The following is a 144,179-nucleotide window of genomic DNA, read 5'->3' on the forward strand; positions in this document are numbered from 1 at the left end:
ATCACCACCACCATAATCATCATCACCATCACCATTATCACCACCATCACCATTATTATTATCATCATCACCATCATCATCATTACCATCACCATCATCATCATCACCATCATCATCATCACCATCATCATCATGACCATAATCATCATCACCACCACCATCATCATCATCATCACCATCATCATCATCATCATAACCATTACTATCACTATCATCATCATCACTATCATCATCATCACCATCATTACCATCACTGTTGTCATCATCATCATCACCACCATCATCATCACCATCACCACCATCATTACCATTACTATCACCATCATCACCATCTTCTCACCATCATCATCAGCACTATCATCATCATCACCATTATCATTGTCACCATCATTACCATTACTATCATTATCATCATCACCACCACCATCATCATTATCATCATCATCACCATCATCATCATCATCACCATCATCATCATCATCATCACCATCATCACTATCACCATTATCACCATCATTGCCATCATCATCATCATCCCTATCTCATTCCCTACCTCAGGGCCTTCACAGCTGCTGCTCTCTGTGACTGGAACATTCTCTTGACAGCTATTGGCAAAAATTGACTCTCACTTTATTCAAGTCTCTGCTGAAATGCCACCTTCTCAGAGAAGCCTGCCTTGGCCACCCTCTCTGGAGCAGCCCTTCATCTCCAGTCCCTTTCTAGTCACACTTCTCCCTCACAGGCCACATTACTTCTTGGTATATACTCACTTGCTTGTTATATGTCTGCTCTACTTGAATGTGTACTCTGTGACATCAGGGGCATTGTCAATCTTCCTCACCATTCTATCTCCAGGGCCTAGAAGAACCTCCAAGAACATAATAGAATGATAATGAAAGTGTTGAATAAATTAATCCATATGACCAGATTCTCATGCCCTTCTCAGGTCAGAGGCCTGGCTTTTAGACAAGGTTCAGGCTATCGACGACCCTCTGGATTTATTTCTCAGAACTGCACATAGGTTCTGAGCCCTCCAGTTGAACAGGACTCTCATCTCCCTTTTTCTAGACTCCATACCTCTGTTAACATGGTCTAAAAAGAAAAGCAAGATGTGCACAGAGGAGTGTTGGCTTTGGAGTCAGATAAACTAAAGCTCAAATCTCATCTCTGCCACCTACTAGTTCTGTGTAATATCATTTTCATGAGCCACAGTTTCCTCTTGTGTAAAATGGCCTTAATAATACCGGCCTTGAAAGTCATGAAAATAGAGGTTATGTGAGTACGTAGTTCAGAGTAAGCATTCAGTAAAGATTCAGATGTGAGGGTAATTTTTTATCAGATCACTATTTTTACCATAATTATTATTGTTGTTGCTGTTGTTATTAGCTAGCTAGATTTGAAGACTCTCCATCTCATGGGAAAAGCCTTGGCTGGGAAGGGCTGGCCTGGGGGTGGGGAGAATAACAAAGGGACAGATGCTATGAGGGATACACCTGCCTGGGTCCACAATGAGCTCCTTAAGAGCTCCCCTCTCAAGGCCTGGCTCCCTCCCCTACTTGCGCCTTGATTTGTTTTTCTCAGCTCAGAGCCTTGCACTGCATGCTAAATTCACATTTACACTGAAATACCATCCTGTGAGTCTGGCTTGGGCTCCAGCCTGTGGGGATTTTCTTCCCAACCCAGGTCTGGCATCCAAAGTGCTCGCTCTTCCTCCAAGAACCTGTCATCTGAAATCTGAAAGCTACCCTTACTCCCCAGTTGAGTTGCTGCTAGCAACACCATGGATGTCTTTCCTCCAGGGGGACTGACATTTCCTGGGCAGCAGGGATTGTAACTGACCCTTCAGTAGCCACTCTCCCATAGCCTAAGTGGACCTCTCCCAAAAGAATTGCCCTGGAAATGTTCCCATGGCTGGTAGGAAGTGATGGCATCAAAGAAAGGAGCTGGAAGGTCAACAGGGGAGCGGTGCCCTTCTCCCCGACTAATGGGAGGCAGCTCTGGGCTCCTGTTTTTGCTGACTAGCAGACAGGCCTGTCCTGGGTCTATTTCCAGACATTAAACTCTGCAGTGGTGGATAGAGATGCTTTCCAGACCAGAAAGGACATCTGAGCTTGTTGATTCAGTGGAACAGGGGCTGTGCCAGCCAGGCCCAGTGGTGCCAGCTCACCCTCACCTTGTTCCTGCCTCTGTTCAGTTTTCCCAAGCCACAGAGAGTCTTGGTAGAGGCCGTGGCTTCCATCTGGCTGCCTGTGAGGAGGATTGTAGTCCCACTCCATCCAGGACGAGGCCCAGGACTCACCCCAGCATCTTTAGGACTCAGTGGTCTCCCACGTGGGCACATCCGCACCACACCCTCCCCACTGCTGCTGCCGGGCCTGTGTCTGTGCCAAACATTCTCAAGCTTTCAGGGGAGGCTAAGAAACCAGCCAGATGAGGGAAGCGGTCAAATGTGGCCTCGCCAGTGGGCTCAGAGTGTTGAATAGACCCTTACTTCAGGTTAAGTGATGTGGGCTCATGAGATAGTTTAGAACGGGTTGTATCCTCTGGCCAGTGGAGAAACTGAGGCACAGAGAGTTAGCTAGTGTGCAAATAGAAAGAGTACATCATAGAGCCAGACTTCATATCAAGAAATTGAGGCTCAGAAACAAGAATTATCTTGTCCAAGGTCAGGCAGCAAGTCTGACAGAGCCAGGAGTGACTCCGGGCCCTACCAGCCAGTTTGTTCCTTTTCCCTCTCCACCCCACGAGGAGGCAGGGCCTGGGAATGGGCTGGGCTGGAAAGCAGGACGGTCATCCCCAGCAGGGCTGTATCTCTTCTGTCACTGTCTGTGCCCTGTGTTTGTAAGCTGAGCCCTTTCAGCGTGCCTGGTATGGCGTAAGACACTTAATCATTACCTCATTTGACTATACCCACTTTACAGAGGAGAAAGTGAGGCCTGGAGAGGGGAGCCAACTCACCCAGGTCTTGCAGCTGCTGGGGTCCATCTGCCTGACACCAAAGCCTGAGCCTCTCATGATGCCCCAGAAAGAGCTGAACATGATCCAGGGCCTCAGTGGGGTGAGAGGCAGCTCAGTGGCCCTCTCATGTCTCAAAATGAAGCACACAGCCTGAGAAAGTGCATCTGGGAAGGCCTGGGGACTCCACTGGGTGGAAGGAGCAGGGGTCTTCTCTGTCCTACCTGGGACCAAGCCTCAGGCTTATGGGGCGATTTTCCCCCAGTGGCATCAGAGCTGGTGCCCCGCCCCGCTGGGCCTCAGTACTCTTGGCCTGAGTGGGGTCTGGGTTGTGGAGTTCAGGCAAGGCTGTCTCCCGGATTAGGCCCAGCAGAGCTTGGGGTAGGATGAGGAATTAGGGGACTTTGGCTGGGGAGGCCTTGAGGGTTTGGGGTTGGGACTTGAGATCTGATGTCTGGAGCCAGGGTAGCTTGCCCTGGGGAGACTGAGCTGCAGTCTGCTCCAGGACCTGGCCTGGGACGGTGACCTGCTCCCTGGCCCCATCCTGGCTGTGGCCTGAGAGCTCAGGAGCCATTTAGAAGTCTCTTTCCTGCTCCCAGCTCAGGGGGGCTCTGCCTCTTTTGCTGGGCATGCAAGCATAGCAGAAGGTCTATTGGCCTGACTGCCAGACAAAACTCTTTGGAGGGATGGGTGCAGGAGTCATCATGGTCCCGCAAAGAGAAGGAACTCCAACTACTGTTTCCATGGGGCTTCCTGATATGAGCTGGATGGGGGAGAGGGAGGAGTGAGTAATCCCAGCCACCAAAGAGAGAGGAGGAGGAGGGGAGGTAGAGGGATGAGAAAGGCCCATCAGTCACTGTAACTCAGCCTGGAAGGATGCGTGAATGCGTGTGTGTTTGTGTGTTGTGTGTCTGTGTGTGTGTTGTGTTCTGTGTTTGTGTGTATGTGTGTGTGTATGTGCATGCATGGACCTTGCCTGTGGGCATCTGGTCTGCTGGGCATCTGGCCTGCTGAGGGGTTGGGGGTCACGGAGGGGTGGCATGGGGTACTGGGAAGATCTTTGAACTAAACTTAGGAAGCTATGCCCTCCTTTCCAGCTGCCTCCTTGCCTCAGTGTGCCCATCTGCACATTGGGGGCCTGGAAAGGAGACCCTCTGAGTCCTGAGTCTCTGGGTTGGGGCTCTCTGACCCTGGTGAGTGGGCCTGTTAGGTGGAGAAGCCCTGGAATAACCCTACCCACTCCTGGGGTCTTTGTTGCCTCCGATGCCTGACCCCAGTCACGTGGGTCCTATTGACTTAGGAGCCCAGAGGCTCCAATTCTTAGATGGCCTTGAACTTGTCAGTGAGGGGCCACCTGGGGACTGTTTGAAGTAGTCAAATCTGCAGGGAGCCCCACTGATTGCCCAGGGCATGGGGGTAGCTGACTCAGTGCCTGTTACTGGCTGTGAAGCCCAGTTTGAGGCCTCAGACACTTCCATCTAGAAGTTGGAAAGGACTCGAGAGATTCATTCACTTACTCAAAGATATTGATTGGGTTGTTTCTAGGTTTTTGTTATTACAAATGAAGCTGCTGTGAACATTCTTGTACAAGTCTCCTTATGCCCATGTACAGGAGATTCTCTGGTGTAAACTCTAGAAGTACAACCACTGAAGTATAAGGTATGTGCATGTTCGATGTTACAAGACAGTGCCAAATTGGTTTTCGAACAGCCTGTATCATTTCCACTCCAAGCAGTGGTGTGGGAGAGTTTCTATTGTTTCTCCACATAGACCTGAAATTCATTTTTGTCCAACTAGCAGGTGTAAAATGGGAATTCTCAGTGTTCTATAATTTGCATTTCTCTGATTACTAATGAGGTTGCACATATTTTCAAATGATCATTAGCCATTCAGCCTTCTTGAAATGCCTATTCATGCCCATTATCTAATTTTCTACTGGATTTCTTATGAGTTTCTTCATCTTTTTAGGAAGTTTTTAAAATATATTCAGGATAGAATCATTTATTGCTTACGTGTTGTAGTATCTGCTCCCACATTGTGGCTTATCTTTCTAGTTTATTTATAGTGATGCTGGATGAACAGAAACTCTGCCTAAATTGAATCAAATTTATCAATCATTTCCTATATGCTTGGCACTTTGTGTATTTTGGTAAATACCTTTTTCTAACCCAAAGTCATAAAAGTAGACTATATTTTCTTTCAAAAGCATAGACATGCAAAACGTAGGCCAGGTGTGGTGGTTCACGCCTGTAATCCCAGCACTTTGGGAGGCCGAGGCGGGCAGATCACTTGAGGTCAGGAGTTTAAGACCAGCCTAGCCAATATGGTGAAACTCCTTCTCTACTAAAAATACAAAAATTAGCTGGGCATGGTGACGCTCAGCTGTAATCCCAGCTACTTGGGAGGCTGAGGCCAGAGAATCGCTTGAACCCAGGAAGCAGTAGTTGCAGTGAGCCAAGATTGTGCCATTGCACTCAGCGAGACTCCATCTCAATAAAAAAAAAAAAAAAGAAGTGCAAGACATAAATTGCATGACAGTGGTTACCTCCAGTAGGGTGTGGGGGATGAAATCGTTGCAGGGACCTGAGGGACTTCTGTTTCCTCTTGGTGATGTTCTAATTCTCAGACTGCAGTTCACTGGTGTTTATTGTGTGTTGATGCGATCTAGAGACATGGACAGGTACAAGGATAGACAGGTAGATGTGTAATGTAGATTGCATTGTATTAAGTATGTATGGAAAGTTACATCATACAAAGAAGAGATTTAATGAAGTAATAAATGAAAAGCTCCTGGCACAGGGCCCTGCAATACAAATGATGTCAGCTAAGATTGCCTGTGCTCTTTCCAGCGTTATTTTCTGGCCAAGAATTACATCAAAGTATTTACATACATGGTCTCCTTGAGTCTTCACAGCAGACTGTGACATTTACCCCAATTCACAGATAAGGAAGCAGACACTCAGAGAGGCTGACTTGCCCCAGGTCACACAATTAAAAAGGGGATTTGACAGGCCAGCCCGGGTCTGTGTGATGCAGATGGGTTCCTCTCAGCCAGTGGGTCCCCACTTCTCACACAGCAGCTGCTCAATAAGTGATGAGGCTGTTCTAATCCCCTTGGATCACGCAGCAGCACTCCTTCCTGCCCCTGTGCCCCTGCCAGGCTCTGGGCATCATCTTTGCTGTGGCCCAGGATGTAGCCAAAGCACTCTTTGGAGGCAAGTGAGGAGCAGCCTTTGTGCCTGTGACCTTGACCACCTTGGGCGGGGGAGGTGTTGGGGGAGACAGAGAAGGAGGAGGGGAGAAGAAAAGAGAAAGGGACAATAACAAGGAGAGAGAGAGAGGGATGGGGAAGGGGACAGGCCAGCAAGCCACAGGGAAGACAGACAGGGCCATAGACAGAGGACAGCCGGCCAGGCTGGCTGAACACGGAGCCCAGAGAGGACCCGTCAGTGAGCGGATGCTGGCCTAGAGGGCGGTCTCTGGGGGTGTGCCACAGGCTCTGTTCCCAGCCCAGGACTCTTGGCCTACCTAAAAGAAGAGCTACAGAAACAAACCAACCCGACCCCCAGAAGATGGAACCCAGGAGGGACACCAAACGCTGTTGGCATCCAGCTGAGCTCAATGCGAGATTAAGCAGATGGAATTTAATACAGATTCTTTGAAAAGTTCTGCATCTGGTTTTGAAAACTAACTGCACAAGCAGCAGGGAGGGAGAGCTGCCTGTCCACAGCCCCTGCAGGAGCCGAGCTGGGGGCTCAGCGCAAGTCGCTGGGTGTTGAGTTGCTGGAAAAGCTCATGTCGGGAAACAGCAAGGTAAGGAGCCGTCCAGGGAGGAGGAGGTGAGAGACCCACTGTCCTCAGGGCTGGCCTGGCGTACTCTGGGCCTGCTCTTCGAGGGAGGGAAAAACAGCACAGGTGCAGGAGGAATGTTCCAGAAGGCTTGCAGAGTAGGAGAAGACAGAGACAGAAGACAGAGTAGCATTGGCAGGCTGTGGAGTCAGCAGGGGCCTGGGTTGTATCCCAGTTCCAGCACATTCTGCGACCTCCCACAAGTCCCTCGGTCTCTCAGAGCCTCAGTTTCCTCATCAGTAAAGTGGGAGTGATAAGAGCTCCTATTTCTCAGAGCTGTTGGGAGGACTCTGTTGAGAACTGAGCACAGGGCTTGGTCCAAAGGAGGCGCCCAGGAGGTGGTGGGTCTCAGAGCTGGGGCTGCCAGGCTGGAGAAGGGGCCTGTGAGGACCTGAGGGTCATCTATGCTGTGGGAGGAGCTGCCAGTGTCTGAGCAGGTCAGCCTTGCCCCATGCACACAGAGACACATATGCACAGTGGACTCTAGAGTGGGACCTGTGTCCTGATGCGGATTTGGTCAGAGGTCAGGGCATCCTTCTGACCAGCAGGAATGGTTCAAGGACGTAAGGGGCTGCCCTGGTGGTAGAGGCGACACCGAGGCTCAGGGTGATCATGGGTCTTGTCTGGGGTGACTCAGCAGAGCCAGCTCTGAACCCATGACTCTGAGGGTAGAACCAGCACTTGTGACCACTCCCCAAGGAGGAAGACACCATCCACCTGGGTAGAGTGGGCGGGGCCTCTGGACGACCTCCACACTGGCCTGTGGTTCAGCATGTTCCAGCATGTTCACTCTGTTCACAAAGTGCATCTGGGTAGTCACATGGAACCCTCACAACCAACCTGCAAGACAGGCAGGGTGCTCCTCAGTATGCAGCTAAGGAAAATCAGGTTCAGAGGGATAAACGGAAAGGGGTGAGGGAGTCAGGGACTCTCAAGGCACCAGGACAACATGCATCCTTCCTGGGGGGCTTTCTGGGGACCCCTGGGCTTCCTCCTTCTACTGACCACATAAGGGCTGACCCCTCACAGGTGCACACACCATTGCAGAAAAAGGGGATCCCATGGAGGCGCTCAGCTCCAGCAGGTACTGCTGTGTGCCTACAAACCAGCCACCTCCCTGGGAGTCTGAATCCTGATATGGAAGAGTAATGACGCACACTCAGAGGCTGCCACCAGGAAAAGATGCCTCCATGAGAGTGAAGTTCAGGCACGACGCCAGGTCACAGGGGGACTTGACAAGTGACCTTTGCCATGAGACCCGAGGAGTTATGGTGGGATCGTGACATGGGCATTCCCAGACTTGCACACACATGCACACCATTTTGCACATCCTCCCCATACATACATAATTGTCCTAAGTGATACACCCGTTGGGTTCCTGGGGCTCCTATCACCTACAGAAGACTATATCCTCCTGTGCTGTGGAGGTCAGGGGCTCTGTCACAATCCCACCAGACACTGCGAGGGAAAGGCAGCAGGACACAGGAGAAAGTGGGCTTTGGAGCCAGACACCTGGGTTCAAATTCCAGCCTTGCCACTTTCTAACTGGTGTTCTTGGATCACTCGACCTCTCCAAACCTTTAGTTTCCTCATCTGTGCAATGGGGATGATAGTTCCACACCTCAGAAGGGGGTGGAAGCAGTGGAAGGCTGCAAGGTGTCTTCAGTGCCTCAGGACACAGCAGGCATTCAATAAGTTCCCAGTTCAATTCCTTCCAGTTGGAGTGAAGGCTGGAGTAGCATTGAGGAGAGATGGAGGAAGGATCCCGGAGGAGGTGAGACTATTCCATAGGGCGCCCCCTCCGGGAGAGGAGAGGAAGGAGAGGAAGGAGAGGAAGGAGGGGCCGGTGTGTGCCTCTCCCCGCCATGAATGCAGGGAACTCAGAGGGGATCCACACAGTCCCCGAGTTCTGGAAGCCTTGGAATGGGGGCCCAGCGAGGGGAAGGGGGTGGTCCCCAGGCCACACAGCACATGCGTGGTAGATCCAGCGCTGGAACTCAGCCTGCCTGGGTCCTGATCCGATCTGCCGCCAGCTCCGTGTGCTCAGGAATCTGTCTCTCCAGCTGCATCAGCTCTGCCCTGGGCCCCACACTGACCCCAGGCTCTTGGGATGAGGGGAGGAGGAGAACAGTTTTACTGGGGACCAAGGACACAAGGACTGGGGACCTAGGAGATGTGGGCCTTTCCCTGAAAAACCCCAGTTCCATCTCATTGTGGAAGGAGTGGGGTCTGAGGACAAGAAGGATGTAGCTGTGTGACTTTGGGCAAGTAGCATGACCTCTCTGTGCCTCGGTTTCTTTGTCTTAAAATGGGATAATAATGGTTCCAGACTCAGAGGGTTGCCATGAGGAATAAGTGCCCCACTGTGTGAGTAACGGTCCTGCACACAGCAGGCGCTCAGTGAATGTGGGCTGCTGTGATTAGAACCGCGTGTGCATCCCTGCCCTGCTACCTCCTGGTTGTCTGACCTTGAGGGCATCATTTTCCCTCTCTGTGCCCGTATCCACAGCCTAAAATGGGGACCATGGTAATACAATGCCACAGGTTGTTGTCAAATTCAAATGGGGCCATGGGCGAGTAAACACAAAGCCCAGTACAGTACACCTGCACAAACTGAAAAGTGCTGTGCAGTTATTTACTAGTATTCCAGCCACACTCCCCTCTGTGCCTGCTGCCCATCCAGTCTCTCCTGAGTGCTCCTCCAGCCCCCTCCAGCCTGCCTGCTATGAGTCGGAGGTGCCAAGAATGAGGCCACTTCATCACATAATGTGCTGGAACAGCCTTGGAGGGAGAGGGGACCGGCGGGGCAGGAGGAAGTCGGGGATGGGGTAGGGGGTGCCAGAATCTGCCCACAGAGTCCCCTGCTGTCTCAGTGCTCTGCAATAGGATGATGAAGGGCTCCCCTGCTACCCCTACAGCTCTGAATGCAGAAGCCCCCAGCAGGTTGGAGGCTGAGGAGGCCAGGATCCTCTTCCAAGTGTGTAACGACTCACCTGCAGGATCTGCTGGCCCTGAAAGGCAGCGGAGTTGTGATTCCTGGGTTGATGCAGTACCCAGGCCTTTAGTACTAAGGAGCCAAGCGGGCTTCATGCCTGGGATCATGAGTGTTAGCCCTGGGCACACAGTGATGGCCTCTCTCCTCTCTTTCCCTCTTCCAGGCTCACAGAGGGCAGAAGACAGTCCTGGCCATGAGGCAACATTTAGCTTGGAGCTGGGCCCACTAGTCCTGAGGGCAGAAGGACAAGATTGGACCCTACAGGAAAGGGCTGGTGGAGGCTTGGGAGGGCATGAGGGCTCTGTTAGGCAGGCTGGGGTTCTGGGGAGGGCGCTGGAGTGAAAGGGGACAGGGACTGGATGGAGGAACACAATCAGAGCCGTGCTAGGGAGGGGTCCCCGGGGCAAAGGCTAGAGGAGGCCACAGCTCAGGGGCTTAGAGCTGGTGGACCTGAGGCTGCTGCGGTGTCCTCTGACCTGGTCAGACCTGGCCCTGAACCTAGGATGGCCTGAGCTGTGGAGAGTGGGGTCTACAAGTGTCTGGTGTCCAGCCTCAGGATTTTCCATGAAAGCCACAAAGGGGGGTGTATGGGTACACCGAGGACTCGGTACTTCGTGAGGGCAAAGGGAAAGGTGGGGGATTCCCTACCCGGGGAGCCCCATGGCACAAAGGAGAGTGTAAGATGCAGCTGGCTTGAGAAGTGGCCCAGGGAACTGGGCCATGGGCATGGTGGGTCAGAATGTGGGTGAGTTAAAGCCCTGGGTTGGAAAGGACAGAAACTCCATGCTGACCGGCTTAAGCAGAAAGGAGCTGATGGGATCCCGTGACTGGAGGTCCTGGGGATGTTCTGGGTTCAGCAATGTTCTCCAGACCACTCTTGGCTCTGGTATCCACCAAGATGGCCCTCACGCCTGCCAGCTCTGCGTATGGCCACCCCCTCAGATCAGTCCCATGGCTTTGATTGGGTCTTCCTTCAGCAGATCACTGTGTCCGGGAGGATGCAAGATTCTGATTGGCCAGGCATGGGGCTCAGCTCATCCCTGATCTGGGGTAGGATGATTTCCCTAACTGGCCCTGATTCTGATGATTTCTGCAGGACCCCCAAGGCCTGTCAGGGCTGAGCGGTGGTTCCCCAAGGAAAACGAAGAGGGGTGTTCCTGAGGCTGAGCCAGATGCTCAAGAGGTAGATGTCGGTGATGGAGTCACAGACGGGAGTGGTGGTATTTGGGCACCACCTAGTATCCCGCTGTCTCAGTGCACCCATCTTCCAGCTGTGGAGTGTCAGCTGCCAATGGTTCACAGATGTGCCCTGTCTGGAGAACTGTCCTCAGCTGAGGGAGCTGACTGGCTGGAACTGCCACTGGGGGCAACAGCAACTGATGACTGGTTGACACAGGGTGCAAAAGACCCATCTCACTGCCCGAGGTGGGACAGCCATGTGGTGCCACACACGAGGCTCCAGAGCTCCCCTTGGGTGCACTGAGCCCACGCCCTGGACTTGCTTCTTGCCCGCCCTCCACTGCTTCCCTGATTCCCCTTTTCCTGAGCCTGTGTCCTCCACAATCCCAAACATCCCCACAAGTCCCCATCTCAGACTCAGCTTCTAGGGAGCCCGACCTATATGGAATCTTCTGGAACAGCCATCCTCACACACCTGCCATCCTGTAAATCACATTCCCTGTGTGAAGGCCTGATTCTGAAAGGGCCCTATCGCCAAGCTCCCAGCAAGGCAGGGCCAGTGTCTTGGCACCTGGCAACCCCCAAGCTACTGCCAGGAACTCATCCCAATTCTTCCCAGATCTGCTCTAGGTCCTCATGAAGTCCGTTCTCTCTACATAATTTCCACGTCTCTCCCTGCTTAGGTTTGATTAACAGAAGGTTATACACTAATTCCAGAAATAAGCAAAACCAGGGTCTCCCCGGGGTAGACACAGTCTATTGACAGCCAGCAAATTGCTTTGCAACCAGTATTTTTATATTTTTATTTTTGTGTAGATAAACAGGACTGAACTAATTAGTGCTCCTTTTCTTTCCTTTTTCAGGCCTTGTGCTACAGTGGGAGTCTTTTGGCCCCACAGTGAATTGGTTACCGGGTTTCAACAAGGGGTTTGTCTTCACAGTTGCAGTTCGCTAATTAATTTACAAGGCGAGAAGATGGGGTGGTCTAAAGTCCCAGTGAGAGTGTTGTTTTACATTTTTCTCCTCTTTAATTACATGGTTATTTCCTGGGCTGTACTCTGTGAAAGTGGGGAAAAGGCTCAGCTGCCCCATCTGTTCCCAATGTGAATGCAAGTAACGGGGAAGAAAATGGACGTGGGGACGGGGCTTCTGTGCAGGAGCCTGCACCCACCTCTTCTTCAGAGTCGCCTTAGGGCTTGGAGGCTCAGCCACTGGCGCTCGGTTGGCCTCAGGTGTGATGGCATAGGGAGGGGCTGCTTTGATCACTGGGATGCAATATCCAGGGATTTGGGTCAGGAAAGGCTTGGTCCTGTATGAGCTACCATTTTGGGGCATCTACTATGTGCTAGGTGCTTTACATGGATTTCCTAAAATGAACTTCACAGGGATCCATTTTACAGACCCATTCTATAGGCAAAGGAACTAAGGCAGACAGATGTGTGCAGGGTCCTGGGCTAGGTATAGGATGCAGGGAGGGGGGCTGAGCATTTTACAGCTGCTGAATGGAGATTCTGAGGTGCAAGATTGGCTGAGACACTCGAGATGTGACTAGAATTAGAAACCAGGCCTGTTGTCTCAGAAGTTTCTGCTATTTTGAGTCCCTCTTTGCTGCTGTCTGGTTAACTTTTCTGTGCCTTAGATTCCTCATCTGTAAAATGGGCCCTGCAAACCAGATAAGATGAGTTTGAATGCCGCTTGGGCTTCAGTGTGCTGTGTTCTAAAGAAGGGGGGCTCCAGCCCACAGTGGGGCACAGGCTCAATCAAAGAAAGCTCATTTCATCCCTGTGACCTGGGGAGGCACAGGGTGGCAGAATCAGCCCCTTTAAACTTCCCCCACTAAAGACTCTGGATTGGGTGGCAACTGCCTTCTCTAGCTCCCACTCCCTTGCCCTGAAATGTCTGGGAAGGTCCCTGGGTACTGACTCTGGCCCCGGCCTCCAGCTGTGCAGAGGATTTGCACACCAGGGGTGGCAGCTCAGACCTGGCTGTTGAGGGTGGATGGGGGCTGAGAAGGAGCACCCCAAGGATGGCCCCTGTAGCCCCCACTCTCTCCAGTTTCTCTTTCCAAATGGCCATGTTTTTGCCCCTGAATCAGGTTGTGAATGTCTCCAAGCCAGACATTCTGGAAAGAACTGTGACGGCAAGGGGATGGAAAAGAGTAACCAACTCCAAAGGGGAGATGACCATGCAACTCCACAGGTGCTGAATGGAGAGAGACTTAATGGATCAGAGAAATAAAATCAACAGAGTTTTTCACCCCCAGCTCAGCAAACAATAGTGCCGTCAGCACTATAGGGCCAGTTCCTTGCCTCCAAGTCCCATCGGCAGACACAGTGAGTCCAGATGGTGATTGTACACGTGGTCGTTTACACTGCAGCCCAGAAACCCAGTGCCAAGGGGTCTGCACCTTTGATAGCAAGCAGCCAGGAGGACAGGCCCCTCCCCAGGGGAGCCTGCAGGAACCCAGCAGTCACACTGTGAGCACCTTAACCTGCTTAGTGGCCTATGTGACAAGCCAAAGAAATTGCCCAGGGAGAGGGGACAGTTGGGCCTTGCAGCGGGGCACACCCAGCACACCCTCCGTGCAGGGCTTGCTTGGAGCCTGCCTCTCCCATGGCCTGGCTGGGTGGGGTGGGGTGATGTTGGGAAGGTCAAGCAGAGGTAGCCAAGGGGCTCCTGAGAGGTATTAGTCTCTCAGGCACCTTGGAGACACCACGGACTCTGCCATCCAGAGCCCTGACGTGAGTGGGCTCTGTCCCTGGTGTGCCCTGTGGCCGTGGTCATGTGACTGCCGCTCTGGGGCTCAGTTTGCTCCCCTGGAGATGGGGAGAATGATTCCCCCTTGCTGGGGGGAGACTGCAAACTGAGGGGATGTGTGCAAAGTGCAGAGTACAGGTTGGGCGTCCTCGCTGTTCAGGATGAAGCTGCTCCGTTGTGGCTACTGCAGCACAGGGTCTGGGCCGAGGTTGGAGGCTCAGGTCATACAATCCCACCAGAGCTTCAAGAAGGAGTCAACCTCTCCTCCGCATTCACAGCTTCCTTTCCTCTCTCGTGGAAAACCTACACCAGGTCAAAGTGTCTTCCTTCCCATTGCCCCGCCAGGGTGTGGGGTGTCTCACAAGGCTCCTCAAGTTCCCTGGGAACTTCAAAGTGCAGATTCCCAGGTCCCAGTCCCTAGATCCTGTCTTGAAATGGGTGAGGAGCCCCGAAACTGGCATTTCAGGGAGACTCTGGGGGATTCTGAGTGGCCACCCTGCGTCTGCCCAGGCCTGGGTGCAAGTCCCTCTCCTTCCCTGCTCCCTCCTGTCCCATCTGTGAATGGGGTTGATGCTCCCAGGCCCCTACTGAAGGCTCAGTAACATGCTTTGGTGGAAGCGCCTATGCCTGGTGCACAGTAGGCACTTTATCCATATAAATGTCCCCCAAACCCCAGCACCAGCAAAGCCAGCCCTGTCTAAGGTGTCCCACTGGGTGAGTGTGACTGCGGGTAAGTCATTTCCTGATTTGAACTAAACTCTGCCTCCCAGACAGCCCCTGCTCTGCCCAGTCTCCACACTCAGTGTCCAGCTCAAGACAGGCGCTCAGTAAATGCACTTGTTGAATAAATGAATTAATGCATCCATCTGGTGCCACAGACAATACACCTGCACCCCGTTGCAGCCCACAGCCCATCAGTGGAAACACTAGTAAATGATACGAAATGACACAAGACCGTGAGAGCTGACACATACAGGCTTCCTGTGCTAGGATTTGCATCCTTGCAGTCTCAGGAGAGAGGCACTATTGGATCCCACTTCATAGAAGAAAACAGTGAGGCTGGGAGAGAAGGGCTTGCAGTGGTAGGCGGAAGAGCTGGGCCTGTTTGCCCCAAAGGGCCCATAAGCTTTTTCTCCTTTCGGTGGAAAACAGTGTCCTGGGAGCTGCCTCTGTCACCTCTGTCTGTGCTGTTACTATAGCAGCCACCTCAGCTCCCGGTGAGGGAAGTGGAAAATAGGTCAGATCAGTAATGAGGCTGCACAGTGCTGATCTGTTCCCTGATGGGATCTGGCTTTACAAGGCATCGTCTGCACATCAGAGGCAGCCTATGTCTGGGACCTGGATCAAAGGCCAGCTGCCTCTGAGCCCAGACACTGAGCCTGGAAGGTCTGTCTGGGCCTCGGGCCTCAGAAGGTCCCTCCTTGATCCTCCCACAGTGAGTCATGCTGTCCCTGGCATCAGTTCCCACCTGGTTTCATTCGATGCCTGGATCTAGCTGTGAGCTGAGGTTCCTGGGAACGACCACCAACAGGCTACCTGAGACCCTGCCTTGGGCTCATTGTGGCTTCCTTTCAAGTGGCAACTCATAGTGAGCAAAAGGCTTTTCATTCCAGGAAACCTGGGTTCAAATCCTGCTCTGTCCCTCCACGCTGTGAAACTCTGTCACGTGGCTCCACTTCCTCACTGGTTAAGTGGGGATCATAACTTCCTGGTCACAGTGCTGGTGGAAAGACTCACTGGGGGTAATGCCTGTGGGGGCTTGGAATGTGGCAGAATTGGGGGCACCCTCCTCTCCAGGGCACTGTGGGCAGAAAGTCCTGCCTGTACCTTGTGCTGTGTGACCTTGGGCTCACGGTCAACCTCTCTGAGGCTCCGCTTCCTCCTCTTTAAATAGAATTTTGATGATGAAACAAGAGGACAAGTTTTTACCCAAACCTTGTGCCTCAAGCCTGGAGGCTTCCCAGCCACCTCATTTAATTCTCAACCCTGCCTCTACCACATGCCTCCACACTCCCTCCAATATTCCTTATAACTTAATTATGTATTATGCTTACTGTTTACCACCTGACTGCCCCGTTGGAATGTCAGTTCCCAGAGGGCAAGGATCTTTGTTTTGTTTTCTGATGGCTGCAAGTACTAGAACAATGCACACAGTAGGTGCTCAGTAAGTGCTGTCGAGTGAATCCATAAGTTCCCTAGCACAGAGCCTGACCTTGGACGTGGGCTCAGTCAATGCCCACTGCTTCTCTCTAGCGCCCCCTCCCTCTCCGGTGGCCCCAGAGCTGGGCCTGCCTTACCACCTATAGTAGGGATGGGGGTGGCGAGAGGGCCTGACCCTCAGCAGACCCCAGTCTGCTATGCAGTTCCTGCACAGGTGTGCACATGTCCGGGTACCTGTGGACACTCACTTCTTTCCTTTCTTTACCTGTTCTTTATTTCACCAGTAGTTTTTCAGTTCCTGCCACATTTATCATACAACCCCAGGCTGGGCACCATGGAGGGAGAAGGGTTAAAGGGATTTCAGTTGAACCAGCAGGCATTCTTCACTGATGTGGGGGAGCAGGGCCCCAGGAGGCTGGTCCTGCTGAGAGGAGCTTATAGTCTAATGGGGAGACGGGCAGAAAACAGGCAAGTGAGAGAGCAGCTTATGGGAGAGGCACTGACGGGGCACAGATGTGTGCGTGTGTGTGTGTATGCATGTGTGTTCATGTGTGTGTGTGTCCGTGTGCTATGTGTGGAGGGCCTGGCTGGTAGGCAGATCACGGAACTCCCCCAGCCCTCTTCCTCCCACCCCACTCACAGTTCCTGGCCCTGCATCAGGCTTCAGTGGAGGGACATGGCACTGAACAAGGAAGACAAGGTCCCTGTTGTCAAGGAGCCTAGTCAATTGGAGGGTGGGAGTAGTGACTATCATTAAACAGGCAGAGGGTGGGAGCAGTGGTTCGTGGGTCCTGGTCACCAGTACACGGCCTTCTGGGTCCCTGAGCCTCAGCCTGGAAAGTCTGGAACTATCTGAGCCTTGAACATGGGTCTGCACAGCCTGTGGAAGCCTCTGTCCCACCTTTCCTGGGGTGACCATCAGAGCCTCCCCACCAGCTCACAGGGGCCCAGGCCAGGCCAGGCCAGCTTGGGGGCTGTCTCGGGGAGGCCCCTGAGGAGTGGAGATGGGAGTGGCTTGTCTCTTCCCCACCAAGTCTACTGGGTTCTGGGCTCTGGTTTCCTTTCTGCAGCAGGTGACCCTGGGACTCCAACCTTCCTGCTCGGGAGCTGCTGAAGTTGGAGTGAGAGGAGAGGGGGCCACCCTGGGATGTCCTGGAAGACCCAGTGCAGATCTGGCTTCCTCCAGAATTCCAGCCCCTCCTTGCCTATCCTCCCATTTATCCCCTGCCAGGGAATCATTATTTTCCAGAGAAACTCGGACTGACCCTGGCAGGACAACCATTGCTCAGAGCCCACTGAGAATACAACCAATTAAATGGGGAAATACGGGAGAAGACCTCCACAGCGGGGCAGGGCGAGTCCATCAGAAGAATAAACAGACTCGAAACAACAGGGGGCTCCTGGCTCCTGGTTCCCAAGCTGCTCGTGCCAAGGATGCACCAGAAAACTCCTCTCAGCGAAGGCTGCCTACTAGTCTCGCTCCTCATAATTAATATGACAGGAAAACAGCAACCCTAGCAGCAGCTGCTTGTTCAGCTGAGACGCATCTGCCGAGAGCTGGGCTCATGGATTTGTCACCTGGGGATTCAGGGCCCATTTAACCCACTCAGACATGAAGGTGCTGGGAGGGGCAGACTAGGGTGAGCCCTGGGAGGGGGGAATCTAGAGTCAGTGACCAGGACCCTGCATTTTGATGCTGAGAGGAGCTTGGAGATCTTTGGCCCAAGGTCCTCCAGCAGATGCTGAAACAGGAGGAGAGGGCCCTGGAACCTTCCTTCCCACACTCGGGCGGAGGATTTTCAGATCTTGCAGTCCCCTCCATGGCAGCTGTCACACATGGGATCTTGGAGTCAGAGCTTCTTTCATGAGCTTCAAGACACTTTCATAAAAGCTTTTAATCACAGAACCTGAGTATCTGCTCCCTTTCACAAAATCTTAGAATTCCAGAATCACAGAATCATTTGTGGACTCACGGACTCAAGACTCTCAGAATGAAGGGATCTCTGGAGAAGACTTGGAGCCTCACCCACAGCTCAGACCCCTGGAATCACAGAACAATCAGGAGAAGCATGGAGCTGAAATAGATATTGTGGAATCAGCATCTCAGCACAGGACGTGACCTTAGTCCAGCTCCCCCTTGTCATGCGGGAAGTCTTCCCTTCACTGTTGCTTGAGAAAGAACTTGAATCCTCCCAGGGATTAGGAGGTCACCCACTGCCAGGGGAGTCTGCCCCAATGGTTGGCAGATCTGTTGATGCTGAACCTAAATCTGCTTCCACATATCCCACTCCCCTTCTGCCCACACTTCCTGCCTCCCCCCACCCACTCCACCCCTCTGAGGAGCTAAATGTGAAAACTGATGAACCTGACACTGTTGAAGAAGCCAAGTTTCTCCTGACAAACACAGGAGCCAGCTTATCCTTGGGCTGGAGGGGCCTGTCCTTCTCCGGGGCAGAGCCTGTACACTGGCCATGGACACAGCAGCTGCGTCAGCCCATTGCAGCCACCTCTGTTCACCAAGGCTGGAGCAGACTGCTCAGGCTGGAGCTTGGACACCAGGGAGGGGCACCTCCCTCCAGAGGGGACCAGTGAGGGACAGAGGAGGATGGGAAGAACCTAGATGAAAGGAGGAAGAAGGAGGCTCCGCATCCTGGGCCGGCATGAAGGAAGGGATGATGCCCCTTCTCAGGGACTGAGAGAACACCCAGAGCCAGGAGTGGACAGACAAGGCTGGTCTGTGGGCCAGCTGGTCAGCTGACTGGTCAGAGTTATCCCAGCCCTGCCGCTGACCATGAGGTAACTTTGGGAAATCACTCAATGCCTCAGAGCCTCAGTTTCTCCATCTGTGAAATGGGCTTATGAAGCCCCCTCTGTGTGATTGGTGCGGGGCTGTGTTGGGATTCACGGAGGGCACTCATCCCCCAGCATGGCTCTTGGTACAGTCAGGCTAAAATATATTAATTCCCTCCTGTCCCTCCATCCTTGGGCCTGGGGGATGAGCAGGATTCTCCAGATGGAGAAGATCTGGGAAAGGCATTCCAGGCACAGGGAACAGGCTGTGCCAAGGCCTGGGAGCCGGGAGGATGTGAAGACTCGGAGTGTCAGGATGTGGGGGTGAAGTGCAGGCCTGGTCTGGGGGTGGATGCCACCACCCAGGATGGTGGGGTGAGGGCGCTGGGAGCCATGGCAGGCAGAGGTAGCCTCCTGCAGAGACCCTCCACCCTCCTTTGGTGCCCAGTCTCAGCCTGTGGAGAGCGTGCAGCTGCCCAGCCTCCTGGGACCCCACCAGCCAGGCAGGGGCAGAAAAGTGGAACCAATGAAAGCACACCGGAAACAATCATCAGACAGACGAGGTCCACACCCAGCTAAACCCCAGCCCTGGGAACATGGAACGATTGGATGCTGAAACCCAGCACAGGAACATTAGGGCAGTTTAGAAGGGTCTGGCACGGTTTTATTCTGACATAAAGGGCTGGATCTCATTAAGTTCACTTCAAATGCCAACTGGGGAATAAAGGAGGCCAAGTCCCCTGATGAGCCTGGGCCCTGGCACCAGCCCAGGGTAGATGTCAGGGAGCAGCCGGAGGCACATTGTGGGGACATAGGAGGCTGGGATCTCAGCTCTGCCCCCATGAGCTGTGTGATGTGGGGCACGTTGCCTAACCTCTCTGTGCCCGTGCTCCTCCTGCAAGATAGGGTTGATACTGGTGGATCTCGTGCAGGGCAGCAGCGTAGACTGAAAGAGTCAGCTCAAAGGCGGCCCCAGCTTCCTCACACCCAGGCTTCACTTTGCCTCCTGTTTCCCGGGCAGCCATTCATTCTTCTCTCCCATTCCCCCGCCTGCCCACTCAGGACCTGCGACCTCATTCACCAGGCGTGGGTTTATTCCCCATCAGCCCGGAGCTCCCCTTCCCCAGTGCATTTACTCACTGCCCAGCCCTCCCTCAGCCCCCAACCCGTGCATGACTCTGACCTCTGCTGTGAGTAGCCATGATCCTTCCTGTGCCCGTGAAGGGGGCCGGGCAGTTTAAAGAACCCAGTGTGACTTCGTTTAGGCCTCAAGTCCCCCAGGTCCTCACCCAGCTTCCTCCTCCCAGGTCACTCAGGGGCAGGGCATTAATGGGTGGACCCTGGGGGAGTCCAGAGCCGCCCATCGGAGGGGAGCCTGCTACTTCTCAGTGGTGTCTGTGTGACCTGGGCCAGATCACCTGTCCTCACTCTGCCCAGGAAGTCCTTTCATCTCTGGGCATGGGGAGTTGTCTGAGCCTCCCTATGGCTCTGGGCTGGGAGGAGGCGCTGCCTCTGGCTAGTTATCCATCCTTCTTGCAGCCCTGGTTTCGTGGTGGAAGAACACATGAAGATAAAAGAAAAAGCAGGGACCCTGGGGTCAACCAGACCTGGGTTCAAATCCCCCTCCTGCCACTTAACAAGCTGCGTGGCCTGGGTCTAGTCAATCACCCCCAGGAGCTCAGACTCTCCTCCAGGATGGCCGGTAAAGATAAAGCAGTGCAGAGGATAAAGCGACACATAGAGACACTCCCTTGAGTTCCTCCTTCTGACAGGGAGAAAGGTGGGCGGGGCGGGGAGACAGTGGTGCTGTTTCCAGGCCTGGTGGGCTCTGCCGCCCCTGGAGGCCGTGAGATGGATCATTTCAGAATCTGTTCTCTGTGTTATGGTGCTCTGAAGACATCCTGCAGCTACATACACAGTGGATTGTACCAGTTAATAGATGGCTTTTTGTTTCTGGAGTTTTTTAGCTTGTATTTAAGCCCTCATGTCATGCAAATATATGCTAATGAGCAGAAGAGTGGGTTGAACACAAAGTCTATGAAGCATCTACCTGGATTGGGCTGATCTCTGTGCTCACCTTTCCTGCTGTAATCTTCCCACGTTCCCTGGGAGCAGGAGAATGGGGGCAAGGAGAAGGGGCCTTAGAGCCAGAGACACCTGGGTTCAAAGCCCAGCCCACCCCTTCCTGCTGTGTGTGATCCTGGGCGAGCCCCTGCACCTCTCAGCCTGCGTGTCTCCATCCCTGCAGTAGGAGTAATGATCCTTTCGTGGTGCAGGGTTTGCGTGGGCCTGAGGAGGCAGCGCTCTGTAAAGGCAACTCACACCCTTGCTGTAAGAAGCATTGCCTCTTGAGGGAAAGTGCAGTCATCTGGGCTTTGGAGCCTTGGGAGAGCAAGTGCTCCTTGAAAGGAGACGCTGTGATTTCCGCTAATGAATGGCAACTGCTGCTTATCCAGCCCTCGCCTCCTTTCCCGTCCAGTACGGTATGTTTTATGTGTGACCTTTGCTGAGTGCAGCCATTCCTCTGGGGGAGAAGTTTTTTAATTGAAATTTGAACAGCCTGGAAGATTTATTCTACATAGTAGGTATAAAGTGCGACTGTGCATAAACCACACACTTTGTGATGGGAGAGATAAGCTGAGGTGGACTGAGACCTGGGCCTGGCTGGGGCCTCTGAGGAGAGGGGCTGGAGACCCGAGGCTGCTCTGATCAAGGATTCATGCAGAAGCTTCTTTCATTGTGGGTTCTGCATTAGATTCAGCTTATAGTTTGCCTGGCTTTGTTGAGAGAGGCAGGTGTTGAGGTTTGCTGAGCACCTACTGTGTGCCAGGGCCACCTCCCATCAACCCCGCACTCTCCCCAACATAGACACGGCTGTTCCCACTATCCTGGAGGGAAGTCTGAGTTCCTGAGGATGATTGACTTGTCCCAGGCCACTCAGCTCATTAAGTGGTGGGAGGGGGATTTGAACCCAGGTCTGGTTGACCCTGGGGTCCCTGCTCATTTCTTGGCCCCCTGCAGGAGGGATATGGGGGAGCTGACACTGCAGACATAGGTGGTGGGATTTGTCGTTAACCCAAATGGGGCTAAGTTTGGAGGATCAAATTTCAATTTGATTGCATCTTGAGCACTTTCTTGTGAAGCACAAGGCCTGGTCCTTTGGGGGAAGAGGCCAAATGAGGCAGGTCCAGCCCTCTGGGGATGAGCATCTCATGAATGTATGCGTGTGTGTGTGTGTGTGAGATGGGGAAACTCCAGGAAGGTGAACAGAGGCATGCAAAGATATTCTGGGGAATTACATGCTTAGAAAGGTTTCCCTGAAGAGACAGGCTATGGACACGAAAGGTACTTTGCAGAAAAGAGTGGGAAAGGTGTCCCAGGCAGGGGGACTGGCATGAGAAAAGGCATGGAAGTGGGAATTAGCTGACTGATGCATTCCTTCAACAACAGACATTTATTCATACTTACAGACACTGTTTTTGGTACTTGCAATACAGATGATTCAGAAATGACTCTTGCCTGCAGTTCCTAGAGATCCAGATGAGGAATCAGATTGTATTAGTTATCTCTTGACTTGTGATGTGTCACCCCAAAACTTAACTGCTTAAAACAACCCATATTGATGACTCATGGCTTCTGTGGGTCAGGAATCCAGTTATTCCTTAACCAGGTTTTTTGGCTCAGGGTTGCATACAGGCTGTAATCAGAGCATTAGCCAGGGTTGTGGTCATAGTTGAAGGCTCGACTGGGGAAGGACCTGGTTCCAAGCTCATGTGGTTGTTGGCCGGATCTAATTTCCCATTGGACTGAGGGCCTCCGGGCCTCCCTTCCTTGTTGCTGTTGGCCAGAGGGTGTCCTCAGTTCTTTGCTCTGTGGGCCTCTGCAACATGACAGTTTGCTTCATGAGAGCATAAAAGCTAAAAATAATAATGTGGAGAGCAAGACAGCTGTCAGTCTTTTGTAAGCTAATTTCATAAGTGATATGATACCCATTGTTTTTGTCACATTCTATTCATTAGAAGCAAGTCACTAGATCCAGCTCACACTCAAGGGGTGGGGATTACAAAAGACCATGAGTACAGGAGGCCGGGGTCATTGGGGGCATGCCAGAAGCTGCCTGCCACACAGATAATTACAAACAGTGTGGAGGTAGGTGCTCCACTGTGTGGTCTCAGCAAGTTACGAGCCTCAGTCTCCTCATCTGTACAGTAGACGGTAATGATCTCTGTCTCACGGGGTGGTGGTAAGAATTAAGTGAGATGATGCAGTAATGGACAAGGAGAAAGCCCGGCACCTATTATGCGCTCAGAACATGTTCACCTCTCAGCTTGAGGGGCAGAATTAAGGGAGCAATTCCTTCTGTCTGGAAAAGATTTCACCAAAGAGATGAAGTCTGAGCTTTGAAGGATGCATAGGAGTTCCTCAGAAGGGGGAGGAGAAGGGAGGGAAGAGATACAGCAGAAGCAAAGCCCTGTCAGGGTGAGGGTGGGGTCAGGGTGCTGGGGGCACGATCAAGAACTGCTTTGCCTGGAATCCCCTGTAGGGAAAGGGTGGGAGAGGTGGCCAGTGGTAAAGCTGCTGAGTAGGGATGTCTGATGCTGATGCTGATGGCTTGAGGCAGCTGACAGTGGGAGCCACAGCAGGTCCCTGAGCAGATGCATGTGACGTGGAGAACAGCTGTTCTGCCTGGTGACTGCTGATGTCACACAGGAACAGGAAGGAGCAGAAGCAGGAGTCTGTGCTTCAGGATTCATCCATTAGAAGCAGTGATCCTGGGTGTCCAGGATTCTGGGGAGGTGGGCATGTCGGGTCATCTAGTGGGAGCTCTATTTCCCTGTTCAAGCCCTTCACCTCACAGACAGGGAAACTGAGGCTCAGAGAGGACAAGTGATTTCCCCAGGGACACACAGTAGAGAGGAGCAGGTCAGCCATTAGGGTGCAAGGTGAATTGGGGTGGGAAAGAAGGACCCAGCCAGAGCCTGCGGGAGAAGAGGGAGTCAGAAAATGCTGACGTCTTCTCTCCTTCGCTGCCAGCCCACTCCACGCCTGTGCTATCACAGAAACTGTCAATTCTGCCTCAGAAACATCCCTTGACCTCTTCCACATTTGGACATGACATTGCCTCATGTTTCTCTGTCCATCTGACAATCAGAGATGCCCAAGCTGATCTCCTGAGGCAGCTGGTAAGTTCTGTTGAAGAGCAGGTATGGGTGCACAGCGGGTGTTCAGTGGCTGCTGAATGCGGAGCCACTTCTCTCCTCTTCTTGCTGCTGAATTCTGCCTGCTGCCATGTGATGAGATCTGTCTCCTCCTCTCCAGCCCTGGATGCCAGCTCCAGGCCACTCTCACCTCCCACCCGACCACTGCAACACTCTTGTTCCCCAGGCCCCCTGCCTCAGGTTCCCTCCAATCCATCCTGAGTGAGCCGCCACAGAGGCACACGCCCATCATGTTCCCCCTGTTAAAAACAAACACTCAGACAAGAACTCCAAGCCCTCTACAGCTCCTCTTGCCTTCGAGTTAAAACTCAAGCTCATAGGCACAGCAATTGATGTTCTTGGGAATTAACCTCAACTTCTCCTCCACCCACATTTCCTGCTGCTCCCCTAGACTGCCCCCTCCTTCAGCCACGTGAGATCCTCCCTCGTCACCATCTGGGATGGAGGAGACCATATAATCAAAGCAGGGTCGGGGAATGGGCAGGACCAGATGGCCAGGAGAGCCAGAAGACCAGGAGAGCCATAAGACCAGGAAGGACTTTCAAACTCCGCAGAATGTTCCCGGTGCCTTCCTGCTTCTCCCTTCCCTCCCTCCCTCCCTAGAGGCTCAGAGCAACCCATCGCCCTGCTGGAGGGGGTCCAGGCTGGCTCCTGCCCCTGTCATGGGGTCTCCTTGATCCTGCCTCAAGGCTCACCCTCTCACCTCCCAACTTGGCACCCCTCCTTTCCTCTGAATTCTTGCTGTTCCTGCTGGGGTACCTGCTAATGCCTGGCTGGCCCCCCAGAATCTCTCATGCTGAAGCTCCTTAAAAAGAACTCCACACTGTGTTTTCCAGAGTGCAGGGAAATGTTAATTACCACCAAGGCTTTCCTTGTCTTGGAAACCTCCATCTGTGAGCTCTGTGAAAAGGAATGAGGTCCTGATTGGAGGAAGACAACACCATTCTGAGATCAAATTCCCCTGTCCTCAGAGGGAAAACTGCCGTTTTGTGTTTGTGTTGGAGATGCAAGCCCAAGACTTTGAGAACACAGAGCCAGGCCTCAGGTGATCCCCAGGAAGGGACAGCAGGTGACCGTGGGTGAGACCAGTAAAACCTGCAGAATTGGATATTAGTTTTTCTATCTCTGATGTCTAGACACACTTTAATATCCATGCTACTTAGAAAGTTGATGTGCTCACAGAAAATGAAATGTACTGACAAGCTCTTTGTGTCCCAGATACAGATCTGGGTAGGTAAAGTGCAGCGGGTTCCTGGGCCAACAGCCACTATGGTACCCTTGGCAACCTCTGATAGCTCCAGGGCTGGGGATGTGACTGGGGACATGGGGGGAATCAGAAGAGCCAGGGTCTTTACTTACAAAACGAGCCAGGTTGTCTTCCTGACTCTGTGTCAAGCCACCCACTAGGGACAGGTGTGAGGATGTTGGGAGGTGGGTGCCCCAGGCTAGTCTCTGAATGTCTCACCAGCCTGTGGATGGAAACACAATGTGACAGGTAAGCTTGGGTCTCTTCACCTCCGAGTGTCTCCAGAACCTGAGGGAACCATGCCTTTCAACTGCCCTTTCCTACTCTAAGAATCCCTTGAGGGTCTAACGTGGACTCAAAAACCATCCCATCAACAGCTGCAGTCAGTGAAAGCTGCAGAATGAGGGCTGCTCCCCTCCCACTGTCACTGTCTCTGCTAGGAGAGTCTCTAGAGGTGCTCCTTGACTGCCCTGTTGTCACGCCCTAGTGGGGTGTGGGGAGGCCACTGTCTGTGCTGTTGGGGCTGGGTCTTCAGGCTTCCAGAGCTGCCTGCCACCTGGTCTCCTGAGAGGTGCCTGCTCTGCACAGAAGTAGAGAAAACTCCCCTTTCCTAGCTCCGTGGTGCACTTGGTCTCCAGGGTCCTTGCGCAGCTTCCGCTGGCAATGTGGCTGGAGATCAAGATGTTGAGGGTCTCAGCCTACCCTTCAGGAGCACCACATTGCATGGGACATGGGCTTAGAACCAGGGGAGTCTTGGGACACAAGCTCAGCTGCCCCCAGTGACAGGAATGACTCTGCCTTGGAGTGCATGAATGGTTCCAATCCTGGTCAGTTGATGTGCTGACCTCCCCGATATTCAAACCCAGCCTTGTGGATGAATATACAATAAATCAATCAGAGTTCAGTTACCTAGTTCAGAAGCAATGGAGAGAAGATGATTTAATTTATAGGCAGAGAGGAGGCCTCTCATCTGGGTTTTTGTGGACAAATAGGAGTTCACCAAGGGACCCAACTATGTGAGACTTGGGCTGAGCTCCGAGGAAAAGACCCGAGCAGGTCAGGAGAGAGAAATGGAGGAGAGGGGAACCAGGTCCTGGGGAGATCATGGAGCCTCTCTTGAAGAAGCCAGCTCAGAATTTGGAACTCCCCATGGATTTTTCGGTTTCTGTAGCTAATGCTTTCCCATTTTGTTTACGTTAGTTTGGGTGGATTTCTATCATTTGGATGAAAAGATTCCAAATAACCCTCTGGGTTGCTCTGTCCTTGCACGGGGGAGCAGTGGGTAAGAGGCACAGGGCGCCTAACAGTTTCTGAGCAACTGCTCAGGGCAGGGGATGCGGCTCTGGGCCTCCACCCACACTAAGGGTGATGACCCCCTTGCCCCCACAACTCTTAGAATGTATCTTCCCCATTTTACACAGGAGACGCACAGAGAAGGAGCGGTTTCCCCGGGTGCCCAGACTATGGACAACTCAGCCACTTTCCCTTTCCCAGCCAAGTGTTCAGTCCGTTGAGTATCAGAGGACAGAGTGCAGGGGACCTCAGTCCAGCCATGGATGCCTGCTCCCAGCAGCCCTGCCCCCATCCTGTCCCAGCCTAGAGAGCAGCCCAGGTGAGCTGGGGGAAGGAAATGATGTGGGGGATGAAACCTGAACCATGGAAAAAGAGGTTTAGACACTTCAGATTTTAAAATAATAATTTGAAAAGAAGTCTATCAAGCTGATGAGTTGTTAGAAATATTAAAACACTATATAAAGGGCTAAGTCCTCTCTGCATCTACAAAACCATCATTCCCTTCCTCCACCTTCCTCACGGCCCCACCACCCTTGCTCATGGCCTCTCTTCTTCCCTTCCTCCTGCCTCTCGCAGAGCCGTGGCCTTTGTGCCTCATTTCCATTGTCATCTAGAGCTTCATGGATCAAAGTCCCTGCTCAGCCCCTCACCCACCTTCACTCCCATCTCTGCAGTGACACTCCTAGGGCAGATGCTGACAGAGCTGGAGGCAGAAAGCGGGGAGATCTGGGCTTCACCCCCTCCTAGTAACCAGGCCTGTGTAATGACCAGCCAAGCACTGGCCTCCAGTGGCTGTGCAGAGGCTGAGCCTCCCCAGTGTACCCCCTTCTCCCCAGCAGTGGTGGGGTGGGGAGAGGGGACTCTAGGAACAAGAGATTTTGGGATAGTTACAGAGAAAAAGGATGCTGAAGTTAGATCAGTCATTTTAAAAAGAAAAAGAACTGGGCCACGGCTCTCACTGTAGCTGGCACTGACTGGGTGGTCCCTGTGTGCTGGGCTCTTCCCACACTGCCAGCCACGCCCTGGCCCCCCTGCATCCCCAGGTGAGGATGTGGGAGCTCAGGGAGGCTGCAGACCAGGCTGAAACCTTGGGGCCAGGAAAAAACCAGGTCTGTCTACCCCTTGGCCCTGGCTGTCCCATGGTGGGGTGGCCTCTGAGGTTTTGTCACTCTCATTTATTCATTTTCATTCTTTCAGCAAACGTGACTGAGGACCCACCAAGAGCTTGGCCCTGTGAGCAGAGCCTGGGCCTTGGAAATGACAAGGAGTCCTGGGGATGCTGTGGGAGCAGTGGGGGCCGAAGCCTGTGGGGAAGGGAGGCCTCTCACTGAGGCCTTGGTTCCCACACTGCTCAAAGGAGATTCAAGGGCCAAAGAGTGCCCAGCCGCCTACACTCTCATCTGGCCCAGAATATCCAGCTGACTACAAGTCCCGGATTCCAAATCCCCTGGCCATGGGGTTCCCACCAAGTGACATAGTGGACCCAGGGCAGGCAGCTTGCCACTTCAGCACTGGCACAGGACAAACTAAAAGCTTGGCCATTGACACTGCCTTGGGCACACTCTGACAGAAAGGGGCAATACAAACCAATGTGAAAATCCATAGCCCCCCAATAAACTGAATGGATACCTCCCCTCCTGGCCAAAGGGAATGGAGCTGGGCAGGCACCCACCAGGCCCCAAAACCCATCTAAGCAATGTAAGAGTCAAAAACTAAGAGCCAAAATTATGGTTACATGTAAAGAAAACACAAAAGCATAGAATTAAGCTATACTGGGGAAAAACATTTCTCCCACAGAACTCTAAGATAAAACACTTTAGGATCAAGCTACAACAACAATCAGAATTGGAGGAGAAAGACTCACAGGAGCTGACAAAAACAGCTAAAAGAGAGAGTTACATGAATCTGAGAAGCTTTCAAAAGAAACAGATCACAGGAATAAAAAATAAATTTTCTGGTAATTTAGCAAATTAATATTTTAAGAAAATTTGATTTTAAAATATAGACTATTATTTAGAAAATCTATTATAAATAATTTCCTTTTAATTATAGCTAGCTTAGTCACACACGAAATTCCTTTCATAAATTCCCCTTTAGGAACTTTATCGCTACTTAACACAGACCATCTACAACATGCTCGAACTTTCTGATATGTCCTATACTCCTTCTTTTTTAAATAACCAGTCATTTCAATCTAAGATAAGAACTCACTATTTAAGATCCCTCCCCATACAAAATTGCTCTTTCTTTATATCCTTCCTTGCAAAAAAAAAAAAAGTTATGTTTCTATCCGTAACATTCATTACATCTCTTTTTTTCCTGCTCACTGGTTCGCTCATATTTTGAACCTCATGTTTAATAACTACTGAATTAGACAAAAATTTTGTTTTTTCCCAATAAAGAATACATTTCTTTGGCACATGTTATATAAACCTAGGAAGCAAGAAATCCTGAACTGCTCACCAGACATTGGCATTCTATAGATGAGAACCAGTTTATAATTTTAAGATTTTTTACTATACAAAAAGCTCAGCATTTAAGCATTGATTTCATTCACATGTATTGAACTTTTTCACTTTGAATGGTTTTTATCTAGACCATCTCCAAGAACCAAGATATCGTGCAAAACTAGTCACCATTTAAAGCCATTTAACCATTTTAAAGCCTAATAACACCAATGACTTATCTAGGTAAAAATCTTAAAGTTAAATTTTAGAAGATACAACATTCTCTTCAAACTAATAAGCTTAGGCTAGTCTTGTTTAATTCATGAGTGCCCTTTTATCTACAAGTCAACTTGATAGCATGCTAGATACAACACACATTATAATACCTGTATCTACTTCTAAACAACACATTAAATAAAATGACCTATACAAGACAGCTGGATTCAAGTTATTTACGAAACCAGGACCCATCTACTGGATAAATTTTGTTTGCCCAACAGGTATGGAAGACAAGAAGAGGCAGAAAAGGGGATCCCATGGCATCAAATAAGGAAGGGAGGGGTAAAACTGCATTGCTCAAGAGGAGACCCCAGAGTCCTCGAGCCATTGGAGAGTTCAACCAGCAGTGGAGACACTGAAGAAAAATGTTTGGGCAGCTGCTTATCTGTCACTGTGGGAATCTATCTGTCATGTCAAGGAGCCAAACTCCCAGTAAACTTACTTGGGTAAGGTGGCTCTTTGGGGCCAGTGGAAGAAGTTTAGCTTTATAACTGAGAGGGAGATTATTTTTTTATCTCTCTCTCTCACCAGGTACAATTAGACATTCTAGTTGTCAAGGGTCGTTTTACTTATAGTAGGCACACTGATTCTGGCCCAGGGGCTGGCAAACGGAGGGCTGTTGTCTGTGCATCCCAGATCCTGATTTCATGGCACTTTCTCAGGATGAGTAACCCTGAAGGGGCAGGAGGCTTAAAGCGTTTGCTAATAATTGCTCTTTTCAGCTATTTCTTTTATTCCAGCACTTTGCCCTGCCACTCTTGTTGTAAACTTTAAAGGCCACATTTAAGAGTTGGCTCATAGGGGCTTGAGGCCCCATTGCTGCTTTTTATAATGTTAGAGGCAGATTGAGTAATGAAACGTGTACCCAGGAGAGCTTACCCTTCTGGGAAGTCTAGGTCTGCATTAAGTATATTTCCCTACTGCCTCAACTAGATGACCCTGAAACAGAGCGATATTTTCATCTCTTCCCTGAGTTATTGCTCTATCCTTGTCATAATTGACTGGCTTAACCACACTTTTTCCTGTGTTTTTCCCACCACACAGCAAGTGAACAACAATATTTGCAACTCATGACAAGTTAAATCAGAGAACCCGGCCAAATTAATAAACTCCTCTATGAATCTGTATCCTCTGAAAACTGGCCAAATCTTCTCTTGTATAAGGCCAAATTCGATATAGAAAATGGCACGTGTACTCTAAGTGTCCCCTTATTTCCATTAGCTACCTCCCGCAATGGACACGGGTTTGGTTTTAGGGGCTGATATGGGGCCCCACTCTGGGTGGTACTTGTTGGGCTTACTTTCTTGGGCAGCAGGGAAATAGGGTATAGGTTGGGGCTAGTTGAATAAGGGGGAGGGGGCTCCTGATGACCTTGAGGTGGAATCCTTCATTACAGAACTGGCGGGACATTCCTCAGAACTGGGAGACTGAGGAGTCTCTGGGGAAGGCATAGGCCTTCTAGGGGGAGAAGCTAGGGGGGGATCCCTTAGGCATGGATTTCTGATGCCTGAAAGTAACAGGAACCAGTAAAGGGTCATAAAAGCCTGTACATAAGGGACCTCTTCCCATTTTTCTTCTTTACAAAACAAGTCCAGTTGCAAAACATCATTATAAAGTAAAGAACCATATTTAGGTGAAATCTATTGGTTTTCTAATTTGTATTGAACCGAAACGGTATTGCAATAGAAAATGAGTTTCTTTTTCTTTAAGACAAATTTGACTTTGCTCCAATAGTCTAAAAGACACCCTAGTGGTGAGTCCTCTGGGATGCTCATCATTGTCCCCATAACTAACAAGGATTTTTACTGGACGCAGAAGTTTTTCTAAGTCTAGCAAGAGGGAAAGCAACCTGGCCTTTGTTATTTTTCCCTTTTAGACTCCTACTTCCTATGGGGAAGGCGTAAGTACAGGTAGCATGGCATTACAAAAGTAGACTATGAGCTACAAATGAGCAGTAGAATATTGAGCCTAAATTCTGCAGAGAGAGGGAGGGTTGCACAGAGAGGAGATTGAACAAATGGTGACAGTGGAAGGGAGAAGGGGAAGGGTGTAAACGGCATTGCCCAAGGGAAGACTTCAGAGGCCCTGAGTTTTCAGAGAACCTACCCAGTAGCAGAGATGCTGAAAAAAGTATTTGGGTGGCCACTTATCTATTGCTGTAGCTTGTTGTCCATCAGGCCAGGGGCCTGGTAACTTTTGGTCACTTTGATCAAGGGAGGCTTGATTAAGGCAGCTGTAAGATAGCACACAGGGAGGGGCCTGCAACTGGCTATTAGGAAAATAATACTTCTAATTTCAGGGCAGAAAAAGGTGAGACCAATATTCCCTTGGGAGGAGGGAACTCTAATCCACAGTCCTAGAGGGAATGTCAATGCTGAAAACTGCAGAGCATCTTGGGGGTGGCCAAAAATACCAATGCTGGAAACTCAGAATGCCCAAGCTTCAGTCAATGAGGGTCCCCTCTCTAAAATGCTCAAAACTCCAGGGCACCCAGGTGGCACCTTACAGTGAACCCAATACCAAGTTGGGGTCACAGAACAACGCAACTCTGGCACCCCAGAGTCAACACAATGGGATACCTCTCACAACCAAGTGTTCTGCCTTAAACAATTACCAAATACAGTTAACAGAAAGTCAAAAGCAAAAGAAGACTGCAAACAAAACATATAGAACTGAAAATAAAATGACTGATGAGAAAATAAAATGGAGTCAGAGGAGAAAGGACAGGGGAAGGGGTGATAAGGGCATGTTTTGGGGCACTCAAACCCTGGGGGACTTTTCGCTGACCACTTAGCCAAAGGCTTTTATCCCCTAGCTCACCTGATATTATTGGGAGTGGCAGGGGGGACGCTCATCCACCCATTTTGGATTGGTCACTGAGCCAAAATGGCACTGACTGATCTTCCACATGGGACCTGGGTGACAGTCTCTCCAGGTTGAGTGGGCTTGGCTGTCACACAGCAGGCTGGCACAGGAATGGGTAACCCACTGGCCTGCCAGGCAGAACAGTGGGTCCCACACAAGGCAGAGGCACTATGGTCACGTGCCTGTCTACTTGGCCGCACCACCTGATGGGGAAAGATGATGGCTCTTCAAAGAGCCTTGGGCTACAGTTACAGCTCTGTAGTTTGAGCAGCTCTTAGGTGTTACAGCCTCAGTGTTACAGCTCTTACAGCCTCAATCACAGGCTGCTTCACCATCTCTCACTATCTCTGCTCGTTGCCTTGCTGATCACTGTCTCTCACCATCTCTCACTATTCTCTTGCCGTCTCACTGACTGCCATTTCTTGTCATATCTTGCCAATTGCTGTCTCTCTGCTGATTACCGATTGCTGCCATCTCTGCTGTCTTTGTCTTTTTATGGTCACCAAATGATGCAGGGCAGGCAAGGGCTTGGACTGAGAGGGTTATTGGCTTCAACGAGGAAAGAATTCAAGGGTGAGCCACTGGTTAGATAGCAACTTTCACTGAAGTGGCAGGGCTTAGCAGCAGCAAAGGTGCTGTTCCTTGCCCGGCAGGGCTACCCCATAGGCAATGTGCCCAGAGTAGCAGCTCAGAGGCAGGTCTGCACCCATATTTATACCCACTTTTAATTACATGCAAATTAAGGGGCAGATTATGCAGAAGTTTCTAGGAAAAGAGTGGTAACTTACGGATCATTGGGTTGTCGCCATGGAAAGGGATGGTAACTTCTGTGTGTTACCACAGCAATGGTAAACTGACAAGGCACCCTGGTGGGTGTGTCTTATGGAAAGCTGCTTCTGCTCCATTCCTGTTTTAGCTGGTCCTCAATTTGGTCTGATGTTCAAGCCCCACCTGCTGAGTCCATTCCCACCTCCTGCTTCAGTTCCATTTTGCTCTGCTCTCACCTGGAGCAGGAGTTTTCTCAGAAGAGCCTCGCCCTCTTCACAGCATCATATTTCTTTCTGTGCTTCCCTTGTCATGCCTGTGGTGGTGTCATTCATTTGTTGGGTTCCTTGATGATCGTCCTTCTTCCCACTGGAAAGTCAGTCCCAGAGAGCAGGGGCCCCATCTGTCTCCTTCCCAGCCAAGGCAGTCACCCACCATGGGAGGGAGGAAGGAAAGTGGAAGGAAGACTATTTTTACATTTTATTTAAGTAGTTGTTATCAATATAACCACCATTGTATTAAAAGTCAGTATTTATTGTACCCATCATATGTGCTGGGGCCTGTCTTGTTTTCCACCTGTTGTCTTATTTGATCCTCATAATGACCCTTTAAGGAGGTGAAGATGCTGTCACCATTTTACAGGAACTGAGAAAACCAAGAACAATAGAAGCAAGGTCACCTGACTCCCAGATCACATTAAGAACAAAGCCTAGCCCATGTGACTCCTAGTCCCTGTGCAGAATCATGCACCATGTACCATGCTGTCCTACTGTGCACTAAGCCCTGTGCTGGGTGCTCCCTTGAAGAGCTAGAGATGAATCAGGAAGACAGACACACAAACAGGCAAAATCCAAAAGGTGAAATTGGAAAGGGAAATGTGCTTGTGTGTGGCTGTAGGTTGCGGGTGTGGGATGGGAAGAGGATGGTGTTGCACCAGGTTTGAACGTTAGAGTTAAGGAACCCCTGAAAGCTTCATCCAGCCCTTCTAGCTGTGTGGAAGGGATTTCACTTGGGGGTCCGTTCCTTACTCCCATGAGATCTTGGCACAGGTCTCACTTCTAGAGTGTTCTGCTGAGGATGCTCAGATGCCACACCCTGCAGTGGGTCAGGGGATAGATTTGGCATAGACAGACCTATGTTCAGGTCCTAACTCAGCCTTACCACAGGTTGCATCATGGGGAGTGACTTATCCTTTTTGAGCCTGTTTCCTTTTCTGTAAAATAGGGGTGGTAATAATGCTGCTTCATTGAGTGCTTGTTAGGGTCCAAAGAGAAGTGAGAGCACCTAGCACAGTGCCAGGCATAGAGTGCGCACGAAAGATGGTTACTTACTATTATGATTATTATCAGGATAACTGTCCGTGAGGGCAGGAGCCTCACCTGTCTTGTTTGCTGTGGAGTTCCTGGGATGTGCTCTGGCCCGGCACATAGTAGGTGCTCAGTGCATGAAACTGGAGCCTGTCAGACTCCACTGCAGCAGCTGGGGGTCTCGTCTGCACAGTTGGTTGGATTCTTACTCGTGACCCTTCTGCCAGAGAGAGCAGCAGAACCATATGACCCTCAAAAAAGGAACAATTACATGGGATTCTCAATCTCTTTTTTTTTCATCGTCTCTGATCCATCTTGTGATTGACTTCAGTGGCTTAGTGTACCAGATTGTCTCTGGCAGAGTTGGTAGCAAAATGACAGAGAGTCAAGGTCACCATGCCTTTTGCCCCAGCTTTTATCCATCCAATTTCATGCAGCTGGCGTCCCAGGTGCCACTTGGCTGGGGAAATGTCAACATTATATTAAATCACAGACGCAGACAGGAGAACACTTGTCACCCACCTCTTGTCTGTCCCCCCAGTTCCCAAGCCGCCAGTGGGGAGGGACTATCTTTGCCTGTCTCACTGTGCTCTGAGGGCCTGGCTCAATTCCCAGCCCATCTCTGTAATTACTGTTGTGCCACCGGACGGACGTGGTTTTCTCAAGATGACAATAGATGTGGCTGAGCACACTTGCTCATAAGCTGTAGCCCATGGTGACCGGAACACCTGGTCTAACAGCCTCCCACAGGGCAAAGCCAGGGCGTAGAGCTCATCAGAGCAAACACATCGCAGGCAGCTGCTGGGTCAAGGTTATTTTTCCTCTTTTAATCTTTATTAGCTATTATATTTTTTAAAATTCAGAGCGTCTTAGTTGGCTTGGGCTGCCATAACAAAATACCCATAGACTGGGTGGCTTAAACAACAGAAATTTGTTTCTCACAGTTCTGGAGGTTGGAGGTTCAAGATCTGGGTGTCAACATGGTCTGGTTCTGGTGAGGTCCCTCTGGCTTGCAGACAGCCATCTACTCACTGTGTCCTCATAGGGGAGGGGGGAGGAGAGGGGGGAGGGGAAAAGAGAGAGAAAGAGAGAGAGAGAGCGAGCTAGCTCTTTGGTACTTCTTCTTATAAAGGCACTAATCCCATCATGAGGTCCACTTTCTTGACCTCACCTACACCTAATTATCTCCCAAAAGCCCCATCCCCAAATACCATTACATTGGTATCAATTTTGGGAGGACACAATTCAGTCCACAGCAGAGAGTAACACAACCTCACTGTGAAATATTCAAAAAATGTAAAAGCGCCTTGTTTCCTTCCCTTAGTTCCAAACCTATTTCGCAGATTAAGCATTGGAAATAATAATAATTAATAATAATAATCTTACTGTCTTGTGTCTTCCGTGATAAGCCTTTTGGCTACAGTAGTTCAATTAGTTCAATTAACCCCATGAGGTAGACATTGTTGTTATTCCTATTTGAAAGATGGGTAAACTGAGGCTTAGAGCAGTAGAGTGACCCTCCCAATACTCCACTGATAACTATCTGAGACTTCAACTCAGGTCTGTGTGATTCCAAAGCCCACACTGTTTTCACCGTGGCTTATAGATTTCTATGCATATTTAAATTTTCTTTCTTTTATAAAATAGAAATACTTGGTACACACTACTTTGTAACTCGCTTTTCATTTGAGAATATCTCTCTGTGCAAATCTGCTTCATCTCTCCGTGGCTGCTTAGTGTTCTGTTGTAATGGGCACCATCATTTGTTTCAATTGTTTCCCTCTAGATGCATTTTTATTTAGTATTTAGGTGGCTTTTTTTTTCTATTACAAGCAACATTACCTGCCATTTTATTTTCCCTCATTCATTTAAAATTAATTCTAATTATACAAGTGGCATATGCAGGCACTCTTATTGTTATATTTTCAAACAGGTCATATAAGGAAAAAAATACTTCTGTGCTACTCTCCCTAACAACTTGTCTCCAAATTTCACTTGCCCTCCAGCAGCCACTATTGTCAGTGTGTTTTGTTGCCCTTACAGACCTTTATCTATGCATTTATACACAAACTGATATGCATTTCCATGCACATTTATATGCATGCCTAGCTATATATGTCCTGCTCTGTGTATTTTTCAACAGATAAGAGATATCATATGTATTTGTGCATCTGGCTTTTTAATCACTTAACAATCTCCTAGACATCTTGCTACATCAGTACATACACAGGGACCTCACTCATTTTAATGAAGCTGTGTACCCCATTAGAAGACTTGGACGTCTCCCTTCCCTTCCCTTCCCTTCCCTTCCCTTCCCTTCCCCTCCCCTCCCCTCCCCTCCCCTCCCATCTCCTCCCCTCCCCTCTCTCCCCTGCCTTTCTTCCCTCCCTCCCTCCCTTCCTCCTTCCTCTCTCCTTCCTTCCTCTCTCCTTTGGTATTCCTCTTTTTCCCTCTCCCTCTTACTCTCTTCCTACCTTTCTTTCACCATTTTTTATTCACCTGCTGATGGCTATTTAGGTTGTTTCCATTTTGTTCTGTATATAAACGTTCTTATTCTACAATAAACATTCTTGTGCATGTTCCATTGGGTGCGTGTGGGAGCTTTTCTCCAGTATTGATACCTAGATGTGGAATTGCTGAGTTGAAGGTTTTACCAGGACAGATATTGTTTGAGGCCACAGGAGGCTGAGGAGCATCTGAGTTGTAAGTCCCAGGTGGCTGTTTGCTACAGGCAGCATGTGGCAAGATGGAAGGGATCTGTCCTTTACCTAATAGTCCATTGTCTGTGGCCAGGTCCTTGGACAGCTCCTGGTGACACAGCCAACTCTTGCGATGGTTTGTTTTTAAAGAAGAGGTAAGATCTCCCAGCTATGCAGCTGATATGGTTCGGCTGCCTGGGTTCCCACCCAGTATCTCATCTTGAATTAGAATCTCCATAATCCCCAAGTGTCAATGGCGGGACTAGGTGGGGAGTAATTGGATCATGGGGGTGGTTTCCTCCAGGCTGTTCTCGTAATAGTGAGTGAGTCTCACGAGATCTGATGGTTTTACAAGGGTCTGGCATTTCCCCTGTTTGCACTCATTCTCTCTCCTGCTGCCCTGTGAAGAGGTGCCTTCTGCCATGATTGTAAGTTTCCTGAGGCCTCCCCAGCCATGTGGAACTGAGAGTCAGTTAAATCTCTTTTCTTTATAAATTACCCAGTCTTGGGTATTTCTTCATGGCGGTGTGAGAACGGACTAATACAGCAGCCATTTGCACATAATGCCCCCCAAAAGTCATCTGGCTCCCTCCCTGAAATTTTCTTCTGGAGCCATTAGGGGAAGCTTCCTATTGCTTTTGAGATCATTGAGTTGGAAATAGCTGGTGGGGGCTATCTTTTTGTGCTCATGGAGCATGCCCTGGGTGCAGTGGAAGAAACTGAGGCCACTTTGCAGAAAGAGACAGAAACAAGCAGAGATGACAGATGTTCATAGGGGAGGATCCTGGGGCACGCAGACCCTGGCTCTGGCAGCTCTCCTATCACAAGAGCTCCCTAGCCTCCTCCCCTCCCCTTTCTAAAGCCCTCAGCTGCTAGACTGGGGTCTGTGGCTGCTGCCCTGAGTCCTGATGGACCCTGGCAGTGGGCTTATGTGGTCATGAGGGCTCCAAATGGGTAGAATGTGGGACCCCAGGTACCTACCAGTGTCTCTCTGACCCAACCCAACTTGCTGACTTCAGCATCTCCATGTGTGTCACAGTTGCCATAGGGTGTCTTCTGTCTTTCAGAGTACAGAGGTAGCTTTGTTGCACCCTTGCTTACCCTTGGGCAGCTGCTCCTTTCTCTTAGGAGCCTGGCATGCAGGACCCTGCAAGGGCTGTTCTCACCCCTCATTCCTGCACACCTTAGATTCTGGCCCAACCAGGCTATTTGTTTCATGGCAGGCAAATCTTTCTCTCCCACGTCTTGGCACTCAGACTCTCTCCTTGGCCTGGGTGCCTTTTTGTGTCTTTTCTACCTCATGCTCATTTCCAATTTCTTCACCTGGATGACTCATCCTTCAGGCTTGGAATTAAATAGCCCTTCCACCAAGAAGCCTGCTTGCTTCCCTCCCTGAACTCAGCATCATTTGTAGCACAGGATTTTCCCATTGTGTAATGATCTGGATCATCCAGTAGACAGGAGCTCCCCAAAGGCTAGTTTTGTTGCCTCACCCCTTGCTTCTGACACAAGGCTCAAAAAAGACTCCTTTAGTTACTCAGCGAATGAGCCCAGATCAACAGGTGCAGTACAGATGCCTTGGAAACAGGACAGACCTGGGAACAAAACCTGACTCCCAAACTTACCACATTCTCCAGGCTATAGTGTAAATCAGAATATTGTTACCCACTTCTGGGGGCTCTTGGGAAAAAGATAATGAGTGTGACAGTGTTTGGCAAATGCAATATGCGTATATTCATCTTTAAAGTAGCACTGGGTCAGTAAGACTCCATAGGCAAAAATTATTCTGACAAACCGGGTAGTGTTTCTTTAGGATGAAACATAAATACCTCAGGTATATATCAGGGGAAAACCTGTACACACATTTAATGAAATGCTATAATGTTCCAAGCCCATATCACATATTAATTTTCTGCATAAGGAACTTCACAACTTTTGTTAGATGTATAATTTATCCTAGAAGCTTTGTAAAATTTTTCTAGTGTAAATGGCATTCTTTATTTCTGTGTATTGGTTTTGAATCTAGCAAATGTGTTAAACTCTCTCATTATCTGTAGACTCTTTTGGGTTCCAAAGAGGCAATCACAGCATATGCAAATAATGAGAGCTCTGCCTCTTCCTTTCTGATTTGTATACCTTTCATTTCTTTTTCTGGTTAAATGCTCTCTAAAGGAACTCCCACATTGAATAGTGATGGTGGTGACAGCCATCCTTGTCTAGTTCCTGATCTTAAAAGGAAAGCTTTCAACATTTTACCGTGAAATAGGATGCTTGCTCTAGGCTTATTTTTTTTTTTGAAGAATATCTTTTATTCCTTTCATTCCTAGTTTGCTAAGAGTTTTATCATGAATGGATGCCAACTTTTACTGAACAGATTTTCTATTAGGATGATCTGTTAGGACAATCATATGTTTTTTTTTGTTTTTTTTTTTATTATTATTATTATTTTTTTTATTATTATTATTATACTTTAGGTTTTATGGTGTTTTAAAAAATTCTCCTGATGTGATGTATTATGTTAATTAATATACTTGATACTAAACTAACATCATATTCCTGGGAGAAACCAAAAGCGGTCATAATATATTCTCTTATTTCTTTATGGCTAGAACTCTCTTTATACATTTTTAAAAGGCTTTTTACACTTGCATTTTTGTGTGAGTGTGCTTGGTAATTTTCCATTTTTGGTCTGACTTCAGACTCAAGGCTTTGTTAGTCTCATAAATGGTAATGTTTGCATAATCCCTATCTTAAATGTTTGAGAGAACTCACTTGTAAAACCACCTGGGTAAAAGTGTTTTATCTGTGGGAAGATTTTTTTTTAACTATTGATACAATTTATTTCATGGCTATAAAATTATGTGGAATTTTCAAATTTATTTTTGGGTCACTTTTGATAGTTATATTTTTCTAGGCCTATATTTAATTAATCTAAAATTTCAAATGTATTGGCATAACATTGTTCAAACAAGTTACAATTTTCTTTTGTTTCTGTAGTGATGTCTCTTTTGCATTGCTTATGTAGCTTATTTGTGTGCTCCTTTTCTTTTTGTTCAATCATTCCAGCCTTCCATGTTTTAATTTTTTTTTCAGAGAACAGACTTTTGACTTCATTGAATCTCTCTGTTATATGTTGAACTTAACCTCTCTGTGCCTCTGTTTTCTCATGTGACACTGAGAGGCACAGTCACTGTGCCAAACAGGCCTGGAGAATTCAGAAGGTTGGAGGTTGTTTTGAGGTTGGCCCGGGCAGGAGTGGAACAGAGGGCAGGGTAGGGCAGCTTGTGTTCCTGGGGCATGGCGAAGGGAGGAGAATTTTCTGTGGACCATATGGAGGTCAGTGAATTTCACTGAGCCTTGAGCAATCAAATTGGGGACTGTATTAGTCTGTTCTCACAGCACTATAAAGAAATACCTGAGACTGGGTAGTTTATCAAGAAAAGAGGTTTAATTGGCTCACAGTTCTGCAGGCTATACAGGAAGCATAATGCTGGCATCTGCTTGGCTTCTGGGGAGTCCTCAGGAAACTTACAATGATGGCAGAAAGCTAATGGGGAGCGAGGTATCTAACCTGGTGGGAGCAGGAGCAAAGGTGATGGAGGTGCTACACACTTTTAAATAACCAGATCTCGGGAGAACTCATTCACTACACAGTACCAAAGGACGATGGTACTAAACCATTCATGAGAATTCCGACCCATGATCCAATCATCTCCCACCAGAACCCACCTGCAACACTGGGGATTAAAATTCAACATGAGATTTGGGTGGGGACACAGATCCAAACCATATCAGGGCCTCTTCTTGGGAGGAGGGGATCCCAGCAGTCGGATGCGCTGACAAGAAGGATCTTTAGGGTTGGGGTGGGGCACAAAAGGTCAGCTACAGAGAGCATTTCCTGTATCAGAGAACTGTGTAGTTCTGTTGTAGAACCCCAGGAGCTAGGTTTCAATGCCCAGTGTGCAGTAAGCAAAACACTTGTTACCAGAAAGGAGTCCCGATTCAGACCCCAAGAGAGGGTTCTTCGATCTCACACAAGAAAGAATTTGGGGCAAGTCTACAGTGAAAAGCAAAAGCAAGTTTATTAAGAAAGGAAAGTGGTGAAAGAACAGCTACTCCATAGACAGAGTAGAGCATCCCCGAAAGTAAGAGGAGGAACGCATCCACCCTAGGTACAATATTTATTTATAGATAGATGATAGCTAGCTAGCTAGATAGATAGATAGATGATAGCTAGCTAGCTAGCTAGATAGATAGATGATAGATAGATGATAGATAGATAGATAGATAGATAGATAGATAATAGAATAAAAAAAGATCATGGGGAGATGTGCTCTGCTACAAGGGTTTGTGATAAAGGATGAATTTTCTTAATTACTATATTTTGCAAGAATCGATATTATTATCTTTAAAGCAAAACTAGGAATGCTTCTGTTCTCAAGATATCAGGCTATCAGGACACTCCTAAGTCTTGGTCTGTTTAGTAAACAGTATCAATTTTTTCCCTTAACTGTAAACATCTAGAGGCTAGGACTACCTAACTTTCTGGGAATGCAGCCCAGCAAATCCCAGCTTCATTTGTCCTATCCTTCACTCAAGACCGAGTCCTTCTGGTTCGAACGCCTCTAACACACTGACACATCAGCACTTAAGAGCAGAGAAAAATTAATTTAATTTGGCCTAAGCATGAGGGCAGGAGAGGCAACTCTTCAATCTGACCTATCTTTGAAAATAACTGGGGGCTTCTGTGAGTAAGATAGGTTTGCAGGAGGTGAGATCTCCGACGATCAAAGTTGCTTGCGTCCCTCATTCCGTCAAACTTCTAGCTGCCATCAAGGAGGTCTGTATGACCTAAAGATCATTGTTCTTTGAAAGAAAAACAATTTCATTAATCTTGCAGGCAGCCCGGGGGTGGTCAGGATATGAAGTTAATTATTAGTGACTGCCTTCTATCGAAATGACTAAATGCAGGCAATTGTGCATGGAGGAAGAAAAGGATAAAGAGAAGAGAAAAGAAATAAAACCGACACTTTATGATTTTTATAATATAGGTTCAGTTACAGCTCCTCCAATAAATACATTTGCCTGTCCTGTGCCACAAAGAAAGAATGGCACATGCATACCCACCATGCCCTAGCTGGGAAGGACCAGAAACAGCACTGGCTAAGTCAAAAACTCTTCCCTTTTTCCTTTAGGGCTTCCCTTCCTCTACCAGCATCCTGGAAGGGTAGGGAGAGGGAATGAGCAGACCATACACCCCCACCTCCCCGACCCCTTACCAGCTGGTGCCCCTGCACCCTCGTGAGACCTGAGCTGAGGATAAAGGACAGGTGGGTGGCTAGAACTGACTGGACCTTTCAATGCTGGCAAGTGGACCAGACTTAACAAAAGATTCTGTTACAGCTAAAGATGAGTGCAAAGCAAAGGCGACTGTCTGCGATGTCCATGAGGGACTCAGATGGGGGTTGATTGAAGGCAGGGCTGGAGGACTTGATGCCATTTCCTATGTATGCCCTATCAGATTCTGCCCATTCAGTGAATTGGTGACATATTTATTGTGTATTTTTGAGAAAAAATGAGGTCTGGCACCTGCCATATATCTCACCCCGGAAGCTTTGGGCTGTAGGGTTATTTGTAACAGCAAACATTTGAGAACAACCAAATCAACCCAACAGAAGGGATTCATTTAATTAAACTCAGCCTCATCCACTTGGCAGAGTGTTCCACAGTGAATAAAAACAGTGATTACACTCATGACAACATGGCGATTGCCTAATGCCATAATGTTGAGTTAAAAATGCAAAAACAAAAAAAACACACCAGCATGTTTAATTATACATACAGATCAATAATAACTGTGTCAAAAGAGCCAAAAAGAAAGAATGCTGGAAGCAATGAAGCTGAAATGTCAAACACAGTTGTTTTCGGAGTGTTGAAAATATACATTTTTTGTTGTATTTTTCTTTTTATAAAATAGATCTTATGATTTAGAGCAGCTTTAGATTTACCAAAAATTAAGAGGCTAATACAAAGAATCACCATATAGTTTGCACCTGATTTCCCCTATTACTAACGTCTAATACTGTTAGGATATATTTATTAAAAAGTAATGAGTCAATATATGCATGTTATTATCAACAGAAGTTCATACTTTATTCAGCTTCCTTTGGTTTTTACCTATTTCCTTTTTCTGTTACAGGATCCTATGCAGGGCACCACCTTATGTTTAGTTATCATGTCTCCTTGGGCTCCTTTTGATTCTGATTATTTCTCAGACTTTCCTTGTTTTTGATGACTTTGACAGTTTTGAGGAGTATGGATTGTCACAGGTGCAATTAGCTGGGGCCAGTGTCATGGGTGGTAGAGGAATTCACCAAGACAGTTGTAGGTAAAGAAAGGCAGATTTATTAAGAAAGTATGACAATATGTTGCAAGGTTGCAATGGGTAGCACAGCAGAGAAGGGGGTGTCTGCAAGGAGGCAGGGCTGGAGGGAAGGGAGTTTTATAGGGTAGTGCTGGAGTGGGCTACATGCAGAACTGAGGTCATGCTACTGAAGTTACCTGCAGAACAAGGTTGTTTTGCCCATGGGTAGTTTGTGATTAGCCATCTCTCAGAACAACTGTTCATTTTCTCCCCTACCTCGGGTCCTCCCCTACCTGGGGCCCCTTTTCTTGTTGTTGCTTACTTATCAGGACTTTACACTGGTCAGATATTTTATAGAACTACTTTCAATTTGGATCTGCCTAATGCTTTTTTCATTATTGGACTGAGGTTATAGGTTTTGGGAGGAAGACCACAAAGGTAAGGCATTATTGTCATCACATCATATGAAGGTGCCATCAATATGACTTATTGCTGTTGATGTTGACCTTGATCATCTGGCTAAGATGGTGTGCGTCAGGTTTCTCTGCCATAAGATTACTCTCCCCTTCCTCCCATCTCCTTACTGTACTCTTGGGAAGGAAGTCACATGTCAGCCTACACTTAAGTAGTGGGGACAAATACGCCCCTTCTATTAGGGTGGAGTATCTGCATACCTCATGTGGAATTCTTCTTCATGGGAGATTTGTCTCTTTTTCCCCACTTATTATTTTATTCAATCATTTATTTATATCAGTCTGGACTCATGGATGTTTATTTTGTACTTTGGGTTACAGTACAAATACTGCTTTATTCATTTTGTTCCTCCAGCTTTGGCTGTTGGGAGCTCTTTCAGTTGGCACTGGTGCCCCTTTGTCATACTTCCATCAATGTGGATTTTATTTTGGGTTGTTTCCATTTTACTGTTTTTCTCACTTTCTCACACTACAGTGTGATCTAGGCTCATCTTGTATATTTCCTGCCTCAGTCCTAGAATCAGCCATTTCTTCATGATACCTTAATTCCTTTTATTGGAGAATGATATGAGAAACCAAGATCTGGGAACTAGGTATATTTCTTACTATTGAAGTGTCATTTCTTGTAGGCTCTTTCAGCTGACAAAGCAGGAATATGTATGTGTGTATAATAACCAATGTATATACACATAACTATAAATATTTCTTTATATTTATATCCGGTATCCATATTATATATCTTTCTCTATTAAGCAAAATATGAGCTCATGCCGATGTCTCCAAATCTAGTTCATTACCATGTAGATCACTGTAGACTTTTCCCCTTGCTTATACGTGAACTCTTACTCCAACAGTAAGAAACCTGGCTCCCACCATCTGCTACCCATTTACTTCATTGTTTAATTTCAGCGTATACAGGTACAATAGGTATATATTGTTAACCCATATCCTGGTGGGAAACGGCTTTAGCAACTAGAGTACAGTGATTATGTACTTTCTTTTGCCTTTAGTCTTATAAACTCTACCATTTCCAAAGTTACTTAGGTCTGTACCTCCCCACATCCCCTTTGCTTGTTTCATATATTGTGATACAGTTAGATTTTCTTATTACAGTTTTCATTCTTTCCTGGGATCCTCTGATCACCTAAATGACTTTTTAAAAACTTGCATACATTAGGATTCATTCTTTGTGCTATAAAGTTCTATGGATTTTGACAAATGCATAATGTCCTGTGGTCACTATTGCAGTATCACACAGAATAGTTTCACTGCCCTGAACAACCCCTGTCCTTTATCTCTTCAACCTATGGCAAACACTGATCGTTTTACTTTTTCCAGAATATCACATGATTGGACCATAGTTTGCTTTTTCAATAGTTTGCCTTTTTCAGAATATCATAAAATTTGAATCATGTATAATGTAGCATTTTGAGACTGACTTTTTTCACCTAGCAACATATATTTAAGATTTATTCATGTCTTGTGGTTTGATAGAAGCTTTTTTATCACTGGATAATAATTCAATTGTAGAAATGTATATCACAGTTTGTTTATTCATTCACCTATTTAAGGACTATTGGTTGTTTCCAGTTTGGGATGATTATGACTAAAACTACTATAAATATTCATAAGCAGATTTTTATGTAGATAGAAGTTTTCAAATCATTTGGGTAAATACCTAGGAGCATTATGTCTGGGTCATATGGTAAGACTATATTTAGCTTTGTAAGAAACTGCAAAGCCGTCTTTCAAAGTGACTGCACCATTTTGCATTCCCACCAGCAATGAGTGCAAGTTCCTGCTTCTCTGCTCCCTCTGGCATTTGATATTGTCAGTTTTTTAAAGCTTATCCATTCTAATAAGTGTGTAGTGGTATCTCATCATTGTTTTCATTTTCAAATCCCTAATGATGAATGATGTTGAGCTTATTTTTATCTGCTTATTTGCCAATTGTTTGTCTTCTTTGGTGAAGTATCTATTCAGATCTTTTGCCCGTGTTTTAATTGGAAATTTTTCTTGTTGTTGAATTTTAAGAGGTATTTTGGATACAAGCCCTTTATTAGGTATGTGTTTTGCAAATGTATTGTCTCAGGCTGTGTCTTGTTTTCTGATTCTTTTTAACTGTGTTTCAGAGAGCAGAAATTTTCCATTTTAATGAAGTCTAACTTCTCAGTTTTTTTTTCTTTTGCAGAGCAAACTTTTAGTGTTGCGGCTAAAAATTCATCACTAAACCCAAGGCCAGCTAGGTTTTCTCCTAGAAGTTTTGTGTTTTACATTTAAGTCAGTGATCCATTTTGAGCTAATTTTTATGAAACATGTAAGATTGGTGTATAGATTCATTTTTGAAAATATGGATGTTCAATTGTTCTAGCACCATTTGTTGCAAAGACTACCCTTTGTCCATCCAATTGCCTTGCCCCTTTGTCAAAGATAAGTCATTAATTTTGGAAAATTCTTGGCCATTATTACTTCAAATATTTCTTCTGTTCTGTTCTCCCTTCTCCTTCTGGTATTCCAATTATATTTTGAAATATCCAATAGTTTTATATACACTGTGTTCTGCTTTGTTCATTTTTTCTTGTTTCCATTTCTGTTTGGAAAGCTTCTGTTGGCCTGTCTTCAAGTTCACTAATCCTTTCCTTGGCTGTGTCCAGTCTACTGAAGAGTCTATGAAAGCCACTCTTCCTTCTTTTCACAGTGCCTTTAATATTTAGCATTTTCTTTTGACTCTTTCTTAGAGTTTTTATCTATCTGATGACAGCACCCATGTGTTACTGCATGTTGACTATTTTTCCATTAGGGTCTTTAACATATTAATGTTGTTAATGATAGTTGTTTTAAATTCTCTGTTTGCAGATAATTCCAAAATCTGTGTCTTATCTGAGTCTGGTTCTGATGCTTGTTTTGTCTCTTCAGATCCATGGCTCTTGTTTTGTTTTTGCCTTTTCACATGGCTTATAATTTTTTTTGAAAGCCAGACATGATGTATCCAGTAATAGGAACTGAGATTAAAAAAAGTATTCGGTGTGAGATTTTACAGCAGAACTTCTTTATTCAAAATTTTGCTCACTTTGGTTTCAGTTACCCATGGTCAACCAAGATCTGAAAATAGGTGAGTACAGTACAATAAGATATTTAGAGAGAGACAGAGACAGACAGAGAGACCGCGTTCGTAAAACTTTTATTACAGCATATTGTTATAACTGTTCCATTTTATTATTAGTTTTTGCTGTTAATCTTTTATTGTGCCTAATTTATTCATTAAACTTTATCATGGGTATGTATGTATAGGAAAAAATATAGTATATATATACTTTGATACTATCTACAGTTTCAGGCATCCACAGGAGTCTTGGAATGTATTTTCTGAGGATAAGGGGGGAATACAATATTTTGATCTGGTTAGACGTAATGTTTCATATGTTTAACGCCTGATGTAGCTGTAGGTGCTAGAGGCCTCCAGTTCCCCCAGCATCCTTGTTTCTGTCTCCTTTGTTGTCTTTAAGATTCCTTAAGAACTCCTCCTTAGATAGCGCCCATGTTTTGGCACCTCTCCAGCTATGATCCACTGTTTTGTACTGGAGCTCTGCTGATGTGGCAGGAGTAGGGTGTGGGGAGAGTGTTATGGTTAAATCTTGGTCTTTTATTGGGATAATTGTCCTGGGCTGTGACCTTCAGAAGTGTTTCTTCTTCTTTTTTTTTCTGTGTTAGGTAAAACAGGGAGGATAAAGAGGGCTGGAGTTAGGTAAATTTCTTTTCCCCTAGATGTAATAAGGTTATTTTCCCCTAGAGAGGAGGCCTTTGTTACAGAAAACAGACTTTTTCGTCCCACTGCTGGAACATAGGGTGATTTCTCTTTATTCCTATGGCCTCCAGGAGTTTCTCAATCAAAATAGTCTCTACTCAGCCTCCAAAAATTCATTCAAAATTATCATTGAAGCATTGCTGCCAGTTTATGACTCCAGCTGCCTCTGAGGAGAGCTTCATAAATGGACTATTTATAAAGGTGAGGCCAGGGTGAAGGGACTTGAGAAACATGGGTGAGGGACTGGTCGTACCCACTGTGAGTGGCTTGAACTCCACCTGTCACCAACCACTGTGCATTCCTACATTGAATGGTGGACTACAGTGGCATCTGGAGTCCCCAGGAATCAGCGTCAATTCAAACTCAATGTCAAGTAATCCCCAAAATGAATTCCCTTTCCCAGTGCACATTCACTCAAATAAATGGCCATGGACACCTTAGGAGAAGGCTTGGAGGAAGATTGATGGTATGTACTTGCAGGCATGGCACAGAGGCTTTCCTTAAAGGAGATGAGCCTCCCTTCCCTCAAGGGCATCTGTGTCTGCGAATCCATCCAGGCTGATGACTGTCAACCTGGGGCTTTTTGTTTGTTTTCAGTTAGACCAAGAAATATGCTGGCAGGCTGCTTATCTATTTCTTTCCCAGTGACACCATGATCACCACCAAAGATCCCTACAGGACAAGGCATTCTGAGGGCCTGTACCTCCCTGTTGTCCTTTTCAGTAGATGCTCCCACCTTGTTTTTGGCAGCTGAGTGTTCCTTGGTCTCTGCTCCTCTAGTACCCCACCATCCCAACTGGGATTGGTGAGCCCACCTCAATAGCAGCTTTCACTCAAGATCATACTTAGCTGAAAAAGGAGCAACCAGAAAGCTTTGCAAGAATCGCTTGGGTTTCTTGTTTCTTCTGGGTGTTCTCATAGAACATAGTTTGGGGGTGGGTATGTAGATTGCGCATGATAAACCATGCCCAACATTCCTATATCTCTAAGCCTTTGGATTCCCTCTCTACATCATCCCAGGAAGATGTGGCATCTCAAATGCAGTCACTGTTAAATATAACTTTCAACAAACCAACCAACCAAGAAAATTGCTAGAGCTACCTTCGCTTGCAGACATTAAATCTGGAATCTCTGGTAAGTGCTTACATATCAACAAATTTGGCCTGATCTTGGTATATTTTCCCCTTGGTCTTATACCCATAGAATCCACTCATTCTCTATGTTTTCCAGGTTTTCTTCAATATATGCCGGCAAAGTCTTGCTTTTGTTGTGTGAACTATTTCCTCCCAGGTCATAGTTTGCACCTGTCTCTTTGGAGTATGCTGAGACTTCATCATAGCTATGGGTCTAGAGGCAATAGGGGGTGGTGGTTGTGGTGGATCTTGAGGTGAGCGAGCATCTCATTTAGAGGTGAGGTTATCACAAGGTTTACAAGCAGAGGAAAGCGGCTTCCACTGTCAAGGGATGCTCAGAGTGACTTGGAATTCAAGGTCTGGGTTTCATGTGGTCCAATCAGATGCTCCCATTCCAAGTCTCAGGATCCCATTCTTTCCCATGAGAAATAATTTCCTAAGGGCCTAACTTTCCATGAGAAACTTGGCAAGATTGTAAATTCAATGGATGTTGGAATTCAGCATTCTGCACAGTTAATTTTGTATTTGATTGTCAAGCACTATCTTCTGGCTTTAAGAAGTAAGAGATTTATTTTGGGTTGTCAGAGCTAAGAGTTAAAGGACTGAGCTTATAACTTTTATCCCAAATGCTCCAGTGCGTTCAGGAGCACCCATTGTGGTCCCTGTAGTCCTCATTGCTGCCATAATTGTCAAGTGCTGCAGCCACTTGGTGTCTCAAGACACTTGCTTCTGTTGCCCAATCAACCACAGGTGATGCTCAATTGATTGTGTTACCACTGCACACCTCAAATTACTAGCCCCTCATTCCCCATAGGAAAGAGCTCAGTCAGCACTGTGCTCAGACCCAAGGCTGTGACCAATCCAGTCCCAAGAATCTCATCTTTGTTGGTCTATACCTTGGAATAACAATTTTTCATCATCCAGGCTCCTAACCAGAAATGGAAACCACATCGAATTTGAACAGGGAAAGTTGAATATAAATAATTATGAAGTATAACCAAGGATCACCTACCAAGAGATAAGCAGAACTCCAAAGAATGCAGGAATAGCAAGTGTCCAAAGCAGCCACTCCCTCTAGGGTTCCATCCGAGGAAGGAACAGATCTGGAAGAACCTCCCCTCTGCTCTGCCATCACCAACAGGGCTGTTTCCAGGCCTGGGGAGAGAGTGCGGTGTGGCCCCCCAGATGGTGGAGGAGCTTGCTGGGGTGAAGCAGACCATGAGGACGAGTCACACCCCGAAACGTGTTGGCAGCTGCTCATGGGGGTGGTGCACATTACAGGGTGTCTGCACCGATGGCCACTGCACACCACAGGAACAAGTGGAGAAGAACATGCCACAACCAGGAAAAAAGCCCCTTTTTTCATCCTGGGTCCCTCCAATCCCTATTACTGGCAAAACTTAACCTCATAGCAGTTGGCGAGGGAGAAGGTTTCAGTATCACAAGCAGGTGGTGAAGGATTTGGAGCTGAGGGGCAGTAAGTTGACAAATGACACACTTGGGTACCCTACGCCCCTGTAGGGTGTAGGACAAATCACTTCCCTTCTCAGGACCTTGGTCTCCTCATCTGTAAAGGGGGTGAGTCTCCACCTTCCCACAGGGTTGTGTGAGGATTGACTGAAATAAGCATGTTCAGCACCCAGTGCACAGTCAGTGCTTAATAAAAAGGAAGGAACATGAGCTGGCAGGTGGCCCGCTCCACATTTTGGGATCTGGTCTCTAAACCTCTCCTCCAGTGGGGGTCTTCCCTGCTCCCATCAGGGCCCCTCTCTGGGGTCTGGAATCCTGACCCAGAAGCTGGCAGGGAAAGGCAGCGGGGCACAATTAAGAGATGTCAGCCTTGCCCAAGCCCTCCTTCCTCTTCTTAACTTGCTGTGAATCCTTGGGCTAATTAATTACCTTCTCTGAGCCTCATTTTCCTCCTTTGTCACCTGCCGGACTCTTCTTCACCACCCCCATGACATTGACCTGGGAAGAGCCCTGGCCTCCTTCCCGGGAGAGCAGGTGTCCAGCCTGCCTCTGTCACTAATGTGCTCTATGTCTTTGGGTGGATGTCGCTCCCTCTCAGGGCCTTGGTTTCCCAGTGTTTCCCCAAGTACCCCCAACTCTCCCTAGCTTCTTGATTCTCTGATTGTCAACTGCTCTTTTGAGCAGACAAATGCCACCCAGTGGCTCCATCACAGTGCAGGGGAGGCCCCTGCAGGGGCGGGAGCATTGGCAGGCCCCGCACATCTGAGCAGTCGTGGTTAATTACTCAGACTTCTATTTATTGCCTCCCTAATTCCCCAAGCAAACATCTCCATTACTGGAAGTAATTTACTCACACCGACTTCCACTACGAGGGGTGGAAACTTCAAGATTGCCCCTGCCCCAGCCTCTATAATGTGAAGGGACTGAGGAGTGACCCAGGACTTGGGGCTCTCAGGCCTGGCCCTGCCTACCTGCAGCACATGGGAGAGTCAACCTCTCCTGGGAACCTGCAGGCTGTAGGTAAGTGATTAGAGCACTAACTCAGGAGGCTGCCTGATGGCTAGGCCTGGTCCCAGTGTGGTCTCTGGCAGAGACAGCCAGTCCCCATGATCTTCAGCCTCCCCTGCCTGGCACCGTGCCACCCTCCATAAGCTGCAGGGAGAGAAGCCTGGGAATGGGCTCCACTTCCTGCCCTCCTCCCCACCTGCAGGAGCCTCTGCCTAAGCTCTCTGGCTTTGGAAAGCAATGAGCTTGGAGGTAAATTCCTGGGCAGCTTCAGAACCGAGGTGTTCTTTGGAGCATGTGCTTGACAAGTGCTTCTGGCTGAGTGAGACCTGCCTCAGCTCAGTTCTGGGCCCAGGGTGATTTCTCTGTGCTCCTGAGCCCCTCCTCTCCCTGCAGGCACGCCTGGAGTTTTCCTGGGCCTGGTCGGCAGGAGTGTCCACTACAGCTCACTGGTGAGGGCGAGGTGTGCTGGAACAGCAACCACTGGTTTGGGGTTTACCCTGCAATTCAGGCTGGGTCTGGCCCTGGCAGGTCCCCGCTGCTCCCCTGACCCCGGTTGGAATCTGAGTCTGGGGAGATGGAGACTCAAGGACGGCATCCCCAGGACGCCTTGCCCAGCCCAGCACAAGCCCAGAAGCAGCCTTTGATTTGCGAACTGCTGGATTTAGGGTGGATTTAGCAACTGGGTTTCCAGTTGGTTTCCAGGGGGAGATGGACTTACAGCTGACACGGGTTTGCAGCCTTGCCGGGATCTGCAGCAGGCAGTGGGCAGGAAGTTATTGACTTGACCCCCGACCCTGGGGAGGGAAAGACAAAGAGGTTAAGAAAAATCCATCTTTGTGGGGCTTATCTTGAGGCCCTTGAAGAGACAATTTATATTTTTGATGCAGTTACACTGCTCTGCAAAGGCCACGGGAAGAGGACTCAGAGAATGAGATTCTCCTCCCGTCTTCCCTCCTGGCCTCTTGGAGGATTGAAGTCTGTGAAAGTTCCTGGAGACTCCAGAAATCAAAACTGCCCTGCCTGCCCTCTTGCAGGCCCCAGCTGGCCCCTCTGTCCCTGCAGTGCCCTCCCCACAGTGGGGTCATCGAGCCCCCTTCATGCTTCGAGAACAAGGCAGGGAGGAGGAAACTACCTTCACTGTGGGTTTGGCAACAGACGGCCCTGGATTTGAATTCTGTGGGATTCTTCCACTCACTAGCTGTGGGGACTTGGGGGAGTTCCATGCCCAGCATGGCCTCAGTTTCCTCACCTGTGCAATGGAGGGTGAGGAGATTTCCCTCCAAGAAAGCTTCAGGATTCAATGAGATGAATGTGTGTTGGGAGCCTCACAGCACTTTGCACAGGCGGGTGAGACGTGGGGCCTGGACAAAGACAGATCCGAGTTAGAGCCGACTCTGACAGCCATTTTCTGTGTGATCCTGGACACGTGTCTCAGCCTCCCGAGCCTCAGTTTGCCCCTCTGTGAAGTGGGAATAGTCGTTGTCATGACAAAGGGAAAACGAAGTTCAAATGCTCAGTGCCATGATGGGCGTGTTATCAGTCGTCACTGGATGCTTTTGCTACCCCCTTCTCCTGGGCACTGCCTGGGTAGCAGCCACCAGCCTGGCCCTGAGCCTATGCAGACAAAAGTGAGGGACTCCAGGTTCCTGTCCACGTCTGTGCTGATAAAGCTGGAAAGATAAACAGCTTCCGGGACTGCACAGGGGAGGGGGAGTCAAAGCACTGACATCTGAATCCTGGGTTAGCAACATCACCAGCTGCAAGGACTCAAGGAGGCCACTTTTCCTCTCTGAGCCTCAGTTTCCTCATCTGTAAAATGGAGAGGATGATGAAGGTCCCAGACATGACACATGGTAGATGCTTTCTGTGTGCAACCCTACAACAGCCATGCAAGGCAGGCATTATGGGTGGTCCCATTTTGCAGTTGGGAAAACCGAGGCTTAAACAGGGGAAATTCCTTGCTCAAGGTCAACTAGGACATGGTGGAGGCAGGACGTGAACCCAGGGATTCTGGCCCCAGGAACACACTCTTGTCTGCTCCTTGGGGTTGCTCTGAGGATCCCTAAGATGAAGGCCAAGGCTGGGCTCTGCAAACTCCAAAATGCAGTAGAAGGACCAGACGCAGTCCCTTCTACAGGGGATGGAATTGCAACCTGACAGGTGTGGCTGGGCTCTGTAGACCGTGAAGTGCTTTAATAACTGTGACCAACATTTCTTGAGCACCACCTAAATGACAACGATTGTGACATTTTATGTTTAGCATAAATAAATGTGGACACAGCTCTCTCTGACTCCAGAGTCCAAATTCTTACCTATGAGAACGTGGCCCTGCCTACATTAGCACTAAATGTTAGCACATGGCTCAGGACACTCTGCTGGGACCACCTGCTGTTTAGAAAGAAAATGAGCTGAGGTCAGACTCAGGTGACTGTGGGGTGTGGAGTAATCAGGGCAGACATCCTAGAAAGGGTGTACAGGACTCCCTGGCCTCTGGGCCATATAAGGTGTTGGGGAGACAGTGAGGGTGGGGCCAGGCTGAGGGTGCAGCCCCAGGGCTCACATCAGAATACAGGTGGGCCCTTCACTCATGAGCTTAGAAAATGCCCAGACCCAGCTACAGGCTCTGATGTTCCTCCAGTACCGTTGGTTGTCAGAGTAGCTGGTTTCTGTCTCTTTTGCCAAGAAGTTGCATGTTTTCTCATATTTCAATGTCATGGTTTTATTAGACCCCATAATCAAGAGGTGAGTTTTGGCTTTCTCTTCTGCCATTCACTCAGTTCTATTGACTTGTCCTTCCTCATTATTCAGCAAGTAATTCTTTCCATAAGCTCCCATTGATTTCTGGATTGAAATATTTCTTGATGCACTTTTTAATGAGAGCCCTGTCTCAAGTGCACTAGCATCAGGCTAGAGCATTTCGCTTTGGGCCTGTTTCACTGTAAAAAGAACATCAATTCCCCACTGGGAAGTCAGTGTACCCTTCTCCCAGTCCTCATGGGGGACACCCGTGTGCCCTCCTCCCGGGGTCCTCATTGGGGACACCCGTGGATCCTCCTCCCAGGGTCCTCACAGGGGATGCTTGTGGACTGTCCTGCTGGGGATACTTGTGACCCTCCTCCTGGGGTCCTTGCTGGGGATGCCCATGGACTCTCATCCCGGGGCCCTTGCTGGGGACGCCCATGTACCCTCCTGCTGGGGTCCTCGTGGGGGAAGCCCATGGACCTTCCTCCCCGGGTCCTCGTGGGGGATGCCTGTGGACCCTCCTCCCAGGTCCTTACTGGAGACAACTGTGGATCATCCTGTGGATGCTTGCTTGAAGTTGTGGATACTTGCTTGATGTTGAAGATGTTGAGACTGGGTTTTGTATTTTAGTATGCCTCATAATTTTTCATTGATGGCATCACATGATGTGTTGAGTCAAAGGACTGGGGTAGATAGGCCTCTAGTGTGAGGTTTTATGTTTATCTGGCTGAGGTTAACATGTATTTCCTATTTGCTGTAGCTGTGGTTCAGAGGCTGAAATTTCCTCTACTGTCCCGTATTTTGTGTCCCCTGTTGTCTTTGGATTTTACTAGAAACTCCTGAAATGATGTCTGAGGCTTATAGTTCTTGAACCTGTAACCTCTGTGATAATACAGCAGCCCTGTTGATGTGGTGGTGAGGTCTAGGGGAGGGAAGCATTTGGTAATCTTATAATTAGGTCTCAATCTTTTAGGGAGCAGGAATTGGGTATTTTTCTTCCCTGAGGCCTTGTTAAAGAGAACAGAGTGCCATAGGCCTATTTCAGGAAGGTTATTTTCCCCTCTCTCTGCCACAAGCAAGAGGGGAATTTTCTCCTATTTTCAAATTGAATTGAAGATCTGGGGCTGCTCCTCAGGGTAAAACTCACAAAAGCGTTTGGGACCCTCTAAGACAGGGATGTCCAAGCTTTTGGCTTCTCTGGGCCACATTGGAAGAAGAATTGTCTTGGGCCACACATAAAATAAACTAACACTAACAATAGCAGATAAGCTAAAAAAATTTGCAAAAAAATCTCATACAGTTCTAAGAAAGTTCATGAATTTGTGTTGGGCTGCATTCAAAGCCATCCTGGGCCTCATATGGCCCAGGGACAGTGGGTTGGACAAGCTTGCTCTAAGACTTGGCAGCCTTGGAGTTTTTAATTCTCAAGCTAGTGTACACGGAGCCTCCAGCAATTCCTCACTTACTGTTTAAAGTGTTCTTAGAGATATTGGCTCCAATTGTGGTCTTCTCTTCCTGGACGCTGTGATTCTCAGTATCTGCCTGTATTTTTCATTTTTGATACACCCGTTTGCCCTGGGACCTTAATTTTCTGATGGATCTAAGAATAGTTGTTGATTTTTGACTTTGTTCGTCGTATTTTTCTTGTTATGAGGACAGGAGTAATGACTTCCAAGCTCTTTTCATGTTGGACCAGAAACCAGAAGTTAGATTCTCAGCATTATTTTTCAGTGTTGAGTTATGAGAGTTCTTTATATATTCTAGATAATAGTCCTTTGCTGTATAAGCAATTTGCAAATATTTTCTCCCAGCCTGAAGCTTGCCTTTCATTTTCTTCACATGAGTTATTATAGAACAAAAGTTTTTAATTTGGATGTGGATAATTTATCAGTTTTTCCTTTTATGAATCATGCTTTTGGTGTCAAATCTAAGAACTCTTTTCCTAGCTGTAGTTTCCAAAGATTTTCTTCTATGTTTTTTCCTAGAAGTTTTATATTTTTATGCTGTATATTTAAATCCATGATCCATTTTGGATTATTTTTAAGATGGTATGAGGTTTAGATTAAAGTTCTTTAAAGTTCTTTTTTTTTTTTTTTTTTTTTTTGCCCATGGATATCCAATTGCACCAGAACCATTTATTAACAGGGTTATCCTTGCTCCATTCAATTAGTTTCATACCTTTGTCAAAAATAAGCTGAGCTTGTATGTGTAGGTCAATTTCTGGGTTCTCTGTTTTTTCCCCGTTGATCCATATGTCTATCTTTCCTTTAATACTACACTGTCTTGATCTTGCAAGACTCAGTATTGGGTAGAGTGATTCCTTTTACTTTATTCATTTTTGTCAAGATTATTTTAGCAATTTCAGGGCCTATCCCTTTCTATATACATTTTAGAATAAACTGGTCCATGTCCACAAAACACTTTCCTGCAATCTTGATAAGAATTGTGTTATAACTGCATTTTAATTTGGGGAGAATCTCTGTCACTTTTTACTGCATGCATTTTAGGTTCTTTTGTTTAGTACATATACATTTAAGATTGTTATGCTTCCTTGGCAGATTAATGTTTTTATCTGTAAAAGTAAAAGGATTTATCTATCCTTTTACTTTCTACCTACCTATGTCATTAAACTTGAAATGAGTTTCTTGTAAACAGGATGTAGTTGGAACCTGTTTTAATATTCTTCCAATCTCTTTTGATTGGTATATTTAGAACATCAACATTTGAAATGATTATTGATATGTTTGCACATAAGTCTGTAATTTTATTATATGTTTTCTGTTTGCTTCCTCTGGTCCTTGTTCCTCATTCTTGTTCCTTGCTTTACTGTGGGTTATTTGAACTTTGTTTTAAGGATTTCACCTTGGTTTATTTATTGTGTCTTTGAGTGCATCTTTTTTGTGTAGTTTTCATAGTTGTTTCTCTTATTAGAAATCACAATATCACATATGACTTAAAACAGTCTAAGGGTATCAACAGTTTACCATTTCAAGTTAAGTGTCAAAACCTCATTTCCAATTAGATCTCTTTACCTTCCTCAATTTTAAACGTCGTGTCTTGAGTATCAAATGGTTTTATAATGTTTGTTTTGATCATTTAATATGATTTATAAAACTTATGAGGAAAATAATTGTATGTATGAAAATAATTGTATGTCTATTGTATGTAGCCATATTTCTGCTCTGTCCATTGTTACCTCTTTCTGATGTGGCAAGGGTTTTTTTAATTTTTATTTTTCATTTTATTTCAGTTTGATGAACTTCCTTTAGGCAATCTTTAAGAGCTAGTCTGTTAACAACAAATTATTTGTTTTTCTTTGTCTGACAGTGTCTACCTTTTCTCTTAATTCCTGAAAGATAGTTCCACAAGATGTAGAACTTGAGGTGGACAGATTTTCCTATCTGCAGTTGAAAAATATTGTGCAATGCCCTTTCGGCTTCAATGGTTTCAGATGAGAAATCTGTCATTTGAATGTGTGTTCCCCAGTAGGTAATTGTGTGCCATTTCTCTCAGCTGCTTTTAAGTTTATTTTCTTTGGCTTTAATTTTTTTTTGGAAACTGTCTCATTCTGTCCTCCAGGCTGTTGTGCAGAGGTGTGATCACAACTTACTGCAGCCTCAAACTCCTGGGCTCAAGTGATGCTCCAGCCTCAGCCTCCCTAGTAGCTGGGACTACAGGTGCATGCCACCACACCAAATCATTATTTACTTATTTATTTAGAGATGGGATCTCACTATGTTGCCCAGGCTAGTCTGAAATTCCTGAGCTTAAGTGATCCTCATGCCTCAGCCTCCCAAGTAGCTGGAACAACAGACACAAGGCACCATGCATGGTGCCTTTAATTTTTAAAAGTTTAGTTATCATATGTCTTGGTGTGAATTTTTTGTGTTTGTCTTCTCTGGGGGTCACTCAGCTTCTTGGTTCTATAAGTTTGTGTCTTTCACCTGATTTGGAAATTTTTCAGTCATTATTTCTTCAAATACAGACAGCCTCTGACTTATGATGGTTCAATATACAAATATTTCAACTTTAGGGTGGTGCAAAAGCAATGTGTATTCAGTGTGCTCCTCAACTTATGATAGAGCTATGTCTGGGTAAACCCATTGTAAGTTTCCGTGCTGCCCCATCATAAGTTGAGAAGTATATGTACTCTTTCACCTTCACTTTCTTTTTCTTCTCTTTCTAAAATTCTGATGATATGAATTTTGGACCTTTTCATACTGTTCCACAAGCCTCTGAGGCTCTATTTAATTTTTAAATTCTATTTTCTCTCTGTTGTTCAGATTGGGTGAATTCTATTGTTCTATCTTTAAGTTCACTGATTCTAGTCTGTCATAGCCACTCTACTATTCAGTCCATCTAGAACATTTTTTATTTCTGGTATTGTATTTCTCAGCTTTGTAATATCATTTTGTTTTTTTTCATAACTTATTTTTCTTTGCTGAGATTGTGTTTTTTTACTTGTTTCAAGATAATTGGTAACTAACTAGTGAAGCATTTTATGATGACTGCTTTAAAATCTTTGTCGAATAGTTCCAGGTTCTGATTCTTTTTGGTCTTGAGCATCGGTCGATTGTCTTGGTTCCTTCGAGTTGTGATTTTCTTGGTTCTTGGTATGATGGATAATTTTTTATTGTATCCTGGACATTTGGTCTACTATATTGGGAGAGTCTAGGGCTTCTTTATATTTTTTTAGTTTATTTCGGCTTAGCACATGAGTTCTTGTCCTACTGTTGTGGGCTCTGGTCCTAATGGCAATTTAATTGTCAAAGCCATTATTTTGGTCTGCTCAGTTTATCTGGTAATGCCATGGTTCCCACTGATCCCTTCTGGGGCTACCTCAGGAGGTAGCTGAGTGTCTTCTAATGAAAAAGGCTGTGGAGGGGTCCCCCTACTAGAGCTGTTCAGCTATCCTGATGTCTCTGGCAGGGGAGTAGAGTCTTGAGCTCAAGGCTACAAAGCTTCCTGGACTGGGACATTTGTGACTACTCACTGTTTTTGGTTCTTCCCACCTCCCAACCTCAATGCTGGGAATGTTTTGCTTTTGAAAAAATGACACTTTCAGCTATTTCAAACAGCTCAGCAGTATTTGCAACAGGCACTCTCAGTCCATTTCTGAGGATGTACTCATCTCCATGGCTCAAGTAGGGGCAGAGAGCAAGGGTGTCAAAGGACATGTTACTTGGCAATAAGAAATGCGGATTGTTCATATCCACAGTAGGCTGTGTCTAATTGGCCATTTTAAAATGTCTGGCTTTACAAGTCTCAATAGGGTGGATTAATTACTTCAGCTACTTAACCTCTCTCAACCTTAGTTAGGAAGAGGTTTGGAGCCTACACTTAGGTGTAATCCTGCTCATTTGGATTACAAAAATGAGAGCTTTTGGGATGCTCTCAAATCCCTTCGTTTCTCTGGTCTTCAGTTTCTTCATCTGTGCAATGGAAGTGATGAAAGTCCTCACCTCCCAGGTTTGTTAACGTGATGCTGATATAAAGCACTGGCCACAGGAAGGGGCGCCTGGTTGACTCTGCTCAGTGACCATCAGGGGTTATCATCATGACCTTGGAAGGCTTCTAGCCCTGATAGTCCGGTAATGTCTAGGCTGCTGGAGGATCTAGCAGCTTTGAGATAATGAAGATGTCTGCCTTAGTAGTAATAGATGCATCTATGATTACTAACAGTGTTATGTTTAAAAAGCAGGACTTGATCTGAGCAGCCTAAATATGAATCCTAACTCCAGCACTTACTGGCTGGGTGGGACACAGGTCAAGCTGCTGAACCTCCCTAAGCATTAGTTTCCTCACCTGTAAAATGGGGACAGCGATAATACCTAATTCACAGATGAGTCAGGCCAAGTATTTAGCATGGTTCTTGGAATGCCGTAACTGCTCAATAAATGCTGGCTGCAGCCTGCCATGAAGACAGAGAGCCTCGTGTATTGTTCGTGGCTGTTTGTCTGTATTTCCAGTGCCTAGAACAGAGCCTGACACTGTGCGTAGGTGTCTGTCTAACATGGTGGTTCCTTATTTGGGCTGCAGGCCTTTCCTGCTCAGGGTTGTGTCTGGCTCACGGCTGTGTCCACAGATCCTGGGTGGAGCCTCCCTCCTGCTCTTGGCAGCTGAGGGAACTGCACTGATGTTAGGGCTTAAAAAGTGTGTCTGAGATGCTGCCTGCTGTGCAGTGTCACTGAGGCACTGGTCTGTCTCTCTTTCTCTGTCTGTCTCTTACACACACACAGTCACACACACGCACACACACACAACACACACACACAGAGACACACACACAGCACCTGGGTTCCTCTGAGCTCCTCTGCCCAATGCATACTTCATGGTTTTCTAGCCTTGAGCGGGGGCAGAACAATTGGCCAGGAAGCTGGAGGTTCCCCTTCCACCAGGATCCTCTCTGCTTGATTCCTGAGATTCTTAGTGCCCATTTAATGCCCATTTCTTAGAAGATAGAGGATGCTGCTAGTGGGGAGCCAGGCACATGTCCCTGTCCCTGTCCCCTCCTCAGCAATCATGCTGCAGTGAGAGAGAATTTTCAGGGCCTTCCCTGAGCTTAGTTTTCATGTGGGAGGGGCAGAGCGCCCAGGGACTGGGGTTCAGGAGCAGATATACGTGCTGGAAGGGAGGGCAGAAGGTACCCACCTGCCCTCAGCATGGTTGTCCTGATTCTTTGGGTATCTTTTGGCTCAGATTCACCAATGGGCCCAACTATTGGAGTCTGCTCAGGCTGCCCTGACAAGAGGCAGAGAAGAGAAATGTCTTTTCTCTCAGTTTCTAAAGCTGGGAAGTCCAAGATCAAGAAAAGGTCTGGGTTGGTTCTTCTGTGGCCTGTCCCCTTAATTTGGAGACAGCTGCCCTCTCACCGTGTCCTCACGTGGCCTTTCCCTGTGTGCCTGCATTGGTGGTGACTCTGCTCTTCTTATGCCAGTCTTACTGGCTTAGGGACCCACTTGTATGACCTCATTTAACCTTAATTACCTCTTTCCTTCAAGGTCCTGTTTCTAAACACAGTCACATTGTGGGTTAAGACTTCAACACAGAATTCTGGGGGGCCACAATTCAGGCCATAACAGGGAATCACAACCTCCATGAAATGTCTATGGGTTCTCTTAGCACTGGAATGGGGTCCGGTGTGACTCTTTCTTGCTGTAACATTACCCCTCCCACCCAATATGTGTGAGGGTATCCAAGTTTCTCATTTCACCCTTGAGAATGAGGCTCAGAGAGGGTCAGTGACATGTCCCGGGTCACGCAGATTGTAGGGAGCAGCTCTAGGAGGACAGCCTGAGCCCTGTCATTCTGGCCTGGACTTTTCCTGATGCTGAGCAGTCAGGACAGCCAGACACGATAATCGTGCTAGGCTGTGTGGGCGGGGGCACCCGGCATCAGAACTCAGAGGGCCTTGGTGCTAAGCAGCCTCTTTTGTCTCAAGCCTGGCTTTTGTTTCTCTCTCTTAGGGATTCCAATTTCAGGAATATTTTTTGGTTCTTTTTAATTCTCTCATCTTTCATTGCGCTTTCTTTCTGGGTAATCTGAGGCTTGCAGACAGCTAAGTACGATGTGTACATTAAAATGAAATGCCGTAAAATATAATTGAACATATTTCTTTCATGTCTGAGTGGTGGATTATTCTTCCTGGCATGTCCCAATTTTCTCTTCACTGATTCCACTTTTCATCTGAGGTTTTTCCTCCCCTCGCTGGAATTTCTGGGATGTGAATGGCTCCCTGGCCCCTCCTCATCAGAGATCCACCACGATCCTGACACTACAGACCACATCCCTGTGATGGATAAACCACATTCCCAGGGCCGAGGGGAGGAAACTGCCAGTGTCTTCGTGGGCCTGGGAGGGGTCCTCACTGACAATGGGGAAGGTGGGGGTCGCGAGTGGGACTGGGAGGGTTTCCCTGGGTGCAGAGACCCTCCCAGGAACATGCTCCTGGTGGATCCTTCTGTTGCTCTAGAACTGAGGCTGCAGCTTTAGAGCAACAGGATCCTTACTTGCACCCAAAGCAGCCATCGGGTCCCCAGTAAGTGGTGAATCAGCAGAGACTCCCCAGACGCTGCTGTATGTTCAGTTTCAGCTCAGGAGGGGAGCCAGAGGCATTGGAGGAGGTGAGCAGGAAGGGTGCCGCTGCCTCAGCTTAACTACTGTGTGGCCTTGGGTGCGTGACCCAACCTCCCTGGGCCTCAGTTTCCCCATCTATAGTATGGGCATATATAGTCACAGCACAAGGGATTACGTGGAGGATTAAATGAAACGATGCCTGTAACATGCTCAGCACAGTGCCTGGTAAATTGTGGGTCCTGAGTGAATGGAGGTAGGTAATAGTCATTCATTCATTCACTCACCCAGCCCATTGTGAGGCCTCCTATGTCCCAGGCCCTGCACCAGGCATCAGGGAGAGAAGAATCAAACCTCCTGTCACCTGGGGTAGCTCATGGTCTAGTAGTGAGACTGGAACCAGCTCTAGGAGGGGGACGTAGTGGTGTTTGTGGGGACGGAGGAGGGACAAGCAAAGTCAGCATCCAGGGGAATCAGAGGAGGCCTCATGGAGGTGATGCTCAAGCTGAGCCTGGAATGGGGCTTGAGTTCCAGGGGATAGGATTGGGGGGTGTTCCAGCTGAGGACAGCAGGGCAATGGCAGGGAAGCATAAAGAGTGGTGGGTGGGGGTACCGGGGTGGTCCAGCTGGGCCTGAAGCCTGGGGACTATGGGGACAAGTGGAGGAAGGTGGAGCAGGTAAGGCTTGTGGGGTTGGGCAAGATCACAGTGGACCTGAGTTTCGACTTTGTCAGGCTGACGCTGGGAGCCATGGATGGTTGTGATGGCAGCAGTGGCCCATCTAGAGTGGCCACTGCCAAGATACCAGCTGCAGTGGGGAGGCATGGTGAAGGCTATAACACTCCATGGAGCAGGCAGGAGCCCTGCCCTCTCCAAGTGCTGCTACAGCCACCCTGCAGTGGCTCTGGATCCGGGTGTATCTGTGCTCTTGGAGGCCCAGGAAAGCCCCACTGTTCCCGGCAGGCTTGGAAGTGTCTGCTCCCATTGCCTGGCTTCTCCTGATATTGGCATCTGCTCTGATGTTGGGGGTGTGGCCAGAGCTGCATGCTTCACAGAGCCAGTGGGAGATAGGGGGGGAGGGATGAAAACAAGAGCTCATCTCTTCTGAGTTGGTGGGGTAGGAGCTCCCTGGGTGCACCTGCAGCCACCTTCCCAGGTTCAGGACCCCCAGCATCTCTGCAGTCTGCACCCTTGGAGGCCTGGGAAGGCCCCTCTGTCCCCGCAGGCTCAGGGGTGTCTGCTCCCACTGCCTGGCCTCCCCTCACTCTTGGCACCTGCTCTGATTTTGGAGCAGAGTTGGGGCTGAACCTGGGCACTGTCATAGCCCAGCTAGATGTGCACACACTTGGGGCAGTGCTGACATGCCAGCCCTTGCCGTCTCATACCCCTCTGGATTTTGGGTGCTGAAAAGCAAGGGAGGAGAAGCTGAGAGGGGCCTGAGGGTAGCTCAGCTCCAGGTGTTGGCCTGCAGGTGCCCCTTGGTGCGAGCAGCCTGGGCACCATGGAAGGTGGGAGGCAGACAGGCTCCTGGGCAGAAAGGGGTGGGTCCCTGGTGAAGCCCCACCTTCAGGCTGGGGAAGGCCTGAAGCCTGGGGGCCTGGCTGCCAGTCCTAACGACTAGGGGGGGACAAGAGGGAGAGCTCATGGTGCTTTTTCCTGGGCCTGACCATGGCTGCCCATGGACCAATCAGCACTCACTTCCCCCCTCTGAGGCCCATAAAAGCCCCAGGCTCAGCCAGAGCTGAGCAGATGATGGAAGGACCAGCTGCAGAGGGGAGCTTCCCACTCCAGGGCTTCCTCTCTGCTAAGAGCTGCAGAGACAATGGGACGACCTGCCTGCAGAGAGGATGGGATGACCTGCCTGCAGAGAGGATGGGACGACCTGCCTGCAGAGAGGATGGGACGACCTGCCTGCAGAGAGGAGCCACCCACCCCAGGACCTCCTCCTCTCTGCTGAGGGCTGAACACTCATCGGGACCCCCTAACTGCAGAAAGGAGCTACCCACAGTGGGTCTCTGAGCTGTTTTACTTCTAAATAAATCTCCTTCATCTTGCTCATCCTCCACTTGTCTGCATACCTCATTCTTCCAGATAGCAGGACAAGAACTCAGGGCCTGCCAAACGGCAAGGCTAGAAGAGCTGTAATACAAACAGCGCTGAAATATACCCCCTTGCTCACCACATTTCAGGTGAAGAGAGGGAGAGAAGTGCTGTGGCCCTTTGGGGACCCCAGAGCTGGGAGCTCCCTGAGCCAGGGCTGTGGCTCCCTCTTTGAGGCCCTGTGGTTCCTGGTGTCTCTGAGCTTCTGGGCACCACTGCATTCCCTGATACCAGCCAGGGAAGATGCTTGCAGTGTGCCTGGTCCAGCTGCAGCCTCGCAGATAGTCGGCGCTTGTGCCAGCACCTAGAGCCGCCTGCCCGCTGCAGCAGCCACCATGCCTGACTGTGCACAGTGGCCGGACCCCATGCCTGCTGGCTCATACACCCCTCACCACTCCATGCCTGGCTCACCCTTGGCAGGTTTGGAATCCAGGCTGGTAGCATGAGCTGAGCACAGCCTGCCAAGCTGAGTGGGTGGAACAAGCTGAGCCCGCCTCGGCAAAGGCATCATCAGCCACAGATGTTTCTGGCCAGAAAAGCAACACTCTAAAGATCTCGTAACAGTTGAGGGGCAGAGGAGGGCTGTGGTCAGGGCATCAGGTCCTTCCGCAGATGGCAGCTACCAAGGAGACAGTGTCCCTCCCATCACTCCTGTTCCTCAGGCTCCACCTGGGGCTTCACAGAGTGAGTGTCATCAGTGTCCCTGATGTGGCCTCGGGGGTTTAGGGCTGGAGACATGTCCCCAAGTCCCTCAGGCTATGGCTTGGAGCCCCTGGCTCTGCCTCCTTTCATTGAGTGCCACTGTGTTTGTTCTTTAGTCACCCTTCTCTGAACAGCACTCCTCCCTCCTTACCCCCCTCCCACCAGTGTTCACTGAGCTCCTGTGATGTGCTGGGCACTGTTCTAGGGGCTACAGCTGTGAACAAACAGACGACACCCTCTACCCAGAGCTCACATCCCTGTGGGGACACAGATGGTCACCAAATAACTTGGCGACCTCTCCTGGGATCAGTGCCCTGAGGATGTGGTTCCCAGGTCTCTGGGACCCTGGGCCAGAGTCTAACCTTGTCAGAAAGGCTAGGAAGGCTTCCCTGAGGAGATGGCCCTCTCACCAAGAGCTGAGGGATTGGGGGAGGAAGCTCTGGGAAACGAGAAGGTGAGCTTTAGGGATTAGGAGCAGAGTGAGCAAAGGTCCGTGGTGGGAGGGAGGGAGGGGAATTCAGGGCCTGGGGTGGAGACTTGAGGAAATGGAGGAACAGATGAGGCTGGCGAAGGTGGCACAGGGCCAGGCCCCCAGGGAGCATGGTGGCCATGGGGGCAGGTTTGTTCTTCTCTTTACAGTATGAGGATGCTCCCGAGAAGGCTAATCAAGGGAGGCAGAGCAGATTTCTGCAGCAAACCCGTTTCTCTGGATGCCTGGTCAGGGGCTGTGGGGTGACAGTGGCAGCAGGAGGCCAGAAGAGGCTGAGGAAGGGTGCAGAGGGAGGTGATGGGGCCAGAAGAGGCCAGGGAGCTGGAAGGATGGGTTGCAGTGATCTGAGGAGTTGAAACTGGAGGTGGATTCCATGTGGCATGTGGGGAAGAGGTGGGAGAGGTTGGGGATGATGCTGCTGAGGTTTCCTGGTGGAGGGGTGAAGACCTCAGCACAGTCAGGACTGAGAAGCCAGGTTTCAGGGGCAAGGTTGTGGTCACTGTGACCGGGCTTCTCTGGTCTTTCCCTTCCTCACCTCCCCAGATAGAAGAGGCCTCTTCTCTTATTGGCTCCTTCCTGCCCCTCGGCCATTTCAGATCAGAACATCAGCTCAAAACTGAATGTGTTTTAGAGACACCTTCATCCCACCCCTCATGAACAGGGAAGAGAAGAGGCCCAGAGAGGGAGCAGGATTTCCCAAGGCCACACAGCAAACATGGACGGAACTGGAGACGGTTCCAGAGCCCCACTTTGTGCCCCCAGCACCAGCTCCCTGCTGGACGTCATAACCAGGGGCCATGGCAGCCGCTCCCTTGACTCTGCCCCGCAGGCTGTGGCTAATGGCTCTGTCATCCTGAATCAATAGGTTAGGAGCCACTGTGTTTAAAGTGTAATTTTTTCAGATGGTTCAAGGAGAAGTTGATAAATGGGTCCTGTCCTTTCCCAGAAGATTATAGATTGTCTTTTTCTTTATTACTGTTTTTTTTCTTTTTTATTATTATTTATAATTCTCACTTTCTAACACACAGGACTCTTTCCTGTGGAAGCTAGTGGTCCTTGAGGAAACTGCTCCTGTGATGCTGGGAGCCCCTCTCAGGGTGCGCCTTGCAGGGACTGGGGCCTGGAGTTTGCACCGTGGCCGAGGCTGCAGTGCCTCAGGCCTCCTGGTCTTATCCTTTCTGGTCAACTCTGTGATTCTTGCTGCACAGTCCAGGAGGTGGTGAGCTCCCTGTCACTGGAGGGGTCCCCGGAGTCTGGGCAACTCTTGGCAGGGAACTAAGGCAGCAAATGCTGGGCTGAGGTTGTGACAGGGACATCATTCTCTGCAGATTTCTGCACCCCACCCTCTAGTCCACCCAACACCAGCGTGAGGGAGGGGGAGGGAGAAGCCAACAGTTACTTCGTGTGGCAGGTGTGCTGGGCTTGGCACGAAGAGTCTGATTCCCTCCCCTCTCTCTCCATTTCCTCCCCAAGATCATCTCAATGGTTAGATTGTGTTTTCTCTCATTTCACAGATGAGAAACCTGAGGCTCAAAGAGGTTGAATGAGGCAGTAAGTAGCAGAATTGGGATTTGAACCCAGGGGTGCCTGGCTATTTCCCAAAAGTACTCCTGTCTCCAAAAGAGTACAGACTGCTCTTACCTGTACCCAGTGCTTACCTTGTGCCAGGCACTGAAGTTGACTCTTCCCATCTTGCATTTCACTGAACCCTGACAACCACCTATAGGGCAGATGCTGAGACCACCACTTTTCAGATGAGGAACCTGAAGCTCAGCGAGGTTAAGTTACTTGCCTGTGAACTGTGGAGCTGGGATTCAGTCCTGGGTTAGTTGCCTGCAGAATCTGTGTCTATAACTGCTGCACAGAGCTGCCTCCTCATCTGACCTCAAAGAAGTTCTTCCTGAGCTCTAACCCAGCTCCTCTACCCTGACCTTCAGATTAGCTGCTGAAGGTCATGGGCCCAAGATACATTAATGTAAGAAATAGATTATAAAGTTCCAGAGGGCAAAGGGAATTTTATTTCATTTATCTTTTTTGTTGCTTAAGAATTGTTGAATGAATGAATATATAGCCTCTCTGTAGGCTGGTAGAAGGTGATTAGGCAGAAAAGAGATGAGGAGTCAGGTAGGAGGAGAGCACGCTGGTAGGAGGTGAGCAAGCAGGTAGGAGGTGAGCAGGAGAGGAGAAGATGATGAGGCAGGTAGGAAATGATGAGGCAGGTAGGAGATGGTCAGGCAGGTAGGACATCAGCAGGCAGGTAAGAGATGAGCAGCTAGGAAGTGGGCAGGCAGGTAGGAGGTGGGCAGGCAGGTAAGAGATGAGCAGGCAGCTAGGAAGTGGGCAGACAGGTAGGAGGTGGGCAGGCAGGTAAGAGATGAGCAGGCAGGTAGGAGATGAGCAGGCAGGTAAGAGGTGAGCAGGCAGGTAGGAGGTGAGCAGGCAGGTAGGAGGTGAGCAGGCAGGTAGGAGGTGAGCAGGCAGGTAGGAGGTGGGCAGGCAGGTAAGAGATGAGCAGGCAGCTAGGAAGTGGGCAGCCAGGTAGGAGGTGAGCAGGTAGGAGGTGGGCAGGCAGGTAGGAGATCAGCAGGCAGGTAGGAGATCAGCAGGCAGGTAAGAGATGAGCAGGCAGGTAGGAGGTGGGCAGGCAGGTAGGAGATCAGCAGGCAGGTAGGAGATCAGCAGGCAGGTAAGAGATGAGCAGGCAGGTAGGAGGTGGGCAGGCAGGTAGGAGATGAGCAGGCAGGTAGGAGGTGGGCAGGCAGGTAGGAGATGAGCAGGCAGGTAGGAGACGGTCAGGCAGGTAGAAGGTGAGCAGGCAGGTAGGAGGTGGGTAGGCAGGTAGGTTTGGTTTCTGCCCCTTTTACCTGTTACAGGTGAGGGCCTCCCCGTCCATAGCCAACAGTTCCAGGGGTGGGCTCTATCTGAGGTCCTGTGGCCCCCTTGGGGGAGGGATTGTGTTCCCTCACAGTTCTGGAGCTCTGACAGGGCCCCACACTACTGGGCTCCTTCCTATCTCACCTCATTTAAACTTCCCATTGATGCCCGTTTCTGTAGTGAACATACAAAGTTCAGAAAGTAGAGATGACATGGCCAAGAATTCGAACCTGAGGATTCTTGCCAGATCACTGTGCTGCCTTCCACCCTCTTCCTCCTTGGTTTCTCCATTCATACACAGGCCGCTCAACACCACTATCCCCATGAACAGCTTCCCATGGGGTCCAGATTTGACCTCAGACCTCCACCTCCCCCTTGCAGGGAGTCCCATTCTATCACAGCCCTGTCCCTCCCTTGGAGTCATTCCCTTGTTCAGAACCTGTGTTAAGGCCTCCTTACCTTGCTAGGTAAATGCAAGCAATGGCATGCACATGAGGCATCCTGAAAGTGTGGAGACCAACTGGCAGGTAAAGAAACCCCCAGGAATAGCCCAAACGCTTGTGTTTCAACCCCCGGGACTTCCAGAGGGTTCCTCCACTCCTTGTCAGCACTCCCTCAGAAGGGAGGAAAGGAATGGACCCCAAGGAATTCCCTTTCCTGGAATAAGGGCACCTCATTTTTGGATGTTCCCCCTCCCCACTCCCAGAGGATACAGGTCTCCTGGGGTAGTCTCAGCCTCTAAACAATAGCCCTCTGAGACTTTTACAGTTTTCACCCCCATTTTATAGATGGAGAAACTGGGGCTCAGAGAGGTGAAGTAAACTAGCAAATGTCACGCAGCTGTGGAATGGCAGAGGCGAGATTTAAATAGAGGTCGGACCCCAAAGCCTGTTGTTTTCCCGGTGTTCATACTCAAAGCGGACTGAAGTCCCTGGCTGGCTCCATCAGATCTAGACTTGCCATCCCCACCCCCTCAGCATGACCTGAATTCCTGGGTTCCAGTGGGTGCAGTGAGCCTGTGCCCTGCCTGGATGCCCCTTCCTGATGGGTCTTGCTCCAGCGGACTGAACTCTGTCCACTTCTCCAAAGCAGCTCCCTCCAGGGCTTTGCAAAAGCTGCTCCTCCTGCCTAGAGAGCCTTTCCCCTCCTCTCTGCCTGGACAGCTCCTATTCATCTTTCAAGAATTAGTTGAAACGTTGCCTCCTCCAGGAAGCCACCAAAATCTCCCATACTTGATCATACTTCCTTGGAGTCCTGAGCGCTGACTGTGTTATGTTAGAGTGTTTGTCTAGGTGTCTGTCTCCCTCCTGGACTGTGACATTCCTGAGTGCTGGGGCCATCACTGTGAGTCCTGCAAACTGCATGGGGCCTGGCCTATAGCAGTGGTAAATAAACCAATATCTGTGAAATAAACTTTGCTCAACAGTTCTAGCTCTGGTCAGAGAATGGTCCACCTGTTTGTGCTGTGGTCAGAGATCTGCAGGCCATCATACTGTCCCTGGAGTCTGTCCTTCTTCAGGCTGAGCAGCCTAGCTCCTTGACTCTTTCCATTGTGGACTCTTCCACTGAGTCTGATCAATCAGCCTCACAAGTCCTTAAGCTGAGTGCAATCTGCCAGCATTGATGAGGATAGGACCACCCCCATCTCATCCTCGATACTAGACCTTCATTAAATAGTCTACACAGAGCCTGGCATATCAAAGCTCAGCAAATCTTTGTATAATAAATGAATGAATAACAGGTTAGTATTTCTGGCAATCATCTCACACTGTTGGTGTGAATTTAGCCTCAATTCAATCTTCATCTCACAGCCTCTCTCCTGCAGACACTGGAGCCCTACCTCTTGTCCTTGGGCAGCTGGGCTTAGATGAGATCTAAGGTTGGAACTTATCCATCTCTGCTCCATCTTGTCCTGTGTGTCCAGCTCTTTCAGTGGATCTGAGGCCTCTGGGGTCCTGATTTGTTGATATGGCTAGGCTCTGTGTCCCCACCCAAATCTCATCTTGAATTGTAATCCCAAGGTGTTGAGGGAGGGACCTGGTGGAGGTGATTGGATCGTGGGGGTGGTTTCCCACATGCTGTTCTTGTGATCGTGAGGGAGTTCTCACGAGGTCTGATGGTTTTATCAATGGTAGTTCCCCTAGGCTCCTCTCTCTCTCCTGCTGCCTTGTGAAGAAGGCGCCTGCTTCCCCCTCTACCATGATAATAAGTTTCCTGAGGCCTCCGGAGCCATGTGGAACTGTGAGTCAATTAAACCTCCTGTGTTTATAAATTACCCAGTTCGGTAATATCTTTATAGCAGTGTGAGAACAGACTAATACACTCATCATCTGCATCTTCGTCAGCCCCTGCTCAGCTTCCTCTTCCTCAGAGGCATTGAGTACCCCCAGGGCCTGTGCCAATCCCCCCTCAGAACAACCTGGGAGCTCCCATGAATTCAGATTCCTGTGCTTGGCTCCACGCTACTGATTTGGAATTTCTGCAGAGGCAGTGGGGAGGCTCGGAAATCTGCAGTTTGAGAAGTTCTCCAGGTGATTCTTACGAATCAGAATCTTGGTGACCCTGAGAAATGGGGCAGGATGTGGGACAGAGCTTTGCAGTGTAACTTGATTGCGATCCAGGCATTTGGGGACTATTTTAAGTCCACTAAGCCACACCATGTTCAGCCCACATGTCTCCACCTGGTTCACACACTCTCAAAAGTAGGCTCCATCCTGCTTTACTGAAGTCCACACGTGGTGCCTCAGGACCTTTGCTCCTGCTGTGCTTGCCAATTCCTGTATCTCTGCAGGTCTCTACATCTACAAGAGAGTAGCAAACTGCAACCAGGATAGGGATCCGGGTTTGCCTAATCCCAAAGTCCCAGTCCTTCTTTCTGATGGGCCGCCCTGGATGGCCCCTCTAACCCTAACCCTAACCCTGTAATCCACTGGACCTCCTCAGTGCTCCTGAGATTGTTTATCAGATACACCATTACCCAGTGTGAGTGTTTGTGCAACATTAATTAGTCCTAATGAGGATCCATAACTGATTAGGAGCAGAGTTTGTCAATCACAGTCCGAGTTTCCTCCTCTTGGCTTTTCCCTGGGATCCCAGGCAATGCCTCAGCAGAAGCGGGAACCAGGCCCCGCAGCCCATTAGAGGCCTGCTCTGGTGTCTGGGAATTGCGGCCCATACCTTCCCCACCCCCACTCCCTGCCTTGCTCCCCAAGGCCTGTTCAGTCCTCAGCTCTGCTCTGTTGAGCTCCCCTGGCCCTTGAGGCTGATGAACACCTTCACTCCCCACTCTTTCCTTACCTCCCGTCCCCACAGCCCTGCAGGGTCTGGGGCTTGGTCATGTCCCTTGCACACCTAGGCAGCCATCTGTGACCCTGTCTTTTAGGCTCACCCTTTCCAGTCCTCTCCCATCACACGGTCGTCTTTTTAAAGTGGGGGCTTTAGGGTCAGACAGATCCAGGTGCCTTCCCAGCGTCACCTCTTGCTGGCCTTGTGAACTGAAGTGAGATTGTTTTTTGTAATCTTTTCAACCTTCAGTTTCCTCATCTCTCAAATGGGTGTTAGGAGAATTGTCTTAAAAATAAATGAGGAGGCTGGGCACAGTGGCTCATGCCTATAATCCCAGCACTTTGGGAGGCCGAGGCAGGTGGATCACTTGAGGTCAGGAGTTCCAGACCAGCCTGGCCTACATGGTGAAACCCCATCTCTACTAATACAAAAATTAGGCGGATGTGGTGGTGGGCACCTGTAGTTCCAGCTACTTGGGAGGCTGAGGGAGGAGAATCGCTTGAACCCAGGAGACGGAGGTTGCAGTGAGCAGAGATTGCACCACTGCAGTCCAGCCTGGGTGACAGAGTGAGAATCCTTCTCAAAAAGTAATAATAAAAGTAAAAATAAAATAAATGAGGAATGCATATAATGTGCTCGGCTGGTGCCTAGTATATAGCATAAGCTCAATAAATGGTGGCTTAACTTTGAGTATTTCCCTTTTCCAAAAATGTTACTGATATCTCAGCATTGGACACTACTCAACAGCCTCAAGTCCAACCTCCAGCCCAGCCCTCCAGGCCCTTGCTAACCTGTCTCTTGCCGTCTCTACTCTTTCCTCCCCACCTGTCTGAGCTGCCAGTCATCCAGAACACTCACTGTTCTTCAAATGTGGCTCACCCTTTCCTGATGCTGTGTGCTCTGTGTGGTATTATCTTCCTCACTGACCTCTCTCTCCACCCACTTCCCTGTTCATGAGCCCATGGCCTAGCCCACCTTCCCTTGGTCTGGCTCCAATCACACCTCCTCCAGGAAGCCTTCCAAGATGCCCCAGTTGGGCAGACCTCCTCTCTTATCTGAAGTCCTGTGCCCCCAGCTTAGAGAACTCCTGCCTTCAGAAAGGAAATTTTTTCCTGATTGACCTTTACCTTCCCTTGAATCACAGCTCTTTCCAGGACAGTGAAGTCCCCAGAGGCCTCTGCACACTGGTCAGGTTTGTGGTCTTAAGTGTTCCCTATGGGGCTGGTCCCCAGCAGGCTCAGTGCCTGTCCCTCACCCTCTCCCTTGTTTCCCTGCTGTGCCTTGGGCTCCCGGCAGGCCTCTTGTGAGCCCCTGTTGGGGCAGCCAGCACACGCCCTGAGTGCAGCCTCTGTGATTGCTGAAGCTTGCGTGTCTTGCAGTCTGTGGGTCTGAAACTCCTGGACTCTCTGACTGTGGGGATTGTGAGTCTAGGCTACTCTGGTCCTCTGGCTCAGGGAATCTAAGGCTCAGGGATGCTGAATGCTGAAGTCTGCACCTGAGTGAGTCAGGTTCTGAGACTTTGAGTCAGCACCATGAGAATACCCCGGATGCTGACGACACCTTCTGAATCCAGGCACCCAGGGATACTGACTGAGTCTGAATCCGGCCCCTCCACTCAGCAGTTGTATGAACTTCAAGGCTCTGAGCCTCAGTCTCCTCATCTGTGTAATGGGGTTGATGATGGCAGGTGGGTGCGACTCTGTCAACGGCATTTGAGAGAAGCCTGTCTGTGTGTGGCTGCCGTGGCAGGCCCTGAGGAGTGGGCAGTGAACTGGACAGTGGGTCTTGCCCGGCCTGGCAGGGGCGTGCCTGTGAGGGCACATGTGTGGTGGAGTCCTTTGTGTGAGGACCTCACATAGCAGGGTGCGGTCAGCCAGGAGGGCGCTGGTGATTGCCGGCCCTGGAGGGCAGCCCTAGGCTGGAGGCGATGTGGGGAGGGGCCGAGAGCATTTCTTCCCCCCAGCCTGTGTGCATCAGCTGTCAACCTGCACTTGAGGCCTAGATTAGCCTTGTCAAATAGGAATGTAACAGGACGTGTCAGTTTAAATTTTGTAGTAATGTTAAAAAGTTAAGAAATAAGTGAAATTTACTTTTAAATGTCTCTTATTTAACCCAATATATCATTTCAATCTGAAATCAGTATTAAATATAAATAATGAAATATTTTACATATTTTTCTATACTGAGTCTGAAAGTCTGGTATGCCTGTCACATGTCTAGGATACCTCAATCCAGACCAGCCACGCTTCAAGTGTGCAGTGGCTCCATGTGGCCAGTAGCTATGGGATGGGCCAGCATAGGGCTGGCAGCTCCTGATGCATAGCCCAGTGGTTAAGAGCCTAAGCTCTGGAGGGACTGGGGTTTTGGTTCAATTTCTGACTCTCTCTCTTCTTGGTCAGGTGACCTTGGACAAAAGACTCCACATTTTCTTGAGAAAATTAATGTATTGAGTGTTCAGCAAACAGTGGCTGCTGGTATAATTTATTATTTTTGTTATTCTGTCACCTCACAGCACCCTAACTCACCCCTGTAACTGTGTGTCTCCCGGTCGTAGACTCTTGGCACCTTCCTCTGCCAGCAGATCTGCTGGACAGCAGCCACCCCAGAGCGTGGATCCTTCTGCATGGCTGGGGCTCACCGAAGCACAGAGTACAGAGCCCCACCTGAGCTGAGCAGATGAGCCTCTAGGGCAGCAGCACGTGGTGTGAGTCTGGGCTGCTCCGGGCCTCTGCTTCTTGGCCTGCAAATAAGAGGTTAGGACTAGGGGACCCTGGAAAGTCACTGCCAAGTGTAAGAACTTGATGAGCATGACAGCATTTATATAGGACATGGGCAACATTTACAGAGAAGCCTGTGGGGGTAATGAGCTGCAATGTGCTTGAGTACTGGCTTGCCTTGGGCAACCCGGCTACCAGGTAGGAAGGAGCCTTGTTTCCTCCTCTGAAGAAGGCCTACCTCCCAGGGTGTGAACCTGTGATGACGTGAGTAAATGAGCATAATGCCCCACCAGGGGTCAGAGCCCAGCCACCATTGCTTTTGCTGAAGTGGTAAAGAGGGCTGCCCAGGGAGTGGTTCCGGGGGCTCCACTGTCCTGCTCTGGGAGCTCCTGGGAAATCTGGAGACTCCAGCCCCAGGCCCATAAGACTTGCCAGGCCTGAAACCAGCTGTGGGTTTGGAGAGAGATGCGGGGTGGGGGGCGGTGGAGGCGGTGCCACACTGCAGCCTCCTGAGGACCTCACCTCATCAGGGCACTCTCCAGTCCTGTACATGGGTGACCCCAGGGGCCTGTGCAAGTGGGTCAGGTGGAGAGGAAATGGTCTGTGTTGTTGCTCCAGGCCACTTGTAACTGGTAAGTTAACAGCTCACAGCCTGGTTCCGGCACAGCTTCGCCAGTCCTGCGTGGAGCAGTGAACACAGCAGTGCCCGCAGTGCTGCCCACTAAGGTCCTGCAGGGCTTAGGGAGTGGGTGGCCACACCAGGCCACTGACAGAGGACAGAGCCTGGAAGCATCTGGCCAAGGAGAGACTCCTTGCCTGGGGGTCAGTGTGGGGCTGGACAGGCCATTGTGCTGTGGGACAGAAGCCAGGGGTTGGGGGGAAGAAGTGAGCTCTAGGTGAGAACAGTCAGGGGCAGGATGAAGGGGGGTATCTGCCCACCTGGCCCTTAGCAGAGTAGCTTGTCCTCCCAGGACACTCACCCTGGAACATGGGCAAGACACATGATGGCCCTGAATAAATTCTTCCTTTCCGTGCTTTAGCAAGTATAATAAGTATACTTATTCAGTATACCTCAAGTGCTTTAAGAAGTATCATTGAATAAGTTTTTCTTCAACACTCCACTCCTCCCTCTTCTTCTCTCCCTTCCTCTCTCTCTGCTTTCTTTTTTCTCTCTTCCTTCCATGGGGCAGGAAGGTAGCAAGACAGAACCCCAGGCACATGTGTCCACAGGCACACGTATAAGGCTCCACACCCGGGTGCTCACCAGCTGCATGATGGGCTGTGTCCGCCCAGCACCAGTCCCACAGAGCTCAGAGAAGCCCAGGCCTCTTCTCTGTTTTGTTGCTCCCAGAAAATTGAAAAATAAAGAAATGTTAAAATAGAATCACAAACACTGGGATATTACCTAAATATTTACATTGTGCAAATGAACAATTTTGTCAACAAATATATGATGTGTGATTTTTCAGGTAATCACAAGGTTTATTTTTAAAAAGCTCATTCTTTCCACAGGTGAGGCAGAGTGGATGGGAACCAGGACACACAGAGGAGGCTGTTAGATGAAAGTCTTACCTTCTTTCCCTGTGCCCCTGAGTCCATGGGAAGAACCTCTTAGTAACAGCGTCACAAGGTCACATTTGAGGGCTTGAATGTGGGCCCTGCACACATCTGTGCACACATACACACAGACACGTATGTACACACCTGCATACACACAACCCCCTTGGCAGATACGCAAGAGGTTGCCTGACTTGAATGTCACTGTGGCAATAACTGCAATGTGATACTTTTTAGAGATGAAGCTGTCACATGCATTTTTATCCTTTCTAAAAATAGGCAAGGTCTGATGGTATCTGGGGGGAAGCTGACACTGAGGAACATCCCAGAGGCATTTCTGCAAATCCTGAATCATGGTGGGTCCCAGGGCCTTCCCCAGGGGCCTATGCAGTGGGTCAGGTGTGGGGGAAATGGCTGCTTCTAGAGGTGCTACTGTGTCCCAGGCATATGGGCTATCCTGTTCACCCCTCACAATGCCCCCAGAGTGGGTCGAATTCTCCCTGTTACTGCAGAGGCATGAAGCCTCGGAGAGGCAGGGGAATTTGCCCTGGGTTACCCAGCAGGGAGTGGAATGGCTGGTCTCTGCTGGCTCTCCCTGATGCTGGTGACAGAGCTTATTACAACTGAGCTTGGATTGTGAGGCCCCCATTCTGCTGGCCGCATTACTGGATGTGAGCACAAGATGCGGTCTGCTAAGGGCCACAGACAGACAGTAGAGAAATGGCTGGGGGAGTGCAGGTACAGGAGATGATGGGCAGCGGGGAGGGGGAACAAGGAGGGGATAATGATAAGACTGGGCCTTCGTGGGCTTGAGACAAAGCACAGTCAGTGCCTGATCAATGGCAGGCATTATGGGTGTGGTTATGACTGCCATCATCATCATTTCTAGGGGAAGAATCTTCATCATCGTAGATATGGTTTGGATCTGTGTCCCCACCCAAATCTCATGTTGAAATGTAATCTCCAAGGCTGGAGGTGGGGCCTGGTGGGAGGTGATTGTATCACGGGGGTGGATTTCTCACAAATGGTGAGAGCACCTCTTGGTGCTGTCCTCCCAAAGTGAGTGAGTTCTCACAAGATCTGGTCCCTTAAAAGTGTGATCTGGTCCTTCTCTCTCTCTTGCTCCTGTTCTGGCCGTGTGATGTGCCTGCTCCCCCTTCACTATCTGCCAGGACTGTAAGTTTCCTGAGGCCTCCCCAGAAGCTGAGCAGATGCCAGCACTATGCTTCCTGTACAGCCTGCAGAAGCATGAGCCAATTCAATGTCTTTTCCTTCTAAATTACCCAGTCTCAGGTATTGATTTATAGCAATTCAAGAACAGCCTAACACAATTATCAATATTGTTGTCTTCACCATGATTGTCATCCTCATCTTCATAGTCATCATTGTCTCGGTTTTCATTATTATACTCACGGTGTCATCGTCGTCATCACCCTGACTGTTGTCAGTCATCATCATTGCCATCCTCATAGTCATCACCATCTTAACTACCCCTTAGTGAGTATCACCTGTGTCTTGCCTGTAAGGCTGTTATAATTATCATCCTTGGATTATGGATGGGGAAGCTGAAGCACAGGGAGAGAGGAGGACCTGCTCAATGGCCCAGAGCAAGTCAGTGATGGTGTCACCAGCTCAAGTTCAGCTGCTCCCTATTCAGAGGTTGAAAACATGAGAAATGAGGTGCAGTGAAAGGAAAACAGTTTTATTAATTGGAAGCTAGCAATTGGGGAATGGCCAGACTCATGTCTTTAAAAGACCAGTCCAACTTTCTGGGCTGAGTGAGATGGTTTCAGAAGGGAGACATGGTACAGGAAACAGGTGGGAGGGATGCAGGAGGGTGCAGGTCTGCAGGTCTTGTTCCAAAGGCTTTCTTGAGTAGTCAACCATCTGGAGGTCCAGTTGGCATCATCTTGACTTCCACCTATTGGTGGTGGTCTCCTTGTTTGTAAGCCCACTAAGCCAGCCGATTTCATAGCTGGATCTGCAAGCCTGGTTTGTTTCAAAATTAGCCCCTGGAATTTCTAAGCCAGCACATAATGAGATAAGGAGCACTGTTCATGGGAGTACCTGGTGGGTAGGTAAGAAACAAATGTTTTAAAGCACAAGGCTACATTCTGAGATGAAGAAGGACTGGAAAAAATAAGTTTCAAAATGCATTTCAAGGCTGAGACACTCAGTTACAATGGATCCAGGATTTGAACCTGTGGTGTCTGTCTCAGGGGTGGCGTTTTCACCCTGTACTAATGACAATACGAGCATGACTGCTCGTTGGATGCCTCTGTTTGCCATGAGCACCTCCTCCCAGATTGTCTCCAAAGCCCCTGCTGTCCTCCCAGCCCATCTGGCATCCTAGGGACCACTGCCACAGCTGAAGGCCTATTGTGTGCGCTGCATCTGTGTCCTCATACCCGTGTGCTTTTCCATCTGTGGCCTCTCACCTGTGGGTTCCTAGAACCTACAGCCCCTCCAGGGGGTACATCTCATCAGGTCTGTTGTTTTTACAGGAGAAGACTCTAAGGGTCAGAGTGGGAGAGTGACTAAGGCCAACCCCAGATTCTTTATTTTTTATTTTTTGAGACAGAGTTTCGCTCTTGTCACCCCGGTTGGAGTGCAATGGTGCAATCTCGGCTCACTGCAACCTCTGCCCTCTGGGTTCAAGTGATTCTCCTGCCTCAGCCTCCCCAGTAGCTGGGACTACAGGTGCTCACCACCACTCCCAGCTAATTTTTGTATTTTTAGTAGAGACGGGGTTTCACCATTTTGGCCAGGCTGGTCTCGAAATCCTGACCTCAAGTGATCCACCTGCCTTGGTTTCCCAAAGTTCTGGGATCACAGGCGTGAGCCACCGCACCCGGCCCAACCCTAGAATCTTTCTGGTGCTTGAGACTGGTTGCAGGGTTACAATGTGATGACACAAGAAATCTGGATCTGGCGAAATTGCAGCTTCTACAGGAAAGGGCACCATCCCCCGTGATAGAGGAGAAACCAAGGCCGGGAGGGAAGGAGCAGGTAGAGCCTGGACTGTCAGGACTCTCCATTGCCAGCTTCCGCAGGGTGACCTGGAGGGCAGGAGGGCAGACCCAGGAGGACTCAGGCAGGAACTCTTCCACCTACACCTCTGCCCCGACTGCCTGCCAACTCCCCAACCACAAGCAATTTTCCCGAGGCAAGAAAATGACTTCGCAGTTTTGGCAAGATCTCACTTCCATTAAGTTAAGCATTTAACAGAGTTCTCAGGGTGGAATATGTTTTGTTTAATAGCTTGACCTCTCTTGTCTGCTGGAGAAATAAAATCTGTCAAGCCCCTTGAAGCCAACTGTCAAAGTAAAGCATTTTGGGGGGACAGATCTCTCACTCTGATGGCAAAATTCATTTGAAATGATCCTTTAATCCAGTCTCCCTGTGAGACCTGGAGCTGAAATTTTAAAGCCATTTGCCCTAAAGAGTTTCTTTCCATTTCTCCCTGCTGCTTTCTCTCCTGGTACCGACCGTTCCTCCACCTTTAAAAAACAATGCAACAAATTGCAGCCTGCATAATGATAACCATTTGGTTTCTCATACAATTTTCTAGGGGAAAAATGACAGAGCACAAAGCTTTGCCTTTCAGTGTCTGTTTAGGGAAGGAAGGGAGGTGATTTGCTGTGAAAGTCAACAAGTAAAGGAGAAGAGGCATGAGGGGGTGGGTGGGATTTTCCAGACCTGAAGTCTGTGTGAGCAGGTGGAGTGTCTGGGAGGATGATGGCACCCTCACCCCTGCTGAAGTGGGGGTGGGAGGAGCTGCCGCTTTTTCTCTGATCTCTGCTCCTTACGCCTGTACCTCCTTCTATCCTGTGTCTGTGTTCACCTGCCAGAGTCTCAGCCTGCCTTTGGGCTCAGTACTTTACAGGGTACAAAGCATTTCCACATTCACCATGATCACTTATTTGTTAATCGCTCTTTCCTTCCTTCCTTCCTCCATATTGTCAAAGTCATGGTGATTGAGTTTCATTATGGGACACTGTCCCATCCCCATGTGATGCTTGGGATGTGACCCAGACATAATCTCCACCTTTAGGATTCCAGAGTCTAAAAGGGAAGATGAAGTGTGGACAAATGGCTATGATCCTATGTGGCAGATGTGTGCTTGGCACATAGCAGGCACTTCCCTCAGTTAGGATGCGTTGGGCAACATGTAACAGATAACCTAACAACAGTGCTCAAGCGATGAGAAAGTAGAATGCTCTGGCATCGCCACACGTCTGGAGAGAAGTGGTTGCAGCTTAGTCAGATGCTCAGGGATGTTCACAAAGACCCAAGCACTTTCTCTCTTCCATCTTTACCATCCTTGGCTATGTGGGCTTTTCGTCCTTAGCTTGTTGCCTCATGGTTGCAAGATGACTGCTGCAGCTCCAAACATCATGTCTCACACTACAGCCTTCAAGTGGAGAAGAAGTTTGCAGGGTGAGGCAGAAAAAAATATTTTCCAGAAGCACTCCCTCCACCAACAGATTTCCCCTCATATCTTGGTGGCCACGTCTGGGCCACACGCTCACCCATAAAACAATCTCTGGAGAAGGGGGATGGGGTGTCTGGCTTGGCTTTACACCAGGCCTGGAGGGCCCCCCAGGCCTGAGCTTGTGACTGCAGAACAAACACAGGGTTCTGTGAGTGAAGGAGGAGGGGCAGGTCTACTGGGGGGCAGCCCCATGTGTCCGCCACCTTCTTGTTGGTGTTTGCTGACAGTGTCCCCGGCAGTGTGGCATCTGGGGTAGGGACAGAAAGCCCAGCTCTGAGCCTCCGCCCCTGTGGGCTGTGTGATCTGGGAAGCACTCAATCTCCTCCCCTGTGGAGTGGGGACCATGACAGCACCTGCTGCATAGGGAGGTCATGCAGGTGATGTGGGTCATGTGTGCAGGTGCCCGGCTCGTGGGGGTGTTAACACCTGTCAGCTATTGCGGGATGGTGCCGTCTCTGTCGCAGTCCTGGGGGTGACAATAGCAGGAATATCAGTTCATAGGTGCAAGAGCTTCCTACGCATGCTGGGCACCGTGTACTTGCACTCGCTCACCTAATCCTCACAGCTACCCAAGGAAAGAGCCCTTTTCATCCTCATTTTACATCAGAGGAAACCGAGGCTCAGGAAGGGGAACCCAGGTGCAGTGAGGGCAGGTGGGGCTCCAGGGTGCTCAGATTCCAGCTGCTGTGCTCTGACCCACTGCAGGGCCCTAGGTGGAGCTGGCACAGGCAGGTGCCCAGATCACCTCTTCCCACCCTGGGTCCAGGCCAGTGGCTGGGCCAATCACTCTCCCAACCCTGTTGTCTGTTGCTCCTGGAGCTCCAGGGCGGCAGACCTGCCTATGATGTGGGGATATTGGTCACCATCCTGGCTGCCCTCCTCCAAGTTGATGAATAAATATATTCTGTGTAATCAATAGCGTCACTGTGTCTTGGTCATGAATTGGCAACTTTCATTCTTTGGGGAAATACACATTAGATATGTTTAACATTGAACATAAGTATATGCTAGTGATGGATAATACATTTCATATTTCTACATTTATCAAAATATGCAAAACCCACATCCACAATTATACACTGGTAGGCACACCAGAGTTTAATAACTGCTTGAGACTCCTCACCAGCACCATAATGTGAGCGCGGGCACCAAGGGGGACACACAACCCGCAACCCATACCTGCTGGTGGGGAGGGTCTCAGCTGTCACTGCTGTGGGTCACATAAAGACCTGACCCATCCCTGGCCTGCTCAGTCTTCCTGGGAATTAAAACAATCAGGCTAAGTGACAAATTCCTACCGGATTTAGGACAAACACTTGCTAAAGAGACTGCCACCAGTCACCCTGGTGACTCAGTTCTGGTTAATGGTCCCCGAGCCCTGGACACAGGGGAGGAAGGCAGTATAGCCTCCTGGTTAAACCATAGGCTTTGGCCTACACAGGTTTCCAGCCCTGGCTCTTCCACTTACCTGCTGTTAGAGCTCAGGAAGCTCACTTAAGCCCTCTAAGCTCAGTCCCCTCATATGTTAGCTGAAGATAGTAATAGCATCTGCCTTATTGGGTAGGGGCTAGAAGTAAATGTGGCAACACAAGTAGCAAGCTCAGTGAGGATTCTTAGTCTTGCAGTTTGGTTGTGTCAGGACTGGTTCTCTGGCCTCATGGCCATCCAGGTGGGCAGCTCCTCCTGCAACTGGAGGTCCCCGGCCCCTCTGGGTCCCTCACCATTGGAACAGTGAGAAGAAAATGAGCCCCAGGCCCACTAACTTGGGTTCACATTCAGCCTCCAGCCCTCACTGAATGTGTGACTTGGGAAGTGGCTGAACCTCTGTGAGCCCCATCAGTATTTCCCTCTGTAAATGGACACATACTATTGACCACCTAGAGCTATTGTGAGGATGTGATGAGGGTACATCAGCTGGAGGCAGATTCCCAGGCTCAAATGACATTTTAGTGGATACTTGTGGGTGGGACTCTGAGCAAAACACAGTATCTCTGTTCCTTGGATCCTCATCCTTCACATGGAGACTGGGAGTCTCTGCTGCGTAGCATGCTGTGGGGACTCCAGGAAAGAGAGCTCTCAATGTATGTTAACTGGCATTGCTACGCTTATTATTATTATTATTATTCTACTTGTAGGCAAACACTCTCTCTTGTCTTTATGTATCAAGCCCCTGGCACAGGGTCCGGGCATAGTAAAGACTTGAGGCTCACCAGAGCAGGAAGAGCAGGGACCCGGAAGCAGTTTGCCTGGGTTTAAAGTCTGGCTCCATCACTTCTGAGCTGTGAGATCTTGGAAAATTCCCAAACATCTCTGAACTTTGGTATCTTCATCTCTAAAATAGGGAGGGGAAAGGGGTGAATGACAACAGGGTCTCTTTCATGGGGTTGTTGAAATAATTAAGTGAATTAATGCATGAAAAGTGCTTAGCACCGTGCCTGGCACACAGTAAGTGCCAAGACAGTGCTAGCTTCAATTCTTCCAGGACTTGAAGGAGCGTTGGTGTTGAGCAGCCTCTAAGTTCTCCCTTTTTGCCACTACTGCACTTTGAGATGAAGAAATTGAGGCCAAGAGACATTAAATCAAACGTTTGGCAACAAGGCAGTATATGACTGTGCTAAATTATGCAGGGCAGACAGAGAACAAAACGATCAGTAATAAAGGGATAATTGTGGGGGACAGGTGCTAAGTGGACCAGGAGCCTGAGAAGAAGGAAAGAAAAATGCAGCCTGGGATGAGGATGGCCTCGGCCAGGGCCCAGGTGTTAATGACATTGATCTTTCCCCTTAACACAGCCATGCATCCTTACTGTGAAGCATTTGGCAAGTGCAGGCGTTTATACAAGAGAGTATATAATTCATCTGGTATCTTGCCTTCCAGAGATAGTAGTTTTTACATATTAATACCTTTCTTCATTTCTTTTTCTATTCATATACAAGTACATATTTTCATAACTGCTTTCAAATGGGTGTGACTGTCTAGATAGGTTAGAACATGATGCAATAACAAACAAATCTCTTGGAAACAACAAAGTTTAGAATAGCCTGCTATAAGGAGATGATGAGTGGAATATTACAAAGTTTTAAAAACTAGTGATGCCTAATATTTACAGAGCGAATAACCCTCAAGTCCCATTAGCTCGATCTTAATGTAAATCCAGGTCCAATCTTCTCTCTCTCTCCAGGCTCCCACCCAGATCCCAAGGTCATCATGCTCGGACTGGTGCAGTAGCCTCCTGATGGGTCCCTGGCTCTACTCACTCCCCCCACAGCAGCCGCTGTGACCCTGTGAGACTCAAGGCGGAACCCTCTCTGCTCTGCTCTGGACACCCCAGGCTCCTGCCTCACTGGGTATATCCAAGCTGACAGTAGCCCCGGCCCCACAGTCCCCAGCCTCACCCCCACTTGTCCCATCTCACCCCCTCCTTCTGCTCCCCTATAGCCCCCTCCGCTCCTTCCTGGACCTGTGGTCCTCACAGTTCCTGCCTCCAGCCTCCGTCCCTGTGCTTTCCTCAGCTGGAACCTCTCCCATGTCTACCCACTCCCTCACTTTCCTCCTCAGGTTCTTGTCCCAGTGTCACCTGCTCTGAGAGCCCTCCCTAACCTTCTCCCCACACCATTGACAGTGCTAGGAATCTTGCTACTTTGGTGGGGAGCCGGCGTCTCCTTAACCAACTATTTACAAGTGTGACCCATCCCCTGCCCCGTCTCCTGCTTCCTTTCCCTCCGAAGCTCTTACACACCCTGCAGCCCCCATCTGATGCTCCGTGTCTGTCTCCTTCTAGACCTGAGCTCCCCACACAGGGGCTTTGTTTGGTTCTGAGCTTTCTCCCACTGCCTAGGACAGCGAATGCCCACAGTAAACGCCCAATGCCTATTTGCTGAGAAAGCAAGTGACTTCAGCCCTGATGATGTCCTATGGGTAAGATGCTGTCCTAAACAAGGGACTGTCTCATTACTTCTCAAGGCAGTCCGGGGAAGCTGGTTCTAGGGACATCCTTGTGTTTCACCTGAGCTCACAGGCCTGGCCTGGCCTGGCTCACTGCCGTGCCCAGCTGCTCCCAGCTAATGAGAGTTGGCTTGGGATTCCCACCTGGCCCTGCCCTTGTGGAGGTGTGCGGCTGCTCCAGAGTGTCAGGAAGGGCAAGATGAGGCCGGGGAGCCTCACCTCCCCCCACACCATTGCCAGTGCTGGGAATCTTGCAATTTGATGGAGAGCTGGCGTCTCCAGGAGGCTTTATTTAGCACGCAGCCCTCCTCTGCTTCCTGAGCTCCAAGCTGGGTCCATGCTGGGCTGACACGGGCCCCAGGAATGCAGGGAATGCCCTGACAGCCCAGCGCCCCCTAAGCCTCCCCTCCCCTGGTGCCTCCTCATCACCATCCACTGCCTCCACTGCCTCCTCCTCATCATCAGGACTCCCTAACCTTTGTCTCCATAACCTGGGATGCAGCCACTGCCACCAGGGTACAACCAAGAAAGCCTCCCTGCAGGTGCACAGGGAGATAAGGACGCTGTGGCTCTCCCTTTGTGCAAGCCAGGAATGGCACCCCCAGGTTCATTCGATTGGAGGAGGAGTGAGGCCTGGGCTTGATTGGTCAACATTTTGTCTTTGCAAGGGACTCGTGTCCAGCTCCACACTGGGCCACCCAGCTGCCTCCCAGGACCTCCTCCTGCATGACTCTCAGGCCCCCCAAGTGAAGGCACCCAAATCTGCCCAGGCCACCTCCCCTCTCCCAGGTTTCCCCTCTCACGAGGCACTGCCCTGTACCTGGTGGCTCTGACCACCTGGCAGGGGAGTGGCATGCATGGATGCCTTCTTCTCCTTGACCACACTCACTTCGAGAAACTTACTTTCCCAGGCTGGGTGTGGTGGCTCACGCCTGTAGTCCTAGCTCTTCGGGAGGCTGAGGCAGGAGGATTGCTTGAGCTCAGAAGTTCGAGACCAGCCTGGTCAACATGGTGAAACCCCGTATCTACAAAAAAGAAAAAAAATAAAAATACAAAAAATTAGCCAGGTGCAGTGGCATGTGCCTGTAGTCCCAGCTACTTGGGAGGCTAAGGCAGGAGAATCGCTTAGCCATGGAGATGGAGGTTGCAGTGAGCAGAGATGGCACCGTTGCACTCCAACCTGGCTGACGGGAGTGAAACCCTGCCTCAAATAATAATAATAAAACTTTCTACTTTCCCAGTTTCAGTCCCTGATCAGGCCCAGGGTTCCACCAAACATCCCTGAACCTATAACAACCTCCACACACTTCTTTCTTTTTCCTTAAACTACTCTGAGTGTTTTTCTGTTGCTTGCAAAGAGCCCTGACTCAGATACCAAGGAAACCTGTTTATTTAAAAAACTGATTTTTTAAAAAAATTCTCTTTCCAGTAATGAATGTGTGTGTCTCTCTCAGACACATCCCTAGAGGCCTCATCAAATGAGAGGAACGAGGCTTTTGCAAAGCTAGGTGGAAATTAAACCCACAATCCGGGCACACTCTTGTTTGACAAGTGATAATTAACTGCTGACAATATAATTTCAGCTTGGACGCAGCATGGTTTCATTAAAAAGTAATCAAGGAGACCTTTGCGTTGGGAGGTCTGGTCTCCTCTGCAGACAGAGGTTCTGTGTTGGCATTGAGTGTCCACTGATCCCTGCCAGGTGGAGCATGGGCCCCAGAAGTGACACTGGCACTGGTCCCTGTTCTCGCTGTGCCCCAGAGACTCCCAGAGGTGGCCCAGCCAAGCCCTCTCTCACTAGGAAGCCCTCCTCCTTCTCCAGGCGACCCCATCCCAGGATGTGCCTGGCACCATCACAGGGACATGGCACTGACTCCAGCTCCAGGGATGAAGATGGGCGTCCTGTCTCTTCAGCCACACCCAGGTCCTGTTGGGATCAGATCCCATCCCTCTCTCCCTCAATTTACAGAGGAGGAAACTGAGGCTCAGAAAGTTGGAGTCACTCATTTAAGGCCACACAGATGATGAGGGACCAAACACACATCTGAACTCTGACCTGCCCAACTCCTTAGTCCGTGCCACCTCCACCCCGTCAGCAGTTCCCTTCCTCTAGGGAACTCTCTGTTCTGTGCTTCAGTTTTGTTATCTGTAAAATAGTGAAAACACTAGTACCCTCCATATGAGGCAGTTTAAGAATAAAATAAGACCGGACACGGTGGCTTATGCCTTTAATCCCAGCACTTTGGGAGGCTGAGGCAGGTGGATCACCTGAGGTCAGGAGTTCGAGACCAGCCTGGCCAACATGGCGAAACTCCATCTCTACTAGTTGGGCATGGTGGCACGTGCTTTAATCCTAGCTACTCAGGAGGCTGAGGCAGGAGAATCGCTTGAATCTGGGAGGTGAAGATTGCAGTGAGCCAAGATTGTGCCACTGCACTCTAGCCTGGGTGACAGAGCAAGACTCTGTCTCAAAAAAAAAAAAAAAAAGGAGGGGGGAACGGATAAAATAAGTTGATATATCCAAAGCACTTATAATAGTGCTTGACACATAGTAAACCCTTCAAGTCACTTCTGTTAGCTGTAATGCTCATTAATTGGTATTAATATCAACAGCATGCTGATATTTTTTGGCAAACTTCCTTCCTCCAGCCCATGGACCAGTGACTCTTCCCCTTTAATCATCTCTATGAATCCCGAGCAGGATGCACCAAATTAAAACTACGATGGAGCAAGCACTGTAGTGAAAACATAGAACACCAAGAAAAGAGGCAGTTTCTTAAAAGCTGCCAGAGAGAAGACAGATTACTTACCAAGGAAGGAGGAGCAGGCAGCAGGTTCTCACGGCAGCATGAGACAGAAAGCCAGGGAATCATATTTTTAGTGTCACATGAAATAAGCAAAGTAGAATTCTAGACCCAGATAAGTTATCATGCCAAGCTGAGTGAGGAGGAAAGACATTTTCAGGCAAAGACACACTCAGAGGGGCTTGTTAAGAGAACTAATAAAAAAAATCACTCAGGAGGAAAGATATTGCCTGAAGAAACAAGGAAGGAATCAAACCAGCAATAGTGAAGGAAAGAATGGGTCAATTTGGGGCTGACCATAGGACATAAGCACAGCAGCAACAGCAATAATAATCCCAACGAATGTGGGAATATAGTGGAAGATGGAAGCGTGGGTCGGGGTTGCCTAGCTTTGAGGTGGAGAGAGAGATCGGAGTTAATGCATTCTAAAGACTGCGTGGTTCCGAGGGAGGAGAGGGATATTGATTTACTTTAGACTGTGTTAGTCAAGTGTGCTTATTATGATTTTTAAGCTGATCAATTAAAGAAGAGAATAGAATGTGTAATTTCCAAGCCAGTAGAGGGAAAAGGGAATAAACAAAACCTGATCAATATGCATGGGCGTCAGGAAGTGAGCCAAGCAGACACACACACACACACACAAAGAATAAAAGCAAAAGTCAACACAAAAATCCTTGCCATTGATAGCACAAAATAAGAAGGTAGCATCCTGAACTCTGCCTTTCACATCTGTCACTGGGCAAATGACTTAATTAATGACATCACCTCCCTGACTCTAATTTCCTCATCGGTAAACTGGAGAGAATAGCATGTTTTGTTAAAGGGTTATAATAGCACGTTCCATTTAAGAGCTATTCATGAGGATCGAATTCAGTAGGCACCACACAAGGGCGGGTTGCTAGCACTATTACTATGTGAGTCTGCACCAGCCACAGCCCTAAGTGCATCCCATACGCCATCTCATATAACCCTCCCAACAGCCCCACGAGGCAGGGCCGCTGTCATCTTCACTTTGCTGAAGATTTTGCCGATGAGGAAACCGAGGCTTCTAGGTGAGAGGCTTGCCGAGGTCAAGCAGCTGGGGAATGGCTGAGCCTGGACACAGCTGGAGTCTTCTGATCGTGAAGCCACCCATTGACCCTATGACCTTGACCAGTTGAAGTCACCTCTCTGGGCCTCAGTTTCCTCATCTGTGTCTTGTGGTACACAGGGCAGTCACGAGGCTGGGCAGAAATGAGGTGTGCGAGCCGTCGGCAGTGTTCCCAGCACAGGGCGTCCAGTCAATGAGCGGTGACTCCTGGTATTATCATGACCCATGCTGGCTGGTGTTCACTGCTCTCACCTCTGTTGCACAGGCAAGGAGCCCGAGGCTTAGGGAAGCGACGAGCTGGTGTCACCTTGCTGATCTGCGCTGACTTGTAGGCTTCATGCCTCAGCTGGAGTGTGAGCTGTGGGAAGGGGCTTGTCTGTCTGGTTTCACTGATTTACACCCAGGGCTGGGCCCTGGGAATGAATGAATGAATGAATGAATGAATAAATGAAGGGTCCTTGGGTCCTACTTCATGCATCCATTATTCCCACATAATGTTCTTCACGCCAGGAACCTCCCCAGCAGAAAGCAGCTCTGAGAAGGACCGGATGTGCTGGCCTCATAGTGTCAGGACAGGAGCAAGCTTTTCATCAGGACACACGAGGCCCCTGACTTCCAGCTTTGTGTCCTTAGCACTTATTGCTGTCTGACATATTTTATGTCCTCATCTCTTATGATCTGCATCTCCCCAGCACAACACCAGCTCCATGAGGGCAGGGACTTTGTCTTAGTCACTGCTGGGTCCCAGGCAGTAAGTGCTCAGTAAAAATCTGTCATTGAAGTGACATCACCACTCTGGGTCTCAGTTTTCTCATGTGTACAGTGGGAGGATGACACCCCTTTGCAGCTGTTGCGGGGATGCAGTGGGACACTGCCCATCCAGTCCTTGGTGCAGAGGCCACAGGCATGGTGAGCAGCTGCCTTCACCCCCCTGCTCCCAGGGTCTTGGATAGGAAATGAATTTTATGGACATCACGGTGTGAGTGTCTTTTTTCTTTCCCTCTTTTGATGGCAATGCTTTCTGCAGCCAAGCTTCAGTTTATCAGAATAAGAGATTATCTAGGTGGCTCAAGCAGACTATCAGTAAATTTCCAAAGGGACAAAAAGGTGAGAAGCATCTCTCCCAGCAGCCTCTGCTGTACCTTTCACTTAGTCTCGGTAACAACCACCACTGTTTGAATGTTTGAAATATCCCAGAAACTGCACCTTTTAACTCACATTTCTGCATTTAAAGTGGTAGTTCTCAACCGGAGTTGATTTTCCCCTTAGGGAAAATTTAGCAATGTCTGAAGACATTTTTAGCTGTGGCAACTGGGGAAGGGGTTGAGGGGAGGGTGCTGCTGGCATCTGGTGGGCAGAGAATGTGTATCCTGCCACATGTGGGGCAGCCTGCCCAAAAGGAATGACCTGGCCCCAAATGTCAAAAATGCTGAGGCTGGGAAACCCTGACTTAAACACACCCCACAAGCCTCTGAGAGCGACATCATCTATCACGTCAGAAATGAGGAAGGGAGGTTTGGGAGGTGAAGTGAACATGCCCAAGGATGTGGCTTGGCTGAGACTCAAATCTAGGTCTGTGTAGCTCTGAAGCGTCTCGTTCTTCTGCTCCTTACATTTCCAGAAAACTCCAGTCCCTTCATTATCAAATAATCCCCTCTAACAGGGGCCAGTGCTTTGTGGGAAAGAGCATTTTAAACGCCTGTGTTTAATTGTGTAGAAGCAAACCTGATCTGATTTTATAGGAGCCACCTCTGCCTATTTCTGTCTCTTTCTTTTTTTAAACAAATAACTTCTTCCTATATCTTTAGGGGCAATCTGTGATGATCAAGGACAATTTGAAGAACATGGCAAACACAGGAGGAGTCGGGTCACCTGTGGCTCCCCCACTCACAGGTGGCCTGGGGTGTCCTTGGCTGTTCATGAAGATGAGCAGAGTTCCCTTGATCTAGTTCCTGGGGGACATGCTGGGGTGGCCCCTGAGGCTGGACTTTGCTACGGGAGAGCAGAGGGTTTTGGGGAATCCAAGTCAGAATGGCCCCGCTGGACAGAACCTGTGCAGATGACTGGCTGGGGCAGTCAATGCATCTCTGCACCCAACGCCATCAGCTAAGGTGGGGAGACATGTTGGCCCTGGAACCACTGGGGGTGCTACAGGTGATAGACCCCAAGGTAACTCATGGTCACATGATTCCCTGGGCCCACCAGGGCCACCTCCAGGTTCCTGGGTCCTGGACATGGAATCTGCTAAGTTTGGCCGCAGAGCTGTCTGTTGTGCTCTCTCTGCCTGTCCTCGCTGCTCACGGGATGAAGTCCATGCTCCTCGCCATGGAAATCCAGGCCCCTTGTGGTGGGCGCCTGCCTCCCTCTTAGACTGGCCTCCTCCCTCTCTCGCACCCCTGCCTGGGCCAATCCCATCAGGCCTGACTGGGGAAGTGTGACTGTCACCCAAGCTGGGAGAAGTGGGCACAGGGCAGAGAAGCTAAGCATCAGAAGGGTCAGACACAGGTGAGGGACGAGGGGCTGTTCATCCTCTGCAGGTGGGACCCAGGTAGGCGCGGTTTCCACTACTTTAGAGCAAGAAGATAGTTGAATGGGCTGGATTATTTAGGAAAACAGACATCTAGGAGCAGGAAGAAATCCCAGAATCACAGATGCAGACCCGAATCACAGCATTCAGTCCACACGAGGGACAGCAGGGCAGCATCGAGTCCTTGTCAATGGACCTGGATCCTCCCCAGCCCCTCCAGGCAAGACTCCACCCATCAGCCCTGCAGGGTGAGATCCACGGGCTGATCTCTTGTCAATGTCGGTGGCATCAGGGTCGGTGTGGAGACCCCGAGACGCGTTGTCTCTTCCTGGACTTTCACTCAGCGCCGACCCCACGGCCCCATTCAGAGCCATCAATTCTCACTTTCTTCCCAAGCCCCATGCTTGTTTCCATGCTTCCCAGGCCCACCTGGTATTAGAGGCAGCACACGGCAGGAGGGGTCGAGATGGGCAGACACGGGGGGAGTCAAGGGAACAAGGGATGGCTGGAGAAGTGACAAGTGACACGAAGACATGCGGTAAGAGGCACCTGTTTATCAAACTACAGTTGTTCTGAAAGGGACTCGGGGCAGCTCCTAAAACATGCACTATACACTAAGATCATTCACTCATTCCCTGGGCCAGTGCTTATGGAGCACCTACTATGTGCCAGGCCCCGTGCTGCTGCTGAGATGCACTGAGGAGCAAGAATCAGTCCCCACACTCAGTCTGGGGAAACACATCAAGAGAAGACCCCTCTCACAGTGAGACATGTGCCCTTGTGGTGAGGACATGATGGGGAGTGTGTGTGTGTGTGTGTGTGTGTCTGTGTGTGTCTAATGCTGACCCTGTTTCAGGCCTAGAGTGAGGTCTCCTAATGTCCTAGTGAGTTTGGGAATTTAGGAACCATCCTAGTTTTACAGAGAAGGTGACCAAGGCCCAGATGGGGAGAGACTTGTCTGACGTCCTGGACCCAGGTTTTCTGAGTCCCCAAACCTGAGCTCTGGCCTCAGCATCACCCGGCCTCCCGATCCCACAGGGTGATCACAGCCAGAGCTTCAACCCATCCTCATTCCCAGGCCACATGGCCAAGCTTCCCACAGGGACATTAATTATACCTCCCGGAGGGTAACTTGCAAGGAGACAGTAAAAATGTTCTATTTAAATAGCGATTATTAAAATCATGCCAGGGGGTTGCCACATAATAGGTAATTATCTTTGGCCTAATTGGGAAAACAATACAGTCAATTCTCTTTAGCTGTTTCCACAGAACTGGAGTTAATCCTGTTGAGTAGCGTCCTCCGCAGCTTGCAGCTTCCTTGGGTGTTCGTTAAATAATGTTCCTTTACAGCTGACATGAGGGCTCCTTGGGAACTTCTGCGCCGAGTCGCCAGGGTCTTGGCCTGCACGTCTGGGTAGAGACACTTTGTTTGGACTTTGGGGGCTTTGCTGCCCTTTGACTTGCCTTCCCCTCCTGTCTGTCGGGGCACCCACATGCTTTTCCATCTGCGTCCAAACATCTCACTTGTTCACTTACGGGCTCTTATGATTCACCTCTTCAAATAGCTTTTGTTTATTTCTTTATTATTATTTCCTGCATCCATTAACCACATGTATTCGTGTTAATTTCTTCTTTCCTTTGCTCTGTGTTTCCTCCACTCCTCCTTCCATCATTTGTCCTTTCATTCATTCATTCTTCCTTCTGTTGTCATTGTGCACTCAGCACTCACCAGCAATTCATTTTGTCATCTCTGATTTCATGGGTTCATTCATTCACTCACTACCAGATGTACTCATTCATTCACTATCTCTTTCATGCATTCATTCATCATTTATGTTTCTTGTTTATGAGTTTATGCACTTGTTCATTCATTCATACAACATTCAGTTGTATGTAGATTGCTGGTAATAGCGTGGATTGGGTGTGTCTGTTCCAATGTGATTCCATACGTGTCCATCCTGCACATTCTGGGCCTTTGATAACAAAAGCTCTAGGACCTTTTAAGTAAGCTTTTTATTGTAGTATAACATATTGTATAAGAAGAAAAGCACACAGGTCACAATTTTGCAAACAGCCATTCCAGTACCTCAGAACCCCCCCTGGGCCTTCTCCCTTGGTCACTATCCTCTATGGGTAACCACTGCTGACTTCTAACAGTATAGACTTCCTGTGCCTGTTCTAGAACGTTGTTGTTGTTGTTGTTGTTTGAGACGGAGTCTGGCTCTGTTGCCCAGGCTGGAGTGCAGTGGTGCAATTTCAGCTCACCGTGACCTCTGCCTCATGGGTCCAAGCAATTCTCCTGCTTCAGCCTCCTGACTAGCTGGGATTACAGGTGAGTGCCACCATGCCCGGCTAATTTTTTTTGTATTTTTAGTGGAGATGGGGTTTCACCACATTGGCCAGGCTGTTCTTGAACTCCTGACCTCAAGTGATCCGCCGTCTCGGCCTCCCAAATTGCTGGGATTACAGGCGTGAGCCACCGTGCCCAGCCTTGTTTTAGAACTTTGAACAAGCGGACTCACACCGTCTGTGTTCCTACACATGCAGTCCCTTTGAGCAGCTCTGTGATCCTGAGACTTATCCATGCTGTTGCATTAAGTTGTACATTATTTATTCTTATTGGTTGGTAGTGTTCTCTGCTATGAAAATACAATTATTTATTTATTCTAGATGGAAACATGGACAATCTCATGATGAACATTGTTTCAATGAGCAGGTGAAGGCATTCTTGTGGGGCATTTACCTAGGGGTGGAGCTGCTGGGTAAAGGCCATGCAGAAGTTCAGCTTTAGTAGATACTGACAGTTTTCCAGAATGATTATTCCACTGTGTGGGATTCACCTTTGCCCATGGACTTGCTCCTGAGCTACCCACACTCCCCATGACCTTGCGTCGAACTTGGTCTGTCTCCGGTCCCCCTGGCCCAGGTCCTCAGTCCTCCTTCCAAGACGTTGCCCCTCTCCAGGGCTTTGGTGCAGGTCTGCCTTCCCCCTGGTCCTGCCGTTAGTGCCTTCCAGCCTTGATCTTGTCTTTCTGTCCTGGTGACACATCCTCAGGCCACTCTGGATGATGTCTTCTGGGCCTGGTCTGGCCTGGCTGTCTTCCCATCCTGTGGGTATTCAGGGCTTAATTCTGCTGAGAAAAGTCTGGGACACAGAACACATGCCTCAGAGTGATCCTACCTGAAGATCAAGGGAACAGGGGCATTAACACCCCAGTTCCTGCTGGTCCCTGATTGAAGGCTATTGCCAGGAGTATTAATTCCCTGGCCCTTCTGACCTGCCCCATAGGAGGTCAGGGTGAGCTTAGAAAGACCAAGAAAGCCTTCAGGTAATGAATTGCAGGAGCTGATCCTTAGAAGTCAGGCCTGGACTAATAGGGTGGGGCCAGGGCTGTGGCTGGGACATCAATAGCATCTGCCATAACTGTAAAATGTGGGCAAGAAGGCACATCTTAGAGGACATTTGGGAGATTAGCAATGACTATGGCACCTAGTAAGTGACTTGTAAATGGAACTGAATTTTATAGGGATGCTGAACTTCTAAGCCCAGGTGACTGAGAAGGCTGTGGTGTCAATCTTGGTGGCTGGGGATACAGGCAAGGGGCAGGCTGGAATGGAAGGATGATGAGCTAAGTTTTGAACAGGTAGAGTTTTGGACATGTTGAGTTTGAGTTGAGAAGACATATGGCAGTTAGAAATAGAGATTGGCTGGAAAGGGCCTGGGGTGGGAGCAGAAGACCCAGGGTGATTCTCGCCTCCATGAATCTCGCCTGGGGCCACACAGCAAGCTGACTCCCTTTTCCCATGGTTTCCATTTCACTGCACCGCCCCACCCTGCACAGGGTATAAGTAAGAAATGGTGACGTGCCAAAGGAAGGGTTTGGTCATCAATTGTTGATGAAATGTTTTATTTTGAAATTGGTTTTGGGCTCCAAAAACAGACAAGATGATCTTCGCTGCCTTGCTGAGCTGCCTCAGCTCCCATGTGCACCCACTGTGTGGAAGACACTGAGCTCAGGATACTGGAATCAGGCTACAATGGGTCAATGTGAGTGGGTCTGGACGAGGCAAACTCCAAAGTTGACCCTGAGGTGGTGCATGTCCGTGTTCCTCCCCAGCATGTGGGCTGGGGTCCACCTTCTACAGGCAAGCCTGCCCCTCTCTTGGGGTCCCTGCTCCCAGGGTTAGAGGGGTTGTGGATGGTGATTCTCCCAGCAGCCAACCGCACAGGTGTTGGCCTTGAAGACCTCATCTCCCAGAGAGTCCCTGCCTAGACTCAGAAAAAAGAGTGAGGTGTCTCATTGTGGTCTCAGGCCCAAGCAGCTTTCTGCGACAGCCCTGGGAGAGCAATGCCAGCTCTCTGCAAGCCCACATCACAGTTCCTCTCAGCCTCAGCCTTGGGGGCCTTTTCAGAAAGGGGCAGAGCAGCCTCACTTCCCTCATTTTGTATTTCAAGGACTCAGCACTTAGGCATCTGGAGTAGGGAGAGAACATGTCTTCTGGAGCCAGGAGACCTGCAGTTCCCATCCTGGGTGACCTCGGACAGGTCCCTCACCTCTCTGAGTCTCAGGTTCCACAGTGATGAATTAAGTGAAAAGATCCACCTCCTAGAATTATGGGGAAGATTAAAGGAGACAATGGGTGGGAAGGTGTTTAGCAAACTCTGATCTTTCCATTTATGTGGGAGTGAGTCATTGTCACCGTGGGAAAAACAGGGTGGTGTATTTCCTCACTTTTTTCCTTAAATTACATAATCCCCAACTCACCAGGATTCCATTTCCCTGCACTGCCCTTCATTATTGTCCTTGAACTTTGACTAATTTAAAAATGTAAACCTGGAAGGAATCTTAGAGAATGATGAGTCCAACCCCATTGTTCTAAACACTGGAGAAACTGAGGCACAGAGCGAGACAATGGGCTCAAGGTGCCCCGCTGGTTGTGGCACAGCCACCCAGGAGTCCCAGCCCAGCACCCCTGGGGTCTCTGCAGCCTCTGTCTCGCAGCTCCCAGGGTCTCCTTCAACTTTGCTTGCTTTGCTTGCCAGATACTCTCTTCAAGATCAAAAGCTAACAGGCAGCAACCTGGATTTCCACAGCTGGAGGCTAATTTGCCCTGAGTCTGCTTTTTGTTTGTTTGTTTTCTTTTTAGAATTACTTCCACGGCTTAAAAGCTGTATTTTTGAAAACCTAAAGTGGCTGTCAGTTTCTCTCCAAAAGAAAACACGTGATCTGTCTTCTGTATGGATGTGGCATTACATCTAGTTCAAAGTCCCATCAAATGAATATACTACAGGAAGAAAGGGTTTCATTTGAGAAAATTCAAGCTACCACATACATAGTTTGCTGCCTAACCTTTTTTATGTATCTTTTTTTTTTTACCATGAAAAAGAAAATAGATTTTAAAGGTTACCTTTCCCTCAGAAATGATCTGAATTCGTGTAATTTAAGCTTGTGTTGAACATGTGAAATGTTAACATTTCATCACTGTTATAATCCTGCCCTCCTGTCTTTCTCCAGTGCAGGAGACTTCCTCCCTGCTCAGATTCATGGGTCATTTCTTTTTGCAGCCCAAGGGCTTGACTTTCCACCCCCTTGAGAGAAATGAACTCAGGTGAGGTCAGGCAGCCAGGAGATTCCAATTCATGGCTCCTAGGACTTTCCATATGCGGATCATCATAGCTACCATTGCCTGAGGTCCTACTGTGCACCAGCACTGTGTCAGGTGCCTTTTAATTCATCGTCTCTAACCCTCCCACTTCCACACTGATTCTATCCGCTGTCACCCACTGTCGGGATGATTGCCAGAGATGCTGGATCATCTCCCAGATTCGATGCCACTCTTACCCACTGTGGTCTCCTCTCCACCTAGCAGCAGGAAGGAGCCTTTAAAAATGCCCCTGCAACCACTTCCTTCCTTGCTCACACCCTCCATGGGTGCCCAGCTTCTGCAGGTTAAAGCCCGAGTCCTTCCCTGGTCCCAGGCCCCGTGACCTCTCTGACCTCACCCCCTACCCCTCTTTGCTCTCCTCCAGCCACCTGGGCCTCCCTGCTGACCCTGGAGCATGCCAGGCTCACTCTCACCTCTGGGAATCTGCACGTGTGGCTTCCACTACCTGGGCTGCCCACCCCAGATGTCCTCATGGCTCCCAGCCTCTGGGGCTGTCTCCAAGTGAGTCCTCAGTGAGACCTTTCCTGATCATCCGTATAAAACTGCACCCCAACCTCCCGACACTCTTTAGCCCTCCTCTCTGCCTGATGTCTCCTCATCAGTTACCACTGTCACTATCTGGCATATTCTGAATATTTTATTTACATTATTTATTGGCTGCCATCCCAAGAATGTAAGCTCTGGAAGGATAGTGATGATGATCGTTTTGTTCACTGCTAAATATCCAGTTCCTAGAACATTGACTGAGACATAAATACTTATTATATGAATGAACCGAAGATTCACATTTGGTGTGGATAGGATTAATAGCATTCAGATAAAAAAACAAGTAAACAGATAAATAGTATAATATCAAAGAGTGAGAGGTTCTATGAAGAAAGGAAGGCAGGACTACGTGGCTACTTAGATTGGGGGCCTGGGAAAGCCTCTTCCAGCTTTTGAATGGAGATCTAGATTTTACAGACCAGGCAACAGCCCCAGGGAGTGGACAGCTTGCCCAAAGCCTGACAGGAGGGGCCTTATGGGATGGGTCTTGAGGCCACAGAGCAAATGTGCCCAGGCTCCTGGGGAGCTCTCCAGAACACCCGAAATGGACATCCTTGGAGCTGATCTTGCTCCGGCCTTCTGCCCACCATGTTAAAGTCATTATTCCATGCATCTCCCTTCCCTATGGGATGGAGAGTGTGACTTGGTGGGGTTACCATCCATCCATCTCAGGGCCTGGTGCATAGTAGAGCCTCTGCAGAGTTCTCTTAATGATTCAATTGTGTTATTTCCAGGCAGGTGAGGGCATGTTGCAGCTATAAACATACAAGACTGTCCAGCTGTAAGAGGTCCTAGAAATAATTGAATCCATTTTTTTAAGAGAAAACTGAAGCCCATAGTGGGCCAGGGTTTTGCCCAAAGTCACTTGGTGAGTCAGGGCCAGAGTTGGGACTTGAACCCAGGCCTTCTGCTGTTGGTCCTTCCCACGGGACCACTCTACAGAGAAAGCTGGGGAACCCTGTCTCCTCTGAGAGGAATCCAGGTGACTCACACAGATAGGACTTCTGCAAACCCTGGTTGAAAATGATATAAAAATAAGGCTGTGCACCTGAAGTTACAAATTCCCTCAACCTGAAAAAATATGCACTCACCATTATATAAAAAAGAGCCAAACTAACTTCCAATTCATGACTTCGTTTTTTTTCAAACCCATCAAAGAAGTAAAGTCAAAGGGCAAACAACTGACCCCAAATCTGAGGAGAGATAGAAGGCTGCAGGGAGAAAGGAGACAGAAATAATCCCTCCCCTGGAATATACAAACCAAAGCACATCTGAGACAAGTCTCAATCCATTTAGGAAGTTTATTTTGTCAAGATTAAGGACATGCCCCTGACACAGCCTCAGGAGGTCCTGACTACATGTGCCCAAGGTGGCCAGGCACAGCTTGGTTTTATACATTTTAGAGAGACATGGGGCATCAATCAATATATGTAAGATGTACATTGGTTCGGTCTGGAAAGGCGGGACAACTCGAAGCGGGGAGAGGGCTTCCAGGTCATAGGTAGATAAGACACAAATAGTTGCCTGCTTTTGAGCTTCTGATGAGCCTTTCCAAAGGAAGCAATCAGATACACATTTATCTCAGTGAGCAGAGGAAGGACTGAGTTCTGTCTTTTCTTTTTCCACAAATTGTGAGGGAGGCATATAGTTTTTGTTGTTGTTGTTGTTGTTTTTATCTTAATAGCTATCTTCTTTTGGAGTAGAATGGAGGCAGGTTGGCCCTAAGCGGTTCCCAGCCTGACTTTTCCCTTTGGCTTAGTGATTTGGAGGTCCCGAGATTTATTTTCCTTTCACAGGTAGATGCATCAGAAACTAGTTGGAAGAGTTCAGCTAGAATAATTAAAAAGTTAGTGAAGGCCAGGTGCAGGTTGGCTGGACAGTGTGAAGCCCTCAAACTGGGGAGTCTGCGCCAACTTTCAGGCTCTTTCTAGAACCCAGGTCATGCTCACAGGAAAGGTCAGAAAGAGATGTAAGAAACTGTCTGTCACAGTTCAGACAAGTAGAAGCTACAAAAAATTGTACTCAGGCAGCCTTTCTCGCCAATGAAACCAAAGCCTTAATCTAGGTAGAAAACGGGAATAAGAACTACTGTCCCTCAGGCACTGGTGAAAGCTTATTTCAGTTGAGGGGAAGAGAAGAAGGGGATCTTTCTTCCTGAGAAAGGGGAAAGGAGCACTCACTGGGCCAAAACTACACAGAGAGAGGGATAGGAGAGTTCAGAGGGCCACACCCGGAAACACAGGGAAACATGGTTTAACTAAGTCAGGCTTAATCAAAACAACAGGAAATACACCCCAATGGCCCCACACCCCCAACCAAGCTAACAAACTTCCGGCAAGGAGCAAGTGCAGAATGCTGCAGGGAGGGGAATGTCTAAGGTCCAGTTAAAGGGATGGCCCCATGCACAGCTTCAGACAGACATGGTGCTGGCAACCCAATCTCCACCCTGAACACAGGCCTCACCACAGGAATTGGAAGCTTGTGGTGCAATGAGGATAAACAGAACAAGAACAAATCTCACATCCAAACTCCTGACTGCAGTAACTCAAACCCATCACTAAAGCATCAGGAAGGGTGTCCGATTCCAGGCATAAAAACCGGCTCCTCAGTCTCTACTGTCTGAGCCAAAAGGTCCAGCTTTCAACAAAAACATCACGAGGCCTGTAAGGCACACAGGAAATCAGCAGAACCAGATGCAGACATCACAGTGATGCTGGAACTATCCGACAGGGACTTTAAAATAACTATGATTAATACCTTAAAGGATAACATGCCTGCTCAGATGAAAAATTAATACCTTAAAGGATAACATGCATGCTCAGAGGCCCTCAGCAGAACTGAAACAGCTAAGGAAAGGATCAGGGAACATGAAGATATATTGATAGGAGTTACCCACACTGAACCACAAACAGAAAAAAGATTGAAGAAAAAGAAGAAAAAAATATAGGAAGAGAACATCCAAGAGCAATGGGATAATATCCAACAATCTAATATATGTGTAATTGAGAGTTGGAGAAGGAGATGAGAGAGAAAATGTGGCAGAAACAGCATGTGAAAAAATAATTGCCAAGAATTTCCCAACATCAATGAGACAAAAAAGCCACATACCCATGAATCTCAAAGACTATCAGGCAGAAGGAATAGCTCCCACCACTCCCCCACCCATATACACACACATATGCAAGGCAAATCATATTCATGCTGGAGAAAAAAATGGCAAAGAAAACATCTCGAAGACAGACAGAGAGAAGAAGGAACATTATACAGAGATAAACAAAGAGGAGAATCACAGTAGACTCCTCATCAGAGCCCACACAAGCTAGAAGACCATGGAGTGGCATCTTTGAAGTGCTGAAAGAAAAACAAAAAAACTGTCAACCCAGAATTCTATACCAGAAGAAACAGCTTTCAAAAATGCAGTAGAAATAAAAACTTTCTCAGGGAAACAACAAATGAAGAAATATGTTGTCAACAGAGACAGAAGAAATGTTAAAAGGAGTTCTTTAAGCAAGGGGAATATGGTATTAAACAAAATCTTGGATCTACAAGAGGAAATAAAAAGGGCCCTAAACATAGAAAGTACATTTTTCCTTATTTTTAATTTCCCTAAAAAGTAATTGTTTAAAGCATAATTGTGTTTATAGAATGTTTAAAAATGTTATATATGACAACAATAACACAAATAATGGGAGGGACAAATTGGGACTATAATGTAAGCTCCTAATATGACACATAAAGAGGCATAACATTATTTGAAGGTAGACTCTAATTAGGAATGTGCATTGCAAACCCCAAGGAAAACACTAAAAATATAATAAGAGGTATAAATAAGCTAGTAGACTAAATAAAAAGGAATAGTGAGTGATATGGTTTAGATCTGCGTCCCTTCCCAGATCTCATGTTGAATTGTAATCCCCAGTGTTGGAGGTGGGGCCTGGTGAGAGGTGACTGGATTATGGGGCAGGACTTTCCCCTTGGTGCTGTGCTTGGGATAGTGAGTGAGTTCTTGTGAGATCTGCTCATTTCAAAGTATGTGGCACTTCCCCTCCCTCTCTCTTGGTCCCGCTCCTGCCACGTAAAAGAGATGTCTGCTTCTGCTTTGCCTTCCACTGTGAGTAAAAGCTCCCTGAGGCCTCCCCAGAAGCTGAGCAGAAGCCGCTATGCTTCCTGTACAGCCTGCAGAACCGTGAGCCAATTACACCTCTTTTCTTTATAAATTACCCAGTCTCAGGTATTTCTTTATAGCAATGCAAGAATGGACTAATACAATGGATGATCAATTTACTTAGGAGAAAGCAGACAAAGGAATAAAAAGAAAGAACAGGTTAAACAAATATAACTCTTATCTGTAGAATGAAAAAAGATGGATGGAAAACTGTGAAGGCCTTTCCTGCTAAAACATTCTCTAAATCGGGGAGCTACTTCCTTGACTTGGAAGACTTCTCAATGCTTCATGAGGCCCTCAGTGAGGAACCTCTTAATAACATCTCTTTAATTAGTTTGGTGAATCAACACAGCCACAACTGGGGGAATCTTTTATCAAATTGCTGCTGCACAGGAGAACAGAAGGCTACAATGCTTAGAAGCACAAATATAATTGGAGGTCAGCAGACTCACAGCCCTCCCCTTATAAAGGGTCACGCTTGGGGCTGTGTAACTCACAGATATTGCATCCTTCCTCTCAAGCCAGGAGTCCTAGAATCATAGGATTTAGAGCTGTGGCCCAGAGACGGGAAGTGATTTGAGGTCACACAGCCGATTCACTTCTAGTCACTTCTCACTTTAACTGTCCTGGAATTTCTTCACCTATAAGAAGAGGCGCAGGACTACTCAATGAGGTAATCCCTGAATGAGTCTACTAGTCTTTGAGTCATAAAAGCCAGGACACACAAGTTGGGTGCAGAACCAAAGGCTCTGTGGCCACTGTCAATGGTGCTGAAGAAGAGCAAGGGACTGGCCCTACCCAGTGCATTTAAGGCCAAGGGGAAGAGGACAGAGTTGCCTTCAGAAAATCCCTCCCTCCCTACTAGAATCAATCTTCCTCCCCCTTCCAATTCCCCATCCTGCTCTTTTCCCCAGAGTCTTGGAACCCACAGATGACAGGCAGCTTTGGAGTCAGGACAACAGCACAAAGATCTACAGGCTTCTCCAAGTGTCAGGTGGGTGGCCTGATGGACCTGGTCCTTCCTGATGAGGGCCTGAGGCCATGTCCATCCTAGCTGTGCAGCATAAATGACACAAAAGCCTCCCTTGACCATGCCATCTCCATTGGAGGAGGAGGAGGATAATCAGGCTAGCTTCCCAGGGTGCTGAAGAGAACCAGCAGAGGCCTTCACCCAAAAGGCATTGGGTAAATTAGGGAAGAGGAACATTCAGGGGCCATGGTGAGGTTGTTATGCATGACCCCAGAGGGACTGGCTGTCAGGCCTGATGCAGCAGATGCAGCAAGTTGGCCGAACCAATAGGAATGTGTGGGAGCTGGGAGAGGAAGCGCTATGGTTTGAATGTGTCTCCTCCAAAATTCATGTTGGAACCTTAATCTCCATTTTGGTGTTATCAAGAGGTGGGACTCTTTGAGAGTGGATTAGTGACCCATAAAAAGGCTGGAGGGAAGTAGCTGGGGCCATCTTTGCCCTCTGCTTTTCACTGTATGAGGACACAGCAGCAAAGAGCCGTGTTGGGGACAGAGACTGGGCCCTCACAGACCCTGAACCTGCCGGCACATTGATTACGGACTTCCAGCCTCCAAAACTCTGAGGAATACATTTCTATTGCTTATAAATCACCTAGTCTCAGGCTTTTAAAAATCCCTGCACAAATGGACCAAGACAGGAAACCAGGACTAAGACTCAGGAAACAGAATTCCAGAGTCAAGATCCATTTGGAAACCACACAGAATCAGAGAACACATCCATAGCAATGAGAGAAGACAGATTTGAGGAGGGTGGAAGGTAAAATTCTACCTGTTCCTAGTGACAGCACCTCCTTTATCTTTCAGCTCAGTTTAACACACTCTGTGAGTGCCCTCTGGGTTGTCCTATCTGTTTATATATATGATTTCATTTAATTATTTTACAAATCCTGAATAAGGCAACGTTATCATTATTTACAACTAAGGATAGGTAGCCTCACAGGCAGAGATTTTCCCATAATCTCTCAGTTGGTGTGGTGGGCAGAATCCTAAGACAACCCCTAATAATTCATACCCTTATATAATTCCTTTTCCTTGAGTGTGGACAAGATGTATAACTTCCTTTACTGATTGAATGTGGTCAAGGTAAAGGGATTTTGCAGATGTAATCAAAGCTCTTAATGAGTGGACTTTAAATCAATCAAAGGGGAGGTTATACTGGGTGGGCCAGATCTAATCAGGTGAGTCCTTTTAAAGAAAGTCAGACACGGAGAGCTGTAGACACTCTCTTCAACACTGGCTTTGAAGCGAGCTGCCATGCATTTTACAATCACAAGGAAATGAATTCTGTCAACAACCTGAATGAAATTGGAAGCAGATCTTTCCCTAGTTGAGCCTACAAATGAGAACAGGGCTTCGAAGGCACCTCGATTTCAGCCTCGTGAGACCCTGAGCAGAGAGTCCAGCTAAGCTGTGTCCAAATTTCTCACCTACAGAAGCCGTGAGATGATAAATAGGTGTTGTTTGCAGCTGTTAAATTTGGAACAATTTGTTATGCAGCAATAAACAACTAAGACAGCTGGCAGGTGGCAGAGCTGAGATGCAGGAACTTCCCTGTTTCCTGTAAAGCCCACACTTTTTCCACTGCAGATCCCCCCACCCTCAACTCCCCAACACACATATTCCATTGTTTCCATTTGGGGCTGGACTTGCCCTCAGAGGGAATTCTGAGTATTAAACAGGCAGGATGGAAACGGAAAGAGTGACAACCCCATTCATTTTCTCTGACTTCTGGGCAGAGGCAGGTGCTGAATTGGTGTGGCCCCAAAACTCCCAGGAGGAAGGAAAATGCGCAACAGCTGGCATCACTCGGGGCTGGCAGTGACGCCAGGTGCCCATGGCGGGGATGAGGTGAGAGGAGCTCCTGGTCAAGTTATCAAAGAAGACTGGCCTTTGGGTCATCTTTAGCCTTTGGGTCAGGGGTCGCTGAACCTCGGCTCACCCACTAGATGTGCCTGGGACATTAAGCATCTTCTCTTGATCTCAAGTGATTCCATGAATAACAATAGAGCTACCATTTGGTGAGTTTCTACCTCACTCTTCGACAAATACCTATTTTGTGTGCAGTACGTGCTGAGCACTGGGGCTGCAATAGTGAACCCCACAGAGCTTTTAAATGCCAGAGAGGGACCAGCCGGACTCCCAGCTATGTGAACATATCGCTGTGGCCTCTGAGGCCACACAAGGGCCCCTTCTTCTGTTCTCGGCTCTCTGGCTGCTTAATTGTAGACACTTTTTCCCCAACTCATCAAATGCTGGCCCTTGGCATTTCCGTATCCTCCGACATTGGGGTGTCGGTGGGGAAGGGGAGGAAAAACAAATGGGCAAACGGAAGACAAATCACAGAGCCAAGGAAGGATTTTCTTCTTGTTTCTTCCGCTAAGCAGTTTAACACAAATTAATTTAAGTACAGCCTGTATCAGATGAAGAAGTCACTTAGATTCATTTTCTTAAGCAACTATTTCAAGCCCAGCATTAATCTATTCATCAGCTGCACTCATCAGGAGAAAACATGCTTCTTCAGGACTTTTCTAACTGAAAATAAATGCCTCATTAAGTTAAACATATTAACCTGAGAACAGTATTGAAGTTAGACAGACTAATGAACGTCATTATAGGGAAGACGCAACAGTCCTCAGAGGGGCCCCACCCAACATGGGGGGCTCCCACAGATTCTCTCAGATACTGCAGGATGTAGGATCATCAAAGGAGGGAGGGAGAGGAGAAAAGGACGCAGAGGGAACAGGGCTGATCCAGGCATGGCTGTCACCGTGGATACACTCCTGATTCACTCTGGATACTTGTCTGAGAAGGGCATGTAGCCACCCTTATGTGATGTGATGAGTTGTGAATTCCAAGAGAGAAGCCGGTTTTGCCTCTAAAATGAGAGAAGTCAGGCTTAAGTATCAGGAAACTCTGATTCTAGTTCCTGCTTTGTCCCTCAGTGGGGTTGGGAATAATTCCCTGGTTTTCTCCAAATACCAGTGGACTAGATCTAGATTCTTCCAATCTTTATTGAGTCAACCACTATGCTAGGCACTTTCTCATATGTAACTGTGTGGACTGTTATCAAAACCCAGTTAGACATATTTATCTTTTGCCCTAGAATTAGACAATAGGAAAACCCAGGCCCAGAGAGAAATTATCTGACTTGCTTTGCTAGATCGTTGGGACAAGCAGAGGCAGGAAATGGGGCTCTGCCTTGGGAAGGTCATCCTGAGGGAACTGCATCCACCTTTGCAAGAAAATAAATGTAAAAGAAAGACTGAAAACTTGAGCTTGGTCAGAAGAGTATGACCAACTTGATGAAGGGGTGGTGTGATGCAGAATGCTGAGGAAGCAGGGCTGTTGCACCTGCCAAAGGAAGAACCTTGGAGAGACAAAAGAAATATTCTCAAATACAGAAAGGACTGTCATGTGGAAGAGGGAGTACATGCCCTCAATGTGGGCCAAAGGAAGGTATTTCAACAGCCAAAGCTGTCCAGAGATGGAATGAGCTACCTCCAGAGGCGATAAGCTCCCCCGCTATGGATATGCAAGTAGTAATTAGAGAACTACTTAGTGGGGGTCATAATATCAGGACAAACTGGACTGGAATGATGGCTGTTGTGTTTTTTTCAGGACAATTTCACCTCTCTCTGACCCGGTCTCTCATTTGAAAAAATGGGGATTATAAAGTTACCTACCTCTTTGGGTTACTGTGAGAATTAAATGAGATAGTATATGCAATACACTACATGCATGCCTGGCTGGGAGCTGATGTTTTTACCATCAATGTTTGATTTTTATGGAGAGGATTCTGGCATCAGATGAGGTCTTGTAACTTTGCCCACTTCCAGCACTTGGTGTCTTTAGAAAAGATCTCTCTATGAATGCTCTGAGAATTAGAGCATTTTTTGATTTTTATGGAGAGGATTCTGGCATCAGATGAGGTCTTGTAACTTTGCCCACTTCCAGCACTTGGTGTCTTTAGAAAAGATCTCTCTATGAATGCTCTGAGAATTAGGGGACTGTGCCCACTATCAATTTATTGCCTCTTAGCTCAAATTTCTTCTTTATCTTGTTTTTTTGATACTGAAGCTGGACACTGAAAACATTTCTTCTATGCCAGGTGATGTAATGTTACACCTTGTCTGTAGGGGGTGCTGGGGAGACACTGCAAGGCTATAGAAGAGGATGGGACTTCTTGTCCGGGTTCTGGGTTTCTTTGCTTCTTGCTACTGTGGCAAGACTGCTGGTGGCATTAGAGTGATCTGGTGGCTCTCACCTTCCAGTGAGCTTTGTTATCACCCAGAGGGTGGCTTCCTACTCACTAGCATTGGGCCACTGACTAAGGACCATTTCTAGTTTGTGGCATCCCTGGGAACCTCTCCTGTATCCACTGGGTCACGGTCATACCATTTCCAACAATGCTGAATCTTGGCCTTGAACAATGTGACTCTCTTCCCACATCATTCCTTCCTTGGGTACTCTTCTTTGGCCCTAGAGGTAGTAGGCTCTCCCTGCGTTTTCTATTTCTGCATTTATTAGCATCCTATTTTATTCCATTTAGTAATTAATCATCTTTTACTAGTTAATAATTCTTTAAATTTTCCCTGTTCAAATTACTTTTGTGATTTCTGTCTCCTGATTGGACCCTGATATGTGGTATCCACCACTCTCTGTGGTATAAATACTCCTGCCATGGCCAATTTCAGATGAGCAATGCTATGTCACTAAATGTGAAGTCTGGGAGAGACATGGAATAACACATCATTATTTAATATTCCTACCGTACACATGCAATGTGAGTAAATCATCTCACAAGCATACACTGTAGTAAAATATTATGACATAATTAGGAATTGATGACTTTTGAGTGTTTATTGCCTTTGGTTTTTTGTTTGTTTGTTTGCATTCAGGACAACTATTGCCTTTGTTTTTAACGTAATTTATTACATTGTAAGTTAATATCATTTAATTGTTAATATTGTCTGTGTTTAACAACTGGCTGGCAGAGCTCCTGAGCATTCATTCATCATCAGCTCTAGCATACTGCTGTCCCCACGCTTGTGGCCCCATCACCTTGGTTCTTGATTGTGTAATTATGGAAAAAGAAACTTGCCTAAATCCTTGGGTTTGTGAAAGCACCTGATGCAAAGGCCAGGTATTCGGCCCCCGCCTCACTCGATCACCCCTCCTAATGCAGTATTTGACACTTTCGATTTATTTTTTACTTCCTTTATTATGAGAAATGATTAAATTTCCAGCATAAATACTCCTTTGCCAAACTGAATTCATCACAGTGTGGGAAGGCAGGGAGAGGCCTCCGGGACTTTGAGCTTCACAGTTAACCCTTCAGCCCTCACGGAGGCCATTACAGGGAGGGCACTGGGTTTTGGAGGCCTCTCTGGATGACCCTACTTGGAACCTCATTGGCAGTCACCTAACTGCTTTGCCCTTCTGTAGCCTCACTCTGGTGGTGGTATATAGGGAGTCACTCTCCCTCGCCTTCCCATCCTCCCTCAGTCCCCTGATCTGCCTCCTGAAAGGTCTCCCCTGGATCAGATTCTCCTGCCCTGCCTGGCCCGTGGAAGAGAACGGTGCCGATATGGTATTTTGGTTTCTTCCTTCCCTACTGCCCAAGCAGGTGTGCAATGACTGATGTTCACATTGAAAGAGGACATGGGAACAAATAGGCTGTTCACTAACCTGCTCACAGCCTTCAGGGAGCTATGCAGCTTCGAGGCTGAGTCAGGGGAGTTTCCTCCCACCACTGCATGGGGCTAATTTGTGGCTTTGCTGAGTTTAGTCACCTTCTTTAGACTCCAAAATGCACTTTAATGTCAGTTTTGAAGACTTCCAAAACCTGGGTGTGAATTCTGCTCCAGGATTCCTCCCGGAACAGCCTGGTCAGAGTTTCCTTTCTGTCCTCTCCTGGTCTTCATCTAAAGCCCTTTCCTCCAACGATTGGCTGCTTAGCACTTGTTAATGGATCTAATAATTTCTTGGAATTGATTTTCTCATATAGAATATACCTGGGAGAAATAAAATAACTATCAAAGAACCTTAAATGAATTACACTCTTGTCAAGAGAAGAAAAGCAATCCACTTGGAGCATGAACTATGAGGGAATAAGGATCTGCTGTGCACCGAGACAGGGAGGGTGAGGAGGGGGCCCCTCGCGCGGCTGAGCTCATTACACCTTGGGTCATTTTCTCTGCCCTGTGATACAGCCTGTCTCTGCTCTACTCCCCACTCCAGCCCTGTCCCCACAGGGAGAGGGGATGTCTGACTCACTCTCTTACCTTCTCTGAGGGTTGATGGTTTCGCCTTGGAGAACAGAGGTGGGAGGGATTTTGCTTTCTCCTCAACACCCCCGCCTCTGTTACCAGCGGGTCTTTGTTCTTAGAGCTCCCAAGATGGTGGTGGGCACTCCCAAGATGGTGGCGGGTGCTCCCAAGATGGTGGTGGGCCACTCCCAAGATGGTGGCGGGCCACTCCCAAGATGGCAGCAAGATGGTGGTGGGCTGCTCCCAAGATGGCAGCAAGCCTTTTGTTCTCTGACCTGGGGTTCTTGGCCTCATGAATTCCAAGGAATGGAACCTTGGGCCATGTGGTGAGTGTTATAGCTCTATTAGAAGCCAAGGGTCACAGAAGAGAATCGTGGAACCCAGCGACTAGCGTTCAGCTCGATTAGGACGAACCCGGGCACTTAGCTGTGCAGGAACAATGGCGAGCCTCTAGCCCTATGGGGAGCGGCAATGGGCACCTCGCTGGATCAGAAGCGCAGTGGACACCCTGCTGGATCCAGAGGGGTGGAAGTCAGCAGTGGGTCTGCAACAGCGTTGATCAGCAGTGGTGGACAGGGAGCAAAAGCTCAGCTTGAGCCAGAACAAACATGGACCAGAAGAGTGTGCAGTTGCAAGATTTAATAGAGTGTAAACAGAGCTCCCATACAACAGGAGGGGACCCAAAGCGGGTTGCCCAATGCGGCTCAAATGCCTGGGTTTATATTCCGATCATTTTCCCTCCCCCTGTGCTCTCTGGAGATAGATGATTTGATTATTTCTTTACCTCCTGCTTTTAGCCTAATTGGTATTTTAGTGAGCTCTTTTTACTACCTGATCGGTCGGGTGTGAGCTGAGTTATAAGCCCCGTGTTTAAAGGTGAGTGCGGTCACCTTCCCCAGCTAGGCTTAGGAATTCTTAGTTGGCATAGGAAGTCCAGCTAGTGTTGTCTCTCACCTCTGCCACCCATGCCTCTGCCTTCTCTCTCATAGGCCGCATCAGCTGAGGAATGATCTCCCAGACCTTCCCACAAGAGAGGAGATGGAAAGAGTGAGGCAGACAGGGCATGGGATGGCAGGCTGTTCTGAAAGAGTGCCAGGATAGAAATGCAGGCCATACAGCGAGGAGTAGGTCCAGAGAGGGATGGGTTCAGTTGGTTGCCAGGGCCCAGGGCTCCCCTCTGACAGGTGTGCTCCCAGCCCTGGCTACACAGTGAGTTCCAGAATGCATTCCAGTGGCAGGACATGAGCTGCTCATACACTTCCTGGCCTGGGTGGAGATAACAGCCTGAGCCTGGATCAGAGAAGGACGGAGATGGAGCCCTGTTTATGGAGCAAGACTTGGCACATTGGATCCATGATCCCACTCAAACTTAGTCTCACTTCCTGGATGGATTGCCGAGGATGGGCTTAGGCAGGTGACCTGTGAGCATCCAAGAAGAGAAGTCGGGAGGGGAGGCTGGACTCCAGGGCCTCTGGGACTTGGATGTGCAAGTACATGCCTTGGCGTTTTGTGCTGGTGCCCTTCAGTTTCAGCAGGGCTGAGAGCTGAGGCTGGCAGAGATGTCTTGACCATACGCTTACTTAACATACATTTGACTGAGGTCCTACTATGAGCTGAGCACTGGGGAGCAGTGGCAAAATATAGACGCGACCCCTGACATCCCCAGGCTTAGAGGTAGATGAACGTATAAGTGCTTTTTGAAGTTTATCAAGGGGAAAACTGGGTTCCAAAAAAGGTATTATTTAGAGGTGAGGAACCTGGGATTCAGGGAGGTTGAGTAACCTGACTTAAGCCTCACATTTAGTAAGTGGCAGAAAGGGAGGCAGGGTTCACCTCACAAGCCTGCACGCCTCCCAGTGGGCATTGCTGCCACATGGGCACCCACACACTCCACTGTCCACATAGCCACTGCTCTAGGGGAAGCATGAGGGTGAAAAGAGGTTCTTCCTGTCCTTATTCTCTGTCTTTCTTCCCTAGGCGTGGAGTGGAGCAGGCTAGGCTGGGCCCAGTTTTGGGGCTGGCTTTAGGGCTGGACAACTGTTCACCAGCACAGTCCAGGAGGAACTTGGGGCCTAAGCATCTGAGCACTGGGGAGGCCAAATTCCATGATCAAAGCAGAGGGGCTGGGGATGGACCAGCCAAGGGAAAGAGCACCCAGGTCAGGCCTGGCAGCTCCAGATATCCAGATAGCATCAGAGAAGGGCCTCCCAAGAGGTGCCCCGATCCCCAGCAGTGTCCTCTGCTGCCCACCTTTGTGGGCCTGGTGGCGCCCAGACTGGGCTGGGCCCAGGTGCAGTGCAAGGGCTAAAGGGGATCCCATGCCTGTGTCTCCTGGCATCCTAGTGTTGTTGATGCTCTAGCCACTTCTGTGGCACCAGCCCATACCAGGCCATTTCACCCCAGAGACATGGACCTGCCTGTTTACTCTAAACAATGTGGCACCCCTGCTTGGCCCTGGCACCTGCAGGACAGCGAGGTGCACTCTGCTGTTCAGCCCTGATGGAGGCCATCACAGGCTATTGCAGCGGCTGCAGAGTGGGGCCTCCATTTGCATGTAAGGGAGGTGGGATGCTTTTTATTATCAGCAGCAGGTCTTTGTGTTTACCTCCTGATTCTTTCCTTGAAGGTAATAATTAAAGCAGGCTTATTAAGGAAGTAACAGCCCTGGGGCTCAGAGGAGAAGGTGGGGTGTGCTGTAGACCTAGGAGGGGCTTGGCCACCAGGCAGGAGCTGCTGAGGGATGGAGGCTCCCCCAATGCCCAGGCTATTACCTGTGGGGAAAAGAGGCCCCCAGTCTTGTCTCTGCACTTTCCTTGGAAAGGCTGGGAGGGGGAGCAGGGGATGGTGCCCTGGAGGAGGAGTCAGGCCCACAGGGCTTCCCATTCTGACTCCACCACTTCCTTTCTGTGTGACTGTGGACAAGTCGCCTCCCCTCTCTGGGCCCTTTCCTCATCTGTAGGTGGGGACGGTGCTTCCATCAGCCCCTTCCTCCCAGGCTGGTTGTGGAGATGAGCCCTCCAATCAGCACAAATGGACACCAGGAGTGCGTGGCAGTGAGTGCAGTGGTTGGGGCAGGGGCTGGAGGCAGTCACAGGTCTGGGATTTAGATCCAAGCTGTGAGCTCAGGCAAGTTCCTCAACTTCTCAAGGTCTCAGCTCCCTCAGCTGAAAAATGGGTTCATAATAGCCCTTTCCTTCAAGGGTAGTGATGAGAATTAATGAGGAGGTGCACACAGCCTGACACAGCTAAGCCCCAAACCAGCAGCTGCTGCTACCCTTCCTGTAGCAATGGCTGTGGATGAAGAGTCAGAGGCACACTGGCACTCCTGGTCTCCATCATCCCTGACCCCCAGGTCTGAACAGCCTGGTCCTGCTCTGCTCTGCCCTCTCTGCTTCGGGTACTCCCTCAAATACAGTGTCTTTATTGAGAGTGGCCTAGGGAAGGGAGGATGTGTTCCTTATGCCTGGAGTTTGAACTACTTATTCCCAAACATTGTTATCTGTGATTATCAGTAGAAGCCATTCGTTGCTTCTTATTTTTTTTATTTTTCACAAGGACAGTCCTACTTTAATCAAGTTCCAGAATGAGAGTACACAGCTTCGAAAAGCAGTTTGTAGCAGAAGACGAGAAGGTGTGTGTAAAGCTATGTTTCTAGAATATACCAAAGGAAATAGACATAACCCCAGCATGGCCTTGCAAACCCTCAATGCTGCTCCATACCCAGGGCAGGCGGCTACTTCCTCCAGCTGACTTTGGGAATGTCATAATACTCCGTGACTGTGTCTAGGTGTCCGTGGAAGTCCTCCTCTGCTTGTGGGTTTTGGATCATTAGGTGCTTCTTGACTAACTAGTCTACAGCAGAGTTGTAGGAGAAGATCTATTCTGACTTCTAAAAATTTTTTGGAATATGGCATTTCTGAATGATTGGCAGCTGGAAAGTAATATCCACCATGCACCCATTATGGCCCAGACCTTGGCTAAGTATGAGACACTTGTTACATAATTTTTCCAATAACACAGTGAGGTGGATGGTGTTGGCACCAATTTAGGCATGAGGAAACTCAGCTTCAGAAGGGCAAGTAGCCTTGTGGGCTAGCAAGTGGAGCTGTGCAGGGGAAAATGATCAGCATTTCTCAGCAGCCATGAATTACAGTCCCTAGTTTCCAGATACAGAAATTGATGTCCAGAGAAGTACAGTGACTTGCCCAAAATCACGCAGCTAGGGAGTTACAGAATCAGATTCCTGCTGGACTCCAGGCTCCACGGTCTCTGCACACTTCCAGCCTCACAAGTTTTTCTTCGGCTTGCCTTTCCTCCTCCCATTTGTCCACATACTGCCAGCAGACTAGGGACGGAAACAGGAAGCTGACTTCCCTGAAAGGAGAAGTAATAGTCCCAGGGCTGGAGGAAGGCCAGGTTGACGCCCTCAGTGCCTGCGCATTTGCAGCTTTCCCCTGGAAGCCGGCATGCTTCCGCTCTAGAGACAGGCCTGGGAAGTCAGCAGGCTCCAATTCCACACTCAATTATTCAACACAAATAAGAGTTGAATTAAAATTTCATGACCCCATTGCTTTTTACCCAAGCATCTATCTGAAAGTGAAGACATCCGTTTGAGTCCAACAGTCTAATTGCTGAAATCTTCAACCGAAGCCTTTCAACTTCCATAAATCATTTTGGATAACAAGCTACCTTGTAATTTCCACAGAGTTCAAAGTGGAGCAGGCCCCTCTGCAGACACAATGCCCCGGGGGCTGTTGGTTGAACGAGTCCCTCTTGGGAACAGGGCTGGGGTTTCACCCAGTGTCTGACGGCCAGATGGTCACAACCTCCAGTTTTAGGAGACAATCTCTGACATTTGCTCAGCGGGATCAATAGGATGATTCCAGGTGAACGACAGCCAGGAATGATTTAGGAGATGGACTGCAGCTCGAGTTTTTCCCTGGAGGTTACTGGAAACCACATCTCCCTAGACAGGGCCAGTGGGAGGGAGGGACAGATGTGTGTTCCCTTCAGTTTCCTTAGGGGCAGATGGGTGACCTTGGGGCAATGGTGGACTGCAGCTCAAGGTTGTCCCCGGAGGTTACTGGAAACCACATCTCTGTAGACAGGGCCAGTGGGAAGGAGGAACAGATGTGCGTTCCCTTCTCCTCTGACCCTTCAGGTTCCTTAGGGGCAGGTGAGTGACCTTGGGGCAATGACTCAATCTCTCAGTGCCTCCGTTTCCCCTAGAAGGCAGAATGAATGAACCCTCCTGTCAGGGTGGTTGTGAGGGCCATGGGGGTGGGGCTATGGGCAGCTCTCAGCATGGTTCCTGGCAGCAGGTGCTCAAATCCATTAGTGCCAGTGACTCAAGTTGGGTGCACAGACAACTGTTGACTGGGGTGTGGTATGATGTGGTGCCCTGGCTTCCAGCCCTCACCTGTCCCACTACTGACCATCTGAGGAGGCCCCGGGCACCCCTGGGCAGCAGGAGAGTGGGTCGACATTGAGATGGCCCAGAGATGAGACTCAGAGATGCGGGCAAGGGACCTTCCTGCTCAAACAGAAAAGACGGCTATGGGGCAGCCTCGACTACCGCTAATGGGAAGGAAGACTCAGCATTTAGAGAGGCAGGGGCAAGTGAGTGATGACCAGAAGGTCGGGTCAGACGTTCCAGCAACAAAGCGGACAGAGCGCAGTGTGTCTTCAGGCAGGCCGAGCTCCACCCACCACGGGGGCTGAGGGCAGGTGAGGAGGGTGGATCTTGCCTGGGGGTGAAGCAGGGCATCCCTGAGATGGGAGAAAAGGCACAGAACCCGAGCTCAGAGCCCAGCTCAGAAGGAGGCCCCCAGGTCCTAGCAGGTCCCCATGGCACTCACCCTGGAGGGCTTGCTGTGATGGAAGAAGGGATGGCACTTGGAGAAGAGCTGGGGAGCCCAGTGGGGCAAGGTCTCAGAGACTTCAGGACATGCTGTGGGGCAGCAGCCCCAGAACTAACCCTGGAGAATCTCAGGGGAGGGGAAAAGTGAGGGGTGGGAGGGTCTGGACAGGATACACAGCTGACCTTTGGGGAATATTATGGCCAAGGAGAAGTGTGGGGATTGGGTTCTCGGCCTCACCCCACTTCTGAGTCACTGTGTGACACAGGACAAGCCACTTGCCCTCTCTGAGTTTGGTCTGCACATCTTAGAATAAGATATATTAACTAAGGGATCTCTGAGACCCTCTCAGCTCCCTCAGAGGGTCAGGCCTTTTCTTGGTATAGTTCTGTGTGATGCCACCCTCCCTCCCCCTACACTCCACCCTCTACCTTATCTGGTAAGTGGCTTTCTAGCTCAAATTGCCTTCTACCAAAGGAAGGCAAGTCAGCACCATGAACCCACATTGCTGACTCGGCAGCCCTCCAGGTCACTGTGTGATGCCGGGCCCAGCAGTAACAGGGATGCTCGGTTCATTAGAGACCAGGGCTAATATGTCCTCACCCTTGGAGATGCCATTACAGGGTGGTTTCTGCAGCTTCCTCTGCGGGAGGGAAGAAAACAAGGAGAACGGGGAACAGGATATGAATCTGACTCATACTCCCAGAGGAGAGCCTGAGAGTAAAGTTTTGTGCTGGTCCCAGCTTGGAGACCTAGGTGCTGGTGATGGACAGTCATTGGGCTCTTCCATTTCCTGTGACAGGAACCTCAGAGGAACCCTACTTGAGTTCAGAAGGGATTTTTTGGTTTACATAAACAGAGGAGCTCTGAGACAGGGGAGCCATCAGGAGCACCTTGACTCAGGCACGCAAATGATGCCAGCAGGATCTGCTCCTTTTTTCACCATCTTTTAGCATTTCTCTACCATGCAAAGCCATCTCAAGTCTCTTTTCCTGGTGGTGAGATGGTTTCCATCTGGTCTGGCACTCAGCAGAAGAGAGAACTTCTTTTCCTCATGGTTGATCAAAAGTTCTAGGCCACTGGCTCTAAGAACCACAGCCCCACCCCTGAATCACCAGAAAAGATAGAGGCCTGGAATACGCTGACAGCCTTAAGCCAATCAAGGTCTATCCCATGAGTGAGCTTAACCCCATGTAGACTGAGAGTTGGGGAGAGGGCAGTTTTATCAGTAAAAGAATAAAAGGATACTAGGCCACAAAAACCCATAGATGCCTGGAGTGAGTTTGGGGCAGGGAGCAAGAAAAGAAAATGTATTAACAGAAACAAAAGGGTAGATAGGAAAAATACAAATATTTATGCATCCTGGATTGATTTCATTTCACTTTCCCAAGAATACAATGATATTGGAGCTGCTATAATCCTAGGTATAGAATTCTCGGTGTTTAGAGTTAGAAATACCTTCAATACTCTCAGACCAACTCTATTTCATTATTTATGTATTTTAATTGACAACTAAAAAAATTATATATATCTATGGTGTACAACATGATATTTTAAAATGTGGATACACTGTGGAATAGCTACACTAAGCTAATTAATATATGCATTACCTCACATACTCATTTATTTGTGGTGAGAATACTTGAAATCTATTCAATGTCACTTTCATAGGCAGGATGTCAAAGACCCAGAAAGGGTAAGTGACTGTCTCCAGGTCACACACCTCAGGGTAAGATGGAGGAGTAGGGAATCCATCTTCCCATCTAAATAGCAGTTGCACTAGCAAAATCTGTCTGATATAACTATTTTGGAACTCGGAAGTCTATGCAAAGGCTTGAAAATTCTAGAGGGAAGGCTTATGTAGTACATCACAGCTGATTTCCCTCAACTTCAGCTCTTAGTTGGGTGGCAGCTTCCAACCCTCCATCCCACAGCCATGTGGCAGGCAGTTGTGCATATGCTCCAGAAGCGGCTTGCATGCAGCCTGTGGGAGCCTGGGTGGACAATAAGGACCTTGCCCTTCAAATATTGGGAATCTAGCCAGTCTCAGTGACTCATGCCTGTAATCCCAGCACTTTGGGAGGCCAAGGCGGACGGGTCACCTGAAGTCAGGAGTTCGAGACCAGCCTGGCCAACATGGTGGAACCCCGTTTCTACTAAAAATTCCAAAAAAAATCTAGCCAGGCATGGTGGTCCATGCCTGTAATTCCAGCTACTTGGGAGGCTGAGGCAGAAGAATCGCTTGAACCCAGGAGGCAGAGCTTGCAGTGAGCTGAGACTGCGCCATTGCACTCCAGCTTGAGCAACAAGAACGAAACTCTGTAACTCTGTCTCTCTCTCTCTCTCTCTCTCTCTCTATAGTGGGGATCTCTGCTCTGATTGCTGATTTCTTCTGATTGTTGAGATGCAGTAACAGGGATGCTCGATGCAGACAGTGGTGAGCAGCCATCGTTGCTATCTTTACCACCATTGTTACAAGCCCCTACCCTTCTGGCTGAAGAGACTTTCAGCGAATTTAAAGGACTGGCACACTTTTCTCTTCATTATCACTTCTCCCTCTTTTTTGGAGTCAGACATTTAAGGATGTGGACATTTTGATGCAATTGCATATACAAAGGAATTTAGAAAGTCACCATACATATCCAGGAAACTTCACACGCGTTGTGAAGTTTTTTGTTGAAAATTAAACGTTTGAATCTTACAGTGTAGTAACTCTGGAAATCAGATTCTCTCCTTCTTCAGGGTTTGCTTTTTAAAAATTTGTCATAGGCTTGTCTTTGTGCAGGGATCAGGCTGAGGCAAAAACTTAAGGTCTTCTCAGATCTTGCTTCCTGCCCTTGAACATCAGACTCCAAGTTCTTCAGCTTTTGGACTCTTGGACTTACACCAGTGGTTTGCCAGGGCTCTCAGGCCTTCGGCCACAGACTGAAGGCTGCACTATGAGCTTCCCTACTTTTGAGGTTTGGAGACTCAGACTGGCTTCCTTGCTCCTCAGATTGCAGACGGCCTGCCATAAGACTTCACTTTGTGATTGTGTGAGTCAATTCTCCTTAATAAACTCCCTTTCATATACACATCTATCCTATTAGGTCTATCCTTTTAGGTAACGCTGACCAATGACTTGCCATCTCATATTTATATTTGTTAGCTCGCTGGATCCATACACGGGTTCCTTGGCTGTTGTGAACCGGCAGTAAGAGGCTAAGTGCCTGCCCCAGGCTCCACAGCGAGGTGTTGGCTTAGCCAAGCTATCCCCAGAGCATCCAATGGCTCCCTGAAATTTGTTCTTCTGACCTCTTTGTCTGCCTCTCTTTTTCTCTCTGTCCCAACTCTCTGCCTCTCCAGATTCCCAGACCAGCCCGGATCAGCACATTCCTGCAGCCTGGAAAGGAGGTGGCAGTGGTTTATCAGTTATGTTGCTGACACCACTTTCAGCTTGAACTACTTTAAACAAGTCTGGTATTCAAGTCCAAACTCAACAAACCCCCAGCCACACCCCTGTGTCACAGCCCCTCACTCACATTCTGCTGGGAATAACCTTAGTGGAGGATATTTGTACAACATTCATTAAAATCCAGATGCATGTGGATTTGACTCAGCAATTTAAATTCTACTAGTAAGTCATTTCAACTCATAGGAATATTTATATATTCAAGGATGTTCACATCATGTGTAAAAATGTAATATCAAAAATTTGAGATAATCTAATGTCTATTCATAGGAGATTAATTACATAAATAATGGCACATCCCTGGCAGTCATTAAAAGATAATAAGCGTGAGTCCTATGCATTAGCTCAGGAGGCTGTTCATCATATTTTCTGGTAAAAAAGTTTGATGAAAAATATGAACCGTCTGCTGCTGCTTTGCATAAAATTTCTGATCATTTTGTACGTGCACAGATAGATATCTTGACAGATGAACACTTGTACTAGGAGACCCTTGAGGAAATCCTTAATGTGTCTGACACTCTCTGATAACATGAACTATCTGAGGCCATTTGTGCTCAAGATTACCTTCACTCTCACTGTTCAAGGTCATTGCCCCAGAATTCCTCTGCTGTCTTTCCTGCATCGTCCATAGGGTCATTACCGTCATGTGCCAATACCACATTATCTCTCCAAACTCAAAAAATCAAACAACCCCAAATCAAAACCAAAACGAACTCTCCTCTGCTACCTTTGCTTTCCTTTACATGAAAGCACCATACTTGCTCTAATTTTCCTCTTCCCATTTTCTTTTCATTTCACTCTGCTGGGATTTCAGCCTTCACACTCCACCAAAACCACTCTCATTAAGGTCACCAATGATCTCCTCACTGATAAATCCTACAGGCAGCTTTCAATGACTCTTCACCTGTGGTCATTTGGTAAGTGGCTTACTCCTCTCTGAAACCCTCTCTCCCCTTGGCTTCTGGGGTCTCCTCTTCTCCTGGGTTCCTCTTATCTCCCTGGCTGCTCCTCCTCTATTTGCTTTGCTAGGTTCCTTCTTGGCACCTTGACCAGTAACCCTTGAGCTGTCCCCGGGCTCTGTCCTTGGTCCTCTTCTTGTCCTTTCTCACTCCCTTGGACCTTTACATGCCATTCCTATGCAGATGGCTCCCCAATTTACATGTCAGCCCGACACCTCCCCGAACTCCAGGCTTATACATCCAGCTGCCTACTCATCATCTCCCTCATCTCAGTTAAAGCAACTCAGGCCAAAAACCTGGAGCTGTGGTGGACCCGTCTTGCTCTCATACTGCATGTCACATCTATCAGTAAAGCTACTGGTCCTTTTTCAAAACATCTCCAGAACTGACTGCTTCTCATCACCTCCACGGCCACCTCCTGGTCCTCCATACCAGTCTCGGCCCCCTCTCTCCTGGATGATTGCGGTGGCCTCCTAACTGTTCTCCTCACTGCCTCCCTCCCTACTAAGAATCTCTTCCTCACAGAGCAGCAGAGTGATCTCATGTCATCCTATTTCATTTGTCAGATCCTATCTCTCCTCTGCTGATTCTCATTAGGTCAGAGAAAAATCCAGAGTCCTTACAATGGACCATCTGTCCCTACAGGGACTGAGCCCTCAACCACAACCACCTTGCTGACCTTGGTCCTGCTACTCTCCCCCTGCTCCTTTTGCTCCGGCCACACTGACCTTGTGCTTTTCCTTGAACATCCCAGGTCTGTCCTGCCCAAAGGCCTTTGCACTTGCTGCTCCTCTGGGGCCCTACTCCCCAGTCTTTGTTCAAAAGTCCTCAAGGAAGTCCACCTGCCAACAATATTTATTTATTTATTTAGAGACAGAGTCTTGCTCTATCACCAAGGCCAGAGTGCAGTCGCACAATCTCGGCTCACTGCAACCTCCGCCTCCCGGGTTCAAGCAATTCTCCTGCCTCAGCCTCCTGAGTAGCTGGGATTATAGGTGCACACCACCATGCCTGGCTAATTTTTTTTTTTTCTGTATTTTAGTAGAGATGGGGTTTCACCATGTTGCCCAGGCTGGTCTCTATCTCCTGAGCTCAGGCAATCTGCCCGACTCAGCCTCCCAAAGCGCTAGGATTACTGGCATGAGCCACTGCACCCGGCCAATTTTATTTAAAATAGCACCTTCCCTAGCCTCTCCAGCTACTCCCTATCTCCCTCCCTACCTAGCACCTTCCAACATACTATGTCATTCACTTATTTTTCTTTATTGTAAACTTAATGACTTACAGATAATTCAGTAATTTGATCTGTTTTATTCTCTGATTTACCCAGAACACCCAACTCAGTTCCTGGAACAGAGCAGATGCCCAATTAATATTGGTTGAATGTTTAAAGGAACAAAGGCAACTATTTTCCCTTCTCAGACATGATGACAGGATGACAAAGCTATGAATAACATAGGTTGTTCTTGTACAAAGTTCTGCAGAACCCTGAGTCCCTGTAGGAAAGATCACATATCTGCAGAGAGAGAAGAGTAGATGACTGATGTCTGGGTACTTTCCAGAATGTACTTGCTTTAGAAATTGTGTCTGCCTCTTTTCAATGTTTTCATTGAAAATCTCAACCTAAATAACAAACACAGAGAGATTCTGCAAATATAATGAGTTTAATTGGGAGTGAGCATTGCAGTGTGGAATATGTGTGGCATTATAAACTATGGGCCTATTCAGAGAGGCAAAGGGTAAAAAGGGCTTTTAAAAGAAAAATGGGGAGGGTTACATAAGCTGTTTTGAAACAATTATGCTTGGTTATGAGGATTAATAACGAGAGCGGCCCAGGCAGTTGCTAAGCAGATGTCCCGGCAGAAGTATTGTTTGGGTAAGGTTGCAGTGACCTTTGTGCAAGGTTCTGATTTTTACAGTCTTTTGTGATACTTCTTTGTTATCAGGCAATGGTGCATAAGGACCCTCCCTTTATAGCTTTTCCCTGTTCCATTTTGTTACGGTTTGACCAAATGAGTTCATTTTGGTTCTGACAACTTCTGCAAATAGAAAATTTTTAATGGTGTCTTCAAGGAGATAAGATAGGTGTTACCAAATATTAACAATGGCCTGAAGCAGTCCGAGAAAGGAACAGAACCCATCCCTCCCCATCTTGGTCTGCAAGATGGGGACTCAGGAGGATCCTCATCTTGCAGACAAGGCTCAGCTGAAGGGGAGGCTGAAGAGGAGCTTAGCCTTCCCCAGTAACCACAAGATCCAGTGATCTGTGTTAATTCTGGGGACGTAGACCAGTCAGAAAATCGATAGGCACCCCCCATCTTTCATGATGAGGGCCAGGGCAGCATTTCCCACGGGATCAGCAACAAAGAAACCCTTTGGGCAGACTAGCATTATGTGCCCCGAAATTTCCTACTCATTGTGATTTTTTAAAAATGACCAGGCACAGTGGCTCACGCTTGTAATCCCAACACTTTGGGATGCCGAGGTGGGTGGATCACCTGAGGTCAGGAGTTCAAGACCAGCCTGGCCAATGTGGTGAAACCCCGTCTCTAATAAAAATACAAAAATTAGCGGGGTGTGGTGGTGGGTGCCTATAATCTCAGCTACTGGGGGAGGCTGAGGCAGGAGAATTGCTTGAACTAGGGAGGCAGATGTTGCAGTGAGCTGATATCGCACCATTGCACTCCAGCCTGGGTGACAAGAGCAAAACTCTATCTCCAAAAAAAAAAAAAAAAAAGCTCTGAGTCCTTTCTGGGGCTGAGCAGGGAGACAGCCCTAACCTAAGCAGTTCCTAAAACATCCCCACGTTTGAATAGCCAGTGTCTTGAAGGAGTAGGAGTGGAGAGATCATCAGGAGAAGGTTTAAAATTTAACATTTTCTCTTCTGTGGCTGTTGGCGTTGTTTTATCTTCGTACTGTATGTGTGCATGTATTATTTATATTTTGGCGTTGTTTTACCTTTGTACTGTATATGTGCGTGTACATTTATACTGTATGTGTGCATATGTGTCTGCATACACATCTGCACGTGTATGCATATACATGAATGTGCATATACATGTGTACGTACACGCACGTGCATATGTATGTGCATATATGTGGATGTGTGCATGTGTGTGCATATTTGTGTGCATGTGTGCACGTGTGTGTATATTAATGTGTGTGCATATATGTGTGCCTGTCTGTGTATGCATGTGCATGCATGCGTGCACGTGTGCATATATTAACGTGTGCATGTGTGTGCCTATGTGTGCGCCTATGTGTGCATGCATGTCCATGTGTGTGCATATATGTGTGTGCATGCATGTGCATATGTGTGCATGTGTGTGCATATGTGTATATATTAACCTGTGTGCACTGTGTGCATATATTAACATGTGTGCATGTATGTGTGCGCATACATGTGTGCATAAATGTGTATATATGTGTATCTGTGCATGCATATACATATGTGTGCATATGTGTACGTGTGTGCATAAATGTGCATGTGTGCGAATATTAACATGTGTGTACATATGTGGGTGTGTGCATATATATTAGCATGTGTGTGCATATATGTGTGTATATTAACGTGTGTATGTCCCAGCTTCAGCAGTGAGGTTTATTTACAGTACAAAGGGATTCTACAGTTTACAAAAGGATTTGCCAAAGGCTTCTTTGAAGTGCTGTGCTCTCCAGGGACTAGCAGAAAAGCTTTTGATTTATAAACCCTTCCCTTGCATGCTCTGAAGCAAGCCTTAAACACATGGTCAATTTCCATTTCAAGTTCTGTTCAGTTTAAGCCACAGTCTCCCAAGTTGCAGTGTGGAGCACTGTGCTTGGCATAGTGGGGGAACAAAGATGAAGACTTGTGTTCAAAGAGTAACTGGCACTGTCAACTCTCTCACAGAGGAGACCTCTAAAGACCTTTTCAGAAACTATTGCCAGGTACAGTTTAGCGAGAACTCTCGGTATCATTCATAAATCCCACGAAGAGGGCAGATGTGCTCTGGTCTCTGGTGCCTCTGGTCTCCCAGGTTGTTGGGGCCTCCAGGAGGCTCTGCTGTAGTCAGAAGGGAGGTGAGAGAGTGATGGTGAAGGACAAACAGCAAGTCCGCATTCCTTATCAACACCGTCATGGTGCAGAACCCACAGAAGGAGCCCTGCAGTACGATGAGGGAGAATTTTTGAAATTATGACAAAAGATGTTACAGGCAACTTGAAAAAACAAGTCCCAGTTATGCCTGGGGAAGGCAAGGAGGGAGCAAGAGGCCTTTTTGAGTTATCCGTGTCCTCAGCCAACCTGGTAGTTTCCTTCCCTTGGAAGCTCCTTCATACCCTGGCCATCAGCAGCCTGCCTGTGCTGCCAGTGTTGTCACAGGGGGAGGCAATGTGTGGGAGGCAATGTGAGAGGCTGAAATTTCTTTCTTTCTTTCTTTTTTTTTTTTTTTGAGACAGAGTTTTGCTCTTGTTGCCCAGGCTGTAGCGCAGTGGCACAATCTTAGCTCACTGCAACCTCTGCCTCCCGGGTTCAAGCGATTCTCCTGCCTCAGCCTCCCGAGTAGCTGGGATTACAGGCATGCACCATCAAGCCCAGCTAATTTTTTGTAGCTTTAGTAAAGATGGGGTTTCACCATGTTGGCCAGGCTGGTCTCACACTCCTGCCTCAGGTGATCTGCCCGCTTCAGCCTCCCAAAGTGCTGGGATTACAAGAGTGAGCCACCGCGCCCAGCCCTAAATTTTTATTGTTCCTACTTGAAATGAGTTTCTCTATTGATAAAATCTTTTAAAACAAGGATATATTTCTTTTTAAAGTAGCAAAGATACAATAAAAGCTTAAAAAAAACAATGAGAGAGTGCAGAACCCACCCTATTGGGTCTTTGTGAGGATTAAACGAGAGGATACCATGCCCAGGGCACAGTTTCTGCAAGTGAGGAGAGTCAGGTCTTGGAGCCGCCAAAGCCTCGTTGCTGCTGTGGCTGTGTGGTTGTGGTTGTGGTTGTTGCTGTTGGATGTCGAGGGGTTTAGCAGTATTGTTGTGATGGGGCTTTGACAGGTAGTTTTACTTCTCCATGCCGTGGCTAAGTCATCAGTAAAATCAGAACACGCTCTTCCCAGCCTGAAAGCAGAATGATGAATTGGAAGACCTCATAATACCATTTCTAATGTCCGAAATCTCTGTTTTTATGGCTATACTGGGTTTGGTGACCTTTGATCTTAATGCAACGGAAGGGCAGGGGGATGATATGAAGTATCCCATCTATTTCTGCATAATTCAGTACCTACATTCACTCAGGCATTCGAGAAACATGTATGCGGTTTCTGCCTTATTCCCATTGTGTCAATGAGGAAACTGAGGCTTATCATCCTTGTTATATTGCGCAGCCTTAATGCCTCCCTGTGCAGGCAGTGGGCTCTCTGCTTGCATTGACTTCGATATCAAGAGGTCAAGGAGTTGCATGGGAAATCGGGATTTTGGTAGCTTGAAACAAATGGCTCCCTTGAATGGGTCGTGTCTTCCTGGGTCATTGCCAGCAAATCGATATTTGACTGTGCCACTCAGGGTTGTGCTCACCTCACCAACTCTTGCCACCTAAGAAGTTACAAAGAAGATCAATAATCTGACAAAATCTAAATAAAAGTGTCTCAAGTAAACCAGAGGGGAGGAGATGTGCAGGCAGCTCTTGGGGAGTCCATAAATCTGGGCTGATAAATTACCTGGGCAGGTGCCTCTGCCACCAGCATCCTGGCTCAGGACAGGAGCGGCATAATTACCTCTCTGGTGGTAGTTATCTGGAGTGAGCCAATCCATTTTTCTTTTTTATTACCATTGAATTTCAGGAAAGTGTCCTCTGCAGGCCCCTTTTATCTAAATGTTGGATTTATTTGATGACTCTACTAGGTCTGATGACAAGGGCCAGAGCATGCCCTGCAGTAAGGAGGACTCGGTCCCTGAGCCTGCCACGTGAAGGGTGCTCTCAGAGGGCATGATAGGTGGGTTGCTAGACAGCCAGCCATTCATAACCGTCATCCCCATCAGTGGTGCCATTAATTTTCCTTCCTTCCCTGTTTCCCTGCTCAGTGGACTGGCTGGGCCCAACTCAAAGCAGTGGGAAGAGGGTGATAATAATTCAGGTTTTTAAGGAGGATTTCTCTGCTGAGATGGGTAGGAAAAGGGGCAACTGGCCAGCAGGTCTATTTCCCTGCATCCAGCTCTAACCTCCTCCTCCTCTCTGCATGTTCCGTTGCAGTCAGAGCCCCAACAGGAACTGGCTCCCATCCGCAAAGTCACAGATTCCAGGATGTCCTTTTCTAAGCAAATTGCCCCAGCTCCCATGACACTCTAGGGCCCAACTTGCCTGCCAAAGTTAGATGTCTTTTCTTCCAGGCCCCTTGCCTAGGCTTTTCTGAGTAATGTCAGCTTCCCTGTAAAGCAGCCAAGTTAATTTTATAAAATATAGATCAATTCCATGTCCTCATTCCATCCAGGAGGAAGGAAGAACAAGAAAACATGAAAAGTAGAAGCCTTCCCTTTAAGGACAACCTGTATAGTGCACACAATTACTTGCATGCCATTGGTAGGAAATGGTCACATGGATGTACCTTGCTGCAGGGCACACTGGGAAGTGTAGTTTTTATTTTATGCAGTTTAAATCTCAGGATCCATAATGAAAGGAAGAAGTGGAGAATATATGGGGGTGGGGTGGTTGGGAAAGGGCTGGCTGGCCACAGTAAGGGGGAACATGTAACAAGTGTTTTGGAGATTTGAGGTGAGGCTGGCAGTGGAGTGGGAAAAGAGATACGTCTATTCTGTCTTTTTTTTTTAACCTTCCTGACTTCCTGGAGACTCCATTCTTTTCCTTTCACCTTTCTCAACCTTGACACTGGTATGTGGCTTTTTTCTTTTTTTTTTCTTCTTCCCTTTTTTTTTTTTTTTTTTTTTTTGAGACGGAGTTTTTTGCTCTTGTTGCCCAGGCTGGAGTGCAATGGCATGATCTCGGCTCACCACAACCTCTGCCTCCCAAGTTCAAGCAATTCTCCTGCCTCAGCCTCCTGAGTAGCTGGGATTACAGGCATATGCCACCACACCCAACTAATTTTAGTATTTTTAGTAGAGACGGGGTTTCTCCATGTTGGTCAGGCTGGTCTTGAACTCCCGACCTCAGGTGATCCACCCACCTTGGCCTCCCAAAGTGCTGGGACTACAGGCGTGAGCCACGGTGGTTTTTTTCTTATCTTAATTTAGATTTTCCAAAGTGCCTCCTAGGCCATCTAAAGCTCTGGGATTCACCAGACTAAGTGAGACCATATGGAAGTTTAAAGAAGCTAGTTGTTGGGATCCACTCTGTGCCAGACGCTATGCTGGGTGTTGGGAATACAGCAGAGAGTAAGACACAGATACATCTTTCCCCTCCTGGAATGGGGACTATAGAATGAGAAAATCACACAAATACACACCAAATGATAACTATGACTTCTGCTTCTGGCTAAGATGGAATAACAGGGACTGGATTTCCCATGCTGCCGGAAACAACTAAAAAACTGGAAAAAAGTGTATAGAACAATGTTTTTTAAACATTAGGCACCAAGCAAAGAGGGCACAAGGATCCCTGAAAGACAGGAAAGAAAAAGGCAAGCCCCGTGAGTATTTCAGCTTTGTAGATCTAAAAACGTTTTTATTTCTCCTTTGTTTCTGAGAGGCATTCTGGTAGCATTTAGAATTTTAGAGCATTTTACAATGTTTATCCACCATGTTCGCACTTGAATGATTTCTGAGGAGAAATCTGCTGTCATCCATATATTTGCTCCTCTGTGCATAATGTGTCTTTTGGCTGCTTTTAAGATTTTTTTAAAAATCACTGCCTTTGAGCCCTTTGATTAGGATGCAATGTATTAGGGTTCTCTAGAGGGACAGAACAAATAGGATAGATGTATATATGAAGGGGAGTTTATGAAGGAGTACTACTCACATGATCACAAGGTGAGGTCCCGCAATAGGCCGTCTGCAAGCTGAGGAGCAAGGAAACCAGTCCGAGTCCCAAAGCCTCAAAAGTAAAGAAGCCGACAGTGTGGCCTTTAGTCTGTGGCCGAAGGTCCAAGAGTCCCAAAGCTGAAGAACTTGGAGACTGATGTTAGAGGTCAGGAAGCATCCAGCACAGGAGAAAGATGGAGGCCGGGAGACTCAGCCAGTCTAGTCTTTTCACGTTTTTCTGCCTGCTCTTATTCTGGCTATGCTGGCAGCTGGTTAGATTGTGCCCGCCTAGATTGAAGGTGGGTCTACCTTTCCCAGTCCACTGACTCAAATGTTAATTTCCTTTGGCAACACCCTCACAGACACACCCAGGAACAATACTTTGCATCCTTCAATCCAATCAAGTTGACACTCAATATTAACCATCACATGTGACTTGGTGTTTTTGTCTTTCTTGGGTTTTTTGTTTGTTTTTGCTTGGGATTTATTGTATTTCTTGGAACTGTGGGTTCATACTTTTTATCAAAATTGGAAAATTTGTAGCCATTGTCTTTTCAAAGTTTTTTTTTTCCTGTTTTGAAGACATTAATTACCAGCAGATAGACACCACAAGAAATGTTAAATAAAATCTTTCAGGCAGAAGAAAAATGATACCAGGTGAAAATATGGATCTCACAAGGGAATAAAGTGCACTGGAAATAGTAATTACACAGGTTAGTATAACATTTTCTCTTACTATTGAAATCTCTTGAAAAGGTCATTGATTATTTGAAGACTAATAACAACAATGTAGTGTTGGGTTTACAACATACATAGAAGTAAAATGAACGACATCAATAACATAAAGGCATAGAGAAAAGAAATGGAAGCATACTAGTCCAGGGTTCTCATATGTGAAATGGTATAATACTTGAAGATACACAATGATAAGTGAAGCGTGCATAATATAAACCCTAAAGTAACCACTAAAATACCAAAACAAAGAATTATAGGTAATAAGCTAACAAAGGAGATAAAATGGAATCAGAAAAATACTCAATTATTTAAAAATAAGGCAGAAATAAAGAAAAAGTGAAAGAACAGATGTGACAAACAGAAAAGAAAACATAAAACACAGTAGTTATGTGTAAAAACTAAGTGTATTAATAATCACATTAAGTGAAAATGGTATAAACACCATCAATTAAGTGTGGAAATTATCAGATTAAAGAGCAAGACTCGACTATATGATATGACAAGAAATACACTTTAAATATTAAGGTACAAACAGATTAAAAGTAAAAGGATAGGCTGGGCACAGTGGCTCACACCTGTAATCCTAGCACTTTGGGAGGCCAAAATGGGAGGATGGCTTGAGGCCAAGAGTTCAAGACCAGCCAGTGCAACACAGTGAGACCCTATCACTATAAAAGATACAAAAATTAGCCAGGCATGGTGGCGTACCTGTAGTCCCAGTTTCTTCAAAGGCAGAGGTGGGAGGATCACTTGAGCCTGGGAGGTCAAGGCTTACAGTGAGCTGTGATTGCACCACTGCATTTCAGCCTGGGTGACACAGCAAGATCCACTCTCTAAAATAAAATAAAATAAAATAAAGTAAAATAAAATAAAATAAAAAGATAGAAAATGATATTTCATGCTAGCAATAATCAATAAAAAGCAAGAGTGGCTATATTAATATCAGAATAGATTTCAGGGCAAAGAATGCTATTACCAGGAATAAAGTGGGTCATTTGATAATGATAAAGATTTCAATTCACCAAGAGAATATGAGTCCTAAACTCAGATACATGAAAAAGTGGAGCTTAAAAATAATGAAACAAAAATAGATAGAACTGCAAAGAGAAATCGACAAATCTATATAGTGAAAAACTTTCATATCCCTCTTGTCGGTGAAAGGAGTTGAACTCTGTAAAATATTAGAGGAGATTTATTCTGAGCCAAATATGAGAGACCATGGCCCCTGACTCGGCCCTCAGGAGGTCCTGAGAACATGTGCCCAAGGTGGTCAGGGTACAGCTTGGTTTTATATATTTTAGGGAGGCCTGAGGCATCCATCAAATACATTTAAGAAATAGATTGGTTTGGTTCAGAAAGGCGGGACAACCCAAAGTGGGGAGTGGGGGGCTTCCAGGCTATAGGTGAATTTAAACATTTTCTGGTTGACAATTGGTTGAGTTTGTCTAAAGACCTGGGATAGACAGCCTAGGGGCCGTGGCTCATGCCTATAATCCCAGCACTTTGGGAGGCCCAGGTGGGTGGATCATGAGGTCAGGAGATCAAGACCATCCTGGCCAACATGGTGAAACCCAGTCTCTACTAAAAATACAAAAATTAGCTGAGCATGGTGGCGTGCACCTGTAGTTCCAGCTACTCAGGAGGCTGAGGCAGGATAATCATTTGAACCTGGGAGGCAGAGGTTGCAGTGAGCTGAGATTGCACCACTGCACTCCAGCCTGGGTGACAGAGTGAGACACTGTCTCAAAAAAAAAAAAAAAAAAAAAAAGACCTGGGATAGACAGAAAGGGAATTTTCAGGTTAAGATAAAAGACTGTGTAGAACAAAGTTCTTTTGAAGTCTTATAGTGGCTGCCCTCAGAGACAATAGATGACAAACGTGTCCTATTCAGATTTTAGTTAGTTAATCTCTTTAGGATCGGGAGGGTCTGAGAGAAAAAGATCTAGCTATGTTAATAGAGATTCTTATAGATGCAAATTTTCCCCCACAAAGAACAGCTTTGCAGGGCCATTTTAAAATATGGCAAATAAATATGTTTGGGGGTGAAATTTTTTGATTTTTGATTTTCTTGTCTCATAATGTTATACCAGAGTGAGGTTGGAAAGTAAATCGTGATATATAGGGTTAAATAAAATCCATCTGAGAATTTATGATTTGTTGGGTATGACTCCCCAGACCCCTTAGATAGGAATTTGGGCAAGATAAAAATATCAAAGTTTAGTCCTCACTCTTGTAATAACTGGTAGAACTGTCACGCACATCCGTGTGAAGAGACCACCAACAGGCTTTGTGTGAGCAACAAGGCTGTTTACTTCACCCGGGTGCAGGCGGGCTGAGTCCGAAAAAGGAGTCAGCAAAGGGTGGTGGGATTATCATTAGTTCTTATAGGTTTGGGATAGGCGTACAAAGTACTTTCTTAAGGGCGGGTAGAATATTACAAACTACCTTCTTAAGGGCGGTGGGAGAATATTACAAAGTACCTTCTCAAGGGCAGGGGAGACTGTATCGTTTCAGTTAGGGTGGGGCAGGAACAAATCACAATGGTGGAATGTCATCGGTTAAGGCTATTTTCACTTTTGTGGATCTTCAGTTGCTTCAGGCCATCTGGATGTATACGTGCAGGTCACAGGGGATATGATGGCTTAGCTTGGGCTCAGAGGCCTGACATTCCCGTCTTATATTAATAAGAAAAAGAAAACAAAATAGTGGTGAAGTGTTGGGGCGGTAAAAATGTTTGGGGGTGGTATGGAGAGATAATGGGCGATGTTTCTCAGGGCTGCTTTGAGCAGGATTAGGGGCAGCATGGGAACCTACAGTGGGAGAGATTAAACTGAAGAAAGATTTTGGGATAAAGGGTGATATTGTGGGGTTAGAAGGAGCATTTGTCATATAGAATTATTGGTGATGGCCTGCATGCAGTTTTGTATGAACTGAGAAACTAAATGGAAGACACAAGGTCCGAATAAAAGAGGAGAAAAATAGGTATTAAAGGACTAAGAATTGGGAGTACCAAGGACATCCAATTAGAGAATGTCCAAGGGGGTTCAGCATAATTATTCGCTTCGTTGGAGAGTTGTTGGGCTCTATCCTTGAGTTTTTTCATGTTGTCATATACCAGGCCAGATTTAGATAAAAGCAACACTCTTCATTTAAAAATATACAGAATCCCCTTTTTTTAGCAGTGAGTAAGTCGGGGCCTCAGCAATTTTGGAGGAAAGAGAAATGCAAAGTCAGCAATTGTTTGTTAAAGAAGGATTAGATCTGGCTAGGAGAGAGTGAGTGAGATTGATAGTGTGGTGGAGATAGCTGGGGAGAGGTAGAGGGTGGCATAAGAATGGGAACGAGAATAAGAATGAGTATAAAAGTAAAGAATAGGACTTCATCAGGGTGAAAGTATTGGAGTGTGTCCTGTCAGCAAAGATCATCTATCCACTCCAAGAGGGAGTCAAGAGTGGAGGATTGGGGATATATTTTCACGATGGAAAGGAAATGAGAGGTTTTAAGAGGTAGGCTAATGGCTTGTAACCTGCACGGAAGAGGATATGAAATGATGACAGAATAGAATGGGCCTGTGAGGCTGGAAGGAGTTTTTTTCTTTTTTTTTTTTTTTTGGTCTAAGAACCATCTGCCTTGAGTGGAGAGGGATTGATAGGTGGAAACTTCAGTAGGAGAGTAAATAGGAGTGACCAATGAGGAGAAAAACTGGCCATGAGGGACAGAAGTTGGAAAGCTAGCTGCTTCTTTAGCTACCTTATCAACATAAGCAGTGCCCTGAGTGATGGAATCCAATGCTTTTTGATGGCCTTTGCAGTGAATGACTCCAGCTTCCTTTGGAAGTAAAGCGGCTTTAAGAAGAGTTTTTATTAAGCAGGCATTCATGATGGAGGACTGTTGTGTAGTGAAGAAATTTCTTTCTTCCCATATAACAGCATGGAGGTGCAGGATATGGAAGGCATAAATTGACTCATATCTTGAGTCAGTATAAATATTGACATGTAGTCCCTTTGCAAGAGTGAGGGCCCAGGTTAAAGCAATGAGTTCAGCTTGCTGAGAGGTAGTGGAGAGGGGCAGAGCAGTAGCCTCAGTGATAGATGTGGAAGATACTATAGCATAGCCTGCCTTTCCTGGTGAGTGGTGGTTAGGCTTGGTGGAACTGCCATCAATAAACCAAGTGTGATCAGGGCAAGGAACAGGAAAGAAGGAAATATGGGGAAATGGAGTGAATGTCAGGTGGATCAGAGAGATACAGTCATAGGGGTCAGGTTTGATATCCGGAATAATGTGGGAGGCCAGATTGAAGTCTGGGCCAGGAACAATGGTAATTGTGGGAGACTCAACAAAGAGTGAGTATAGCTGAAGGAGCTGGGGGGCAGAAAGTATATGTGTGAAGTGTGAGGAGGAAAATAGATTTTGAAAGTTATAGGAACTGTAGAGAGTAAGTGGAGCGTAGCTTGTGATTTTGAGGGCCTCTAAAAGTATTAAAGCAGCAGCAGCCACTGCACACAGACATGAGGGCTAGGCTAAAACAGTAAGGTCAAGTTGTTTGAACAGAAGGGCTACAGGGCATGGTAATGGCTGTTGTGTAAGAATTCTGACCGCACAGCCCTGTACTTCAGCTGTGTGTAGTGAAAAGGGTTGGGATGAGTTAGGGAGAGCTAGTGTGGGAGCAGATTTTAGGACTGTTTTTTAAGGAAAGGAAATGAGAGTGGGGAAAGGATTTAGGATTTATGGGGTCAGCTAGGTTTATCTAGAACAGAATACTGGGTTGTGGAGGGAGGTATTGAGGATAGGAGAGTATATGGGTTTGGCACCATGGGGTGGATAGGCAAGACAATTTGGTTGATAAGGCACAGATCCTGAACTAACCTGTAAGACTTGTCTGGTGTTTGAACAGGTAAAATTGGGGGAAGTGTAAGGAGAGTTTATAGGCTTTAAAAGGCCATGCTGTAATGGGCAAGTTATAACAGGCTTTAATCCTTTTAAAGTGTGCCATGGGATAGGATATCGGCGTTGAGTGGGGTAAGGGTGATTAGGTTTTAATGGGATGGTAAGGGGTGCATGATCAGTCACCAAGGAGGGAGTAGAGGTGTCCTATACTTGTGGATTAAGGTGGGGAGATACAAAGGGAGGATGTGAAGGAGGCTTTGAACTGGGGAAAAAGGCAGCAATGAAGTGTGGCTGTAGCCCAGGAATATCAGGGAAGTAGATAATTTAGTTAAAATGTCTCGACCTAATAAGGGAGCTGGGTAGGTGGGGATAACTAAAAAGGAGTGCATTAAAGAATGTTGTCCAAGTTGGCACTAGAGTTGGGGAGTTTTAAGAGATTTAGAAGCCCGGCCGTCAGTACCCACACAGTTATGGAGGCAAGGGATACACGCCCTTCAAAAGAAGGTAATGTGGAGTGGGTAGCCTCCATATTGATTAAGAAGGGGACGGACTTACCCTCCACCGTAAGAGTTACCCAAAGCATCTGTGATGGTCCAGGAGGCTTCTGAGGCAATCGGGCAGTGCCAGTCTTCAGCTGCTAAGCTGAGAAGATCTGGGAAGGAGTCAGTCAGAGAACCCTGGGCCAGAGTTCCAGGGGCTCTGGGAGTGGCTGCCAGGTGAGTTGGACAGTCTGACTTCCAGTGGGGTCCCGCACAGATGGGACATGGCTTAGGAGGAATCCCAGGCTGCAGGCATTTCTTGGCACAGTGGCCAGATTTCTGGCACTTGAAGCAAGATTCTGGGGGAGGAGGTCCTAGAGGAATGCCTGGCCACTGCGGTTTAGGTGTTCTGAAGTTCTTGTGTGCTGGAGATGTGGCTGGGGTTTCTCTCACAGCGGAGGCAAGTAATTGCAACTCTTCTCTATTATTGTACACCTTGAAGGTGAGGTTAATTAAGTCCTGTTGTGGGGTTTGAGGGCTGGAATCTAATTTTTGGAGCTTTTTCTAATGTCGGGAGCAGAATGCGTAATAAAATGCATATCAAGAATAAGACGGCCTTCTGGCCCCTCTGGGTCTAGGGTGGTAAAGCATCTAAGGGTTGTTGCCAAATGGACCATGGGCTGGGCTGGATTTTTACATTTAATGAAAAAGAGCCTAAATGCTAACTGATTTGGGAAAGGTCTGATAGAGAAAAAGGAGCATTAACCTTCACTATGCCTTTAGCTCCAGCCACTTCTTTAAAAGGAAATTGTTGGGCAGGTGGGGGAGGGCTAGTCATGGAATGAAACCATAAGCTGGACCAGGTGTGAGGAGGGGAGGTGATAGAAGGATTATAGGGTGGGGGAGCAGGGGCTGAAGAAGAATTGGGACCTGGCTTGGCCTGGCGAGGAGCAGACTGGGGAGGAGGGGAGAGGTCAGATGAGTCCGTAGGAAAGAAGGATTCAAAGGACTCAGAACTTGGGGTGGAGACTGAAGGAACAGACAGGAGAGAAAGAAGAAAGATTTGGTATGAGTCACATCGGGAGAAGAGACTAGGGAGGGACCTATGTGTAAAAGAATGCCTGGACATCAGGCACCTCAGACCATTTGCCCATTTTTCGACAAAAATCATGCACGTCTTGTAAAATGGAGAAATCAAAAGTGCTATTTTCTGGCTACTTGGAACTATTGTCAAGTTTGTATTGGGGCCAAGTGGTACTGCAGAAGAAAATAAGACACTTAGGTTTTAGGTCAGGTATGAGTTGAAGAGGGTTTAAGTTTTTGAGAGCACAGGCTAAGGGAGAAGAAGGAGGAATGCAGGGTAGAAGTTTGCCCATAGTGAAGGAAGCAAGTCCAGAGAAAAGAGAGGGTAGAGACATGGAGAAATTGGGTGGGGTGGGGGGGGGGTGGTGAGCAGCCCTGGGCTGCAATGTGGGTGAGCAGCCAAAGCAGGCGTCCTTGCAATTGACTTGCCACCAAGGGAATGTGGGTGAATGACCAAGGCAGGCATCCCCGCGGTGATCAGACACCAATGAAATGTGGGTGAATAATCAGGCAGCCATCCCTGCAGTGATTAAACACCAAGGGAAGACTATCTTCCCCAAGTCCGTGACTGGTGCCAGAGTTTAGTTTTGGGTCCACGGATAAAATGTGTCTCCTTTGTCTCTACTAGAGAGGAAAAGAACTGGAATTGGAAGGACAGGGAGATTGAAGGGGGTAGCGAGAGAGGGAGATTGAAGGGTAGCAAGAGAGGCTGGAGAAGAGAGTGAAAAGACCACTTACCCGATTTGAAATTGGTGAGATGTTCCTTGGACCACTTACCCGATTTGAAATTGGTGAGATGTTCCTTGGGCTGGTTGGTCTGAGGACCCGAGGTCGTAGGTGGATCTCCTCATGGAGTGAGGGTGAGAACAGGGGACTGGTCTCCTGAAGAAGTCCTTCTGTCCCAGTTCTTCAGCACCAAATGTCACGCGCATCTGTGTGAAGAGAGTCCACCAACAAGCTTTGTGTGAGCAATAAGCCTGTTTACTTCACCTGGGTGCAGGAGGGCTGAGTCCAAAAAAGGAGTCAGCAAAGGGTGGTGGGATTATCATTAGTTCTTATAGGTTTGGGATAGGCATACAAAGTACATTCTCAAGGGAAGGGAGAATATTACAAAGTACCTTCTTAATGGTGGGGGAGACTATATCGTATCAGTTAGGGTGGGGCAGGAACAAATCACAATGGTGGAATGTCATCAGTAAAGGCTATTTTCACTTCTTCTGTGGATCTTCAGTTGCTTCAGGCCATCTGGATGTATACTTGCAGGTCACAGGGGATATGATGGCTTAGCTTGGGCTCAGAGGCCTGACAAGAACAAGTAGACACAGAGTGAAAAAGGATATAAAAAACACATCAAACAACTTGTTCTAATAGGCATTTATAAAACTCTACCCAACAATAGCAGGATACACATTATAATCAAATATATGTGAAACACTGATCAAGATTGATTGTATAAACAAAGTCTCAAAGAGTAAATCAAAAGAAAAATTAAGAAGTATTTTGAATTGAATGAAAATAAAAGCCTGACATATCAAAATTTATGACATTCCATGAAAGCAGTACTTTAGGAGGAATTTGTGGCACGAAACACCTATATTAGAAAATGAGAAAGGTCTCAAATTAATGGCTTCAGCTTCCATGTTAAGAAGCTAGAAGAGCAATTTAAGCTCAAAACAGAGAAAAGATAATAAAGATCAGACCAAAAATTAATGAGATAGAAAACATAAATAACATAAATTATAATACAATCTAGTTGAGAAAATTAATAAAATAATAACTGTATATCCAAGGGATTGAGAGAAAAGAGAGAAATTATAAATCACTAATATCAGAAAGGAGAGAGGGAAGATTACTATCAATTCTACAGGTATTAAAACGAGTGTAAAGGACTAGTATAAACAACTTTATGCAAACAAACTTGACAACCTACGTAGATAGATTTGTTTAAATACATAAATTACCAAAGATCACTCAAGAAGAAATTGACTGCCAGGATAATCCCATGCCTGTTAGAGAAATTGAATAATTGAACTTGCAGTTAAAAATCTCCCATGAACAGCTAGGTGCAGTGGCTCATGCCTGTAATCCCAGCACTTTGGGAGGCCGAGGCGGGAGGATTGCTTGAATTCAGGAGTTCAAAGCCCAGCCTGGGCAACAGCAACATAGTGACACCCGCTTCTCTAGAAAAAGTAAAAAATTAGGCATGGTGGTGCATGCCTGTAGTCTCAGCTACTCAGGAGGCTGAGGTGGGAGGATCGCGTGAGCCCAGAAGTTTGAGGCTGCAGTGAGCTATGATCATACCACTGCGTCTAGTCTAGGTGACAGGGCAAGACTTTGCCTCAAAAACAAAAACAAAAACAAAACAAAACAAAGCCTTCCCTTTAGAAAACTCAAGACCTAGATCGCTTCTCTACAGAATTCTACAAAACATTTAAGGATGAAATAATATCAAATCTACACAAAGTTTTCCATACAATTGAAGAGGAGGGACTACTTGCTAACTCATTCCGTGAGTCCAGCATTTCCCTGCACTATGGTTTGAATGCTTTTGTCCTTTCTTAATTTCGTGTTGAAACCTAATCCCCAATGCAACAGTATTGGGAGGTGTGGGCTTTTGGGAGGTGTTTATGTCATGAGAGTTCTGCCACCATGGATAGATTAATGCCATTATAAAAGGGCTTGAAGGAGAGAGTTCACATCTTTTGTACTTTTGCCTTCTGACATGTGGGGACACAGCATGTCTCCCCTCTGGAAGATGCAGTATTCAAGGCACCATCATGGAAGCAGAAAGACTGTGCCCTAACCTACTGGTGCCTTGACCTTGAACTTCCTAGTCTCTAGGACTGTGGGAAATAAATTTCTGTTCTATATAATTATACAGTCTCAGGTATATTCCTGTAGCAGCACAAAACAGCTTTAAGACATCCTGATACCAAAACCATGCAAAGACATTACTAGAAAAGAAAACTGTAGAACAGTATTCCTCATAAACATAGGTTTAAGGTTTTTAAACAAAATTCAGAAAATCAAATCCAACAATCTATAAGATAGAAAATGCATCATGGTGGCTGGGCCTGGTGGCTCACGCCTGTAATCCCAGCACTTTGGGAGGCCAACACAGGCAGATCACCTGAGGTTGGGAGTTCAAGACCAGCCTAACCAACATGGAGAAACCCCTTCTCTGCTAAAAATACAAAATTAGCCAGGCGTGGTGGTGCATGCCTGTAATCCCTGCTACTCAGGAGGCTGAGGTAGGAGAATCCTTTGAACCCAGGAGGCAGAGGTTGTCATCAGCAGGTATTGCACCATTACACTCCAGCCTGGGTGCGCAACAAGAGTGAAACTCTGTCTCAAAAAAAAAAAAAAGAAAGAAAAAGAAAAAGAATAAAGAAAGTGCATAATAGCCAAGCGAAATTTTTCTTAGAATGCAAGACTGGTTTAATATTAAAAATCAATCAATATAATTCTTAATATTGTAAAACCAATGATCATTGCACTAGATGTAGTACAACTATTTCACAAAATTCAAGAGCCATTTCTGATAAAAGCTCTCAGCAAAGTAGGAATAGAAGTGAACTCTTTCATCTTGATAAAGGGTGCCCACATATATCAGCCACTAGCATCATACTTATTGATGAAAGACTGAAGCCTTTTTGCCTTGAGATCAGGAACAAGGTAAAACCCACTGTCACCACTCCTATTTGACAATGTAGTGGAGGTTGTAGCCAATGCAACAAAGCAAGAAAAAGAAATTAAGGGCATCCAGATTTAATTAAAGGATTAAAGAAAAAAGTATTGTCATTATTCACAGATACAGAATCTATTTTTAAAAAACTATACCTTTAACTGAAAAATGAGTTTAGCAAGTTTTCAGGCCTTATAATCAATATACAAAAATCAACTGCATCTCTACATATTGGGAATGAATAATTGGAAATTGCAATAGAAAGTCAATACCATTTGCAATAGCATAAGGAATATAAATTCATTAGTGATAAATCTGACAAAAGAAGTATAAGATATATATACACTGAAAATTGTAAAAAAAATTTTGAGAGAAATTTAAAATTACTTAAGCAGATAGAGAGACACAGTGTTCATGGGTTGGAAGACCCATTATTATTAAGATGTTAATTCTTCATAAATTGACTTATAGATTCAAAATAATCTCAATCTAATCCCAGAAGTGTTTTGCAGTAATTGGCAAGTCGATTCTAAAATTCATATCAAAATGTAAAGAATAGACAACACAGCTGTTGAAAAGATCAAAGTCGGTGAATGAATATTACCTGACTTCAAGACATAGGCTAATGCTACAATAATTTAGAGAATGTGGTACTAGCATCAAGATAGACAAAGTGATCAATGGAACAAAATGGAGAATGCAGAAATAAATCCACCCATTAAGGACAACTTATTTTTGACAAAAAAGTAAAGGCAATTCAGTGGATAAAGGATCATCTTTTCAATAAATGGTGCTGAAACAAAAACTGGATATCCATATTTCTAAAAATTGATCCATATCTTGTCCCATACACAAAAATGAATGGTCTGGCAAGTAATGAGCATTCCACAAAGGTTAGCTGTTACTGTTGGTGGTGCTGTTGTGGCCGCTGATGCCTGAGGCTGTTAGGCGGGTGATCCCACATGGTGTGTGAAGACTTCAGACGCGGAGCTGGGATCTCAGAGGAAACTCACAGGGGACAGATTTCAACTTTGGAGATGTGAGATCTGCCTGTCCTGGGAGCTGCCATTGGCCCACAGGTATGGGAGCCAAGACCAGGTGAGGTCTGGGTGGAGACACCAAGGCAGGGATTGCTAAGGGCTGTTGGACTAAGCCTGAGGCCATTTACCAGCTATATGACCTTATTCAACCTGAGCCTCAGTTTCCTCATTTGCAAAATGGGGGTATACATGTTTTTGCTGTGAGAAGTAAGTATTCTGCCCATGTAGCAGGCAGAGAGCCTGGCAGGCAATAAGGCCTGCAATATGAGCCTCTTTCTCCCTCTAACACCCTTTAATTCACCAGGAACAACCACCACAGAGCTGCTCAGTTCGTCTGGTACATGGACCCGTGGCTCCTGAGATGTGGGAAGGGGCTGCCTGCATCCGTGGGCCCTGAATCACCACATAGAGGAAGATGCCTCTGCTCGATGTTAGAGGTGAGCACTGGGTCCCTAGGGCCTCCCACAGGACGGAGTGCTTAACATGGTAACTGATGCCTGTGGAATGGGGTCCTCTGTCCACCACCCAGGCTTTTGCAGTGTTGATAAATCCCCGTGTTGTCTTCTTCCCCTGCTCAGGGCTGTGGACTACCCTATGGTCTTTTACCTTTCAGATTCTGGGGGTTGGGGAGAGGGGTTAGGTTATGGCTCCTGCAGGCAGGGGAGGAAATGGAGGTGTGCATTCATAAGTGACTTCCCCAGGGTCACTCAGCAAATCAGTGGTCAGTGGGGCTCCTGGTTCCTCCCAGGCTTCCAGGGCATGTTTTTCTGGGGTGGGGAGGGGACCTCCAGCTGAGCTATCCTCCTGCTGTGGCAGGAGGCCCTGATCCTAAGGACCTTCAGTCAACGCTGGATGGGGCTCCTTTGTTCTGGTCGTCCCTTAGAAGCTGCCCTAAAGAACCCCCTGGATCCCATTTCACCTGTTCCAGGTAAAGACCCCTAGGGTGGTCTACTCTGAAAGGGTCCCAACTCCACTTGCATCAGGGAGAGCCCTGGACCCTCCCCCTCCCAGAAATAGACTGGACTTGGGTCTGGAATGGTTCTGCTTACAACCATGTAGTACAAACCTCCTCTCCCCACCCCTGCCCAACCTCAGGTCATTTCTCAGATGGGAAACTGGAGCTGGCCCAGCCACTCACTCTTTCCTAGTTTGTTCTGTCTCTGATTGACGAGCAATGGGATGAAGCATGAGGTTGAGGGCGAGAGGGCTCTGTTATCTCAAGAATGCCTCTCCAAGGAGCTGATATTTGAGCTGAGATAGTCATAAACTCTCAGGATGAGCAGGTGGGTCTTAGAGCTAGATCCTCTGGTCCAGGCATCGCCGGGAATCTTTTAGAGGGCAGGAGGTATTCCAGTGTAAATACAAAACAGAGCAAGCATGACACTAAAGAAACTGGTGCTCAGCGTCCAAGCTGAGGGGTGGTCAGGTGTGGCAGGACTGTGGCTACCTGGAGCACGCATGCCCTCCTGCAGCGGGCAAAAGCTGCCTCACTCAGCCAACTGCCCAGGCCAAAGTGCAAGCCCTAAGAGTCCAGCCTCCTGATGCTGCCAAGAGACAGAGGTCTGAATTTCTAGGCAAAATATCCCCATTTGTAAACTTTGGAAGTCCACCCAATTTTGAAAAAAAATACTTTATGCAGAAAAAAAAAAAAACATATGCACAGGTGGATACATTCTGCAGCCATCAGTTTGCCACCTCTGACTTAGTCTAACGTCTGCATTTTACAGGTGAGGCCACCTTTGTTGAGGGGGGAGTGCGATTTAAGTGAAGACTGGTCCAGAATGAAAAGATCTCTGTGTCTCTCTCCCTGTCCCCTCTCCCCCTTTTCATTTCTGTGTCTGTCTCCATCTCTCTCCCCCTGCCTCCTCCCCTCTGTCTCTGTCTTCTCTGTCTCTCATCTCTCTCTCTCCCCCCTCTCCCTCCTCCCCTCTGTCTTTCTCTCCCTCCTCCTCTCTGTCTCTGGCTCTATTTCTCTCCCTCCTTCCCTCTGTCTCTGGCTCTCTGTCTCTGTCTCTCTCCCTCCTCCCCTCTGTCTCTCTCTCTCATCCCGTCTGTCTCTCTCCCTCCTCCCTTCTGTCTCTTTCATCTCTCTCTCTGTCCCCCTCTCCCCCCTCCCCTCTGTCTCTGTATCTCTGTCTCCCTCCTCCCCTCTGTCTGTCTCTCTCCCTCCTCCCCTCTGTCTCTCTCTCCCTCCTCCCCTGTCTCTCTCTCTCCTCCCCTCTGTCTCTGTCTCCCTTCTCCCCTCTGTCTCTGTCTCTCTCTCTCCCTCATCCCCTCTGTCTCTGACTCTGTTTCTTTCCCTCTTCCTTTCTGTCTCTGGTTTTGTCTCTCTCCCTCCTCCCCTCTGTCTCTGTTTCTCTCCCTTGTCCCTTCTGTCTCTGGCTCTCTGTCTCCCTCTTTCTGTCTGCCTTTCCCATACTTGGCATCTCCTTTCTGCCTCTCAGTCCAGTCCTCCACCTCAGCCCCCTCCTTTCTTTCCCTCCCTCCTTTCAGTGACTGTGTTTATTTTCAGAACCTCTGACTCCTTCCCACGCCTCTGACATTTACTCTTTGGAATTAGAATATTTTCTATTTCTTTTTCCCAAAGCGAGGCTGCTGGGTAAGGTTTCCCTGGGGTTTCTACCTGCCCTTCTGGAGGTGAAGTGCTGGGGGCAAAGCTGGCATAAGTCATTCTAGCACTGATTGCGTCAGCCAGCAATGATTAGGCACCCACTGTGCACCAGGCCTTTGTTGTGAACTACTGCACTCAATCCACCCCGGACACCTGTAGGATTGTTTTTATCACCTGCACATGCTGGATGAGTAAACTGAGGTTTGGGAAGTTAAACAAGGAGTCTGTGCCCACTCAGTGGGTAAGGGACAGAGCAGGGATGAAAGCCCGTCTCTTTCCTCTGTGCTCTGCTTTCAAGGTTCATGGGTGCTGGTGCGTTGAAGGACATGCAGCATTTTGGAAGAACAAGAGTTTAGGAGATGGAGATCAGTACTTAGGAAGAGGGAACCACAAGAGTAAAGACACAGGGTGGGAACGTACTGGCGTCTGGGAGGGGCCAGTCGGCAGGGCTGGAGCAGAGGTCTCAGGTCCGGGAGCAGGAAAGGATGAAGATGCTTAGAGGGCAGGCTTGGACTGTGTGGTTGCAGGTGACGGAAAACCCAGCTCTTCTGGCTGAGCTTGGAAGGAAATGCACTGGTTTCTCTGAGAGGTCAGTCCAAGAGTCAGGGTGGGCAGGTGTAGGAGGAAGGCCTGATCCCAGAAGGATAACGAGCATAAACTACCTCCAAATACCAACCCAACAGACCACAAGAATGGGCACACATAGAGAGCTTACCAGGAGCTGGGCATCCTAAGCATTTTACATGCTTTGACTCATTCATTTGCACACCAGTTCTGTGAAGCAGACTCCATGAGGGAGAACAATCCTCATTTTATAGAAGAGAAAACTGAGGCTCAGAGAGGGTATGTCACAAACCCAGCCGGTGGCAGAGCCAGGAGGTGGACTGTGGTGTCCTGGCTCCAGAGTTTGGGTCTTAACCACTGGCCCCTCTCCCTACAGGCTGTGTTCAGGTCGGATCACAGGCAGCCTCACCTGCTAAGCATACTGGCTTCCTTCAGTGGGAAATGTGGAGCCCTGGACTGTTGCTAAGCAGGGGGATGGCAAGGTCAGAGTGTGTCTGAGAAGAGCAACTGGCAACAGCATGGGGTGGGCCTCGGGGCGGGAGGACAGTGCCCATCTGGGCCGGGGCCAGGGCGGAAGGGTGGATGGGGCACATCTCAGATGCTTGCTAATCTCCCCTTGGCCCTGGTGTTGTGCTGGTGAATAAGTTAAATAAGTGCCAGGTGTGGGGAAGGGGCTGGTTGATAATGATGATGGTCTGGTTCTGCAGGTGTGCTGGGGCTGGCTTTTTTTTTTTCTTATTTCCGGTGAACTCTGCCCTCCTTCAAGAAGGAGGCAGGCAGGGCTCTGCCCCATACACTCTCCTTGTATTAGTCTCCTATGAGAAACAAGGCATCCAACACTTGGCAGCTTACAAACACACCTATATTTTATCTGCTGCTGTGGGTCAGGAATCCAGTCCCCTGTGCAACTGGAGAACAGAGTCCTCCTCCCTCCCAGCCAGGTCCCCCCACTCCCACACATCTGAGGCTGACATGTTCCGCCTCCCTGGCATCCGGGTCCTGAGTGGGTCGGGGATGCAGCCCTCCACCCTACGTCTTTTTCCTTCAGAGACCTTGGGAGACATGGGGTGCTGGGAGCCAGAGCATGGATGGTCTGGCCGTAAATCAGTGAGAGGCTCCCATCACACCCTGGACAGACAGAGGCCCCAGTGGGAAGCGGGGTCTCATGCAACTGACTGCCCAGCATCATCCACGCCAAGTTTCAATTACATCTTGATGGTGCTGGAAAGATGCTCACAGCTAGAACTTCTTCCTTGACAACAGCCTTGGAGGGGCCATGGGAGCAGAGGGGACAGCGACATGCCAGGCACCACACCAGGGGCTTTGCATTAAACGTTTGATTTATTTTTCACAATAACATTTGCTCAGTGGTTATTAAAATCCACCTTTAGTATTTTGGGAAACTGACATTCAGAACAGTAAAGCCACCTGCCCAAGGTCACAGCCAGTGTGTGGCTGAGCTGGGATTCAGCCCCAGGCGAGTCTCACTCAGAAAGAAGCCCATAGTCCAGCGCTAGGGACACGGCTGCCTGTGGGACACCAGGACTCCGAGCTTCACCAACAGGCCTTTTTATCCACCCTGGGCCAGGTGCTGTCCCAGGACACAGCACACAGCTGAACAAAGCCCTTGAGGTCTAGGGTGATGTGAGAAGAGAAGGAGGGGGCAAAGCAAGGAATTCTCCAGGAGTGAACAGAAGCTCCCCTGTGTGGGTCAGGACACTGTGTGGTTACTGTATTAAATAAACCAAATGCAGCTGGAGGGCATCTGAGCGCAGGTGCCCAGGATCAGTCCCTGCGGCTGTTAATAATTGAGAAAATCCAAAACACATAAAGTGTCCATGGAGAGGAAGCGGTGAAAGAAAGCATGAGGCCTTCATATGGTGTGGTGTGGGTGGCTGCTAGAAAGGATGGGGAGGAGTTTTGTGTGTTGACCTAGAGGATGTCCCTGAGGCATGGTCAGGTGGAAAAAGGAGGTTACAAAACAGGAGGCACAGGATGAATCAAGGCCAGCCTCCGCTCTTGCCTGGACTATGGTGTTGGCCTCTGGGCCCCCTACCCATCCCCCGAAAACCCCCGCTGCCACCCCTGCAAACTGTTCTCCACTCAGCAGCCAGTGACATCCTTGGAAAACCTGTCAGGAGTGTCCTTGCTCTGCTCAAAGCTCCCCAAATGCTCCTCATGGCACTCAGAGTAAACGCCCCGGTCCTTCCAAGGCTTCCCTTCCTGCTGCACGGGCCTCCTGGCTGCCTAACAGGCACATTCCTGCCTTGGGCCTCTGCACCTGCTGTTCCCTCTGCCTGGAATGTCCCACCCATCTGCATGGCCCATTTCTCATTTTGTTGCAGTGGGTAGCTAGGCAGGTATGAACAGGGCAGGAGAAGGTTACCCCACTCCACTGCAGACACACACCAGGAGTGCTGGGCAACCATCAGGTGATGGTCAGGCAGTTGTTAACTGTCTCTCTAAAGTAATAATTGGTCACAGCCGGCACCAGGGAAAGGCTGACTTCTAATAGAAAACACTGAAACTAGTGATCAGCTCAGCAGCTTCCCAATAAGATCTTAGGAGTTGGGAAAAGTGATGCAAGACCCCAGACATATGCCAACACAGAAAACCCCAAGCCAAAAAGGTGGACTTGTGCCTGTGTCTTTCAAGTCGCCCCCTTGGCCTTCTTCCAAGTGTACTTTCTCTCCTTCCCACTCTAAAGCTTTTTAGTAAACTTTCACTCCTGCTCTAAAACT

This window comes from Pongo pygmaeus, chromosome 1 (assembly GCF_028885625.2).
Source record: "Pongo pygmaeus isolate AG05252 chromosome 1, NHGRI_mPonPyg2-v2.0_pri, whole genome shotgun sequence".
NCBI lineage: Eukaryota > Metazoa > Chordata > Mammalia > Primates > Hominidae > Pongo > Pongo pygmaeus.